Below are 106,962 nucleotides of genomic sequence, written 5' to 3'. Positions count from 1 at the left end.
ACCTCTAATGATACAACGTCCACTAATGATATAATGTTGCATTAGTGGTCAGGATGTTGACCACTAATGATATAATTTTATCATTAACGAACAACCTAACCGTCCGCTAATGATATAATTTTAGATTTATATCATTAGCGGTCAAAAACCGTAACCTCTAATGATATGGAAAAAAAACTGAGAAATAAGTACTACCTTGACCACTAATGATACACATTTGCACACATTTTTAATCGCATTAGTGGATGGATTTGCAACCTTTAATGATATAATATGATATAATTTAATATAAAATTATATATTTATATTTGATTTGATTTTCATACGATACTGCATAAGAATTGGTTAATTTTTTTTTTTGGTGAGGGGGGGGGGGGCGTTATTTGATCATATACATGTATTTTGTCCTTTAAAATACACCATTCTGACATTACCCTGATATTTTGCCTTTTTACTTGAACTGAAATAGTCGCATACAGACAAAATACATACCATTTATGACTTCGTCTGTTTACTTGAAGAACCAAATTGATTATCATTAATCAAAAAGGAGTTGTGCTAAATATTTTTAGTTGAAGAAAGTTTGAAGAAAAGCAATTTTACGACATTAAAACATTATTGATAAACTTTTAGCGGGATTTTATTAACATGAAAAAGGTCCAATTCATAAGACTTATTCTGCCTGGTGCAGGCAGATAGCTAACCTTGCACAACGCAAACAAAAGTCACACGGGTTTCATATTTTATTTTGTGTGGAAACGTTGCCGTCATGAATAATATTGGTAAAAAACTACAACAAATAGAAATAACAAATTACTAAATAGGAAAATGTAGAATTTAACTTTATACATTTAACTGTAAATTACTTTAAAGAACAGAATGGTGTGCCATACTTTTAAGAATGTTTTATCTGTAAAATAAATTTCCATCTGTAACTATACTTCAAAAATACAATTTAATACTAACAAATTTGAGCAATTACTTCAATAAAAAAGACTTACTTAGTGGTTCGAGGCACGCATCTAACAAGATTGAAGACGATTGACAAAGTGAGACCGGACTGGTCAGTAAGGCTGACAGGAAGTGAGTGATTGACCAGATATAGTTAACTTGTACCAAAAAGATTACCGGGTATATTAAACTCAAAGTGGTTAGCTTGTAAAAAAAATATTTCTGAAGAATTTTAAAATTAAACCATAGACAACACAAGACTATTTGCTATTATGGTCTGTAGCACAATTGAATCACTAATTTATTGTTAAGTTGAATATGTGGGTTTGTTAATTATACCTTAGAACAACAAAGAATATGAAATAATGTTGGTTAAATTAAAACTACTTCAACAATGGTGATTATGTCGGTGTAACAAAAAATGTTAACCCGGGTTGAAAATTGACCCGGGTTTGATAAAATTATATCATTAGTGGTCAACATTCTGTCCACTAATGCAACATTATATCGTTAGTGGGCAGTGTATCATTTTATAAATAGTGCCTGTTTGGGAGGGTAACAGTTGAAATTGACACCCCGAGAGAACCATTGTCAACCGACGCGAAGCGGAGGTTGACAATGGTTTTCGAGGGGTGTCAATTTCAACTGTTATCCTCCCAAATAGGCACTATTTATTTTATTATACTGAATGTCTTAATTTTAAAGAAATTTTTCTGCTTTTGTATAGAAATGACGTGAATTCTACGGCGAACTGTACGCGCATAATTTACGCGCATGTAACAATTCGTTGTGTTACCCGTTGACAAGTGTGTTGCTAACGCTGAGGGTAATAGAACAAATTATCAACTGCGTCTAAACCAATCAGATTTCAGTATTTAACATGAAAGTATAATAAAAGAGGTTGCTACATACCACGTTTTCAGTCAAATGAAATATTAAATGATTGAAGTCAGAAAAATCAACCTTTGAAATGTCAAATTACCCAAGACGGCAAATATAGCGGATAGTATGAAAGAGTTAAAGTTTTGAAACCGAAACTTTTAAGTACACACATGTACAATTAAACTGTGAAGAGCAAGTTACACTTCTGTTCAAAGACAGTTCAAAACTCTGAAGTCGGAGTCAACTTTCAACAGGGTCAGTTTTCAACGTGTCGATGTCCTTAGAAGTTTGAAAAATATTTTTCAAGCTGTTGAAAACTGACCCCAGGTATAATTTCACGACTTTTGGTATCAATTTGTCAACGTTGAAAAATGATATCTGGGTCAAATTTCAACCCGGGTCAAGATTCCTCGTTACGCCGGCGAATGCGTCATAAATGTCCAATACTCCCTAAACACACCCACGAAAAAGTTTCTGTGTAGTGTTTGTATCTGTATTGAACACAATATTTTTTTCTGTCAAATCAAAGTAAGTAGCTTTTTAATCATAATTTTGTTAATCTTGCAAGTTTAAGAAAAGTTATTGTTAAGTTGAATTAATTAAATAATCACTGATCGCGACTTGTCTGATAAAAATATGAAAACTGCTCATTATTGTGCTGTCAGTTAATTATCATGACTTCTCAAAATAAATTAAAGTTGAAGCGATTTACCGGAAATATAACATAAACGGCCGGTATTGGTTTTACAATCTTGGCAAACCACGGTCAACATGAACGATCATGGTGGAAAGAGATATATATATAAACGGACTCCGGACCATGGCTTGAGACGATGTTGTTTGACATATATACCTTTTAGCTCTATCTACACAGTTTAACAACAAGAGACAGAGTTCTTAGTCTTAATAACAAACTGTTGCTATCGGGAAAAAAACCCCAAACAAAAACAAACAAAAACAAAAATCCATATCGGCATGAATATCGGACAATATTAGGAATTAAAACATGGAGCTGAAATTTTTTATCAGATACAAAATAATTAGGTAGAGCAAGTTCCATTTCAGAGACAGTTCAAAAACCTGTAGTTGGTCAATTTTCAGCGTGTGAGGTCATCAGAGATTAGAAAAAAAACTTTTTTGAGCTGTTGAAAAATGACGTTTTGTCGCAGTTTTAACGTTAGAAAAGCCCCCCCCCCCTCCCCCCCCCCCCGCCCCCAATATCCCAAATCAATAATCAATGTTGAAAAATGAAATCCGGGTATACATTTCACGACTTTTGGTCTCAGTTTTCAACGTTAAAATAGCCCCCTCACCCCCACCCCCACCCCCTCCCCGAATCAATAATCAATGTTGAAAAATGAAACGCGGGCCAATTTTTAACTTGGGCTAATATTCTTTGTTACAACGACATGATCCCTATTGTTTAAGTAGTTTTAATTCAACCAACTTTAATTGATATTCCTTGTTGTTCTAATCTATAATTAACAAACCCATATATATATATATATATATATATATATATATATATATATATATATATATATATATATATATATATATATATATATATATATATATATATAAATATATATATATTATCATGTTATATCATTAAAGGTTTCAAATCCATCCACTAATGCAATTGAAAATGTGTGCAAATGAATATCATTAGTGGTCAAGGTAGTACTTATTTCTCAGTTTTTTTCCATATCATTAGAGGTTACGGTTTTTGACCGCTAATGATACACATCTGAAATTATATCATTAGCGGACGGTTAGGTTGTTCGCTAATGATAAAATTATAACATTAGCGGTCAACATCCTGACTACTAATGCAACATTATATCATTGGTGGACGTTGTATCATTAGAGGTTGCTACACAGCTTAAAGACTATCTCTAAGCCACCTTTAAGCCACCTTTAAGGACAACTTATAGGTCCTTAATGTCCAAACTTCTTTAAGCCACCTTTAAGCTACCTTTAATCTACCTTTAAGCTACCTTTAAGCCACATTTAAGCCATTAATAAAACATTAACTCAATATTGTGCTTTATTAACCAACAAAATGTATTAACTTTATAAAAGAAAATGTATTAAAAACGGTTTTTGTTCTAGAAAAAAAAAACGCCCATGGCGAGAATTGAACCCGGGACCCTTTGGTTACTAGCATCACCTCACTTCCCCTGCCCCACGGTAACTTACATATTTACAGGTGTTTTTATATCCTATATATTAGTGGATATTGAATCAATGTATTGAATGTATTTACTTGAAAAGATTTTGACAAATCATTCAGTTTGAAACAATCAATTATATCTAATTTATAAATTACATGCATTCATTTATTCATATGTTATACCTAAATGGAAACCGTTAGACTCACTAGTAGGCTTTCTTAGTTAATAAATTTAAACCGAGTAGATAAACGTTCATCTAATTTATAGCTATAAAAATGTAAGAAAGAAAATGATATCATTTCTATTATTAAATGCATTGAAACTATTAGGGTATTTGCTCAATTTCCCGCGATTTCCCGGTTTTTCATGATCGCGGCGCCGTTCCAGTATGTTTAAATATTTAATTGTATAAATGATTTTTAAACTATCAATTCTATAACAAACAATATTACCAATTACCGGTGACGTATTTACTGCATGTGGCAATTGCAAATGATGTACACATATACTTGTACGTACAATTGTATGATGTACATGTACCAGGCCGGGTATGTGACATACCGTATTTCCCTTATACAAATTGAAATAATTAACCCCTATTGATGATCACCGGTATATTAATTAATTAGCCTCAATGTTTTACTCTTACATAGTGATACATGTATCGTTAATTTGTAGACGTAACATTTTTGAAACCCAGAGCAGGGAAATAAAACTTTGAAAATGAATTACAAATGTAAATTAACTTTTATTCACTAGACTTATCGTATACACGTACATACTAAGATTCAACGCCTTTAGAAACCCTGACGTGCACCTGGGCACACGACACACCTGATGTGTATATCTTGTATATTCTGTGTTAGTTCCAGGGGTTTTCTTAAGTTGGACAAACAATAGACTCTAATTAGATATACACAAACGTGCACCTGGGCACACGACACAACTGTTGTGTATATCATGTATATTCTGTGTTAGTTCCAGGGATTTTCTTAAGTTGGACAAACAATAGACTCTAATTAGATATACACAAACGAACAAAACTATGTCTAGACAAACAAAGCAATAATATCCTGCCCGATATAACAAAGGCAGTTGAGAGTCTTGTATCTAGCAGATCTAGAGTTAGACCTAGAAATATTGAAAATTGAAAAATAAAATACAAACCTTAAACTGATTATCAAACTAAATGATGCATTTTTTGTTCATTATCTTTATTTTGTATAATAACCAGATGAACTGAGGGAGGGAGAGAGAGAGAGATAGATAGAGAGATAGATAGAGAGAGAGAGAGAGATTTCACCGATTAATTCATAATAGGAAACAAACATACTTTAATTAGTTTCATGCACAGATTAAGATACAGAGACTGCACTCACCCCTACAATAATTTTGAAACCCCAAGAAAATTATTAAAAAAATTATAACGGCAATATGTTGATGATAGCGATCTGTGTTTAATGGAGCGACAATTAAAACCGCCTGGAACACCACTCCCTTCCTTGGAAATTATATTATCATTCGGATGACCCCCTCCCATCAGTATAAAAGAGCTTTTTCATTTAACATATGTTTTTTATGTTCAGCTTGATCAAACTTGACTTAAAGGGAACTTAAAGATGGTTTAAAGACAACTTAAAAGGAACGTAAATGCCACTTAAAGATGCTTAAAGGCGGCTTAAAGATGGCTTAAAGGTGACTGAAAGAAGTTTGGACATTAAGGACCTATAAGCTCAGCTTAAAGGTGACTTAAAGGTGGCTTAAAGATGGTATATCCTTTAAGCCACCTTTACGCCACCTTTAAGGACTTGCTTAAAGATTTTTTTTTTCGCCCTGTGAAATTAAAGATACATGTATGTAAGAGTAAAATCTAGAGGCTGATTTATTCCTGTACCGGTGATCATAAATAGGGGTTAATTGTTTAAAAATATTTATAAGAGAAAATATGTCACATACCCGGCCTGGTACATCATACAATTGTATGTACAAGTATATGTATACATCATTTGCAATTGCCACATGCAGTAAATATGTCACCCGTAATTGGTAATATTGTTTGTTATAGAATTGATAGTCTAAAAACCATGTATGCAATTAAATGTTTAAACATACTGGAACGGCGCCGTGATAATGTAAACCGGGAAAATAGCGTAGAACTAATACCCTAATAGTTTCAATGCATTTAATAAAAGAAATGATTTCATCTTCTTCCTTGCATTTCATTTAGCTATGAATTAGATGAACGTTTATCTACTCAGTTTAAATTCATTAACTAAGAAGGCCTACTATAGAGCCTAACAGTTTCCATTTAGGTATAATATATTTATTTTTTTCACTGAAGACCAAGTTCCGTATTTCATTCTAAATATATGCATGCATGTAATATATAAATAAGATATGATTGATTGTTGGAAGTCAAAATCTTATCAAGTAAAAAATACACATTGAATACATTGATTCAATATCCACTGATATATAGAATATAAAATCCTCCATCAATATGTAAGTTGCCGTGGCGCAGAGGAAGTGAGGTGATGCTGGTAAACGAAGGGCCCCGGGTTCATCCCTCGTCTTGGGCGTTTTGATTAATTTTTTTTTTCATTTTATTTTCTAGAACAAAAACCGTTTTTAATACCTTTTCTATCAATATCATATAGTTAATATATTTTGTTGGTAAATTAAGCACAATATTGAATTAAAAGATTTTTTAATGGCTTAAAGTGGCTTAAAGGTAGCTTATAAACGAAGTCTATTGCTAAAGGTTAATTACAATTAAGAGTCTTGCATCCGTTAACCGCTTTCCAAAGTCCAATCATCATCGATATATCTTATATATTTGGTCTTTGCCAACTATTGTTTTTGTGCCAAAAAAAAATTTTATTTGTACTTGTAATACACGAATTTAATATAACATGTCACAGGGTCAATTTGGGGTCAACTCAATAGTGCAAGTTTGACAAATGAATAAACGTTCGGAATTAAAATGACAGAAACTGTACAAAGGTACAGAAAGGTAACGAACATATGCTTACTTGGATAGTTAAAAGATGATGATACAGTGTGCTGGTAAAGGAAGATCACTTTTTAGAAAGTGAAAGTACATGTAATACTTAAGTATACCTGTGTCTCATAATATTGTGCTATTACATGTCTTACCTATATAGGTCAACATCATAATGATAATCCAATTAGAGCACAATGTGGATTCCTTTAGTTGATAGTTACAAGAGATACGGTTATGCATGTTAAATAATCTTATTCTGCATATAAAAAACATATAAAGGTATGTACACCACGTGAAACCCATCTAACAGAAGAGCTTGGTAAAACTAATACCTGCTAATGCGACCTGTAGATCTGCATTGCAGCGTTACTCCAGACAAAGATCATAAATAAGTTAGCAGATATACCATGATTGGTCGTTGGTCTGTTTTCTTTTTCAAGAAAATTGATTAAAGGCTTCAAAGAGTTTCACAGTGAATTTATCTACAGCTATGTAGATGGTGCCTTGGTATTCTTTGTCTAAAGTTTCCGAGATAGTATGGATATTTTCCAGACGTGTAATAAGAAGCGTCGTCAAAAAGCTGTGATTCAATTTCATTTTTCGAGATTTATGTTGATCAAAGTGCGTTGTCTGTTTTTCTGAAGCGATTGAAGAATATTTAAGGCCGCATGAACGAAGAAAAAGGTAAAGCCAATACAATAATTTATTCATTTTATTCAATTATAAACATTACGGGTAAATATACTATAATCGACAACACATAGCCATCTTGCCACCATAAAAGAAAAATCTCTATACATCGGATGTTTGTGTCGTCCATTTAAAATTAGACCACTTTTATAACCTATAATACTAATGAAGCCAATTTGAGGTGCCAGCGGGGTTTGCTTATTTAAATTTAAAGATTTAATCGTACGATGGCCTAAAATTATATAAAGGTCGTGATCAAATCGATCATAAAGCCCTTCGGGCTTTATTGGATTTGATCACGCCCCGACCAAAATTATCACCTCATAATACTCAAAGAATGACTCCTTATTCCTTATATATACACATCCTAGGTATAGATCACTACTAAAGTTATAACGAGGGCCACGGATCTTGAGCCATATTATTGTTTCATATTGGTTGTTCTTAGGTAAAACAATTGTGATATTTGTGTGTGAACTAATATCACTGTTCCATCTTCTTTTAAAATTTTGCCTTTTTTTTTTGGGGGGGGGGGGGGGGGGTCATGATTATGAAAATCCTCAACTTGCTCTTCATAGTTCTTTGTAACAACATTAAGTACGAAGTATAATATCATTTGTAAAAATAAAATGTTGGAAATAGTCACTTATATCCCATTTTGTTTTTTGCTATCAGTTATGGGATTCTGCTGCTTGTCATAGCATGCGTTCCTATTTTTCTGTTTCTGTGTGGTCTGATTGAAACTGTCTTTTGTATGTAAATTGTATCGCCCACACAAATTTACTCCACTTTCAAGTAAAATGTTTTCAGTGCTAACATGGCTGTTCAAACGAGCCGCATCAATAGGACTTAATCCGAATTCCGTTTTACGATTTATGTCTGCTCCATTTTTAAGTAATAGTTGAACTGTGCTATCATGCCCATTTTTGCAAGCCACATAAAGAGGACTTTCTCCGTCATCCCTACGTTGATTTACTTCTCCTTCTTTGTTAAGTATTAACTGCACGATGCTTTGATGTCCAAATTCACATGCTGCGTAAAGAAGACTTTCTCCATTTTTGCTAGTCAGATTAATGTCTGCTCCGTATTCCAGTAAAAGCTGCAATGTGCTATCATGTCCATTTCTGCAAGTTGCAAACACAGGGCTTTCTTCATTTTTTGGGCAAAAATTAACACCTGCTCCATAAAGACCTGCATCGAGTTTCAGACCTAAATTTATATCTGCCCCTTTTTCCAATAAACGTTTTGCAGTTTCGACATGTCCTCTTTGACATGCTACATAGAGGGGACTTGCACCATCTTTTCTACATAGATTAATGTCTCCTTTATTTTCCAGTAATACGTCTATGGTTTTTTCGCGCATATTTTCACTTAAATCATCTTCCTTAAATTCTACGTATTCCGTAATATCATTTCCAGCTGCTAAAACCAAAGGACTCGATCCGTCATCGTATGTCTGTAAGTTAACATCGACCTCTAACCGAATCAACTCACGCAAAATTTTATAGTTATGAAACACTGATGCAATATGAATAGGATGGAGATATTTCAATTTTTCATTCAAAAATTCTAAGATACGATGTTTTGGAAACTCATTAAACAAATCCATTGAGCCGTTGCAGCATACTGCATAAAACAGAGAACTATCTAGAAGCTCTACATCCATTTGTTTAAGACAATAAAGGGATAAATCAGTATGATGAAATACAATCAGAGCAAATAAGGGTGAAATTTCATTTTTTAAACACACAAATTCAATTTTAGATAAAAGCACATTTTTAGATGCTTGTTGCTTTTCAATTTTAATTACTTTCTTTTCAGTTAACTTTTCAGGATGATTTTTCATTTCTTTCTTCAAAGATTCAACAATTCTTTTATTCCTTAAACAGGGGTTAAGAACAACATCTAATAAACGATCATGTAAGATATCTGTCCAAAATCTACTTCCAAGGCAACGAATGTATTTCTCAGTGAGATGTAAAGTCAACGGATCCTTTTTATCAATACAGTTTTCTAAAGTCAACGGATCATTTTTATCAGTACAATTTTCTAATTTTACTCTTCTACGGAGGAAACCGATATCGGCATAGTTTATCAATTCTTTAGGATAATCTGTTCCAAAAACAAAGGTGGTAACTTCCATAACAAAATCGTGATAAAAGTGAAAGGTGTCACCGATCTTTTTGACAAAAAACCCTTCAAGAGATTTCAAATGGTCGCCTATGGTGTAAGGCGGTGTATTAGTGTCTATCCCACACAGCTTAAGTGCATGTGTGAATTTTTTTGCAGAAATGTCGTTTTCGACTAGATCATCGACACACAGATTATTGTTGAAAAAGATTAAAAGAACCAAAGCACAGTACATTTGTTTTTCATTTGCATTTCTTAAGCTTTGTAAGTCCTTTTTTAAAACCTCAACAGGTTCTTTAAAGAATCGCAGCCAGTCTTCTTGGTATTTTTTATTGCTGGAATAAAGGTTGCACAATAACGGAAAGTAAGTTTTAATTTTCATTATTTCAGCAGACTCTGTTTCGTTCAATTGTATATTAGGTATATATTGTTTAAAGATTTTCTGTTTTTCATCATTACTTAGCTCTAATTTGTCATCATCGATGTCTACAATATTTGAAACACTTTTGAATAGCCCTTTCACTCTGGGATCCTTAAGAACACATTTCCTGCATGAGATAAGAAGATTAACTTTCTTTAATCGAGCTTCTAATTTTCTCTCATTGTTCATCCACGAATTATGCAATATTCCATTAAAGGACTCCTTGCCAATAGGGTCATCAAATACAAACATTGTGCTTTCAGACGGGTTGCCTTTTATGATTTCATTCACTTCACTAACCGGTTTAACATTCCATCCCCGTTCTCTATATTTGAGTGCAATATGTTGAATGATCGCGGATTTTCCAGATCCCGAGTTACCTGTTACAATTACTAGGTTTGTGGTTTCCGTTATTTTTTCGACTGCTTTACTTGCTTTCGTTTGAATAAACATAGTGTTTTCCTGTTGCCATAATTCAAAGATTTCATCTTGATATATCTCTAAAGTAAAAAAGACTGACGTATGAATAACTCCAAAGTTGAAACCCTAAAATGTTTGTGTGTGTGTGTTACATAATTTGTGGAATAAACTGGATATATATTTGAATATAGAAAACTACAAATCTGAATTTAATTGTTTATATGAACATCGTGAAAGCATACCTTTTTGCGTCGTTTCGTTTTCATTGTCTGGATTTTCGATTATGGGCAGAAGTTCGGTCACAGTAAAATGTTCCACATCGTTTTTTCTTTTGCACAAAGAACGTCCATCTAGTGCAAATAAATGTTGCAAAAGTTACAATATTTCAAAAGTATAATGGCATTATTTAGTACGGCGGCGTGGAAGGGCCAGATGAAAAAAAAATTAATGTTATTTGTTCGGACAATTTAGGATTTGTTCGGACAAAATAGCTATTTGTTCGGACAAAAATGTTATTTGTTCGGATAAATCAAGATTTGTTCCGACAAATTAGGATTTGTTCGGATGAATTAGGATTTGTTTGGATGAATTTGCTATTTGTTCGGACAAATTAGCTTTTTGTTCGGACGAAATATGATTTGTTCGGACGAAATAGTATCTGTTCGGTCAAATTAGGATTTGTTTGGACGAATTAGCAATTTGTTTGGACATATAAGTTATTTGTTTGGATAATTTAGGATTTGTTCGGACAAATTACGATATGTTCGGACAAATTACGGTTTGTTCGGACAAACTAGGATTTGTTCGGACGAACTAGGGTTTGTTCGGACGAATAAGCTTTTTGTTCGGACGAATTAGCTATTTGTTTGGACGAAAAAGTTATTTGTTTGTATATTAAAACAGAATTTTTAATGAGTAACTTACAGGACTATCTGATCTGGTAAAAATGTAGATGATGAAGGGGGTAAAGGGTCTGTGATCAAGCCACCCCGGGCCTTTCCGTGAATTTCGTTTTTCCTTTAAATAATAGCACCTAAATGTTATTATGTACAAGTCACCGATATTTCAAGGACATTGGAACAGGGGCGGCAGAGGCGGTTTACGCCCAAATGATTTTGCCAAAAAATGAATTTGAAAAATTAAGACCGAATTGAAGTCTAGTAACGGCGATCTGAATTCATTGGAGCAGCGATGATAACGGCGATTATTGTTCAATGGAGCGGCTTAACTTTATTGTTCACACGTAGATATACATGTCGCTGGTGTGTTTTGACAATCAGCAGTGCATGAAGTTCATAGGTTTGACATTGAAGAAAAACCGTTCTTCAGCTTTGATGATCAATTACAAGCTGTAAGTTAAAAACATCTAATCTTATATAATGTATGAGCTATGAAAATATATGTAATATGTAAGCACATGATTCAGGGAAATCCAGGTAAGGATCTTGAACGTCTTTGAAATTCAACAGAAGTTGATAAGTTGAATCAAATTTACGTGGACATAATTGATGCTTATACTGTTATACATGCACATGCGTGGATCCAGAACATATTTCGGGGATGGGGGTCTAAAGGATATCTATTTAAGCCGAGGGGAGATGTTGGGCCTATTTTTGGTTACTTTACTATATAAATCTAAAAAAAATTGAATTTTCTTAGGGGCAGGGTTGATGCATATAAACTTCCTTAATATACATGTGAGTTGCGTTATCTTAATTAAATACACATATCATGTCGTAAAAGGTAAGAAAAAAGGATAAAGTAAAACTTTTCTTGGTTTCTTGTAAAGTGCCATCAAAAAAGCATTTATATAATGTATCAAATTCAAGAATAACCTGAAACCCTGTAGAAGAACAACTTAATTCTGTTTCAAAGCCCCCTCCCGCACTTATCGATCAATTTTGCTGCCACAAAATGAAATATCTTCTCTATGCCCCTGTATTTATATCATATCTAGCATATACATGTATTGCTGCCAGAATATAAGCAGAAGTCTTAAAATCTGTCAAAATTTTGCATGTCGATAATGCATATGGCGGGAGAAATATTATTTGTTTTGGCATAGCTCGAATGTTTTGTTAGTTACTATAACAAAAACTATCGCTGCCTGGAATGGGCATCTCCAGGATATGTATCTCAAGATCTCAAGGGAAGTGTGAAGGGGGGAGTGGGCAAAATTATCTTTAACCCCTCCATCCCCTAATCGGATATACCTCAATCTGCGCATGATCTCTTAAACTTCTCTCTCTCTCTCTCTCTCTCTCTCTCTCTCTGTCTCTCTCTCTCTCTCTCTCTCTCTCTCTCTCTCGCTCTCTCTCTCTCTCTCTCTCTATCTCTCTCTCTCTTTTAATAATTAACTTATTCAGATCAAATATCTTTTTCGCACGAACAAATAACTTAATTGTCCAAAAAATAGCTAAATCGTCCGAACAAATCCTAATTCGTTCGAATAAATAGCTACATATGTTATTCGTCCGAACTAATAACATATTTGTCCGAAAAAATCCTAATTTGCCCGAATAAATCCTAATTCTCCGAACAAATACCTAATTCATACAAATAAATAACTTATTTGTCCGAACAAATAACTTATTGGTACGAACAAATGGTAATTCGTCCGAACATACCGGTATAAATTATTCGTTCGAACAAAAAAGATTTATTTATTTACTCATCTGGCCATTCCACGCCCCCGTCTTTTAGGGCATGATTCTCAATAAATCTGATTATTTTTTACCAGCCTAACTTTTTAATTTTCAAGAAATGTATTATGTGCCACAATTAAGTGGTTACTGCAGAAACATAAATACAAGAGATTCGCAACTAATCAAAATCACATAATATCTTTCTAATAAACAAATATATCGAATTAAAATAAATCATATTACCAAACCGTTCAAAATAGTATATTTTCATGAGTATAAACAATATTTAATCAAAGTACTAAAGTACTGACGGGAGTTGATTTTATTCGATTATTATTTATCATAAAATCAACGATTTGTTTTTTTGCTTGGCAAGTAGTTTATAATCTTTATTTGAATTACGCACATTTTTATAATATGGATTCTCGGACTTTTCCGACAAGAATTTCGAGAAGCCTCTTATGAATCATATTGGGTTATATTAAAAAATAAAATAGATTTTATCAAACTATGTATCGGTATTCGAAATATTTTAAAAAGTGTATGGATCTAACCAATAATGAACTCTAGTCTCGTTCAACCAGATGCTCGACTGTCTCCGTTAATCTCCGACAAGTAAGAGATACCAGGTCAAGTGATAGCTTGATGATGCGACCTCAAAATATAGACTGACACCTGCTTGTCGGAGATGTACGGAAACAGCCGATGTTTGAATGAGACTATATTGAACTCTGGCGTAGGAATACATACGACTGCATAAAACTTCTAAATTGTTCGTACTATTTAAAATCTGACTATTTCAAAGGTAATTATATAAATAAGTTTCCTTTGAAAAAATGCTTCAGGTCCAAACACTGTTTCAGTTTCGGTGTGCAAGAGTACTGTATAGGAGAGTTGATTAAAATCAATTACCAAAAAGGAGTTTTAGGTGGCAGTTAGCGACCCGTCGTCCGATATTTCGCCAACGTGTTATATCTGGCCTATATATTTTTTATATATTGATTTTAATTTTCAACTTATTGTTTCAAAATCTTCTTAACCTTATGCATATTTTTCATAAAAACAATGTAATTTTGGTTTAATGTCAATATATCAATATATTTTACAAACAAAAAGTATTCAAAGAAAGGTTTGTCCCATAATTTTTTCAAACATCAAGAAAAATACATGCTAATACATGTAGCGGAGTTGCCTATATATGCTATTCATGTCAAACAAAACAAAAACAATTTAATAAAAAAAACAACAAACAAAAAACCCGGCAAAATAAACCAGCAAAAAAAAAGACCACGTTTTTTTTTAAACCCAAGAAACCATGTTTTATAGACAATATTATTTTACATGTATAACCAGCATGATGACCAAGTAAGTTTGTGTGTCTTTTGATCTGCAATAATTTGATATATTGTTTATCTGATTATACCTAAGCATCAATTGTTGAGAAAGAATAATATACATTCAACTATTTAAAAAAATTATAGTCATTACATTTCAATTGTACATATTTGTTTTCTTAAATTTTTGAAACCATAATAAGAAGAATTTACTTTAGGTACGTACATTTTTCAGGTTTATCTATCAAAACAATCCTCTATTTTTTTATTCAAACTTTATGTACAAATTCATATCTTTTCATGTAATTCGATTACAGTGCATACACTTCACATATTTACTTCATTTAAGATAGAGATATAGATACAGTCACATACCATATATATGCATGCATATATACAGACAAGAGTATACACCGACAAACGGACATATAGATACACAAACAATGTCCAATATTTAACTTTTATTAACTCTTTAACCATGGACGTTTGGGTATATTTAGTTAAAGTGTTGGAGGGGGGGGGGGGTAAAAGAGGGTGGCGAAAGAGAGGGAAACACTAGCTTTCAAAAAGTAATACAAATGCAAGTGGATACATACATTTAATAGTAAACCAATAATTTTTTTTGTCATAATTTGCTTACAATTTCCTTGGAACTATTACATTTTATAACAAATCACAAATAGTTGGCAATGCTTTTCATACTCAGCAAATTTACTATTCTAAAACAACAATAGTTTCTCAATATGTATTTTATCGGTGACAGTTCGTTTTAACTTGAGCATCGAACATTTTGGGACATTCTTATATTTACTGGCAAAAATAAATTATCTTGTTGTAAGGATCAATAAGTTTTGTAGTCTATACATATTTCTATTTTTGAAGTTACCAAAAAGTAAAATAAACGCACAAAATTTAGCTGTGTATCCTATTAAGCGCTTTTGGCGTCTGCGGCTTCCGTTAAATCAAGTACATCGCTGAATGCCATGTATATATGTTTAAGAATAGTCACATTCAGGAATACGCTAATTCAAATCTACGCCAATTTGTTCCAAAACTAATCTCCGCCAAATATCGCAACGCAAAATATTATACGTTTACAGTAGGTTTTTTTTCCATCAAAAACAAACTTGCTTCTTAACCATTCTTTAAAGTAGTGCCATAATTCTTTGACATAAAATCAAATAAATGTTATATAGTTTCTATATCTTGATTACAGAATGAGCAGGCTGGCGAATCATTAATGTTGAGCTTAAAAAGGTATTAATTCGTTGGCAAATTTCTTTGTAAAATCTGGAATTGCAACCATTAAAATTTAGATTCTTTTGAGGTTTTAAATTGGAGTTCAAAAATATTATTTCATTCTGTTTCTGTATAAACAATTCCAGATTCTGTCCACTTCTCTACTGAACGAATTGATTCCTTTTTGTAATCGATAAGTACATAATACATATCCTTACATCCTTTGCTTTGTAAAAAAAACCCTGAATGAATTTGGAAAAAATGGTCCGTATTCTATTTTTGGTATTATTTGAAGCTTTCAAACTCTCAAAAACTACTCCTTTCAAACCCATATAAACTAGAAAAATGATATTAACATTTTAGTATCTAAGAGTTTCAAGGCTTACAAAATTGCCTTCTTCTGTCATCAAATCCTTAATAAAGTTTACCAAAGTTGAAATAATTTTTATAAAAATTAATGAGTTATTAATGAGGAAATTACAATAACAAACTGTCAATCATCTCAAAAATCCTTAAAACGAAATAAAAATTCAAAGCAGAGTAACACGGACCTCAAAAAAGAGAGAGGTAGCTAGGATTAGGTGCCATGGAGAAATGGGCATCCTCTGCTGACCGGTCACACCCGCCGTGTGCTCTTTGTCGTAATCGGGGGAAAAAAACGTCCATATACAATTAAGTGATTAATTATGGTCTAACATTTAGTATGAAAAACGACAGTCATCATGCGTCCCAGTGGAAGATTGTAACAACAAATGCGACTAAAGAACTTACTAAAAAAAATACTTCATATGAGACTGTTGATAGTCTTGTTTTATCAATTTGTTTGTCAGAAGCTTGCCTCGCCTTAGAAACTGTTCATAAGAAGAGCATGCCCTTGTGTATCGAATCAACTGAGAGACAAAAACACCACATGCAGGTGATGAGGGTATATTGCTACATAAGTAAGGAAAGTTGACTATAGAAAATTGAAGTCATCGCGCTTATCGTAATGTTTTGTTGTTAAGTTACCATCAATGTCCATTTCCAGTAAAATATCCAAATATGAAACAGATGACGCAGACACAGTGGTGTCTTCTATTTCAAATTCACTGGGATATATTGAGTCGACGTTAGTATGGAAATAACAATTGTTGATTGATAAAACGTCGTCGATATACCAGATTGTTGAGTTGAAGGCCACAACGAGTGATTTATTTTTTCACGTACAAGTTTTGTTTAATAAATTCTGCTAACAATGGGGAACGATTGGTATTAGTAATAAACCATACATGTCCATTGTACTTTTATGCCTCTTTGGGTATAGGACTTAGCAATTCTAACCCAATCTAATAAAAATTCTTTCCTAAAGGTATTACTTATCTTACATTGCACACTATTTTCACCGTATGACTTTCGGTTTCCGAATTGTTTTTATAATAAAGCTTATGAATGTACTATTTTCGCCTATTAACAAATCTAAACAGCATTGAATGAATTTTTTTTAAAAATGTTTGCAATACCAAATAATAAACAACACTTACTTTTTCGAAAGCAGAAGTACAATATGGGGAAGCTGCAAAAATTGAATAGCATTGCTACAAGTATTGGTATCCAGACCTCGTTATCCTTATCAATGCTAGGAGTATTATCTGTTAGTATCTGTTTTGTGGTTTGCTGCGGAAAAGCTGTAGTTGGTCTGTTTGGCAAAAGTCAAAGATACTGGCGTAATATATATATATATATATATATATATATATATATATATATATATATATATATATATATATATATATATATATATATATATATATATAAAATAAAACACAAAACTATTATCACAGTGTTCAATATCAAACTATAAGAAAACTAAATTAAAAATTAATACATTAATTCAGTTTACCATAATCTTAAATTTTGTTGAAATAATAATGAAATTAAACTTCAGAAAAAGGTTATAAACGTTAAAATATTCAAAAACAATTTTAAGATGACGAAAGGATTACTTTAATTGTTTATTTTAATCCATTTAACAGCGTTTCAACAGAGTTACTTGTAAAGCAGTTTGCAATTGCAATCGCTAGTATTTCAAATCATTTCTCCATCTGAATGAAAACTAATATTTAACTTGTACAAAGATTAAATATAATATCTTTTGAGTATCACATAACTCTCCTATTTCACCTAAGCGTTAAGTGTTGAAAAAAATGTTATCCGCTATCATTTAGTAACAAGTTAAAACTTTTAACATTTTGAAACAAGCTAAAAATATTAGGTTTAGACTTTTTAAATAAATGATAGGAAAGTTAATAGAAGTTTGAATAAATTTGCTTTGCTTAAAAAATTCTAATTTACTGTGATATATTTCTGAGTTGTATCTGTAAATTAGCACAGTGTAGTTTCATTCTTTCTGTATGTCAAGTTTTGTTAGAATATTTCAATCAACAGATTTATCAATTAAATCATTATGATTTAAAAAGAAATAAATAAGATATCTTTATTTCCTTGTCAGCCATCGTCAGCGTGAAAATTGAAAATAAATTGTGTTTGCAGATTAAGTATCTAAGATGTTTGTACATGTATTTGATACTAAAATAAATATTTATCAACCCAGGTTTGTTTATTAATTTAGTACATAATTATGAAACCTTATGTGCTATATAAATTTTACTAAGGAATAATATTATCAATGATTTATGTGTGGTAGCTCTTATAATTATACCTTTTACACGACGCTTCAGCAAGAAAACACCCATTTCCGATAGATGTACAAGCTGGGTCTGTGTAAAAATACAAAGCATTATTATGACATATCTTGTTATTTTCAATACTGAAGAAATTCTTTTAATGATGAAGAAAATTGTGTCCTTAAGAAAAATATTGTTTAGGTAGAGGTTTCTTCCTTTTATTTATCCATCCATCCATCCATCCATCAACCCATCCATCCATCCATCCATCCATAATAGATTTAGTAAGATATTAATACAAAAACCTGAACACAGTTAATTGTATAAAATGCATGTTTTAAGTAACAAAGCGTTTCTCGGCAAGATTTGCTCAACACGATGTTTTGTCTTCTCTACGCTAGTTAGGATTCTTTAGCGATTCTAGTGACTGTAATTAACGTTATGATAATTATTATGATTTCACATAACTATCGTAAAAAAAACCTGTTAAAAGGACGTGGAATGGTCTACTGCCAAGATCTTGTCAACGATTCTAGCTACTATTAAAATATGGTTAATGCCAGTCACTTACGTTCAAATATTCTATCGCTGAGAAAAGAGGAGTTATGGCACCCATGTGTGAAATTCGTGCAGTTGTATCCATTTAGTTTAGATACTTTTTTTACCAAATACAAACACAAGCCTGGAAACAGTGAAGATAACAGTATCGATTAATAAAGTTACAATGCAATGAAACAGATATACATGTATAATGGTTTATAAGGATACTAGGTTTAAAAACTATTAACAAATATGCCTATATACATTTAAAAGTTAACTCTTTTAACTTTATACATTTTGATAACTGTGATATTTACCTTCTTGAATCCGGATTTTTCGCTCTCTGTAGCAGAATTCCAACAACTCTGTTAGTTGTTGGTTGGGTAAACACATGTATCCATTTAGCTGGCTGCAGTTTAAAGCAGACGACCTTCTGTTCCATTCAGTTTCATTTTTGGGACATTTTCGTGTTGAATAAACAGGAAAAGAGTAACCCCTTAGCTGTACCTGGAAATATTTTAATTGGGTTTTTTTGCCATACACATGCATCAAAATATATCTCATTAGGTATTTTTTTTATAACTATTCAAACCATAAATTGCATCAAATATGAATGACGCTGAAAACGACAGTCTTTGATAGATTGTAATTATAATGACCTTTTATTGTAAATTGCAAAGCTAAATTCAAGCGCGTTATCGAACATAAAATTTTAATTATTTATATTTCTGACAAGAAAATAGCATGCTTCTGTTTATATCTAAATGTATCACGTGACATCAACAGTGATTTGAAGTTGGCTGTGGGATTAACATACCTCATAATTATTAAATGTGTGTTTTTAAAAAAGAAAAATATACATGTAATTCATTTGTAGATTATAAGATAGTCTTAAATACGATTACAAATTACACAAACAAAAAACAAGGTGTTTTTCACGAAGCAATCACAACGTATACACTAGTATGTTTACACCATATAAGATATTTCTATACTTCGTGCGAGTGTTATCCAATTTAAAGACAAGACAAGAGTAAGATATCGTGAATAACAAACGTATTACACTTAAAATTCATAGTTATATATCATCAGCAAGAGTTAATCATATACACCATTATGACGAACTTGTAATGTAAATTCTTAAAGCTACAGTAATGTATGTATGACGTTTTTGACGGTTATTTGTTATGTTTGAAATCCAACCCAGAACTTTTTATGTGATGATCTGTAAAAAGAAAACACGAATGTGCAATGTTACTGAATGAATGTTTTGGTATTTTATTTGGGGAGAAATGAAAACTCTTGTATGCATATTCATAAACGAGTGTTAAAAGTGTATATCTGCCTTTTGACCACGGGAAAAGCGGATGGGTAGCAATTTTGTTTACGAAATTGGATAGTGAAGAAAAATATTTCTTCATAACTTTCTTTAAAAAAGAATAACTATTATTAATTAGGCATCGCATTACTCATTGTACATTAAAATAATTTCTTTCATATTTAAATCATTTATAGTGCATAACTTTGTGAAAAAAGATCATTAGTAGGAATGGACTTATTTTTAATTGGCGAAATTCTATTTTCATGTACAACGAAACAAATCGTGTTTTTATCGCGGGTATAATTACATTTAGGACTTACAAAAAATAAACCTAAAGCCCTTTTCACAATTGAATTGGCGTACAAGCTCTTTAAAGCACTTTGCAAATGGAATATTTTAGCTTCCCAAGAGTTCTCGCATTACACGATGTCTCCCATTCCTAGCTAGTGAGAGTCATTGGTCATTGAATAGAAGGAAAAACCACTAAGTCAGTTCAAATATGTAATAACTGCAAAAGGAAGGACTTCGTTAGATCAGATAAGACATCTCTTACTAGGGATAGGTCAATATTCGAGCAACAATCAGATTTGAAAATTAAAGGTCAAGGTATCAGTTTCTTATCTCCTTCGGAGGAGGAAAAGGTCCATGTTTGTTATCACAAGAATCAATGTGCTCTAATGAGAAAATAGCGCCCTCGTGATGTTCTCTAGAAAATGAGTGGCAAGTCCACCCTCAGATAGCAGTACCTACTTGCTTACAAGCAAACAGTCGTAGGTCTCACTCTTGGCATTAACCTGCAGTAGGATTTTGGCTTACTTTAATTAGCTTAAGATGAGAAAGGATGTGGTTAAGACTGACGGCCCTGACATGCGTGCCAAGTTGAAAAGAAATCCAATCAAAAATTCCTCCTGCTCTTTTAAACTAAACCTCTGCTTTTAAGGAACCTTTCAACATCGTCATTATAGACTGTAATCAATACTTGTTGACAAAATGTGTTCATCCACCTGATTTCCCGAAGCAATCCCACTGTGCAATATTAAATCAAGAACGAGGTGAGCGCTTTGACAAAGTTTTTTTTTTTTTACCGATGTAGGGCTATCCCTATCAAATCCTAAATTTTAAGTCTAAAATACCATGGGCCCGTTTCACTAAAAGGAGTATGATACGACTAAACTTAGGTTAGACCGCAGAGCGTACGCCAGACTTTGTCCGGCGTAAATTGCGTTTCACCAAGAGGCGTACTACGCCTGGGCGTAAATACTAGCATCGGACAAAGTTAAGGCCAGACTTACGTCCTTGACAACAACTTTATTTATGTACATGCGCATGCAGATGATAGAAAAAGATAGGTAGATACTAGATAAATAGGGAGAGATGCATTCATCTAGATAGAGAGAAAGAAAGAAACTTGTCATTTATATTTTTGTGATTGTTGTGATTGGGTAAGAGAGAGAGAGAGAGAGAGAGAGAGAGAGAGAGAGAGAGAGAGAGGCAGTATTTAGGGCGTTGGTTACATTTATGTCCAGTTCATTGTTAGAGCATGGAATATTAATCCTGTTTAGGTACATAATTTAAAGAAATCGCTGAAATGTTTTATTAGAAGGACACAATTTTCATCAAGTCAATAGGATGTGTTCAAATAATTAATTCTGCAGAACGATATTTTTGTCATCGATATTTAGGGTGATTTCACCATGCATAGAAAACCCTTTTACTTTTCTTTTTGAATATATATTAGAGTTAAAATGTTTATATATCAATGTGTAACTTTTTTGACTTTTCCATTTAGCCACCAACTCTCTGTATGTCTGTCTGCATGGAATTTAGTGTGATCTGAACTTGTGTGTTATTGTAGTTTTTGTTTGAATTTTGTTAAATATACGGTTTTTTAACATCTTACTGAGTGAATAATTTATAGAATTCTCATTTATTCTTTAGTACATATAAATAAATAGATTTTAACACATGAAATAAAGTTTAGAGTAATACTCATATGAGACATATAAATGCACAATGCGTAATATCACATGTGGTTAGTCACATATGTTTAACATATAGATAGAAAAACGTTAATCATACGTGAAACATATATTAAACATGTGTTTTAATATGTATGTGAAACAAACCGGGCGTTTTTATCCGTTTCACATAGGTGAAGACATTTATGTTAAACGTATGTTTAACACACGTAGAACATATGTTGCACATTATAGGTCCTGCTGAATTGCATAAGAGTTTATGTATTGAAAACAATGAACAAAAATTCAATTGATGTTTCTTTACAAATCACAGTCCGCTGTTAAAAGTATTAAATCTGTTTTGAATAAACTTTCTAACATACTCCGAAAAGAAGGAAACAGTGCAGGATTCAAAACTCAGTCTGCTTTACGTTACATCAGGTTTGCTAAAGGACATTGCACGAAAAGGTAAGGTTTTTAAATGTAGTAGTATAACAAAAATAATAAAAGAACTTTTACTTACATGTTACATTATCTATCGACTAGTTTTTACAAGGAAAATAGTCACTTTTTTATCATGTCAGCTTAGCAAAACATTTAACATAATTTATCTCAATTTGAATGTCAAATGTGTTATTGTTTTACATTAATGATACGTTTGCTAATCTGCTGATGCTTACTTACTTTTATATGCTACAATCTTTTGTAGAAGAGCCTTTTAATGCAATAAAAATTATTTCACTAAAGGTCAAAGATGTACTTATTTTGCGTTCTTTTCTTATATCATTAGTGGACGTTGGCCTTTAATGATAAAATTTTGGAATTGTATCATTACTGAGCGGCTAAATAGTTCGTTAATGATAAATTATATCATCAACGGTGAGAATTCTGACCACTAATGCAACTTTTTATCATAAGTGGATAGTGTAGCGTTAGAGGTTGCTACACAGCATCATTAACAAAGCACACCAATACATGCATTTGATAAAATACAGTATGACCGATTAATAATAATGTCTACATTGTGTGTTTCTTCACTGTTCACTACTCTATTGATGCATTATGTTGAATATTGGAACACTTGTAGAAAACCTTAAAAGTTTACAGTAAGTATACACTATATGGCTGTGTTGGCCCCACCCTATGGCTGAACCCCTGACCCTAAATAAATTTCATAATTTTGGTGGATGGCGTCATGGACACCATAACCATGCATTTAGTTTTTCCCAACATGTGTGGAGGTAGAGAAAAGATTTTTTAAAGGTTTAATACTCTTCTATAACGACATATTTGCCAAACTCTAAAGCCTTAACGCATGACTTAGAGGCAATTAATTTCATAATTTTGGTATATGGTTTAGTGGACATCATAACAATGCATATAGTTTTTTTCTGAAAGTAGAGAAGAACATATTTTAAGATTTAATACTCTTCTATAAAGCCATATTGGCCCAACTCTAGAGCCTGAACCCTGACACAGGGGCCATGAATTTCACAATTTTGGTAGATTGCTCCATTGACATCATAACAGTGTATTTAGTTATTACCCACATGTGTTGAAGTACAGAAGAACATTTTTGATAATCGGACTCTGCATATTCTTGCCATAGAGATGCTACACACCAAAAGTGGTAACCATTGGCCTTGTAGTTTTCAAGGAAAAGTTATGAATGTTAAATTGTTAACACATGACGCACACACAACGCTGGACGAATACCAGTTGCAATAGCCCACCTGAGTGACTCAGGTTACTTAAAAATATATCTACCAAATAATACATATCGCAGCCATCTGGGATTTTTAAAGACAGATATATCAGCATAAATGATTGGTTTACACTAAGCGGGTTTTAAAGGAGGGCGAAAGTTATACTATAACGTCATAACTTGCGTACTTTCTTCCAAATACAGCACTGATATGCATACTCAAAGGGCGTCAACAACATACAAGCTTAAGATTATATTTACTGTAGATTATAACCTCAGTAATAATTGTTCATAGAAACATGTTTATCATTGCATGCATAATTAACTATCAACATAAACCATGGTGCATGGAAAATCTCATTTAAACAAGAAGCCAATTGGCCTTAACGGTCACCTGAGTAGCAAATAACCCATATACAAACTTGTCGAGGAGTCTCATATATGCATTTAATTAATTAAGTTTCATTCTGGAGTAGAACAATTATAAATTTGTAATGACAACCACCTCCCTGCCTGAAATCTTTCAAGAAGAACTGTGAAACCTATAATTTTGGCGAAAAAACTTAAAGATCTGGTCAACAAATTATGAACTCAGTTTCCTTTCAGGTGGTTGGGAGTAAAGAAGATAATTTTTTAACGTTACATGCATTAACACCTATACATCCATTTTGGCCCTGTCCAAGAAACCCATACTGAAGGGGACATGAAAATTAAAATTTCAGTAGAAGATTTCCTGGTAAACAAAATTGTATGTCAGTTTTTTATACAGATGTGTGAAAAAAGAGAAGAAAATTTTTAAAAATTATATGCATTAACACTTTATTGCCATATTGCCCCCCCCCTCCTCATGTCTTGAACCCCTGACCCAGGGGCCATGAATTTCATAATTTTGTTAGAGGAGTTAGTAGACATCATAACTATGTATCCAGTTTGGGAGTAGAGAAGATTTTCTAAGATTTAATACATTTTTACTATATGGCCATATTGGCCCTACCCTAGGGTCTATGCCCCTGATCCAGGGATCATGAATTTCACAATTTAGGTAGAGGGCTTAATGGACATCATAATCAGGCATTTAGTTTTTAACAAAATATATATGATAGTAGAGAGGGATATTTTCTAAGATTTAATACATTTTTACTATATGGCCATATTGGCTCCCACCCTATAGCCAGAACCCCTGACCCAGGGGCCATGAATTTCACATTTGGTAGAGGGTCATGGACATCATAACTATGCAACCAGTTTTTTCCTCACATCTGTGGGAGTACTTTGGCCCCTAAAAATTCCTTATTACGTAATAAATGGGGCGACGCAGTGATTTTTTGTGATAGATATTGTTACGATGTACAAATTTGCTTCTATAATACGTTACAAAATCTTTATTGTTTTAAAGTTAATTGTGATACACTTTACGAGTGTTTTAGCCCTCAAAATAAGGGGTCAGTCCCTTTTTCTTGATTTTCCTCAAAGGGTCTTAAGAATACTAATATTGTTTGCTCCTACACCCATATAAAATTATTGTTCATTATTGAGATACAAATGATTGAATATTTAGGGGTCAGTCCTTTAGATCCTTAATTGAGACAGACTTTGGTGTTTTTAATAGTGGAATCGATTAGAATCATCAATGCAAACATATTCTTTTCTTCAATGTTTAACAAAATATGTCTTCTCTCTAGATATATTGCGTCAAAGTTTATGTACTTTGGCCCCTAAAAATCCTCCATTACGTAATAAATTGGCGTGGCAATGATTTTTTCTTATAGATATTATGACTTTCAACAACTTTGCTTCTACAATGCATTACAAAATCTTTATTGTTTTCAATTTACTTGTAATCTAGTTTACGAGTGTCTTGGCCCCTAAATAAAGGGGGCAATCGCTTTTCTTTATTTTGTTGCCAAGAACTTTTGATTCTTTACCACTTTTGTAATATATGTCTTAACAAAATATCAACTATAAAAAGATACAGATCAAAACGTATGAAAATTTTGAATGAAAATTTCTACCCAATTTATGTGCCAATGCGAGCTCCAAGAAATAGCGCCACATGCGTAAAGCAACATAATAGTGCACAACTTCACACTATAGACTACCTATCCTGAAAATTGTATAGTCATATCTCTAATAGTTTCCGAGATCATCTCTGCACAAGATAGGTTGTAAAAAAAAAAATAGAAAATCGGCCGTAACTCGGTACCGGAAGTGACGATTTCAAAATTTCAAAAAAATTCTAAAATCATGATGTATGGCAATCATTTGTCAAAAAATGGTTGAACTCAGACCAATAGTTTCTGAGAAATCGCGTGGACAAAATTTGTGGAAAAAAATGAAACAGTTCGAAAACAATAATGTCCTCCGTTGGAAATGGATAAAGCTATGCCATTCAGTCACATTTTAGTTACCTTTCAGTCACCTTTCAGCTACGAGTAACGAGTAGGCCTTCCGTCCGATTTGTTTTATATATTTGTTTTATATGATACGACGTAATATCGATACTCCCTGCCAAATCTGATTTTTTTGTTGTCTCGGAACTGGAAACGGACGAACGGAAGTGATTAATGGAAATAAAAGATAGATTTTTTTGTGTATTAGCTTAGTGTACATCAGTGTTTGTCTGGCGAGATGAAACAACCAAGAAAGTATGTTAAACTTGTTAAAAAATGAATTGTTTGAATCCTGCCGGCCAGTGAGTATTAGAAGTGACGGTTGACAAAATAAAACACGTTAAACACATTAACAGTCAATTGTGTATCATTCATGAAAGGTTTGTATCTCAACCACTTACTGTGACTAAAATATCGTGGGTATCAAATTTGTAAAAAAGGAAATCTATCCAAGATATTTGATATATCTCACCGGAAGAAGAATATGTTATTAGAATATGTAGAATAAGTCACAACGATTCAAACAAAATTATGTAAACACATCTTCATACATATACATACATACAGATACATACATAGAGCTATTATCCCCCCAAGTTCGGTTGTTCAAGTTGTCACCGTTTTTGAGATCTCGTGGAGTCAAGGGGACAAGAAACGGACAAACGGAAGTGCCTAGTGAAAATAAAAGTTAGTAATTCTGAAAGAGTGGATAACTGTACTTAATTGTTAAGAAATTTTATTTAAATTCTCAAACAAAAAAGTTAAAAATTTCAAACAACTTGATCTTTTTTAACCCTTCCAGTTAGAACTGCAAGTGACGATTGACAAAATGAAAGCTGTTGAACGCATTTTCCATGAAATGTCTATCATCAATTAAGTTTGGTGTCTTATTCACTTGCACGTACTGAGATATCGCCGGTAAAACATTTGGGTTTTTTTAAAGGCTATCTGAGATATTTGAGATATCTAACAGGAAGTAGAATGTATTTTGTTTATTTAACATCGGATAGATGACACATGTAATGATTTATACTTATATTTCAATTCTACTTGTATGTGAAAATAAATTAAAGGCGTAAAAAAACCCTGAAGTGCTTCCGGTGACGACTGGAAGTTATGTCTAACAAAACAAAATAGTTTAAAGACATATACAACTATAGGTCTATAATCCTACAAAGCCTGAATGCTCAAGACTTTATCATTTTTGAGATCTCGATGTCACAAACTGTTTGTCGCGGGACAGAAAACGGACAACAGGAAAAAAAATTGAGAAAAAATGAAAAGAAAAATTCGAGATATTATCATTTTCTATCATCACTAAAAATTTCAATAAAATCTATCAAGCCATCTCTGAGAAATCTTTTAGACAAAAAAAGGGGACAAATTTCAAAATTCCTACCCAATATTTCGCGCCCAGACGTAAAAAACATAATAGTGCACAACTTCAAGTCACAGTCTACCTATCCTGAAAATTTCATATTCAATCCCTTATAATTTCTGAGATCAGCTCTCCACAAAATATGTCGTAAAAAATAGAAAATCAGCCGTAACTCGGTACCGGAAGTGACGATTTCAACATTTCAAAAACGCTCTAGATTTATGACCTCTGTCTATCATCTGTGAAAAAATGGCTTAGTAGTTTCTGAGAAATCGCGTGCACAAAATTTGTGGGGGAAAAAATAATAATTAAGAAATAGTGCGAACACAATAAGGTCTTCCGTTGGGAACCTAAGACCTTAATAATAATAAAAAGAAACAGTACGAAAACAAAGAAGTCTTCCGCTGGAAACGGAAGACCTTAATAAATCAGGATATCAAAGGCTTTAGCCCTAGTTAAATTGCGTTTGGTTAGTTGAGTTACAAACGAAGACGTTTAAAGGAATATGGTCATGATTTTATTCAAATTCTGTTTTCCTTTCATTTTTATTTACAATGCTTTAGAAATACATTTCTAATGAGGAAATGAAATTTGAGAATCAGTTGTAGAGTAATAAGCAAAACAAAGGGCTCTCAATTCTTTGTCATGTAAACAAGGCGTGTGCCCTGTTTTTTGTTTACATAGGGTTTAATATACCACTAAAAATCTTTTTCAAGGTGATGCGTCTATCTTCTTATTCATTGTAAGTATAAATAAACATTTCCTTACGTTTGACGCATTCATTTTAAGCCTAAAACTGGAATTTTCACCTCACCATTCAAAATGTAAACAAGAGCTTTGTTTACATAGCAAAGAATTGTAAGATCTGTAACGTGCTTATAACTCAACACATGACACTCAGATTTTGTTGCATATCATAACTGTTTTACTAAAACAATTTTAACATTAAAATCGGAAAAATAATTTTTGAACAAAATCGTGACCATGCCTTCTTAAGGACTAAACTTTGTCTGAGAGGATTGCAAAATACTTTTAGTTTTGACATTCAGGCCGAAAGTTAGGCTGAAGTGATCGGACGGTGAGGGTGTGTTCCTTGTTGGTATTAGGTTTTTTATCACGAGAAAATTCAGGTACCTGTGTTGTGAAGGTTTTGCATGAAATGTTAAAGATGTGAAACTGAAATGTTAAACTGCTGACTTGGATTAACATATTAAGTGTATTGTAAAACATTTTAAAGAAATATGTTTGGGATGTATCGTTGTGAACATTTTGATGGTGAACCTAATGATTAGAGTGAAATTTAATCACAGGGAGTGCACCACAATGAAAGTTATTTTTTTAAAACCATATCAAAAAATATGACCATATACGTATATGAACGGAACACATGAATATTGTATAACCAAAATGAATTTGTCTTCAGCTCATATATATATATATATATATATATATATATATATTCATGTTTGTTTTGAAAAAACAAAATTTTGGCATAAAAATTAACAGTTTCAAGTACAAAAAACATACACCATCTTATTTTCAAGCTTAAGACGTGTAGTTGGACTACCACATTTTCCGCAAGCAGTCAATTTAATGTAAAATACTTTGTACATGAATACATCAGTATGATACTTACGCACTCTTTCAGGAGTAATATAGAGAAAAGGATTGCTCCAAACAACACAAGACTCGCACTACTATTTTGTTCCATGTCATTCTTTTTTACCAAGTTCACAGCAAATTGAAATATTTATCTATAATTAACATATAACAGTGGGACGGACAACTTCGGAATGGACATTTTTCCGGCGTTGCGCACCCCTTTCCATTCACAATATTGACCAAAGTTTAGTACCAAATGGTGGGGTTTTTTATTCTAAATAAATTTATGGAAAAAAAATTGAAACATTTTTAGATAGTTTTTTAGATATTTGAACTTAAAAGTTCCAACCCCATGGGATTTTAGTTTGGAAAAAATACCCCACAGAAAACCCCATGCAAACCCCATGGGGTTTTGCAATAAACCCCATGGGGCAAGAAACCCCATGAAATTATTTATGGGGAAAAAAACCCCACCATTCCCGAAAAAAATCAGATGGGGTTTTTATCCCCATATTTAATGCTTATGTTGGGTTTTTTCCCCCATATTTACTAAAGTAATGATAATGGGGTAAAAAAACCCACAAAATATTAATCTGAAGTGAAGTAATAGAATCTGCTTAATGTCTGATATTAGGCCGATTGCATAGTTGATATACCTTACAAATTTTTACTAAACTATAGGCAATTTTCAAATAAAGTTGAATTTACTCATCAAATGTATGATGGATCTCTTTGTGACAGAACAGGTTGCAAGTGATTTTAATTTTTGGTTGTTTGAATAAATCTGTAAAATATTTCTATATTAGCTAGTTTATGCTTAAAATTAGCATTTAAAAATCAAGGAAAATATATAGCAGCCCAGGTGAAAACTTAACTAACCTAATGTCAATTGTTGGAAAGTACCTGTTCATGTATTCTTACAAAGTCTACTTATTAATTAATTTCCTAAGTTATCCTAAATTAATTGTGACTTTCACATTGCAATGGCAAGATGTGGTATTTATCAAAATTTTGGTCAGCTAGGACGTATTACGTGTAGTCTGTAATGTTGCAATCAAAAATTTTGCTGGCAATGAAGTTTTAAAAGTAAAAATATTTCAACAGCAAAACGATTAGGTAAAAATCACAAACAGCAAAATAAAACTGGACCAGTTAGCCTATTCAATATCAATCTACAACATATATATACTGTCTGGGGTTCTGTGTTCGTCAAGAAGAAGAACTCGTGATATTATGAGTATATAATGAACTACGAGAGCAAGTTCGTTATAGTATATACGTCCCTGGTTTCACACGCAAAAATCTACAATCCCTTATTTTGTACTTACAGCAAATGAATTCTTTGAAGGTGTTGTTTAGTGAACTGATTCACGCCATCGAAAATTAGATTCTCGGAAAATTATTTACACGAGAAACAATTTACAAATGCATGATTCAGTCCAAACACTGTGAGTGTGACTCTTGTTCAAATGTTGCATCGTGTTTGTTTCAGATTGTTCTTTCCAGACTGATAATAACGTAACAGTAAGCGCTTTTAAGACTATGACAGGTGTTGACTAAAATCAGAACATGCAATTGGGGAAGCTAATACACGAAACTGTCTGTTTTGAAGTTATTTCATTTAAAAAAATATATTTTAAGATATTCTAGAAATAGATCAGAACATTGTATAAGGCCGGCGGAACTGCGGTGACGGTTGTTGTCTCAGAAAAAAGATCGTTTTTTTTTTACAATAGTGTACAGATGTATCCTCGACCATATATTGGAGTACAGTACTGCAGTGTAATGGTGAATATATTGTACAACGGCTGCATCAGCGAACAGTGGTCATAAACTCTGTTGTATACACAAGCGCGAAGCGTGGTAAAGATATTTACTTCCGAGGCAAGTGTATGTTGACATTTAACATGGCATTTTAAATTGGGTATATCTTATAGTAGTAAGTGCAAACTGTGTGAACTTCTCTGAGAGCTAGCTAGCAACTTAACATTGCTTATTTCTGGCAAACCCTATTTCATATACTTCCCAGTGTAAGTGCATGCATTTCCAAGTTAAAAGAAAGAACAAACCCCAATTAAGATACCTAAAGACACCCCACACACCTTCCCCTTAATGTGCTAATTACCCCTTAAAATTGGTTTTCATCCTCCCTCCCTAGGAATTCACCCCTGCCCCCCCCCCCCCCCCCCCCCCTATTACTTCTACTGGTCTGCATGGGTTTGATCCCTAATGATGAATACATCCCTGAATGTTGAACATATTTTATAGACATATTAGACTGATTTTTTTGCAACATTGAAAAACCAAAACTTTATGATTGCAACATGTCATATAACCTGGAATTAATATAGCAAATGGTATATATATTACATAAGTAAATAAGGTTTATCCCTTTCCATTTTTGGATTTATTATATGATTTACTGATTTTCTTAATTGTCTTGGTTTTTATATGAGGATAATTAAATTTAATAATTAAACTAATATGAATTATACATGTTATATATGGCAGCAATTTTTTTAAAAAAAGTTTCAGTTTGATATGAATACAAATCATAACTGCCATGAATCCATATTTTTATGAAAATTATACTAAATGAAAATGGATCAGTTATAAACTTTCATTAAGTTATAATAAGTGAAGTTGATTAACAGCAGGAATGATCATAAAACTGTTATTTTAAGTAATTACAATTTATGAAATGCATTTAACTTGGAATAGGGTTTTAATAAACCTCATAGACCCCTTTACTGTAAGAGTGGTACTGCTCTCTTGCAGGGAAATATGATCAATTATGTTTAAGTACTTGTGATGTTCATGCAGACCAGTTCGAATACCGGGGCGAGATAGCTCAGTTGGTAGAGCACCTGACTAGAGAATCAGGGGGCCCGTGTTCGAATCACGACCATCATTATTTCTCCCATCCTGTTACATTTGGTGCCGTGACCAACCCCTGGAACTGACAGGTTAAGTCCTGCCAGGGGAAGAGTCTGGGTTGATCTTCAAGGGCAAAGATCATTTAAGGGGGGAGGAATGTGATGGTCAGACCTGTTCGAATACCAGTGCCAGATAGCTCAGTTGGTAGAGCACCTGCCTAGAGATTCAGGGGGCCTGGTTTAATGGTACGTCATGTTTCACACAATAAAGTCATTTTGCCCTGCAAAAGAGCAGTCATCACAGTTACCGTGAAGGGGTCTATGGCCCTAGCACAAGTGTTTGTTTCTGTTACAGTAAAAAAAATATTTTTGAAATTAAGTTGACATGTAGACAAACAAAGTTTATATCATAGAAAACAAAATGAGAAAAAACCCATGTTTGCTCTGTTGCTTCTTCTGTCCAAAAGTTATATTTGAATAATATTAAATACATCTAGTACATGTGGAAAATCACCTCATCCTTCAGTTAACATGTAGAATATGTAAATGTATCTTTGACTGTAAAAATAACATCTACTTTGAAAATTATTTTCAAAATGAACAAAAAATATATTCTGGTATATTTGGAATATTTATTTAATATACATGTAGAAAAACATAGGTAAAATTTGAACATTTTTCCATGAAATTCTATTATCACCATGCAGCTTATCCAGCTGTATATTAATCTTATTTTACTTAAAAGCATGCATCACACTGGTAGCTATACATGTAGGTCTTATTGCTTTAGCATGGTTGACAAGAGAGTAGAAACACCATATAGCTATAAGTATATATTAGATATTTACTAAAAATGAGTGTTTAATTAAGCTCACTTTTTCATGGAATCAAGAAATATCATATGCCGGATGGAATGTCTCTTTGTCTGTGGCCATGTATAAATACATACATGTAAAATGCTACAATTAAATCTAAAGGTCAATTTTTAGTTTCTATGACAATTGTTTTCAAATGTGTGTGAGAATTGACTCGAGGAAATTGCCATAGGTTTTATGATCCTATATGTGAAAGGTTTTTAACATCTAGCTGCACTTCATGAAAATCAAAAGATAGGGGGAGGGTATACATGTAAGGGTATTTCTATGTGATGTTATGCTTTTATCATGATAATATCATGAAGATACCAGGTACTTGTAGTATTGAATAATTAAGGTTTCTTATTAGAGGAGACTGAAGAGCAATTGACTTCTTAATGATTATTTAGTAAAAATGTTTTACTGCAGGAAATTTAAACCCCATGAATCTGTGCATGTTTATACTTATAGAAAGATGATTAAGTGAAGTGGAGATAGTGGGATCACTTAAATGGTTATATTTTTTCTTAAACCTCAATGGAAGTGGCATTATGGGGTTTACTTTTTTTTTAGAACTGCATATTCTTTCTTATTATAATACAAAACTCCTTTTTATAGAAAGTTAGTGTAAGTGAAAGGTAGCAAGGGACTTTTTCAGATTATTTGTACCTGTCAATTATTTGGTGAAATGGAGAATTGCTCTACTTTCAGGCTTATGTTGTGTTGCAAAAAGTCATAAAATAGTTTTTAGTGATTAGCATTAGTTAGAGAGATGTCTCCTATTGAAATTGGTATGCGATATGTAGGTCCTTAATGACTTATATTAGGTTCATTATGATCCAAAGTACCAGTAAACTTTTAATTGATCATCTTGCAGATATGACTGTTGTGTTGACTTTAGACAAGGGGTAAAATATAAGATGAAACATTTTATTCGAAGGGGAATAGTCAATGTGTTTACATCGTTTAAATGTACAGAATTCTTGATGTAACTGATTGTAATAAAAATGGCTTTTGAATTAAAAGTGGTCATAATTAATCTTAAAAGCAATTTACCGAAACTGTTATTACACGGTACAAGGTGATTGGTTCAGCCGGGAATGGGGATGTTACTAAAACAGAATTAGCTTTTTTATTTTTAAATGAAATAAGATTAAATTTGAAAATTTCGACTTAAAATTGCACAACCTAAGCGTTCTGATTATAAAGTGTTTTTGTGAGAAATAAACTCTTAGACTTAATGTCAAAGATGGCAGTGGATATATTTATAGTTTTGTCTGAAAGACCTGTCTAATTTATGAAAAAGGAGGGGGGAAACCAGACATTTGAATGGTTATTTTAGGAGTACAGTCAGAATAATTATTGCAAACATTTGTTTGGGAGTGGAGCACATGTCCATTGTTCATATAATGACACTTTAATATTGCATGGTTGTTTATTTTATCGAATAGATTAAGAAAATGCTACTGTAACAATGTTGCCAAAATTTTCACTTTTTGATTTATGCTAATCGACAAAAAAACCTGTCTCAGTTGTATTTAGAAAATTAACATACTAGATTGTATCTCAGTATGCATGTATGTGATAAAATTATACATGTATTTAAAAAGTTTAACTAGTTCTACATATATAGTTACATGTAGATTGCGGCAGACAACCCTTATTCTTGAATATATATTATGAGGTGTAATAAGGTATCGAATACAACTGATAACTGATCAAGAACTTCTAATACCGGTAGTGCATTGGCAGCTCATTTTCCCTGATTGTCAATATAAATATTAATTAGAGCAAATAATTGTTATCTCAATCTTCATGTTTAAAAAAATATTAGAACCTTAAATTGATCTTCACTAATACAAAAAGATTGATAAGAAAATTAGCCACTTAGTCATTGAATGTATTTTTCTCCTCCTTGACATTTACATGTATGTTTACTTAATGGATAAAACAATGCAGTCATAATTTGAATTTCATTATCAAAAAATCCTGCTGGTATGATTCCATAATATCAATTTTATAAATCTGAGTGACAAGTACGCGCTATTCAGTTGAATATAAAATTGTATTTTGATATTACATGTACATCTACATGTACAATCCAAATTCGCCATTAGGTTACTGATTATCTGGCATAGTAGCATATGGCGGTGTTTGTTTTATTGCAAAAATTATGTGTTAATTATGACCAACAATTTTGTGTGACCCAAATAAGACTTATCATCTGAGCACTCAAAGAATACCAGAGATACATGCAAATTACATGTAGTTATTTATAGCTGACCGAGTTTATAGACTTTTGAAATTTTAACTTGTTTAGTTTAAGTTATGCATTCCCAATAGGATAACATATTAATGTATCAAGTTACAGAGCTTGATTAATAATGAGATTATGAAAATAGCAATAATTTTAAGAAATAACCTCATTACTACAAAATAATGCATTGTATGATAGCAATTATATCAAAGACTGAACTGGACATTATTCTAGGAGATTCAAGAAATGCACAATGGGTTTGCGTATTTTTAGAAACACTTCATTGAAGAAACAATGTAATTTGTTTGCATATCGGGATAATTTTTTCAGGATGTATAAAATTGAATTAAATTGATTGAGGCCAGGATGATATTGATATAAATGAAACTTGACATCCATGTAAATACATGTATGTACCCAGAGTATGTACATGTATAGATACATTGTACATTCAATTAGAGATTAAATAGTCTAATATTCTAATACTGTAAGATTTTCTATCATTGAAAAGTGAACCTAGGCGAAATTAATCTGCAAAATTTGGTGTTTGTACATATATTATGTCTAAATAAGAGTATGAAAGTTAAAAAAAAATCCAGAAACCCTTCCCAAATTAAGGAAAATGCAGCATGTATGTTTTAACAATTTTACATTTGTCTTCTAATATTGTGTTTGAATGAATAATTTAATTTCTAGAATGTAGCCTGGTGTGTTTTTGTAACTTAGAAGATGAGAGTGCTGGGCTGGCCTGAGATGAACCAAGGAGACACACTGTGTATACCTCATTAGCACCTATTGTTCTTTCACAGACCTTGCAATTAACTTAGAAATCTTACGTGTCTTTGTAATGGGCACATTCTGTGTATACCTATTGACCACCCTATTGTTCTCCTAATGCTACAATCAACAGAGCAAAGCACTATATACACACGACACATGAGAATTTGTAAGAAATTACAAACCAAAGGGAAATTCTGAATGAATGAAATTAAAAAGTTTTTATAAGAATTTATAAAATAAAAATGAAAACATTATCTATAATCGAAATAAAATTTTAACATACATTGAAATAAAACACTTAATAATAATAAACAAAGAGACTCCTTAGAAGGTGAAATTTCCTTTGTGGTTCGATCATTAAATTAAATTTAATGATCGAACCACAAAATGTCCTATCTTATTCCAAAAAACTTTATAGAATTCTGTTGTAAATCCATCACTGCCTGGACTCTTATTATTTGCCATATTTTTTAAATTGGTACATGCAAAGTTCGGGAACTATGTCAAACAAAAAAAAGGAATAATTACCCGTATCCCAAAAGATGGTATTTAGACAATTGGAGACCAATAACACGTACTTCTAAACATTGCTTATAAAATAAGTTATGAGTGTAATGCTCAGAGAATTAGAAATATGCTTGATATAATTAGTAGTCCCGATCAAACAGGTTTCATTCCAGGAAGATATATTGGTGAAAATACTAAGCTGATATATGATCTTATGCAACATATGGGTGGGGGGGGGGGAGACATTTCTGGTGTATTATTCATAATTGATTTTTAAAAAAAAAAGCATTTGATACTTCACATGGAAATTTATTCACAAATATTAAGATTTTTTCAACTTTGGAGCATCCATTGAATCTTAGATATCTACTTGTCAATGTAATATAGAATCATCAGTCACACAAGCTGGAAACCTTTCAAAATTTTTCAAACATAGCAGAGGATTTCACCAAGGCGACCCAATCTCCCCCTATTCATTCCTACTGTGTGCAGATATTTTGGCATATAAGATTAAAATAACTTTTATATTCGCGCTACACCCTGAGCCTATTTCTATAGACATTTATTCTATCTTCTTGATTATGAAATCCCATATCTATTGGAAAAGGTGTCTTAAGGAAATACTATCAATTCATGAATTAATAATAGATATTGAAAGACATATATCGACTCTAAAATATATTGCTACAAAAAATTGCAGATTAGATGATTTCTATAAGAGATGGGAAACTTGGCTTTTTTCTTCTTTCTTTTTAATAGACTTACTCAAATTTGGCTGTATAATAGAGATTATATAAAGCTGTCAATCAACTACTAACTCATGTTCAACAACTACTCTCTCTCTCTCTCTCTCTCTCTCTCTCTCTCTCTCTCTCTCTCTCTCTCTCTCTCTCTCTCTCTCTCTCTCTCTCAAGGAACAATTTGGATTTGAAGTAAACATACTTAAAAAGCTGCTGTGATCACTTTATTTTATACAAATGTATTGGATTGTTCAACTTTAGATTAAAAAAAAAGAAAAAATAGTCTAATAATGTAAAATTTTCTATCACTGAAAAGTGGACCTAGGTGAAATTAATCTGCAAAATTTGGTGTTTGTACGTTACGGCTAAATAAGAATATAAGAGTTAAAAAAAAATCCATAAACCCTTCCCAAATTAAGGAAAATGCAGCATGTGTGTTTTAATAATTTTACATTTGTCTTCTAATATTGTTTGAATGAATAATTTAATTAGAATGTAGCTCTGGGTGTTTTCCTAACTTAGATGAGAGTGGGCTGGCCTGAGATGAACCAAGGAGACACACTGTGTATACCTCATTAGCACCTATTGTTCTTTCACAGACCTTGCAATTAACTAAGAATTCTTACCTGTCTTTGTAACGGGTACGTTCTGTGTATACCAATTAACCACCCTATTGTTCAACGGAGCAAAGGTACATACACACGACACGTGAGAGCAGGTGTCCGATCGAGCTGTGTACGTGTAAGCAGGAACAAAGTAATGGACAGGGGGCTGCAATTAATCTGGATGTCAACTTGGGGGCCGGGTGTGGGGGTGGGGGGGGGGGGGGGTCTATTTCTGCAGCAAAGATTTTTATTATAATTGAGTTATCATAGAGCCCACCCACCCCACCCCCCCTCCCACACACACTCTTTTGGGGGAGAATATTAAAAATTGGAAAACAAGATGTTAAGAGAGGAAAATGAAGTTAAAGGTAGATTACACGCTATCACCCCCCCCCCCCCCCACGCATTTTATAATCGATATTAAAATATATGCAACTTGGACCTTTTCATAAAACAGTGCATTTTGAACACACTTAAACGGCTCTGATCAGGATGTATATCGCTACCGGATCGGGGGGTTGGGATTAAAGGCAATGGGTTGGGACGTAGATTTTAATCTTAAAATAAAAGTGTACTGGGTACATGTATGCGCTTGAAATTAATCCCTGGGTATTTATTTAGTTGAACTCCTTTTGGTCGCCCTTATTTTCTAGGGACTTTTATCAGAGCAATAATTGAATGGTTAAACGATATGTTATGTTAATCATCTATTTAATGACCTCCGTCGGATTTTTTCTGCAAAGATGTATCACTATTGACCAGTTTATTGCAGCGGCAATGATTGCAGCGATCTGTGTTCAATTGAGCAGTGAACACTGGTGAAGTGTTTCTGGCGTGTGATCACAATTAACAGGGCATTAATTAGATAAAAGTAAAGAAAATACGTTCACTAGCTTTTATGATTTATAACAAGATGCAAGCCATTTCCAATTATCGGAGAATATTACTGTAACAATGAATAAGCATATCAAACATTGTGCATTGTACTGAAAGTTACTGTAGTAAAAATATCTTTACACATCTTAAACAATTTAAATAATACAATTATCAGTAATAAATTATTTCTGCATTCTAATATCAATACTGGAAGGATAAATATAACAATCAGTATATTTCAAAGTTTTTTCGGCAAGAATTAGACGTTCTGGATGTGCAACAGAGACTAATAAGTAAATGATCATACATTAATATAAACTAATTAAATTAAATGTCGTAAATTGGAAACAAAGATCAAGTACAATGATTTTGCATTGGTTCTGATAGAAGTAAATATGTAACAATGATATAACATTAAATGTAAAAATCATTGGACACGTCGTAGAATATATCATTATTTCGAGTCAAATTAGGTTTAATCTCGACCCCCCCCCCCCCCCCGCCTTTATCGATAAAATTGGCCGCACGGGTATGAATACCTTCCGACGCCCAGGGTAATTAAATAAACGATTATTGAATACTAAATCATATCTGATGAGTATAAAAATAGGTAATGAGATTTTAAAATATCTTAGTTAAAAAAAACACCATTTATTTATCATTTTTCCTTAATCAGTGAATGACCCTTTCTGATATCGTTTAAATATTTAATTACATCTGAAGAACTAATGAGCGCCGTGGCGCATATGGTAGCGCATTGGCCTACAGACCCAAGGGTCGTGGGTTCGGATCTCACGGCCGGCAATGATTTTTCTCCAAATTTTCTTTCTGTAAAATGCCACAAAAATTAAAATAATATCAATCCAGTAACAGTTAATTCTCGGCTCGATACAAATTTGACAACATAAAATCAAGCATGCGTTGATATATTTAGTATACACAGCGTTCCGATGATATGTATACACATGTGTTGAAATATAGACAGTGAATACAAAGTACATGTATACACAGGGATTGGTCTTGTTCAGTTTATTATGAAATCGTGGGAATATATTAAACGATACAAATGTGCAATGGGCCTCATCCTTTGACTTAGATTGTGATGCCTTTTTGTCGGCCTTAGACTCTGTTATTATTGCCGGTGTGGAAATCACTCCAAGTATTCTCATGATTAAGCTTTAAAATCATTACAAAGACCACAGGGGCTTGGTTGTTGGATAGTGAATTTCCTAATTATTTGTTCCCGAAGAAAAAAATGATTAAAATTGGTAATCTTTTGTGTATTTCTGTGTATTGCAATAAATCAATTCACTGAAACCCCCCGTTTCAGTCATGTTAAAAAAAGTGTATTCAATGTACATTAAAAAGATGGCGAGTGTCGTCCCTTTACTTTTTTTAATGTACATTGAATACACTTTTTTAACATGACTGAAACGGGGGGTTTCAGTGAATTGATTTATTGCAATACACAGAGATACGCATAAGATTACCAATTTTAATCAATTTTTTCTTCGGGAACAAATAATTAGGAAATTCACTATCCAACAACCAAGCCCCTGTGACAAAGACTGCATGATTTGTTCTCCATGACTATGTATTTCAAGCACTGGTTTATTTTGTATAGAGGTTATCCTTTATATATATTTGCCAAATTAATTGCAATGGGAAATTCGATCTAAATAAAATTCCAGCTTTTGCTCCAGCTTTTGCTCCAGCTTTTGCTCGCTTGAGATAAGTCCTATACAATGGGAAGAGTGGGAAAGAAATAGATAAGAGGTACTTACCGGTATACATGCTATGAATTAATTTAAAAACAAAATAATTAATGTGAGAGGCTTCTACCGTATATTTAAACGCACTGATTTTGTCACATGCCTCTGATGTACTATAGCCATGGTATCTATTTTTTATTATCCAAAATAGCTCCTGGACATTATCACAAAATTTATACTCTTTCACTAAAACATTCTACGGAAAACAGGCACGAAGCATCGTTTTTGAAAGTGGGGGGGGCCAGACCCATCCAAAAAATCTTGACAAGCAAAAAAAAAAATAAGGGAAATTTCAAGTTTCCAAAAATCTTCAAAATCCTAATCCGTGGGGGGGGGGGGGGGGGGGGGGGGGATAGACACACATGTATGCTTCCAAATAAAATTCTTCCCTACCAAATTTTTTTTCCCTCAAAATCATGAAATTCCTAATCCGGGGGGGGGGGGGGGGCGGTAACTTCAATTTCACTACTCATTTCCTTATTTTCATTTCAATTTTTTACTAACTTCCAAAAAAGTGGGGGGGGGGGGGGGCCAACTCCATTATAATCCATTTTTTGTAAATGTATGTAAATTTTAAAAAATTTGTTGCTGCGATAAAAAGTGGGGGGGCCTGGCCCCCCCCTGATGCTACGTGCCTGGAAAAGAAAAAATCAACGGGACTTTTCATCAAGTACCCCCCCCCCCCCCATGAGAAAACATGTACACAAGCTGAAATTATCCGTCGAAAAGTATTATTGTACATATATACCTTGATAACCACCTTACTATCTCCTGTTAAATTAAGAATTTTATAATAATTATTGGTTTTACTAATAGTATAATGATATAAAACATTTTGCACACTTTATTTATTAGTTGTTATAACAACCCCCCCCCCCCCAACAACCCCAACCCCCAGCATTGACACTAAATTCATCATGTTTATAGTTAGATGAATAATCTATATAATAATACGGTGTTCAGGATGTTAAATAACTAATAGGATTTTCGAGTTCATTAAACGGCATTATACTTGAAATTCATGAAATTTCGACTGCTCTAATCGAAATATCTGTGTCCCGATTTGTCTAACTATTTCGACATCCGGTTTTCAACTCCATCGCTTGGTACTTGATAACTCAGATAAGTTGGTAGGGCTAGTGTTGCTAAGTTTGTGTTTCTTCTGTCCATTTCCAAAGGTAATTCCATTGACTGCAAATCAGTTTCATTTTAAATTTATACGTCTATATATTCTTTAATAACTTCCAAGTGAAAAGCTAGGTAATGAAAAAAAAACCCAACATTTATTCTTTGACCGAATTTTCTCGAAATAGTGAGACCATAGATTTAAGACTGTTTTAATATGCTATGATATTTAACAGAAGTTTAAATATTATATGTAATCTTTGTGATTGCATAAACCGTAAATTTATGCCTTTATTAGTGGATCATATAACATTGGTACATACAATACAGTTCAGGTATTGATAAATATTTACAACCTGTCAGATTTTAAAGAATTTTATAATAAGCAGGGCAATACTTATTTTGAATTAGTTATATCTTTTAAACATAATTTACATAGTTTTCATGACATATTTTTAGGCAAATTAAAGGATGACAGAGCATACCTCTGATGCTGACACTTGTCATTTGAAAAAAAGGCATTTTTGGAAGACATTACCAACATCTGTGGATTATAATTCAATGCAAGAGAAAATCTAGAGTCATTAAACTAATGCAAACATGAATAAATCAGTCTCGAGTAACTTATTATTGAGAATCTGATTTATTTGCTTGGATTGGTTTAGTTAACATCACCCCATACTGTCTGCACTGTGAGTACTGGTATTTTAATAGATTGGTAAAATATTTTAGTAATTTTATATTATGAACAAATGGGATAAAATACCCCATGCATATGTGGGATAATAAATCCCATGACATCTATTTTATGGGATTAAAAACCCTAAACTGTTATTTAAGAAAAAAGTGGGTTTTTAAACCCCACATTATTTTCATGGGGTTTTCTGCCCCATGGGGTTTATTGCAAAACCCCATGGGGTTTGCATGGGGTTTTCTGTGGGGTATTTTTTCCAAACTAAAATCCCATGGGGTTGGAACTTTTAAGTTCAAATATCTAAAAAACTATCTAAAAATGTTTCAATTTTTTTTCCATAAATTTATTTAGAATAAAAAACCCCACCATTTGGTACTAAACTTTGGTCAATAGTGTGTATGGAAAGAGGTGCGCAACGCCGGAAAAATGTCCATTCCGAAGTTGTCCGTCCCACTGTTATATACTCATTCGTGTGATCCAAGTTTGTATATTAAAGCTGAACACATTTTTCGCAAAAAGCAGTAACCGCCTTGTTTTTCTTCCTCGTTATTATTTGTGATCTACCCCTTTGCATAAGCTGAAGATACATGTACTTTACACTTCAAGGTTTTTCACTTTCGGGTCCTTTATTGATTTGTTATTTGGGCGATATCACATTTATCAAGAGGAAATTAATATCAAATCTATGTTTAATGCATAACATACACACAGAACGTTTAACAAAGGAATAAAAGCAGGTTTCCAATGAGTCGGTCTAAGGTTCCAGTTGGGTAATCCCCTGCGAGATGAAATTCATGATTTTAAGAACTTTAATGAACCGTTCATGAAGTTTCATGATGTATTCATGACTGGTTCATAAAGCTGGTTCATGAATATATTCTTAAAATGTAATTCATGAACAAATTATGAATATACAAGAATACAGGAAATACCTGGTATTGAACATTCATGAATTTTCATGAAGTTCTAATTTACGAAATATATAATTAATTTCAAATGCTTTTATAAATAACATAGTTTACTCTAGTATTCAGAACATTATCTTTTTAAAAAAAAATATATATATATATACATCTTAAAATATTAATATTGAAACACAGTCTTCATGAACATTCATGAATATTCATGCAAACACCTATATAAATGTGGCATCTTTAATTTTGAAAAAGAAAGATGTGATATATTATAGTTACATTATTTATTCAATTCTAAGAAACATGTAAATTCATTTACAACAACGAAGGTCTCAGACATCATGATCAAATGGTCATTACTAGATCCTAAATTTGACGCTTAATTTCTTCATTGTTCAATTTATATTCAAAAAATAAATGACATAATTTATCAGTGAATAATCAGTCTTTGCATATGATACATTATGGCTGTTTTATGTTGTTAAAAATCTTGTAAACTAAACTGAAAAAGTGAAATAATTAAAAAATTTGCATATTTCTTTGGAAAAAAGATTTAGTATACGTTGAATTCCAACTTGTTTGAAGTACATTGTACATCAAGTTTATTAAAGACGTGGTAAGTTGTCAGTCTATCATAGAAGCATAAATACACACAAGACGAAGTGCGTCTGTTCCTGGGAGAACGACAGAGAAAATGTTCCGAGCACATTCGGTTGAAATTTGGACCCCGTCGAGTTTAGAACCTTTGCGGTTTCTTTGTAAAAGGCATTACTGTTGCACACATTTGAAAGCGATTCATTCTAAGAAGTTACAAATCCGTTACGTAAATATTCCGTTGAGAACTTCCAACAATTTATTTATGATTAGCTGTTTAAACTCGGACAACTACCGTTACTACACTCCGAGTTTCGAGGAGTCCGCCATTGTTTATGAGGTGTCATGTCGATTCGCCTCCGTTACAAAAACACACTGAACTTCAATTTGTCAATTAACTTAATGATAAGCAATAATGAAAAAATTACTTTAAAACATTAATGCAAATTATAGAAATAAAGTATGAAAGAATATTTAATTGAGTGTAAATTATTTTTTAAGTTCCAAAACCTTGAGGGTTCAAAAACGAGAGTGTTGAAGTTTAACAGACACAACTTGTGTAAACCGAACGATATTAAATCGTACGTTTCTTCAATCTCTAAAAATATAATAATGAAAACTTAAGCATTTTATTATTAGTTTCATTTAAAGATATTTATACCCCTGCTCCGAAGGAGAGGGGGTATACTGTTTTACCCTTGTGTGTCTGTCTGTCTGTCCGTCCGTCCGTCTGTCTGTCCGTCCGTAACAAAATTTGCTGTCGCATTTATCTCAGCAACTATTTATCGCAGAGACTTGAAATTTTAACACAGTGTTTGTTAAGGCATGCCATATCGTGGGATATATCTTTGTACCAATCGGACGTCAACTTCCTGTTAAATGATGACTTTGCTTATTGTTTAACCAAAATTTTCAAACAAATTTTCGTCAAAGATTTCTCAGCAACTGTTTATCGCAGATGCTTGAAATTTTTACACACTATTTGTATAGGCATGCCATATCGTGGGATATATTTTTGTACCAATCAGACGTCAACTTCCTGTTAAATGAGCACTTTGTTAATTTTAAGCCAAAATTTTCAAACAAATTTCTGTCAAAGATTTCTCAGCAACTATTTATCACAGATGCTTGAAATTTTAACACACTATTTGTTTTGGGATGCCATATTGTGGGATATATTTTTGTACCAATCGGACGTTAACTTCCTGTTTAATGAGTACTTTGTTTATTTTTAGCCAAATTTTTCAAACAAATTTTCCTCAAAGATTTCTCAGCAACTATTTATCGCAGATGCTTGAAATTTTAACACACTATTTGTTTTGGCATGCCATATTGTGGGATGTATTATTGTACCAATCAGACGTCAACTTCCTGTTAAATGACGACTTTATTAATTTTTTGCCAAAATTTTCAAACTAATTTTCGTCTAAGATTTCTCAGCAGCTATTTATCGGCGATGCTTGAAATTTTTACACAGTATTTGTATAGGCATGCTATATTGTGGGATGTATTTTTGTACCAATCAGACGTCAACTTCCTGTTAAATGACGACTTTGTTTATTTTTTGCCAAAATTTTCAAACAAATTTTCCTCAAAGATTTCTCAGCAGCTATTTATCGCAGATGCTTGAAATTCAAACACTTTATAACAACATTATTTTACAACCAATACATGTATTTTTATATAGCATATGCCATGTTTTACTACGCGGCGCAGCCAATACCGTTTTCAGAAATGCCTATTTTGTGTCACTCATGTTTTATAGTTATTCAAGTTTAGGTTTCAAAATTGATTTGTAATGTTATCACAGTCAAAGACAGTTAAAAAATGTGAATTACATAGATGTAGTTGATCAGATGAAATGGACTTTCACCAGATTTTAGAAATTATACATCACAGCGAAGTGGTGTATGAATATCATTTTCAAACAGTGAAATATGTCTCTAGTTGTTCTTGCTGGCATTTCAAATATTTTCGATGCAGAGTCTGTTCCCCATTGTTTTCAGTTTTAGACCGAAAATTAATGTGATAAACGCTAGCAACTATTTATTTATGCTTAAAACTGTTTAGAACAGAGAGAAACCCGTTTGAAAAAGAACATATACCGGTATACTGAGGAAAAAAAAGGGGACCCGAGCCATGTTTCCGAGACAAAGAATTGCGAGCTCCGGATCTTTTTTTATAACTCTACGACTGACTCTTGAATTTTGGGATATCATTACAAATGCATTTCCTAGGAATGATAAACACTAAAAATAGAAAAATGAAATTTGACCAAAATCGTGACCGTGTCCCTTTAACGCTGATAATGTTTGGAGTTTCCTACGATAAGCATACTTCGTTTATACCTTTGGTGTATTTGCAACACTTTATTTACATACCAATACTGGGCATTGCCCAATAACTAGTTTTCACACTCAACAACTGCCCAATGCATGTCAATCCTAATGGTGCTTTGTTGATTTTTTCATGGTTATTTATCACATCTTTCGCTGTCAACACTCAAAGTAAACATTCAACACTCAGAATAAACAAACACACAAATGAATATACATAATGAGTTTAATATTTGAAAATAAGTCCTTGTACGAGTCTATTGGTATAAACGTGTCATCATATCGATGACAGAGTGTATAAACATTGTTCATCAAGAGATTCACTCCTCTCTCTGTGATTGTACATCGTCATCAACAACAAATCAAAACTTTGACAAAACATTTAAAAAGCTATGTAATGTCACCAACCGCCCAATTCATTCACGCAGACGCGGTCAAGAGAAGCTATCAAACGAAACGATAGGATTTGCGACCTTGACCAACGGCTAAATATATATAATGAAACACGAGTTTATTCAGTAAACAAAATAGTTTAGTCTTTTCTGGATACAAAAGAATACTGCTAACGTTGTCATGGATAACAAAAAAGGCCACGTGTCATTTCCTGCAAGTCACGTGATCTTTGAAGGCGTGCGCATAAAATTACGCTTCGATTATAGTGAATGATTACCTGGCGTAAATTTGCCAACGTCATCAACAATTAAAACATGATTGTTGGGACCTTAGAAGGATTGATTATATTATCACAGAAATAAACAAGCTCCCTGAAAACTGATCGTTGATAGTATGTGTAGTGCAGTGGGGGATCCAACAAGGGAAGGGCCCTAAATCACCTGACGTGAATCAGATTCCCGCGAGAGTTCAAAGTTCAGAAACCCCCTCAGCCTATTAGCTGGATCCTTCACTGGGGGTTTATATACTAAGCAGTGGTTGTGATTTGGCACGTTGCTTTGTATCAGAGAAATCTCTTTACCCAAAATAAGGCACTTGTGTGATGTTTCGATGGGCTCTTTACCATGAGAAAATGTTAACAGGGAAATAATGAAGTTTGTAAATATTTAGAGCACTGCGGTTAATATATGCCAAGAAACTAACAAGACAGTTAATATCATGCCAATACATTACAATTCTTGATTATATGGAAGAATGTAGTTTCAAGACGGACTATCTTGTAATCACTATTATGCATTGATCTCTTCGAGGCTTGTGGTAGCTCAATGTTAATCGAAATAAGGTTGGAAAAGTTCAGAAAGTCTTTGGCTTTGAAATACATAGAACGTAGTGTTAATCATTCGAAATCTTTAGCAGTTAACAAGGCTGCTTTCTATCACGTCCGTCTAAATCTGCTGACCTCTTGGCCAATCAAAAGCCAGGTTACAGGTCCAGATTTCTTTGGACGAACTACACTCCACCAATTATAGCTTGACATGCATAGTTACCTTAGTAACAGAAACACAACAGCAAAGTATATAAATGGTTATATTTAGTAACGAAACGATGCAGTGTTAAGAAGATTTGTATCCACTGGTTAGTATGAACTGCAAAGATGAGTTACTGTTTTAAAAACCTTTATTGCTAGTGAACAGAAAAAATAATATATATCTATATATAGAGTACAATAATATGCAAAAAGACAACAAATGCAAATTTTAAGTAGCAGTTTGGGTTAATATGCCGCTTATGTATAGTAAATAAAGGCAAACTTCTTAAAAGTATATCATTCTTTACAATGAAAAGGGGGAAAAGATGGTATCCAAAGGCAGAGTCAATCTCACAAGTCACAAGGGAGTATTTTTCCAGTTGATTTACTTTATCTTTCGGTGGGTTGGGGGTAATGAAGCTTGGGTTAGTTTGAGGGTAGGGTGAGTAGATGATACCTTGAGATTCGTTCACATTTTACTTATGATGGATCTACTAACTACAGGCAAAGCATGCTGATTGATCCACAGAGAAACATTGTGAATTATATATATATACAATACATTGTTAATCCAGTTATGGTGGAAATTCTCTGGCCATGCCTCCAGTTCTTGGTATGAAATTTTATAAAATATCAAAAAGTTATTAAGTACTGGTAATAAGTCCAAATACCAAAAACAAATGAACTGAAAGTGGCAGAAAATTTCCAGAGATTGCAACAACAGAATCAGAATATTATGCTGATGCACCTGTTAAGGTCAACAATTGTATAAAATTAACAGTATATAAACAACAAAACATGTCAGAATTCAGTATTAAAAAAAGTTACAGATCTTCAGAAAGCATCAGATTATGGGTAGGTGTTGTTAGTGACTGGCAAGGCCAGATTATTGTGAACTCCATGCAAAGCTTACCAATATACTAAAGACAGCGAGGAGAACGAGGTGTAAATTAAATCATAGAGTGGATATGCTTAACATTAAGTTCAAATATAAAGTTAGAAAAAAAAGCCCTGCATTGAGATTCAATCCAAATTCAGATTTGTGATATATAAGTACCTATCCTAAGGCCAAATATGACTTCTTGTTGAGCATTCATAAAAAAATTCACAACTTTGTTCAATAAAACAGTACAAAAAAAATCAATCGAAACCAAAATAATCCGTCTCTTCCCTCATGTGCCAAAAACCAAGAATGAGTGAATTAATAGGCTAATACAAAGAGCAGTTAAATTGTACATTCTAGCATCTCAACTCAACATTCTACATACACTGCTTTTAAAATTTAAGTGACTTGAATGGGTAGGGATTAATTGTGACCACATTGGATCAAAGATTCAGATTCTGTAAGAGAGAAACCATACTGATTTATTCTTCTTTTACACAGCCATTATATCTAATGATATTTGAGATAATAGACATTATCCAATGAAATTCGAGCAAACGGCCATTATCTAATAAAATTCAAGGTAATACTCCAACCCTTTCAAGTCAATCTTATACAACCACTGTTACACAAAAAAACGATGTTATTTTTTCTCTAAAAAAAACCAAGAGTGCCTTTCGTTACTTTCACAGAGCCAAACACAATTTAAAGGGAGTTTGACAAAAATGTTTGCATAGCTACTATTAAGGTATTGATACCAACAACTAAGTCTCTATAAAAAAAAATTATGTACAGTACAAAAAAACAGAAGATGAAACTATTAATTTCATACACAAAACAATAATTTTCATATTTTCTCTTCCCTGTGTTTTGTGAACTTATGACCTCCTTTAAGTAGATATTGGCCGCGGTATCCGTGTTATGCAACAAGTGAGCACGCGACACAGATCATCATTCCAAAGATGCAAAAAATTAAACTGTGATATGAACGCCATCCACGTTTGGCAAAAATAACAAGTGCACAAAAAATAATATTTACAAAATCCATCAATTCTCGATTAACATGATATGTAAAAACACAGGGAAATTTTAAACACACGCACACACAAGCATACAGAGTGAAATCTACTGGTCTCTTCACACAGAGCAAAGAACACCAAATCACAAAGTCAAGCTTATTCAAAACTCTATTAGTGAAGGAAGACAGAACCCAAGCCATAATACTGGAGGATTCTCTAGTTAAGTGTGCAGATAATCTCAGATTCTCTTTCTTAGAATATTATTCCACTGAAGATAGCAGACTATTGCTACATCAACTGGCAAAACCTTGGAAATGCATCTCAAATCAAAACCAATCATGTGTGAGAATTTTAAGAACACTTTGATTTTAAGCTCATTTGTTCAATAAATCAACAAACTTCAACATTATGCTACAAAATTCTAACATTAAACACTATCAAACAAAAATATGTGCATAAATATATATTACTGAAATATAAAGGCTTTTGGCAAAACCTCAAGACACATTTCCAAGTTTTACTGTTCATACTATTCAGAACTGTCTAATAAATGTGTAAAGGAGCATTTTCTAATCTTTTGGAAGAGATGAGTATGTATTTTGGTAAAAATACAGAAACAGATGTAAAGGTAAAAATTATGCTGTACAGATAGTGTTTAATATATAAATACAAAATGTTAATCTCATCTAAGTTCTTGATGTGAAAAGGCAAAAATGACAGGAGTTAATTATTCTTTCAATATAATGGGAAAAACAATGACATAGCATAAATCCTTGTTGCACACCAATGAACATTCATTAACAACAAAATTGGTACATCAACAATGTTAGTCTACATTAGTTCTGAAGAGTATAAATTGTCAGGCACTTAGTTTTTCTACATGATTTTTTTTAATATTATTGGCACAAGGACGGTTCTGAATTGACCTCATTTCAACCTCAATTTCACAAAACACAAAAATTATACTTAAGAAACACACAATGGCCCTCTCTCAAAATTAGACCTTGAAAAGTAAAAAAAATAAACACAACTCACAATTTCTCAATGATCCAAATGAAGTCAAAAATTTGTTTTCTGCCATAACATATGTATATATAATATATATAACTTTTTTTTATAAATATAAGGCATGTTAGTGGTTGCAGTTTTGCTAAGGAAGGCAGCTTTGTTTATATCCAGCGATTGTTTTAAGATTTTGTTTGGATAATTCCCACACACCAAGATGTCAGCTTTTGTTTTATTGTGAGTAGAACATCGTGGGCGACAGAGTTAGGTGCCGTGCGTTGCTGCCTTTGATTGAGGCCCCTGATCCAGTGTTTTGTAGCTCGCTCTTGTTTTTCAAGTGTTCTGGTGGGTTTGAGTTAGTTTCGTAGGCACAGCTGAGAGTTAGGTGAAAAATAAAAAAAGAAAGAAAAAAATGTTAGTTCATACTGCTACCATATACTGCATCATTCTCATAATCAAGTAGTTTAGATACATTACATTATCAATCTCTCTGTTTTAACCATCTGGGTGAACACAGCCGTCACTAACCACAGCAGATTAAAGTGTGTGCACATTTGGTCAGAAAAAAAAACACTTTGTTGGCATGCAAATTTTTAAAAATTGGTTAACAAGTCTGGATATTAAAAATCATGCTACTTGGCAATCAAAGTTAACAAACAGAGAAATAGTTATAAAAACATTATAAATTTAGTTGGCTTTAATATCTTGTATCAGTTTTGTTTTGTTTTAAGTCTAAAGCAGTAAAACACAAAAGTTAAGCAAATTGCGAGTTTTAAAAAGAGAATTACAGAGATGAAGGTGGAAAATGATTTGAGAACCAAATGATATTTTAAGCTAATTTAGAAGAAAAAATACCCCAACCCCCTTCCCTGAAAATTCTTTTGTTTTTTATTTTTTCTGTAAGTGTTATAAGGCTGGTTACGGCACAACTTAGATCTGCTGGTTAGTATTTGGCTGAATTAGTCTGTATGATACATGTTGGTATAAAAGCCTATTAATTAACAGTAATTAATGAATACCAAGAGATGAAGAGGCTACATAGTGCAGTCTACTGATAATCCAAGAATACATAATATAATAACGAGAGATGCCACAAGTGTATTTAGAAGCAGACAATAAACCCATGATGTAGAGCCCAGGGAGCAATTAAGTCAACAGCATTTGGGGGGTAGGGGACAGTATTAGGAGATAAAGAATTACTCTACAACAAGCAATTTACCCTCTCTTCCAACAACAGCAACAAAACACAGGTACAAGAAAATAAATAAATTCTTCAGCCATCTGTTATCCTTCCAAATGCTGAATTTTTAAGACCAGACAGACTTCCAAAATAGAAGCAAGTATTTGTTTATGAATGGAGGTGGTAAATTGGAGCAGCGTCAGTTTACTTCAGGGAAACTTGTCTTGTCTACCACCAATATCTATGACCAAATGTTGAAATGACCCTTTCGGACAAAGTCTCTCCACGCGCTTGGAAACTCCCACATTATTTTGCAAAAAGTACTATGAACAGACATACTAATAGATAAGTTCTTTTTTTTTATTTTTTTGAACATTTCAAATAAACAACAATTGACACCTTCAAATAAATAATCTTCCGCAAGAAGACTAACTAATCTATAATAAATATCTTTTTGTAATGTGTTCTCATCCATTAATCAAACAATTCTTTCATTTTATCAATTGGTAAGCATTTTTTCTTTATTTATTTTTTTGGTAATAAATACATATTGCTCATATTCTAGCACTTAGAAAAAAACTACAAGACAGAACAAAATAAGCAATATAAGCAACAAACAAAAAAAAGAAAGAAAAATCGGAAAAAAAAATAATATTGATAATTCTCCATGAAAAACGGTGTTCTAATAAAAGAAAAATAACCTGTCGATATAACCTGCCTGAGATTTCGGTGCTGGAGAATACAAATAAACAATGGAATGGTTGAGCGTTACATTATTATGCACTATACATCCACCTCAATCATCGTCATAGTCACAGTACTAACACAGTTCAATCTATGGGACTAACATGTACAAGAACCGGGCATCTCTCACACCCTACTCATGTAGGCATATAATATCTACATCATAAATCTTCACTACAATAAACGAGAACACGATTTCTAGTGTTCTACACTACCTGTAACGAAACGTGTATTATCACAATACCATACAAACATTGTATCACACATACTCTGTTCGTTGGGGATTTTACCCCTTCCTCAAAACCTCCTAAAAAAAACCACTACATGAACCTACAATACAAATACATTATAAGCACAGTCTGGATAAGTCTGGAATTTCCTTTGAATGAGAGATCATTTATTATTGGACCGTCTTTACAATGTCTAGGCTTTCAGGTCATAACCTTATGACCTTGACATTGTGAAAAGAAAATTAGGTTATTTCTTTCTAATGAGAATTGACAAATACCAGGCAAATTGTCTTCAATTAAGATGTTAGCAATAGGGGTTATTCTTTCTGACATTTGGTTATTTACCTTCAATGACAACACATTAGGGCAGGAAAGGAGGAGAAAAAAGTCTGTGTAAATCAAAGTTTTCAGGGGTTAGTGGTCGATTAAGTTTTTAAAAAACATCAATAGAATGTATTAATTAGCTTTATAATGGCCGACAATACCAACATTTACACACTGACACTGTTTTATAAAAGGTTTCTCTTTATTGCACGGGATGTATGTGAACACTTTTATATAAAAAATAAAATAAAAATAATATCTCTGAGGTGTTTACATATCAAGACTTTCCTGGTATTAGTCAAATCCCATAATGGATTTCTAAACATTAGTTTTCTTCTGAAAATGCAATGATTTCTGCATTGTTCAGAAGAGGATTAAAACACACTTTAGGGGATTAATCATCAATCTTTTGACACTAATTCATTAATCATTTCACGTTTGTCAACTTTTAGCATTAGTATTCACATCATGCCCTCAAGTTCTGAGACAGATTTCAATGGTAGTCTATGGTGAGTACATGGTGGGATCTCTCATTCAAAAGGACAACAATTCCAGACTACAGACGGATGGAAGACTAAGTTCAACATACAGACTCTAGATTTAATGGCTCTTAATTTTCAATCAAAAGATGAAAAATCTTCAATGAAAAACCATTAACAAGATGGATGAAGCCTTAGAACCCATAGTCTGTATGGTGAACTGATTTTACATGAAGAAGAGAGATGGGACTAACCTTCCCCCAAACTTATGGAAGAGCCACCCTTGTGTAAGGGTGTGTCCGTACAGTGTCCAGGGTCCTTCGCATCTTAGGCACTGCACCTGCAATAGCTAAACACGTTAAGACCTGACCCAAAACATAACACCCCCCAAAACCTACAATAGCAAAACCGTTAAAACTGGAATCCTAGAACAAAATCACCGAACCCCCAAGTCTACGGCAAACAATTTTTCTCCCAACTACAGATACACTTTTGATGAGAGATTTTTTTTTTTATTAATTAGCACTTTTTTAAAATCTTTTCAGAAAATTATTTTTGGGAGGAAAGTGTCGATCAAATCCCAATTTCTTAAATGTGATATTAAAACCTATTTTGATGTTGTAAAATGACAAAATATTGCCCAAATCTTCATTTTAACGAAGCTAAATGATAAATGCAAACATCATTTAACACTATTGAATTGCGTCCTGATGGTGCTAAATATTGCATCTAAAAACACAACAAAAATTGGCCTATTTTTTTTTTGGTTTTGTACAAATATTCAAACAAAATAACTAGAAAAATATATATACCAAAAAATACCAATGCTTGAAAGACTGATGGCTTGTATCTAAAGCATCAGAAGCTCATTTTTTCACAAAAAGAGCTACCTTATTAATTTTACATGTTAATTTCAGAAACAGTTAATTACTTGTGTAGGGGGGTTACTATGTTAATCTTAATGTAGTTATTCAAATAACTCAATTGTTGAACGTAAAGTATTACATATATTACATGCCAAAAAGTTTATATCTTATTCATTTGCAAATAAATAAAGCAAAAAAATCCTATTAAAAGATTATGAGGTTTTTTAAAGTGCGAAATCAGTATATCAACAAAACGATTGTTTAAAAGATGTGAAAATGGATAAATTAAACACAAGCTTTTGGAAATTAAGACATGGAAACAAAAAAAGAAGGAAAATAATAAATTTGTCAAGTAAGCCGTCACTACGAAAAAAATAAAATCTTCATTCACTCCAAAAATGAAAATTATAAAACTCAAAAAAAAAAAAGAAACTTATTATCCTACTTCAACAGCTGAGGCTTGCAAACAATGGGACATTTGTTTTTAATGAATCTTGAAGCCACCACCAAATCAATCTAAGGAACTCTTCTCTATTAAGACATTAATGAACTAGTTTCTTTGGTTAACGAGTGAGACTGCCGTGTGTGAATTCACATACAAACAATATTTGACTAGGTTGTCTACTTTCCCACTATATGTTCAATGGCTCGCCGAGTCTCTTACTTAAGCTACCTGTTAAACAGAATTAAGTCAAAGATTATGATATCTCTTAATCCTGCCTCTCTCCTCTCTCACTTTCCTTTCTCTCTCATTCTCTGTGATCAATTATATGATCTTATATCTTAACAGTTTTCCCCAATGATATGTTTATCTCAAAACGGTGGTAAACTCAATGAATTAATTTTGATTATTTCTAAAATATCAACACACTTCCTAAAAGATGTAGGCTACTTCCTGTTTTAGACTTGCATCATCTAGAGTTATGTCCCTTGTCTTATTAATGATGTCAGAGCTATAAATAGACACCCAGTGTCCGATCACCTACCCAACGAGTCCATAATTACAGGCTAGCATGAAATAAAACAACATCTTATTTTACAATCTACTCAAGATTTGGCTAAACTATATAAAATAGATATATATGTACATGATATTATAAGCATTCAATTGTTTACAATTCTGAATTGAAAACTATGGAATGTTCAATGAAAAATATATCAATGGAGAGGGACCAAAAATCATAATTACATAAATCTTAAAATGATTGTCGACTAAAATAAATATATGTATATATATATAACGAAAAAAGATAAAAATAAGGCAATATTAAAAGTAACACTTTTCTATACATAGAAAACTTGTAATAATCATAAATTCATCTTCGACAAAACTTTGTCATTGAATATGTATGGGAACAAAATAGTTCTTTGATTGTAAATATTAGGCGTAAAAAAAAATTGCTTATATGATCAATAAAAAATTCTAGTACAATGCATAAAGATATGGTAAAAACAAAATATCTTTTTTTTTTGGTTGCGCTTCCTACAGTTTTTTAATCTACGTTTACCGCACAGCGGAGAAACTTAACATACCGGCTGCCGTCTGTTCAATAGATGTAGGGTACTCCACAAGAGTAGCGGCAGGCTGGAGGGAGTAGGGGTACTCGTAGGGGTTGTACATCAGTCCGGTGGCCGCACTGTCTGTAGGGGACACCAGGGGTGGGGGGTTGATCATGGTGGCAGAACTGGTAGCCACCTGTGGCATGCGTGGGGCCAGGATTAAGGGGGCACCTGCTGGTGTGGGGGATCGAAGCTGAGAGATCCCGGCTGTAAGGGGCGAAGCTGCAGTCAGAAACCGAGGCGCCTCTGAAAATTGATAATCTACTCGAATTAATGATTATATTCATTACCCAATTAGACATACTACATCAAATCCTTTTACAAAGAAAATTATAAATCAGTTGACAATTCTTTACATGAATGATACAATTAAGTAGATTATAGAACCATGCAATTAATATTCAAGCAATTTTGTTTAAATATGTATGACCTGCAAAATGAAGTCGGAATTCTTATACTAAGGTTGTTGTGTTATCTAACACAATTTCTTAATTCTTGAGATTATCTTTTATAAAGTAAGTCTGTCAGTTTGCAATCAAAACCGTCCATTGAAACAGAAGCATAAGTCTAATGGATAGAAAGGCTTGATGGTTGATACAAATATAAATTTTGTGTAAAATATTGAGGCTCTGTATAAAAAAAACTAATATTGCTCGAAAAACTGTTTGATATAAATTTGCTACAGTTAACCATATGAGCATACTGTCATTTTTATAGTTGTGACCCTCATGTTTTCCCATTTCCTCCCCTCCCCTTTCCGCCATTCCTAAGCTTGTGCTAATAAAATCTTAAGAAATCGACACTTATTTTCAAATCCCTTTTGCCTTGTTCATACAGTGTTAGTTCATTTTGTTTTCCCCTAAACCCTGACCAACAAAAACCCACACTACCTCCATATCCAATGTCTGAAAAAGCTCCACTAGTAAACATCTGACTAGTTTGAGGAAACCTTGCTCCTCCATTAAGTCTTCCTAAACAGGAGTTTTCTAAATCAAATTTTGAATTTAATTTTAATCAACTTTGAAACCAAAAAACATATGCAACAAATATTTTAAAATTAAACTGACCACCAAAAAGCAAAATTAGAGTTAGTTTCGACTTTTCCTTGATGATTATTTTTAAAGAAGAGAATTTAGATTTTTTCAGCATGGGCAAAGAGGGAGCAAGGTCATCTTTTCATAGATAATTTTTGAAAAAAAAAGAAGTTTTTTGCTTTTTCAGAATGGACAAAGAGAGTAAGTGTAGCTGGCCTGCTTGGATGATATTTTTTTTCCAAAAAGAAGAGAATTTAGCTTTTTTTAAACAAAGAGGGAGAAAGGCACTTTTTCCATGGATAAATTGACATAAAAAAAGTTTTTTTGCTTTTTTCAGATTGGAACAAGGAGAGAAATTGTAGCGGGCCTGTTGTCTAAGAGATGCACAGGTGAACAGGTATGTGATAATACCTGAGGTCTTGAGTATGCTCTTATGGTCGAGTCCGCTGGTGTCGAATTGACCCAACATTTGCATGGTTTGAAGTTGTGCATTCCAAGGAAGTCCAAAGGCATCTTGAAAAAGGTGCAAAAAACACAAGAGTCAGTCAACCAGCTGGCACACACCCAAATCTCAACAGTTGCTGGTTCCTTCCAAAGACTGAACTAGTTCCCACACCAAGATTTTTAACATTAATTTAAAGCAAATAAAAAATTTGGTTTCATGCTATTTATATTAATTTGAATAACATCTTTTATAAAAACTGTGGCAAAATCTGCTGATTGATCATAAATCTATTCAACCAATGATAATATTTTATCGATATGTGAATTTTAATGGAACCATTTTCAGTCTGAAAGGATTCACAGCCTTGCAAAAAAGCTCAACTATTTCCTGAAAGAATTTGCAACTCTAAGGTCAAGGCATCACCCTGATACTTGAAACTTATATATGCCAACAATGTAATTCAGAGGTCAAAGCCATCTTTTTTCAATTTGTCATTGCAAATTCTTCCATTTGTTTAGGAAATTTCAAACAAATACAAAAACTTTACAAAAGAGAAAATAGAACTTTTAAAGGGTAAAGGCAATATTCCGAAGATGTTAAAAAAATAAAACATTGCATTTATTAAATCATTCCATTTTTTTTTTTTTTTGAGGGGTGGTCTTTTTTGCCTTTTTGTTTGTCAATTTTTTTTGGGGGGGAAGGGAGAATTTAATAAAGAAATAAGACATGCTAATACACAGCATACAATGATGAATACTTTGATACATCCAATAATTGCATGCATATCATAACTTCTTTGATGAACTTATAAACAACATGTAAAATAATAGAAAAGTACAGTGAAGAATCTCCAAAGAAAATAGAAGGGTAAATGATGGCTATAAAATATAATTATTATTTTGATTTCCTGTGGTATTAAATATCTATTCCAAATTACTTGTATCTGTAGACAAAATATTTAACAAACCTCCTTCCACATCGTTATAAAAAAATTCAAAGTTAGACAGATTTAATTCTATTTTCTTAAGAAATATTCTTTCTTCACTGTATAAAAATTTAAAACGAATGTGGAAAATATCTCAGCCGTGATGGTGAAAAAGACTAAATATATGTAATAAAGATATCTAAAATAGAGTCAATTTATAAAACATGTTACATTAAGCCAACAACGTGTCTGAATTGTAAGTTGGTAAAATCAACAACCTAACTAATCCGAATAAATAAAAAGCAGCTGAAATAAAGAAAATACTCTAGGCTTCAAGGAGGTAATCTTCTTTTTTTTTTTTTTTTTGTTGAATTATTTTATATTTACTGAAATTTTGAGTCCATAATAAGAATAAGAGTTACTCCCCTTACACTGCTATATTGGATGTAGATTACAGTTACCCATTCTCCCAGTAAATAACACACCAATACCAACATGCAGAGATATATATATTTTCATACAAATGCTACCTTCCCTCTCTGAAGCCTTCAATAAAAGGTGATACTGAAAGCAGACATTCAGCAAGACACAAACCATATGAGTTATGTAGTAATTCAATATTTTTCAATTATGCCAAATTTGCACAGTTGCTCTCTTTTTATCACAAATCTATCAGAAATAAATGGACTCTTTAAAAGAAAATCTAAACAAAGAATTGTATATGATTTCGTGTCTTGTTAGATCTCTCCTCTCAGAGGTATAATGATATATACAAACAAGAGGCCCATGGGCCACATCGCTCACCTGAGGAACAATAGCTATGATAAAATCAGCTCAAAGGAGTCATAATACAAACTATCTGGACAATTTACAATAATACATGTAGATCCTGTATAAATAAAATCCATTTTCCCCTGGATATTCTTATGTTTATAATCATTAGTCCCTTTTCTAACAGGATGATTTTATAGTCATATCATATGTTGAGTATTGCAGTTCTCAAAAAGATCCCTAACAATAGTTTATATATGGGATATAAACGTACATCAAACTCTGAACCTTCTCGTGAGGCCAAAGAATTGTCCTGGGGCCAAAGTCTTAACAATTATAAAGAATTATCTGGCTGATTAGTTTCTGAGAAGATTTTTAAAGATTTACCCTATATATTCCTTTGTTAAACTTTGACCCCCCACCCCATTGTGGCCCCACCCTACCCCTGGGGATCATTATTTTCACAACTCTGAATCTACACTACCTGAGAATGCTTTCACACAAGTTTCAGCTTTCCTGGCTGATTAGTTTCTGAGAAGAAGATTTTTAAAGATTTACTCTGTTTATTCCTATGTAAAACTTCGACCCCCCATTGTGGCCCCAACCTACCCCCAGGGGTTATTATTTTCACAACTTTGAATCTACACTACCTGAGGATGCTTCCACACAATTTCCAGCTTTGCCGGCGGATTAGTTTCTGAGAAGAAGATTTTTAAAGATTTACTGTATATATTCCTATGTAAAACTTCGATCCCCCATTGTGGCCCCACCCTACCCTCGGGGGTCATGATTTTCACAAATTTGAATCTACACTACCTGAGGATGCTTCCACACAAGTCTCAGCTTTCCTGGCCGATTAGTTTCTGAGAAGAAGATTTTTAAAGATTTACTTTTTATATATTCATGTTAAACTTCGACCCCCCATTGTGGCCCCACCCTACCCCCGGGGGTCATGATTTTCACAACTTTGAATCTACACTACCTGAGGATGCTTCCACACAAGTTTCAGCTTTCCTGGACGATTAGTTTCTGAGAAGATGATTTTTAAAGATTTACTCTATATATTCATTTGTTAAACTTCGACCCCCCCCCATTGTGGCCCCACCCTCAGGTGAGCTAAAAAGGTTAAGTTTACAATTCAATAAGTTGGTTTCTGGAAGAACAGACTTTGAAAATTTTCGTAATAAATTTTGACAATTTTTTTTACTTTTTTAATCCGTTGCTTTTAAGATCTGTGTACAAACATAGAAATGTGAGCAAATCTCTGTATCTTGCTTATAATTCGAAGCTTAACACTCAAATATGGTTAGTAAATAGAAATTGTAGGGTAACAATTAAACACAAGAAACATGCACTACATGTATAACAAATAAAGAACACAATTTATTTTTTCTAAATGAATCATATATATACATGTATATACCTACATATTTCCGTCAGCGATATCAAACTCTATTTAAACTGAATAAACTCGAGAAAATGCCGAGCATCTCAACAAAACCTATTGCATTAATCTACCATTACGCAAAAGATAATGCCGAATTACCGATAGAATGAATTGTACTTCAGTACCCCTACATCAGATATTGCTTAATTTGCGCAGGTAAACTGTCAACTGTTTGATTTACCGAAGTCTCTGTTTTATTTGATACGTAAAAATCACGAAATACAGACGATAGTTCCCAGGTTACAAAGCATAAATAATGAAAACGAAACGAAAATCAGAACAAGCTAACACCAACGTCATGTGTGAAAACTGTCAACGCATTGAAATATTTAGCCTTAATTTACTTCACAAAATCGGCCCCAATATATTTTGCATGTTTCAAAAATTTCCCTTCATACGCGAACGGTTGCATTGCAAGTAAATTCATCATAGTTAAACAAAGAACCTCGTTTTAGAAGTATGGAATACGAGTCTTGATAAAATGGGTATGCAAACCCGGGCCGTGGCAAAATAAAAGCCGGGGCAGATCGGCAATCGTCAATTCCAAATACGCATTATTTTGCAGCAATATTTACAGCGAATACAAATAAACTGGTCCATCAAATATCCCGAAATTTTAATGAGATTGGCAGATTAATACCTGCCAATCTTTTGTTTTGCTCAGACCAAGTCTTGCCTACCCATTTTACCGTAGGTAATTCTTACCGTATGCCGAGCCCGAAGCTATTAAACTGATTGAAACACGCATTTCCTTTATTATTATTTTCGTAATAACTCAGATTTGAATCAGAATTAGCACTTAATTTTTGCAATTTATATTTTCCTTCCCATAAGGATAATTTATGCTAAACTACGTTGAATTGAACTAATTAGTTCTTGAGAAGAAGATTTTTAAAAATGCACCCCCCTTTTTCTACAGTTTCAAGGTTTTCTCCGCTTTGAATACAGATCGGACTTTTATTTCTGCAATTTATATTCGCCCTCACATAAGGATGCTTTGTGCCAAATTTGGTTGAAATTGGATAAGCGGTTTTAGAGAAGAAGTTCAAAATGTGAAAAGTTTACAGACGGACAGACAGACGGACAGACGGACGGACAGACGGACGACGGACAAAATGTGATCAGAATAGCTCACTTGAGCTTTCAGCTCAGGTGAGCTAAAAAGAGAGAATTCCGTCACAGGGTGATAAAATATAGAAGCGGTCTATCATGCATGAACTACTACAAAAGATCAGTGACCCAATCCATCAGGCGTGGCCATCTCCAAGGGGGTGGAAGGAAAAAAAAATTCCTTAAGCCAAAGAAAAAAAAAACACCATAATGCAAAAAAATAAACACAGACAGCCAAGGGGGAAGATAAAGGGAATAAACGTAAAGCTATAAACACTGCACACAGAACTGGCGTGGGTTGCGAGTGGGCGTCGGCTGCCGCCAGACTTACGAGTGGAGGTAGAGGACTGACCCCCGCCCGCCTGGGTGGTGGGGGGTTTGGAGGTGTCGCGGTAAGTGCCGTTGATGATGGCCAGTTCCATGAGCTGACGTTTCTTAAGGTCATCCTCTCCGTCGGGCTGTAAAGAAAGAGTCGCAAACACGTCAACATTCACACGTTAGTAGGTACACTTTGTTACGTTACCCTGTCTCTCCCGGAGACAGGCCTGAGACTTACGAGCTAGAGGGATCGCTTTGGAATCGCGATATGTCCCATTCAAGATGGCCAGTTCCATCAATTGCATTTTCTTCAAATCATCTTCCCCTTCGGGCTGAAAAAAGCCAACCAAATACTCTGTTCTCTTACACTATTCTATCAGGGGGGTCTCATGTGTTATTATTTTTTTTGTCCCATATTTAATATTTTTTTTATTAGGAAGTTAGATTGATTTAGTGTGTTAGCAGAGTTAAAGGAAACTTTTGTTTAAAATTGATAAGGATATAAATTGACAAGACAAACAGAGCGAGAGATGAAGGCTTGCTGCGCCTGCCTTGTCTCCCTGCTAGACACTACACAATCAAGGCTTTCAGGTGTCAGCTACTCTTGGTTAATAGAAAAAAGTCAACAATTAGTGCTCGGTTTAGTCGGTTATAATTCATACACTGTGAGACCTCAGCAAGTGCTCACGAAATGAAAGGAGAGAAAATCGCAGTTTTTGTTATTTGCAGTTACTCAAATCAAAATGTAGACTATGAAGTATATTTTTTTTTTTAAATCCTGCTTAGAACTTGGCTACTCTTTTGAACTTTATTTTTGAATGCCACCATTTATCTCTCTCTAGTTATTCTGAACATTCTATAAACCCGTGAAAAAACAGCGTCGTTATTTCTTTGATCAGCTGATACTAACAACTTAAAAAATAGCAGGTAACAATCCATTTATTTCCTCTATTGTATCTTCAGATTAAATAAAATAAATGCATCCATAGTCTAAATACGACAGGTAATTTTTTTTTAAAAGGACAATGAACGCCAAGGGGGAAAAAGAGGCCTTCTGATTTGACGAATACCTTCCAGCAAGCTTCATGCGAAAGAAAAATATGCTGAAAAATGATAATAATCTAGTGTTTCTTGTACAAAGCCAGTTGAACACACAGTTTGGGGCAACACATTAGCTGACAATCTATGATAATTACAGGTTTATGGAGTCCGAGACAAGTGCCCTGGTGAAGTTTTGAATATTTATAAAGCCCTGCCACGTCTAAACACGTTTTCTGAATTTCTTTGCTGAATTTGGTGTTAGAAGAATACACAGAATTCAAGAGAATAAAAGTTTTCCTCTATGAAGTGAAAAAAATATACATTAGATATTACGAGTAAAGCTAGCAAAAATAACTCAGGATAACTTGTTTTCCTTATGTTCCGAATTCGCTCTGCCATATTTGATCGTGCAGTTGCATTTCATGTAAACTAATCATTGACCAGATAATCAAAATCAAAAGAAGTCAAAGACTCTTGCAAAATAAATGGTGAATATCATATCTTATTTAAGGACAAGAAATAAAACAAGCAATAGTCTGCAATTCAAATTATTTCTATGGCATCTAAATGAATCCCTTGACATTGAATAGAATCTAGATGGACAGGGTTATATAGTAAGATATGATTTTGACGAGTTCGTTCAACATGATGGATAACCGAATTTGGCCCTTATTCATCAATACTACCCCCCCCCCCCCCCCACACACCACTCCACTGTAGTACAGACTTCAGTATGGACATGCTGACCGATCACTTGAGAAGTTTTGACAAGGACTCATGAAACGACGATGTTCCTGTCACGTCTCTCCTGAATTCGTCAGTCCGAGCCCCTGATTGATTTTTATGAGAAGATTCATCACCTAGTTGTGATGTTTTGACAGTTTAGAGTGCAAGGACGGGAACCCCTCGGGGAAAAAAAATACCTTGAAGTTTTGGGCCAGAAAAACCCTGATGTGGTCTATAAAAAGGGGGTTAGTACTGGAGACTGGGTGGGATTATATATTCTTGTTATGGACTTGTCTGATCATATCAAGTGATAATTGTCTTGTATATAGTCGTTTCTTGTGGCCAATGTAAAACATTCCATTCAACAGGTTGTATCTTTTCTTACATGCTTTTTTTTTTAAGCTAACTGTATAACTTGTTTGCGTTTGTCCTTTGGAATTCGGCAAAAATGGATACGAAGAAATATAACAAAATACTGTTTGTTTTTGGTTAATCATAAGAAATAGGAAAATCAATGCTGAGCCTGCAGTGTTTACCGGTTTCTGGACAAGCCATACAATTCTATTTGTGTTTCAAATATTTGCCAACACAGTGGTTGAAATTACTGAAGGTCTGAGCAAAAGAAACAGTCCAACAAGTTCAGACCCTGTCCAGAGACCTTTGTATGCACACTGTGCAAGACTAGCCTTTTGCTTTCTCTCTTTATCTAAGCGTTAATTGTTAGTGAATAAAGTGTCAAGCTCAATTCTTCTCTAGGGGCAGCCCAACCAGCTAATTTTCCCCAACAGAAGTCAACAATTGTATTGATTTCTAATGTCAACAGAAAATGAGTTACAGAAATCTCTTCTGTCAACAATCAGACTGAGCTGGATTCCAGCAATGTTCACACAGAAGCGGGTATCCTATCTACTGAATGGAAACCCCCTCCCTCAATGGTCCCAACACAAAAGCACTAGACCAAACATTTCCCCATGCTGTTTGCTCTGGTGGGCCAAGTCTCTGACGACCCATTGTCTCCCATTGAAGACAGACACTGAACACCCCACAAACATTTTCACTATGGATGACAGGAACGCGGTTTATTGTTGGGACACTTTTCTCTGAGGGCTTGAAAAACACCATCGCCTAATTCTACTCAGTCTAAGTAAGCCCCCCTGGTTTGTCAATATATAAATATATATTTATGTACTCTTTAATATACAGAAGATCCCCCCTTCTTCCTTCTATTCTATCTCCTTTGATCAACTCTTGGACAATTTTGCAAGTCAGTGCAAACTTTGGTTTGAATAATTATTGAAATCTATATCCAGTAGAAAAATTCTATCCATTCTTGAGAAATAACAACCTTGTAAGAAGTCTGTCATTGAGCCTAGAAACTGAGTCCCAATCTTGTCAAAGGTGTTTAAAGACCTTTAAACCGATTACTTCATCTCTTTTCTTTCAACAACTCTTACAGGCTAATTCCCTTTTTTAAGCCTTTACAATGACAGCATTCTTCAATCAAGGTTATACCAATCTGTAGTACAAATTCTCTCTAGAAACCTAAAACAGTTACCAAAAACTGGCATCAAATTTCATGGCTTTAAGCTAGCGAGAAGAAATAAGCTCACTATTTATAAATTCTGACATCTACTATTACAACATCTATTCATCTTTTACAATGAAAATTAAAAGAGGAAGAGATTGCTCATTCACGTTTCCTGCTTTCCATTTGACACAAAGTTCTCGGTCCTTATCTATTTCAAAAATGCAATAAAACCAAAGCTCAAATCAACAATTGCAGCAGGAAAAGTTTGGAGTTGTATCTCTTTCCTGAAATTAACACTTGACCATTCAACTCAGACCCACTTCACTTTTGTTTCCGACCCTCATTTACCATAGAGAGGAAATATTTCAGATGAGCGTAATAAAACTTCCTTATCACTCTGATAATTCTGTCGATCCATAACAATTTTGATTTCTATCAACAGGAGATATATCTTTTTATCATGTCCTATTTTACTTGAATTTTTTTTGTTCCTCTATTATGAGCAATACCTCAAGAACCTTATCGTAACAGAGGGACAAAAGATTACAAAATCAGAGAGGAAATATTCTTTTTTTTTCTGTTGCATAAACAACCTTTATTTTGGTTAATATATACATGTCTTAATTGTCTTCAGTGTCAAATGAAGATACATGACATATTTCGACTAAACCTAGTCTAAATTGGGCTATTTTTTTCAAACCTGTTATTTCTGAATTAACTGTTAGAGGTCATTCTAATTTTCTCCAATCCCATTGCACAAGAAAGAAAGAGACTAATCTATATATATATATACTATTTTTAAAGAAACCCATTTATGTGTTCCATACTAGCACAAGGTCCCAATACTAATCCTAATACTGCTTTTCAAAGAACTCTTTATCTTTTAATAATCTTCAAATTGAGGTCTCAAAGCCCCTTTACAAAACCTTGCATGTTAAGACTCTATTAACTTTAAGGTTTGTGCATTGACACAACCATGAAATAAAGTTCTGTTCAAGCAACCCACTTACTGTCATGACATATTTTTGCTCCTAAACCTCCCCCCTCCCCTCCCAGCTTTCAAGTAAACAGGCCAAAAACTTCTCATCAAATACCCCTCTCTGAATGACCAGACTTAACTTTCCCTGTCCAGACTGGGGGCTCTTTATCATGGCTGCTCTAGAGAGCAGTTTTATGAATTTAATGCATCTTGATTTGACATTAAACATCCCAGTGGCTGTTATTGGTGAGTGATATCTTAGTCTTGTTATGCCAGAAGTAATGGCCTCGTACAAATAGGAACAGCGTAAGCAAGCTAGAAATCAACATTAAAACAGTACGTCTTCAAAACATGAAAATACATTACATTAACAGGAACGAAATCAAAACAAGAGCTAGAGTTACTGGTCTCCATTATAATTGCATTTACAGGCTCTTAAAAAGTGTTTTCAATTATCTTTGCCAGCCTGTTTGCTCTTCTGAATTAGCCATTTTTATGTTTCTTCGAGATGAATGAGCGTAGGGTGGGAATGCCGATGTCGGCCATACTTACAGCGGGTACAAGGAGTTTCTTCACTTCCTCCATCGCTTTGGCCATTTTGACCTCGGCTCTGTTAACTGTGTCCTCAACGGTGATGAGGACATGTAGCTCCTCATTCAGATGCTCCCAGTTTGGCTTTCCTCGGTTTTGTTCCTCCTGTTTAAAACAAAACATGAGGCTTTAAAAATACAAAATTGCAACATTCCAAACACAACAAAAGAACTTGCATTCCAGAAAAATATGTTTTTCTGCTACATTGCTGGAACTATCTTTGTAGTAATTAACAAAAAGCATTGAATTACCTAGCTATAATTAAGTTAACCTTAAATTAGAAAAATATGTATTGGGAAGATTATTGTGTTTACTTGTAACTGTACGTTTGCACTTGTAAAATCAAGTTCTATATTTACAAATATTCATCTGCATTTATAAATATGTATCACTCTGATGTGACTCTGGAGTTCAATTCTTCTTTATACTTTGTATTTTAAAAAAAGCAAAAAAGCATGTGTTTTACAAGGATAATTGAAATATAACTGGTTAACCACAAATAAAATGCATGCTCTATTTGTAGTGTCACTGTGAAAGCCACAGTCATGATTCAGAACTACATAAGTGACATCGATTCCCCGAGTTTGACTTATAATTACAGCTTGCTCTTCCTCAGAGACACCCCGAACTGCAGGCTGAAATCATTACAACAAATCAAATGAAGAAAGGCTGATCCTACGCTCCTCAATCTTCATAATTCTAAATCAAGATAAAGAACTGTTTGCATAGTGAATATCGATGGACACGTTTAGTGCCCGATTTCAGCGGCTGAAGAAACATCTGAGCCATTTTCTAAACATGCCCTTCTTGCAGCAAAAATTTCACTCGTAGATCAATCATATGCATCTGTTTCCCAAGAAAACTCTCACAACCAAGATGCTTGAACATTTAGCCAAACACCCTAAAAATAAACTTTTCAAAAACACTGATCAATCTCTTTCCAGTAATACATCAGAGTATGAGGCAAGTTCTACTAGATCTAAGAGTCATACTTCTACATGCATATGGGATCCAGCAAATATAGAGAGTTATATGGGGAAAAATAGAAAAATCAATAATCATTAATCGAAAATTCAAACAAGATCTTCAACCAATAAAACATGTACTTCTGCACTGGACTTCATTACCTGTACGGTCCAAAGAGAGGAAAGTTTTCATGGGAATAAAATTCCACTCATGAAATACTTAGATAAGTTTAAACTTGAGGAGGGGGAAAAAAGTGCACAAGCAAAAACAAAACAGCAGGATGCATTCTTTCATCAACTAGCCTTATCTCTCCCTCCCTACCTAGTTATCAAACAGATATAAAAAGATGATCATTGCTACATCTGGAGAAGATCTGTCAGTGACTCCAATAAATTCACCATAACCCTGTCATCACCAAGACTCGGACAGGGGGATACTAGGTCCCAATGTCCCAAATCTACATCTCATGTTTGGCTTAATCTAGACTTACAGTAATCATTGCTATACAACTGAATTTTGCGATAAGTTTGTTAACAGGTTGAAATGTACAGCTTGTAAGAGATCTGTTTGGAAACTGAAGGAATACGTGGAAGAATGCGCCATAATCAGTCGTGATAGAATGAATGATGAAAAAAAAGAGAGAGACCAAGAGAGCTATCTGAAGCCATCAACAAACATGAAATCTCTTTTTTAAGCCAAAAAAACCTGTTTTATAATCAAACATTTGAGTCATGCTGTAGTTTCATATCAATTCTGGAGATGACTCATTTTTGCAACACAGTATCTTTCTATAAAGCTTCAAATTCAGCCATCTACTGCTCCAAATGCTTCAATGATTTTTCCATAAAAATGTCCGTTTAGGAAGCTAACCACGCAAGATTGAGAATTATCCTTTGATCATTTGACCATTGAAGGCTTGCCTCTTCCTACAAACGTTTTTACCATTTAGTGATGACAGATGATTTTTTTTTCTTGAGTCTGACTGATGCTAGACAATATCAAAGAGAAGAAGAGGAAACCAACTTATGGCAGAGTAATTAAATTAACAGACTTCTTTTGAGTACACTCCTTTTTTTGTGGACTAGTGAAAGATATATAATTTTTTTCTGATATCATAAGCAACTGTTCCTTGAATTTGAGTTTCAGTTCCTTAATTCATACCCTACTGCCTTAACATCAGGAGTTATGGTTCTTGGCAACAGGAGTTACTGTTCCTGAGATGAAGAGTTACCGTCCCTTAGACCAAGAGTTACTGTTCCTGGTCACCCTTACCTTCTTTTTGTCCCTCATTGATCCCTTGCCTCGCACCATGATTTTACAACCTGTGAACTGTTCCAACTCTTTGGCCGTCATCCCTCGTGGTCCCAATATCCTCCCCACAAAGTTAAACTGAAAACGACAAAAAAGAAAATACACTCACTATGAACTCAGACTTGTCATCTTGTGACAGAATAGCTGTCAATTATAATACATGCAAACATCAATGCAACAAATTGAGATGAGTAATAAACTCCACAGTGAAAGGGATGAGTTACTAGTTATTGATAGTCTGGCTTGTGTAAACATATATGTGTATGTGAAGCTCTCTTATACTGATGTATATGCTGTATATTCCTCTAAATGCCCATTTCTTTCCATTCCTTCTATTCTAACGAGTTCTGTATCATTACATGAATTCACTAGCAGCAAATCATGTATCAATTATGAAGTTCTTAAGCACCAATAAACAATATGGCATCAATTAATTGATCTCCAGTGAGTTTTTACATAGCTCAAAGGGTCAGCCAGAACACTACTAACTACGGGGCCTGATAGCAGCAAATGATGCAAGAAATTAATATCCCACAGACAGCATTTACTAGATTTTTGGGTTTCTTTTTTTAAATCAAAAGCAATTAATTATATCTCTGCCTGGCAAGATTATCCACACCATTTCACTACCAGGAATAATCTGCTCAAAGCAGTGTGCCCATGTGTCTCTAATCAGTGACCCCACAGTAGACTGGTTCCCTGAGTTTAATTAACTAGTCCCCAGGTGGTCGTTCTCGCTACCTTGTACCATTAGCCAATTAGGAGGCTGTTCACTGCCCTCGCTTGTAAAAAAGAAAACCTTCAGTGATATACAAAACCACTGAAACCAAAATTATTATGGTCTTTAGAGGTTTTTTTTTAGGATAATGCCCCTTTTAATCTCAAGGTTTCAATTTCAACAAATTTTCAGTTGTAAATTTTATCATTTCAGTCAGGTTTCTTCTTATATAAATACATGTAAACCCTCAGAATTTTGCCGATTTTCATGTTAAAGGCTCCAGCACATCAACAAAATGTCTGCAACTGCATGTACAATTCCAGACGGATAACAACAACAATTCTTGACTCCTGGCAATGGGGATCAAAATAAAGTAAAACAGGAATTCCTCAACAAATACCTCCCCTCTCTCTGTATGTTGTAGGATGCTACTTTGTGGAGCCTCCATTTCATCCTCCTCCACTGACCATTGACTGTAATGTTATCACCCATACCTATCACCTCCCCGAGATAAAAGCTTGTTTACATAGAGTCTGCCCTCTCTCTACAATTAGCTTCTTTTGACTCCATCTCTAAGATTACAAACAGACAGTTTACAGCTCTCTAAATACCCCTGTCATTTCTTTCTTGTTCCCCCCTCTGTGTTTACAGCTGCTGGTACCAATTTCTGGAACAAGTTTATTCCATTTTCTTTGGGTGAAACATGATGTACCATAAGTGAAAATGCTCTTTGAAGATTTTAAAATACTCATTTTCTAGAAAAGTGAAGCATGTATTCTGTAACACCCCTCCCCTATAAAAAATTTCTAGTTATTCTTTTGCCTGATGTAATAACAAAGGAAATTGTCCTTTCACATATCCCTATACAATGCACCTGTTGTATTTTGTCAAAGGATTCATACTTGCAAGATTTGCCCAATATGAAAAATGAAATTTGTGAATGATAACTTCTACTTCCCCCCTAAAGCATCATCATAATGAACTCATTACCGAATATCATAACCCAACATGAAAAGCAATAAAACATAAGAGATGCACTATCTACAAAAAACCGCAATGACTGCACACCCACACAAGAATGAGAACTCAATAGAGAGGCTGTCATAAAGTGACATAACGCGTGACCTGGGAGGGTGCGAGTCCTCAGGAGGGGGAATCTACATCTCATAAACATCAGGTCCCAAACACAAAGTGCAATGACATCTCCCCTCCAAAGATTATTGTCGTCATTACTGGGATGTCTCTGTATATAACCCAGGTACACTGAACCATTACTTCATTAGAGCAGTGCAGTGACTGTCAGCTAAGTTTAATCATTACAGTCTGGCAAACCCTTCACCCCCCCCCCCCCCACCACAACCCCCCCTCCCCAATCTTTAACAAAATCCCTCAAACAAATGGCAATTTTTTTTAAATTCTCTTTCATGAGACCCTCACTTGCTGTATTATACTTCCTTGATCTTTTTAACAAAGAAAGTGAAAGGATAATATGTTATTTTATAGCATTCCTTCTCAAGTATCATAGGTATTGTGCAACATAATACTACTCTCCATCATTACATGTTCATTTTTTGGGAGGTTAGATACACAATGGCATCTTAATAGGCATTATAACTGAGCTGTTTTAGTAAGACTTACAGGTGCATGTTATGCTCTGTTGAAAATATCTCGAAATACAATATACAAACAGATCGCATTGCTTCCTCTTTAGAACCAATAAAATGATGTCAAGAAATTCAGACAACTTGCATTTAAACAATTTCTACCTCCCTAAAGTGTCTCTGGTTGCTTTCAGACTTACCAAACCTCAATGAATAAATCTTTCTTAATGTGACATGCAAACTCAGTTAACAAATCACTTGTCTTTTCCCACATGCATGGTATCATAAAAAATTCTCCAATTAATAAACCACAAAATTACAAAGTCATTTTGCTTGTTTTGGATATGTCATATGGTACTAAGTTTCTGTGGAGTAAAGCTTTGCTAAATTTAGTGCTTTTATGTAGACCACAAAAACACAAATTGTCAAAAAATGGTTTCTATTGAACTTACCGTCATCAATTAGAAATAAAGCAAAATTGAAAATCTCAATACTTATATAGGAATCAAAACAATAAGGTACACAATTAGGAATTATATGAATTGAAAAATATTACTTTAAACAGGGTTATTTACGCCCTGTATTATTTTCGCCCTTCTTCATGTGCAAACGGTTTTGCCCTGTCTTCAATTCATCCAGACAGAGGGCAAAAATAAAACGGGGGCGAATATTTCCCTGAATACAGTGACACTTTTGGAGCGTATATAATCTATGTTCTATGTTCTTACATCGGGGTGTTCTTTAACTGGAACATATAGCTTCTCTGAGATTGTCTGGACTGGACCAATGGGTTCTGGGAGATCCAATGGAATTCTGCCATTGCCTTTGTGATGAAACAACTGTAAGCGAACTCTGTTGATTTCTGAAAGAAACAAAAAGTACTAATGAATATACTGGGAGCAAAGAGTTGTTCTTCTCTGGAGTTCTCCTTTGAACTGCTTTTATTCCTTGTGCCAAGTCAGCTTACCTCTGACAGCAAAGGCAGATGTATAACCAAATGTTTGCCGAAAACCAAAAAAAAAAATCTGTACAGCAAATTGCTTCCAATTCATTCTCTGCATGATTGAAATTATTAACCATAACCTTCTGTTCAAATTGGAGACTAGCATTTCTTCTTCTTTTCTTGCATTAATTGGGTTATTCTTCAAAAGAAATCTCTTTTCTTCATAGAAAACAAGGGGAAATCTACAGCATGGTTTAAGTTTTCCGAACAAATAAAAAACTGTTGCCAATAAAAGATGCACCATAATTACTGGGACTTAGCTTCCTCAAAAAATTTTTTTTTTCAAAATCATCAAAGTTTTGATCAGTTCTCATACTCTATCAAATGAAGATCAAATAAATGACTGTTCTAGCAGCAATTAGCAAATGACTTCACGTCGTAGAAATCTTCTTTTGCTTTGGGACTTGGGATTTATTTCTTTCCGTCTATGATTAAACGAACATTTTCTTTTTTACCACAAGGTATTTCTATCATTATTGCAACAGTAATTGGCAACACAATGCCACAACAGTGTGTGGCCACAAACAAAAAATCAAAATATCATTCAACTTCTATAACAGTGTTTTACAATGTGATTTAATCAACCAATCTCGGTTGCTCGAAACATCAAAGAAAAAACACAGCATCTCAAGAAATTGGCAAAATTTTATGCACACAAAAGTAAAAAGTATCGGGGAAGATGGGCAATAACCTGAGCATTATCCTTGATAGCAAGTCATTTTAATCAAAAATATTTCTTAAATGTACATTCTTTCCCCTTTGCAGCATCTTACTGCATTTATTCATTTTGCAGCTCATATTGCTCTGTTGGGTCATTTTTGCAGCTTAATAATGCATTCATGGTTCACTTTTGCATCATAAAAATGCAGTGTTGGGTCAATGATGAGGAGATTTGGACCAATCACTAGGGCACCTGCCCTCTTTTACATTGTGTAGGACAGACAATACACAAAATGAAAGCCTGACCCAGTAAACCCAGTGACCACTACAGCTCTACCTCTAATCCACCTGCAACAAAACCTCTTCAATCGGAACCCCCTTTAAAATCATCATCTTGGATAAAAAGAAACCATTTACCCCTAGCCAGGAGATAAAAGCTTTCAGTCTGAAATCTTTGAATCTCTCCTTTTCATCTCTCTAATTAGCATCTCAGATCATCCCTGTGATAGAGCAAGAATCAGCTTCTAAAACCAATGCACTCTTCCAGAACTATTTTGAGCAAAGCATTGAAATTAACCTTACAATTTAATATTTGGGAAATGAAATAATTTATGCATGTTTCAAAATCCTGACCCTTGAACTGATCTGTACAAAACACTGCATTAAAAAGGAATTAAGAAACATGTGTAGAGTTTTCTACTTTAGATCAACATACATAATTAATCAACTGTAGTTCATGGGAATTTTGAAAGCTTTTATCAGATGACTTTATAAAACACTTAACCTGTTAACTGAGACCATTCTTGTCAATGTCTTAATCGTGGACATTTTAAGCAACACCAAGAAGACCCTAACACCGTCAACGTTCACTATGTCCGACGTTCTCATAGTATCTTAGACACTGGTGCATACCAAAGACATCATTAACAATCAAACGGAGTCATTACTTGGTCAATAAACCACAGGAAGCTTCAGATTCTTCTTTGAATATTCATGAACCATAGTCTTGTCATTATTAGCGCAATTAACGCCAGACATAAGTTCAATAACGGGTGAAAACATAACGAACAGGAAACATGGGAGTCTGGCGGAGAATCCGAAGTTTGTTTAGCTAAGGGGCATCCTGTGTTGTTACAAGAATAATGTATTTAAATTCAGCAGGTGAAAATGTCATTAAATTTAGGCAATTAATACCACAAGACTAGCCCTGAAAATTAAAGAGATATTTTGTCTTCATTATGCAAATAGGGTAGCTACAATATATGATACAAGCATCTTCAAACTTTTCACTGAATTTACATTGTATAATACTATGAGGATGTTTCCCGACTTCCGATGCTTATCAACTCGAGTTTACATGTATAAATGTGATGCTTGGAGCCGACTTTGAGGACTCAGTTAACCAAAGATGCTGGCAGAGGCATAACTGTTCCATCTACAAATAGAGCAATCACCTGACCCAGATATTACAGGTACATCTACCTGTGTGACATTAAGTGCCACAAGTTAGCCGGCTCTGCTTTGAAGCACCTCCTCCCTGATGTAAGCATTACGCCATCCATAGCTTGCAGCCTTTATAATTCTACTATCCTGATACAATCTCTGTGACTAACTGTACTTTCAGATAAAAATCAACAGGAATTCCTTCACCCCGGCGATAAAACATGACAGGGACAGGATTTGTCATTTTGGGGGGCCCTGGGGCAGAAGTATGACAGCCTTCACCAACTTTAAGGATCAGTTTTACTAGTCTTTTGGCACTCATTTTATGTTCAATAAATCATTCAGCTGTACATCTCTGTCGTAAAAATGTGCACAAAAAAAAAAAACGTTGCTACACCTTTTGATGCTACAACATCTTTTCTTAGACTAGAACCTATCACTCAGTGGGAATACATCACTCGCAACCCTCCAGAAGACATACTTTGCATTAATCAACACAGTCACGGTGAAACTGACCATGTACCTCTATCACTTATCTGCAGACCTACCATCAGTATGCAGTCAGCAGCAAATTGGCATTGTCTAATTGTCTAATTCTGCCTCCCTCTTACCCCCAGACCTGTACCAATATTAATCAAACCCTGTTCTCTGGGAGCAAATGAATGCCTTTTTCACAACAGATTGTCACACAAGGTGCCAGGGAAAATATATTGTTTGATTCAAATCGATTACTTTACTTTTTACTCAATTATCTGTCAAAGTGTAAATACCCTACACCTCACTACAGAGTTGTCGGCCTATTAGAGCCCTTAATTGATCTATCATTGCCCTCTGAAACTTCGTTTTAATTAAGAGGAGTAAATGTTGCATACAATTTTCTAAAACAATTCCAAGAATATCAATAACATTAATTGCCCTGGATACAGAACTCGGGAAGGCATACAACTGAAAAATACTTCTGTTTAAAAAATCATGAAATATGAATCAAAAACTTCACAGAAATATTATATATCGATGTTCTCTAAGACTCTCTCTTCTCCTGATTCAAAATCAATGTCCAAAACTTCCACCAATCCAGCTAAGTGTATATGCAATTTGTATGGGGGTAGGAGGGAAGGGGGGGGGGGGGGGGGGGTGCTCACGAATTATGCTTAAAACTGCTCACTGTAAAGTACAACTTACAATGTAAAAAACCCCATTTTTCAGGGTTTTTTAAACCAGCAATTTCAAACAAAAAAAACCATTGACTCATGTATTTAATATATATTATCTTTCCAGTGAGTATTTTTTCAAGAACCTGTTAATGTACTGATATTGACATTACACAGATATACATGTTTTAGTACATATACTTTATGTGTGACTAACTCTCGTTGACTAGGGAATCCTTAATACAACACACTTCACATACAACATGTACTTAATACTCATGGCTTTTCTCTAGAGGGTTTAAATATAAGTCTTCATTGTTTTTTTATGTAGTTGTTCACATAACCACTGGATTATAGTTCAGGGGTAAACTGTTAACATTTGTACCCTTTTAAAAACATTAAACATTACCAAGCCCTGGCACGGATTTCTGTTTCTTCAAACTAATCTTTGAAATTTCTAAGATGAAAATCCACTTAGTGACACAGTAGAATATATTGATCAGGAATTTGTTTTTAAACAAATAGACCCCCCCATCAGAAATAATAGTTTTAAGTACATGTAAAAACCCATGAGAAAACTAGTATATAGTGTCAAGGGATTTTCTCCAGGCCCAGGAAATGAGTACAATTTGAAGCAGACTTAATGATAAATGTATATATAAGAAGTGCTGAATATTGCCTTCTATTTATATATTATATATAAATGCTTTCACATCTGAAATCCAAACAATTCAAGCTAAATACATTGCACAACACTTTTAATCTCCCTGGAAACTGTTTTAATCAGCTTACAAATTAAGTAAGTAAATTCACCGAGTTTAATACAGGAGCAAGACCAAGGAGTCTATTTTGACGAAAGATTAGACAAGCTAAACCCCCCAAAAATCTGTTTTCTTTAAAACTAAATTTCACTAAATAGCAGTTAAAATAGAGCAGGAAAGAACTTGAAAGTTGTTTTACATGGCCTAAGAAAACTTTGAAACTTCCCAACAAAAATAATTTGAAAAACACATCTGTAAGCCATTGGACTTGAGTAGAGAGCTGTAACCCTATAGCCACAGCATTCACAAAGAAAGCATTGACTGAAAAATCGTGATAGCAATCTCTCACAGCCAAGGAGGGGCCTTATTGGGAGGAAGATCATAGAGCAGCTTGACCCAGCCCCATAGAAACAGACCACTGAATTTATGAAAAGATCTGGCTTGTTCATCCATTGTTCAATGGCCTTTCTTCAAATGTTCATCATCACAAAATCAAGGTGGCAAACAAGACTATAGCAGGGAGTAGCAGGGGGCATATGGACATGACTAAATGTTAACCTTCTGTAAACACAAATCTGCATTTCTGCAATCTGGTTTTTTCAGACCCCTTTCAGTTAGTAAATACAATTTCTCTGGGGGCCATTTGAACCTTAGCAAATCCAGATGATAGCCCTAATGAGAAACACCCTATATTTACTGTGCATAAACCAATTCCATGGTTATGCCTTGCCAATGACTAACACATTCTATTACTATGTTTTGCAGTAGATTTCAATTCAAACGCAAACCGAGGAAACATTTTGACACATGTTTGAGATCATCTTAAATACTTCTACGCTGCTGCAAAATCTTCAGAAACTGCCAAATAGATCTATGGCATTAATTTACAGCCTTCATCCATCCCCAATAACTACATTGAATAATACTTTTGTATTCTTTTCTTGCTATCATGTGTAATCAAGAACTTTAAAGATCCACCGATTGTTTCTAGACTTTGAGCATGACTCTTGATATACTTCGCATTCAATGGAAATGATCAGCAACCCCCCAAATTGGGAAATAATCGATATCACGGGTCGACATGAGGAGTAAAGCCTCTAACGCACACAAGGTCTCGCGAAAGGTGTGCTCTAAATTCAAAGTTTTAAAATTAATTCACTTCTCTGACATCAAGTTATTTGAGACATTTCGGCACATAAGATATTCAAATGATATACACAATTAAACCTTATATCGCCTGTATACGGTGCAACTCTGCTTTCCTGGTTACAGTCCTAAAATTAATTTATTCTCAGAGGCAGGTTTTGAACAATTAACAACTAATGCAACTCAAAATATCAACCTGACAATACAGCTGAAATGAAGACGGCTGTCAACAGGATTTTATTTTAGATTTATGCCTCTACATATCCACTGGCCCACCGGTCCTTCGCTGTACGTCTACGTACCATTAATAAAGGCAAAATCAAAATCCAAGGAAACTTGCCCATATTTAATTCAATATACACATGATTCCATTGCAATCTGATGACACAACTGGTAATTGTCCAATAAAAAAATACATTCTTATTGACAAAACCATTATGACCTAATACAATTTATAGCGAGATCAAAGACTAATTAAGGCTTGCATGGGATTGCTCTACACATTGTAAGGCACTTAATCTCAAAATCAAGATTTCATAAAAGTATCAGAATATCACTGCGATGATTTCATTGTGATGACTGTATTGTGATTTTTTGAATTGGGACGAGGGGTCTGAAATGCCTTCAGAGGGCATACACAAAGAGGTCTGAATCACGCACAGCCAACTAAACAAATCTATACAGCTAATTGATTCTATCTCTATTGTTCCCAATTCAGGAGCAAAAATAAACAAAAACCCTGACAAACACAAATACTGCAGAAGCGACACAGATTCTCGACTAAGGACCCCAAAGTACCTCGGGCGTGTCGAAGGTACCCAAGAACACAAAGACCTTTGCGCCTCATTGTAACCAATGCCACGAAACCCGAGAATCCCCATCGCAGGTTTTATCTACCCCGATTTTACAACTAAAGAAAAAATCCTCGACTATCCTGATACTGTATCTTTCTTGAGAGACTCTAGATATCCCGATAGTGGTTTCTGAACACTGGGTATTATAATCTGAGTGTACATTGTATATGGGCACTGCACCATGACCAAGCAACTACCCTGTCTAAATGCTATTATTCCTCATGCTTCTGTGTGGATAAACTTAGAGCCGGTTGTTATTTCAGACCCTGTAGATAGCCCCCCTCGCTCCCATTATATCTGGCCCAAGAAAGATGACATAGCACGCATTCATGGGTTTCTTTTCACATCTCAATGTGACTAGTCTTATTTCTCATGTACACACACAAACACACAAAGGATTATTAACAAAGAAGGAAAAAATTCTTGACGTCTTCTATCTGGTAATTCCTTCAAAACCCTAAAAAAATATATCTGATTAGCTATTAACAAAAGAGGAACAGACTTATTTTCCTGGTGTATAGCAATGATTCTATAGGGGACTCAACCAAATATTTCCTGTTAATACAAATTATGACCAGGCAACATACCTATACAATCAAAAATATCATGTACAACTTCATGTGAAAATATGGACACAATTGCCGTTTAGTTTGCAGAAAAACTTCCTGTAGAAGTTGAATAAGCAATAATTTCCACATACTCAATAGATGTTCTAACTTTTGATATAAACATTTGGTGGGGAAAACAGCAAAATTTTCTCCAGACAAGATGGAACTTTTCTTCTTTGATTCTACATCTCCATCACTCAATCTGATAACCATCCAGAAACAGACTGGCATCAATGCCAGACATTGGACTCCACTACCACATTACTTGCTATTCATCTGTCTCCTAGCTTTCTTGTAATTTGTTTAGGGTTGGGGGCGGATTCATTGAGAGGGGGGAAGGGTTAAAAAAAATTATTTCAAAATTTTAAACACCGACTTTTATGGGACAAGAGGAAGTATATCAATTGGTCTTAAATGCTTTCTTTTTGTGGACATGGCCGAATCTTGAAATATTTACCTTCAAATTTTTTTGTGCCTGTATTTTTTTGAAATTGCTTAAATGCATTATGCGTTTATTATATATCATGGTTATGGTACATGATCATGGTTAAAAAATATAGTGTAGCCCCTGATGCAAAATCAGTTTCAGAAAATCAAGAATATCAAGTTAAAATGGCTTCAAAATATAAAAGGGATTCTATTGCATAAAGGTGTTTCCTGTTGAGCTTTGCTTTTTAAGCTATGAGTAAGCGTTCTGTTTGGACACCATGCTAAATTCCATATAAATGAATTATTTCATGGAAATGCAATTCACATTGGTTTAAAATCCCTCTATTACCAGAAGAACAGGAAAGACCGACTTCAAGTGTCCAATTACACATCATCAAATATCCACACAAACCAAGTATTTTTTGCTTTTCAAAAAATTTCACTGACTAAAGGATATTTTTCCGATTCACTTTTCCCATAGAGTTTGTAAATTGTACACCTTGTGACCACTTAACAAATTTCACTGCAGTTTCCTGGTGGAGCCATAGAGTAACATTTAGAACAGCTCCGACGTAACTTTGTCTGTCTCTCCACTTAACATCTCCTAGTTGTCTCCATTCCATCGAATCAAGTCTTTTTTTTTTCACACACAAACACTCATATTTTTTTTCTATAATTTTTTTTTTTGGTTTCTCTCTAGAGTCTGAAAATCTGGATAAATACAAAGTTATATAAAATTTGAAATGAGATTGCCATTACCTTGCCCAGTTGTTTCGTCCTTTCGAGCCTTTTTTGGGGCGATTTTAGGGCGGCGATGAATTATGACACAAGCGGTCCCTTTCTCCTGAGGAAATGTACAGCCGAAATATAAATATGTCCATCTTCTCGTGGAATACTCAGTTATAATTCCATTTGCACACACAAATTTTTTTTCCTTTTTTGCAAATTTCTATTTTCACTGAGGGACTATTCTAATATTATTGTAGTGGGGGGATTCGTACTTAGTTGTCAGAATTGTTTCAAAATGGTTAAAAGTACCCGGCCTGTGTTAGTATTTCATAACTGATGTTATTATTAGGTATATGAAGTATACATGGATTTGAACTCATGACCATAGTGCATTATAATAAAAAAATCAACCCAGCCAAGTTCATTCTGCCAGCAAATATGAATTGCTTGGGGTATATATAAACTCTTCTTGTTAAGTATTGTATTAACAAATGCTCATGAGGAATAGTTTGTTTTAGAGTATAAAATGTAATGAAGACAATCTATACATCTAATGTTAGAGTGGAGAAACTGTGACACTCATGAGTAGCAGAGCATTCTAATTACAAATAAAAATTATTAATATCCACAAAAAGGTGCAAAATGAGATTTCTTTTGTATATATAGGTAAAAATTAATAACCATAGCCTCTGTGTTTTTCATTAAATTCATACAGAAAACACTGGCAAACCCTTCGAACTATCACAAAACCCACTGCTGCACAAACTGCCAGACCAAATACACAAGTCAAAAGCACTCCAAAGGTCACTTTATTAGCAAACAGAAGTTTTTAATGATATTATTACGATATTCTAATGATTTGTTATGGTAAAAAAAAAATATTAATGATATTTTCAAATTCACCAAGCATCTCATTTGTTATAATTCTTGTCAAAGTGGGTACAAAAAAATAAGAAATTGCATGCTGACAGGACAATATGAATACAGTACAATGTACATGTAGTAGTAACAGTGCTATAGAGGAAGGTTTAGAGGTGATTCAGACAAGGGGAGATTACTGCTGCATTAAAAAGGTGCATAACTCCTCTCACAATTTTTTTGTTTTATTTGTTGCCACAGCTAGCTCACCAGTATATTATATTAGCAAACTATAGTTCCCTGTCGTCAAAAATGTGATTTTTATAAAAAGCAGAGGATCAGTGAAAGCAAAGTGTACACAAATTTCATAATCTACCAAATTCGGTTTCGCACAAAAAATAATTAATTAAAATTACAGATATTTCCTTTTTTTGATTCGATATCAAATTAATAATAAATCTCTTTAATTTCTTACGGATCGAATGATATTTCACGTCAAATTATTGTTTGGGCTACCATTTTAATTTACACGGTTTCTCTGTCAACAAATTAAATCTTTATACAAACACCTGTCCACACAGGTGAGCCCGATATCATACATGCTTATCACTAACTTGTTTGAACAGAGATTGACGGAATTTGATAAGCAGAAAACGCGCCAAATTCACTTGTAAACATTACCACGGAATTACAGACAATTTCACAAATAAAATACGCAAAAATTTCGGACATTTCTCCTTTTCAATACAATAAAATTCCATCTCTTTTCGTGTGCAGCGAAGTGCGAGATTCAAAATGGCTGCCAAATCACGGCACCCATCCCGAATAATTACTGTCAAAAATTGCCAAATAAATTCTTTATTTACGCATTGTAAACCACGCAGTGTAGCTGAAATAAATTAAAACATATCTATCTTTCTTATGCCTACTCGAATACCGCGTTTAAATGAGGCAAATAAACTAATACAGCAAGTTTACAAGTTGAGAAAGTTTTGTAAACAGTGCACAGTTCACGGCTGATCGCGTCCGCTCAAGATTTTGTCTCCTTTTTACAACACGATTGACATGATAAAATTGCACGAATAAACGTTGCACGAATTTTTCTCTCGTACACAAGAAACCGAAAGTTTTGTCTCCTTCAAGTTAAGTCAACTTACCTTCGTCTAAAAGTTTTTCTAAATGCACAAAAACGTTGGGAAAAGCCTGTATCTGCTTTTTGTCTTTAAGTAGCTGTGCCAGATATTCAGGAGTGCTACGCTCATCTTTATTAGTTTCAGTCCCCATGTTAAAACAAGCGCCTGAGCTGTTGCAAAACTACCAAAGTTAAGTAGGGGTTAGATTCCAAAACTACAAATCACTACAATAAGATCTGAGTTCCCTCTATCATGTAAAATTGTTTATGAACACGTGCTAAGCAATGCGCATGTCTTTGACGGATGACTGCACTCGCCTGGAAAAGGGGTGAGCAGGATAGTTTCGGGTTTTTTGACGAGCATGAAACGAAACTTTCATCAGCTGAATTTTAATCGATCTTCACAATATCTGCAGAATTATGAAAGTTTATTCCACATAAATGAAAAATAAAGTTGAAAACAGAATAAACGCACATGCGAAGAGAATTGACACCCCGCGCCTCAAAATGACTGCATTTGTTGACAACTGACAGGTGATCGAAGGGGGTGGACCTAAGGCAACATGATACACTAGCTAAATATTTTTCTCTCGTTAAACAAATCACAACTCGTAACTATTAATCATTACATGGGAATCAATATTCATTCGCGCATATTTTAGTCAATCGTAATTTGTTGCTTCGCTTGCTGTGCAGACATTTCATATCAGGATCCGCACCAATATATATATAATCATATGAGAGAGAGAGAGAGAGAGAGAGAGAGAGAGAGAGAGAGAGAGATTTATAATACATTTAATCCGTTTTATTGTTTTGGCTTTTTTTAACTATTGTTTTGCAACACATATAGACTTAAAGACCTAATTATGATTACCTAAATAATGCCGTTATGTTCACTCTGATCCAAATTAAAGTACGATTTTAATCGCAGAACAATGAGCTTATTGAAATGAGTATCAGTATAAATCAATATATGTACTTATTTTCTATACAGTTAATCTGTTTGGGAGATTTGATTCTCTTTCACCATTTTTCAGGTACAGTTCAAAAGAATAATTATTATAAACAACTTGGCAGTAGAGCTATTTATAAATATGAATACAGTGAAGTATTCATTTATCACTCTTCACCTGGCTTTATTTAAGACAAAATATCCTACAAAAAACCATGTTGTACATTGTTATATTAAGATAAGACAAAACGCGGGTTTTTTTTTCCTTATTAAAGGTCTGCATGCAGAGACCTAATTCACTCGCCTTCTCTCGCGTCCCGTTGAGAAGCTTGGGGGTCATAAAAACAATAAAATTCTGACATATGGAGGATGAAATATGACAGCCAGTGTCTGAAATTGTCACGTGTCTGTAAAAACATCTTGGAAATATTGCAGTACAGGATGAAGGAATAAATCTGTCCATGGAAAAAAAAATAAAAAATATGCGAGTCGGAATATCACAAAGACCCAACTGTGCGTAAAAATTGACGACCATATATAAAACTATTAATACAATTTATATAAATATAGATTTACACCACCAGCAATCCTCTTCCCCAAAATAAAAGCAGTGTGTGTGTGTGTGTGGAGGGGGGGGGGGGGGGGTAAAGAATTATTTGGGAAAATCTAAATGCGTATAATTTTAAAAACACAAAGAACTAAAGATTGTTTTAATCATTCACCCTGAAATTCAGCAATAAAAATAAATAGATAAATATAAACAGCAGTTCTTTATTTTCAGACATTTCTCTGGAACATCTATTTATTTTATTGGTGGGACTAATTAGCCGAATAGTTATCTAGTTACCTTGACATATTTAAACACTTATTTTGTGATGCAGATTAATTAAGCCATACATCTGTCAAAGTTAGACTCTGACAAGCAAGATGACTGGGGTTTTTTTATATGTTATATTCCTGAACATTTCTAGACAATGCTATATATATTCACATATATCAAGCACCTTTTTTCTTAACTTATTTTCTCTTGACCCAAAGTGAAGTATTAAATGATCTTATGTAAATCATGCTCCACCTATATAACCGCGCCCTTTCCTTCCATGTATTATTTAGTGGCCTAGTTAAGAAATTGGTATTGTGGTCAGAAGGAAACATGATAATAAATCACGCTTTTGGGGATTCAATTGTGTCGTGAAAGAGAAGCTGATTGTCGTGTCACTATACATAAAGGATGCAGTGCTTTGCAAACGCTGTCACTTTGCATATTTAATTGGAAACATATAAGATTTAGTTTTATATGCATACATGTATAGATATCTTGATTTAGAATAATTGAGATACATGGATGAATGGATGGATGGATGGATCGATCGATCGATGGATGGATGGATGGATGGATGGATGGATGGATAGATAGATAGATAGATAGATAGATAGATAGATAGATAGATAGATAGATGATAGATAGATAGATAGATGGAGGAAACTTTTAATGCTTGAATAAGAAAGTATTATATCCTCATTGTATCCCCATTGTTTGAATGGAGGTGAATAGAACCAATGAGGATATGATTATGTCCATGCATGTATATCAAACAGACCCATTCAGAGTAATGAAAAACTCTGAATCGTATTTCTTTCCGTACCATGGTCACATAGGTGAACGAATATTTTCCTTGCTACACGGGAAAATAAAAGTTCGGGACTTAACACCTGTTTAACAGCATCTGTCACATCACATGATTTAGGGTTGTGTGGAGAGTCTGAAAATAGCACGGTTGGTTCGACTTCCGCAATCAGTGTAATTCCACAATTAATATGACAATTTTAAATTAAGATTCACACTCCATTTTACATGCAAAAACACTACATATATATAAACTTGGTTTCCGTCTGGTAATTACACAGCCTCATGTTAATTCCGAGAATCGAGATGAGCAGATACTAAAATTATTCAAAATCAAAAATTGCTAATTGATAAAATGAATATCTGTAAAATTTTACATATGCATGGAAACATTGGGAAACATGTGAATAGCAATACAAGCACTGGTTTTGAATGCATTCTTTACATGTACATAAGCTTATGAAATATATACATGCATGTTTTTAATATAAATGTGTGCTAGATTATACATTGGCACCATAAGCGTCGGAAGCAAACTGAAAGCGCAGAGGTGGGGCAGCTTGACAAGCAAAAAAAAAAAAATACAACTTTTTCGCCAATTTTAAAAATCTTAATCCATCCTGAGGTGGGTATAACAACGATACATTGTAAAAATTTGAAAATTGTTTAAGAATGCGCTACTTCTCTTTCAAGTCATTTCTTTCCGGATCAAAACAATATTGATGAAATTTGAATGTCTAAATGATTGATTGATTGATTCATTATAATTATACTGTCTTGCTAAGACCACATACCCCTCTCCGGTTCCAATGCTTCACATGTATGTGTATAATGAAAATAACAAATAAAATTTCCTTGATGCATGTACATGTATGTTTTTATCTAGAGTTTAAAGATATACTCAATGTCATGACATAATTACTATCCATCTATACACCACAATAATTATGCAGTAATAAGAGCAAAATCAGAGACAGTCGAAGAATTACACGTGATACACCGTCTACAGTGGCAGCCTTGATATTACTTATTTTTGTACATCGTGCTAAGAAATTCAAGAAAATTACACTGCAACTGCATTAGACAACTATAAAAATGAGTTTTGTTTTTGTAATGTGTTGTATATACAGGTTTTAGCACTATAGGAAACCTTCGAACTTCACAGGCGAGTAAAAAGCAATCAAATGCATGGAATGGTGATGAAGATGATGTCAAAGACAATGGTACGATAGCTCAATGTGAAGTTTATAGCGCAGGTCCTGTCTAAATGAAAGATGGACGTATATAAAACTACAAGTGTATGTGATCAAACGTGCACGGAAGAAGTATCGGAACGTAAACCAGTAAAGGAAAGACAGCCTAGACCTGTGTATATTTTTTGTTTCTTCCTGATCTGCAGAGAAAGAGGTTAAGACGACAAAAACCACCGCCAACGGTGACAACAACAACAACAACAAACAACAACAGACAACATCCCCAATTAAATAAACAACACAGCTACCAAAAATACAACAACGACAACAATAGCATAAATCAAACATCACCAACAACAGCAAATACACATTACAACATACAACAGGAAAAAAAAACAACAATCCACCAACATCAACATGTACAGCATACAAGGAAACCACCACCAACAACAGAAATCAACAAAAACAACAACAGCAACAAAATACATATTGACCGTGGTTTGCGACGACGAAGTTGTTGTTGCATGCAGTGGAACAATGCTCATTACAGAGAGAGAGAGAGAGAGAGAGAGAGAGAGAGAGAGAGAGAGAGAGTCTGATGTTGCACTCACGTGTTACATATAAGTGCAATGAATTTACTATATAAGAGCTATACAAACAGAGAGACAGACGGTGGAACAGAAAAATGAGAAGACAGAAAAAGGTGCAGTATTCCCCTCCGGCGTCTATACCGCATTATGATGGACATTTTTCTATTGATTGCTTTTTGTGCGATTGCATAATTCTCCTACTTGACTCTCAATGTTTGTTGAGAGTGATGACAACAATGTCAGAAGCAGACATTGTATTCAGACGATGCATGGAGGACAGCGGGGCTTTTAAATTATTTGTTTCACAGTCAATTTGAGTAATTATTTTTGCACCCTGCACACAACGATATGTCAACGGGTATTCAACGTTGATATTCTTTAGCGACGTTGATAGACAATATTCAACATTGTTTCAAAGGTAATTTGTTTGTCAACGTTGATTTTACGTCGATGTAACAACGTTCATAAAACGCAATTAAAGATGTACGTACATGTAGAAGGGAAAGGGTAGTTCATTTTAATATAGCAATATTTACATTTCACATATATTTTGCATGTAAAGCTACCGCAGATATAGCACCATAACACAGACAGGGTACTAATAGGTTAAATCACGAGTTTTAATTGTGACGTCACAAACGTTTAACGCTGCTAAATACAACGTCACAAGCGAAAATCAAAGATCACGCTTGTGGCTGTTACTGTGGCTCTTCCATTAATTTGAACTTACCCATAGGATAATACAGTAATTTTGAGGTATAATTCGCATTTTGCAAGACAAGAAGATAAAAAAATGTAAATATAAGCATTAAATCCTTATTTTTTGAAAGATATAGTCTCATAACTGCAACGGTGTGTGCAAACAAATTCTCATAACGCGCTAACGCGCGTTATTCAATTTGTATGCACACACCGTTGCAGTTATGATACTATATCTTTCAAAAAATAAGGATTCAATACTTAATTGAATCATGATTTTTTGAAGTATACACTCTCATAACTGCAGCGCTGCTGCAGTTATGAGAGTGTATACTTCAAAAAATCATGATTTAATGCTTATATTTACATTTTTTTAACTTCTTGCCTTGTCTGCAAATGTGATTCATACCTTAAAATTCCTATCTTATCCTAAGGGTAAGTTGATATTAATGGAAGAGCCACAGTAACAGCCATAAGCGTGAACTTTGATTTTCGCTTGTGACGTTGCAGTCTACAGCGTTCAACGTTTGTGACGTCATAATAAAACTCGTCAATTTGACCTTTGACTACTTGTTGCATTTAGAGGCATTTAAACATCTCGGAATTTAATGGAAAAACACAGTAGAATGTAAACATTTGTAATTAACTTATGTATCTTTAAATAATGTTTAAAGGCGGCGGTGGAATAGCGATATGGCGACGGTACACTTTTTGCGGCTGAAGATAAAACATTTTCGTAACGTTTATGCAAAAGTTGTTTGATAGCAAGCAACTTAACATAATCAATATCACAACATCTGTTTATTTCGTAGAAACCGTTAAAAAAATAAGTTCATTTAAATGTATTTTTAATTAAATTTTGAAAAACTTCATTCAAACAATCTCTCTTAAATAGGGTCTTGTTTACGATTCCAAATTTTGAATAAAGATGGTATAAAGGACCAATTTACAACAATTCATTCATATAAGTCATTTAAATTTCAGACTAAGTTGCTTATCATTAATCAAAAGTAAATAATAACATCTTAATGGTGTGGTAAATAATCATATTTTCCACGTTAGGCTTTTATGCAAAACGCAGCATCCGTGACAGTGATGATTTTTTTCTTGCAGGAAAAACTACAAACATTGTATGTACATGTATTTTGTATTTCTACAAATGTCATTATTATAATACAGAACTGTTTACTTGATAAAGATAATTACACCTAACGAATTCTCTAAATTTCTCTAAATAAATCAACTATTAGAGATTTTTGTCAGAAGAGCTAAGCTTTGCTTTGCGTTGACGGCCAATAGACAAATAAGGTAAGAAGTTGTTCCATTGACACCTCCTGTGACACGTGCCCTTTAAGACCATTTTTGATTTATCGTTTTACAAGACCGACCCACCCAGATTGTCAAAACTTTGAAAAAATAAATTAATAAAATTTTGTACGTGATCCAGTTTAATGAATTAACCAAAACCATTCACTAGCAAAATCAGAAATAAATTCACGTAAATTAAGAATTTCAACAAGTTTTAAAAGAGGGAATTTTCATAGGTTATATAAGTTTACAGTGTGAAATGGAGATTGGTAGTGATATTACTAAAACGCGTACTTTTTATTACGATTTATCGACCAAATAGTTTGGTTAAACACAACTAACAAAAATATGGCCCAATGTGTATTTTACGGTTATACCCCCTAAAGATGGTTCTCAGAGTCAACGAGATTCAAAACGAGTGACGCAAGATGCCTACTTGTAAGTTTCTAAACCGAAAATAAATATTTGCAATTAACCGTAATCGAAATTAAAATGTTTGTAAATTTATATTTTATGATGCATGATGGAAATTGATCAAATATATCAAACTGTAAATTCAAACGTTTACATGGACGTGCAAAATCTTTTCAGTCTACAGCCCGGTGTTTGATTTAGAAGAATGAAACATGTGATATATCGATGCTCTGGCGCGCCACATGCTTTTACGGCCACAGTTCTCATTAATAGTAAAAACTCTTAGAGTTTAGTAAAAGGGATGAAAAAAATTTAATTTGAGAAAAACATTTTAAAATCAATAGTTATGAAAAATTCAAATTTGTAAAGTTAAACTTAGAAACGAATCTTTAAATAATTCAGTAGCATATCAATTTACATATATGGAATAATAGGAAGTGAATATGTTTGGTACAAATAAAATATAACTGGTCAGTTCAGATTGTCGATAAACCGATAAAAAGATGGTATTTCAGTTTTGACGTTGTTATTCACTGCGGCCACCAGACAAATACAATAATGGTTTTCTAGACAGCTCGAAGCCTTAATGCCCCTCAAGTTTTTAATAAATATATTCCGTTCTCCAGTCGGGATCGTAGGTCCAATTTTACAATGGCCTTCTGGGAAAAGCGTGCATGTTATCGCGTGCAGAAGATCGAACAAGACATACAAACTGTTACAAAACAGTTAATTACATTAAGCAAAAACCCCGAGACGCTCCGAACAAACCAATGGAATTCCAAATTAACTTTGATGTAAAATCCCGAGAGGATTAGCCTCGAATATAAAACAGATATCGCACCGTTGATTAATGAACTTTCATGAAAAAAACTTCTATGGGCCGATTTTATCCACTCATCAAACTTTCATGCCTTGAATTCCAACAGAAGTGGAAAGGAATTATGGAATTTGCAAGAACGAATAACGTAATAACATCACGTGCCTTGGTTCCCTAATACGACGGCCGTTAAGCACATCACTTTGGCGGAAATTAGCATAACACTTTGGTGTAAATATATATAATTTAATGGAACCGAGAGAAATAAGCTTTATTGGGTATACGATGCATCACTCTAGAGAAAATGTCGAGAAATGGGAACAAAGTCGTATTTTCTAAAGTCAATGTAGAGATGGTTAGAACCGTCATATAGCTAGTGTTCGAAGTTTAGTCCTACTCTTATATACTCACAAACTCGAGTATTCTGCGATCAGACTGATCAAATATAATAGGAGCCACAATTCATAGATTTCAAACAGTTTCTAGACATTCTGTTAATTGTCTAACTAGATTTCAGAAACTTGTTTTAACCCAAAGTCTTAAAACTGAACTAGTACATGTAACGTTGTCACCATTAAAGGGAATTGTACTGTGGTTTCAATAATATTCGTGGGCATTAACTTCGTGGATTCAGTGAAAATGAAATTTTCAAAGATATACGTAAATTTCTGACCATAGATTATATTAATGCAAAATATTTTTGGTAATTGCAAATCAATGAAAATTCTATTTCGTTGATCAATACAACGACGAAATCCACGAAAATTGATATTCAACGAATATTAATAAAATCATAGTATTGTGCTTCGCCTGACAATACAATACAAAATGTCTTACAATGTAAACCGGATTAAAAAAGTAAAAATCTAGCGATGACTTAATTTGACCTTCCAAAATATGAAAATGTTCACGAGCAATGATACATCACATGCAGTCAACTACCGCGAGACAGAACATCATTTAACTCTGTTTCATCGCTCCTGCGTAGTTGTTCTTTTTTTCGCGTTCTTATTTTCATTATGGTGAAAATTGTAAGACGCCTCTTATTGGTTTATTTATTTCTTTTTGGATAATTTTTGCTAACTGAACATGTAGATAAAGCGCTAGATGATATATTATACAATGCAAGAGGTTATTAAGTCCGGATACGACAAAGTCCGGACTTTCAGGAGTCAGAGCTATAATTTATTTTTTGGAATTTTGTAGGACTTTTCCAGTTTCCAGACTTGTATAATTCACACTCAGATAAGAACTCATTGGGAGTGCATTGCTATTTCATTGTAAGTTTCATGTTTTAATAACATGTTAAGTACAATTTGGCCAGAATGTACAATAATGTAAACAACTGAATATTGGAAGAAACCAAATACAAATGCTGATAATAGTTGTTACTATATTAACATGTACTATATATAAAATTCTCGTTTTGCGATATTTTTCACAGTTTCTGAGAAACTTTTGGCAAACCTTTGTCTCACGAGAATTAAGAACCAAAATGAAAGTTTAAGATAAACTGCTTATTAACTAGCGCTGGTTATGAAACCTTTGTATGATTGTGCCTTCAATGAGGCCTACAGTTATTTGATAGAGGTTATATAGCACGGTCTGAGGTCAAGGCGCACCGCTCGCAGAATAATCTTTTAGAAGTTTTAATCGTTCTAAGATTAACGTTAACGTAATGTTAGAGAATAAAATGAATTATAATATTAGAAGCGCTGCGTACACGATTCTTTAGACTTGTAGTAATCATTGCCGATTTCATTAAATTCGTCAACTTTTGCATTTTTTTTTTTAAAAATACGCTTTTGTATCAAGTTCATTTAAGCATCCAAACGAAACTCATAAATTTCACAATTGCAGACATTCTAATGAACGACCGCTTAGATACAGAGTCCGGAAACGGAAGTGAAACATCAGTGTCACGGAGTTGGGGTTAATCAATGGATTATCATGTTCAAGTTGCATTTTTACGGAAGTTGGTCCATAGCAACCGTTTGAAACTTCCGATAAGCTCAGAGAAATGAGATCTTTCATTCGATTTTCCGGAAGAACCTGTGAAGTTGTTATTTTGATGCTCCAACAACTAATGTCTGAAAATCGAAACATAAATGTAAAAAAAAAAACCGGAGCGTGGTTTCAAATGAAAATCACATAATATTTAGTTTCATTTACGTTTTATTCCTTATATATGCAATACAGATCTAAATTAAGATATGTCAAATTTTCAAAGAAATATGTTTATTCTTTGTAGTTCTTGGAACTAACGTGTATTCTTGGACAAACATACAGTTTCATATTGGCATAGTACTAGTGTTTCACATTTTCGCTGCTATATAGATATTGTTATATAGCCCGTTTTATACTTAGTCTAGTCTTCTTTCGTAATATACGAATTCTGTTTAAAGGATTAGGTGATTCTAAAGTGTAAAAAGATACCTCTGTTTTAGATTCTAATCTAAGTGTTGCCGTATTTACATGTATCGTATGTAACCGAATTTTAATATATATTTTTTTCAAGCACCAAGTCAACAAACTTTGGTAGTAAAAGTTACTTCATGTGCCATAGAAGCTACATCAAGCTTGAACCGAAACGCAACCCTCATCCGTCCCTCTTTAGCGAACACACACCTAGAAAAAACAAAACAACGCAGAAAATTGATGCATAGGTCACGTGTTAGTGCTGGTCCACAATCTATTACTGGTTCAAAAGCCGACGAAGAAATGTTTATACACCAATTGATTACAGAAAAAACGATGTAATGACCTTATTTAATGACAGTTTTTTCTGAGAGAGAGAGAGAGAGAGAGAGAGAGAGAGAGACAGACAGACGGACGGACGGACGGACGGACGGACGGACGGACGGAGAGAGAGAGAGAGAGAGAGAGAGAGAGAGAGAGAGAAATTAAATTAAATTAAAAAGACTGGGAGGGATGTCACTATAAAAAGTCGACCTGCATTTATTTTTATGATTAAAAAAACCCTGATGAAACTTGAATGGATAAAGTGTGGAATATCAAATTAAGGAATATACGTGTAAGAAATTATTTAAAATTCATTCAGCAGGAGTTAATGGATTTTGTTGTCTCGCATTCTCGAACACATCGTTTTACATTGCGCAGTACTTACAAGTAACTGATGTGACCCTTGTCACCCATAGATCATACCATATGTAACTTTGCATAATAATTCAATTTATGCAAAATGAAGACAGATGATATGAATTCTTTTCCTTAAGAAAAAAACCCCAACTTATTACAAGTTATCTTCTTCGGTACTAACGCAATTGATCAGACAAATCATAATTTAAAAAAGAAAATTGAAAACGACCATACTGTGTAAAATAATTCGGCCCACTTATCCTCTCCTCCATCTCACTTCATTAGATGGAAGAGAAAATATCATCGTAAACAAAAACAACATTGACTGAACAAAAACATAAAACTGATAGAGCAAAACAGGCAAACAAGATGAATAAAAAGACACTGTCATTATATATACGGATTGTGATAAGTATGTATTTCTATAATTAAAAAAGCTCCTTATGCCAATGATGATCACAATTATATCAAGAGTTTTGATTGTTTGAAATGTAAAGATCTCTGTGGGTTGCCATTTTCTCTTACAATTTGATTAATTAGATAAAATTGTGAACTGGTAAAAAATGTTGACTATTTTTAAAAAAGTTGATTGAAATTTAAACCGAATTATAAGTTAAACAGCGGATAAAAGCATTCCAAATGACTTAGCTTATAGATAACCAGAAACATTCCAATACCGTTACATGAATTTAAGAACAATATTTGACTTCGCATGACTAGTTACTAGTATCCATTTTGTCTTTAATTAAAGTATCAATTAGACCCACTGGTATTCAGTAGACATTCTTTTTGAGCATTCTAATTTACTTAGTGAGAAAGAGCCCAATTTTGCCCCATGTAATGAAACTCTTACGACCTCGGCGTATTATTTTGTATCTCAATGAATGCGCCCCCCAAAATATCTTTTTTTTCCATTGCTTTCTTAAAGAACATACATCTGTAATAGCCAAATTCTTCATTTAAAAAAAGAGCTTTAACAATGAAGGAGAGACATTGATATGCACATTTTTGGTGACATATTTTCTTGATCTCGCGAAAAATGGGTCTTTGTCACGAGATCGCTGTTATGCTTTGCATGTCATAAGATTCTTAGTTACAGAAATGTTGTGCCTACTCAAGTACTTGGAATTATCTTTTATTTTATATTGCGTGCAGTAAACAAGATCGGAAAAGTACGTTTGTATGGAGCAGACAATAATGGGAAACTTTAAGATTAAAACAGTAAACAATGAGAGAGAGAGAGAGAGAGAGAGAGAGAGAGAGAAAGAGAGAGGGAGAGAGAGAGATGTCAACATACATATGTCTGTAAAACTTGTATATAAATGTAATGTAACCACCCCCCCCCCCCCCCCTTCCTCTCTCCTTCGGGAATACCAGCTGGTTTTGTACATGTAGGGAAAGTTTGGAAGCGTTTGTCGGAGAATAGAATGACATTTGCTCATATAATTGCATGATCGTCAGCATTTGTTGTTCAGTTGATAAACAAGTACACTCTGAGTACATCTTGAATTGGCTATATCAAACACTTTGAAAGTTCTCTTGCAATTTTTAGTTTTGTTTTGAAGGCATTTATAAGCTGTCATCATTAAATTGATACTGACATAAGGCTAAAATTTCAAGTTTTCTATTCATTTCTTTCAAACGTTTCGGAATTTTATAAATAAAATACATAGAAAATATATTAATAAAATAACGAACTTCAAGGCAAAAGTAGGGCATTTTTGACAACGCAATAGCACGCAATCATCCAAATTAAAAAAACCCAAACCAAACAAAAACCATTGAAGACCTCTTAATTGTATAAGAAGGATCGGGGACATGCAATGCAGAAATGTTCTTCGAACTGTAACCTGGCATAATAGTTTTTGATTTGAAGTTATAAAGTATAGATGAAGCCCGGACATACAGATAAACTCCATTTTTTCGCGCTGCTAAAGGGCGACATTTATCGTCTTCTGATAAGAGGAGAAGGGATTTCAATTTCCTGCGCCATTATCTCCACTTTTTATGAACATAGTCTGTGATTATTCCATTTCTCTTGTCTTATCATTATATCAGCGACAATTTAAATGTTTTCTCAATAATATTGCATCGATCAGGCAGCGAAACATCTCGCCAATTGTAATTAAAACGTGGGCAAACACGGAGAGTCGCAGTGTTAGACTCTTATCAAACGTGAAATAAATACCAATTAAACTTAGCATTCACATTAATATTTCATTTTTTATCGATTGATTAAATAATAACTAGTGCTGATAACAGTAAGGACGGAATCGCGTTACAGCTCAGGTTTTTTATTTTACCATGTCAGCTTCTCACTAAATCGTCTGCCATCAGGCTCAAGTTGAAAATCCGCAACAATTATGGTTGTCAATTCCTTAATTTTGTCCATATGAAACATTTCGTTGGCTTTCTGTATGTCCACCGGTCTGTCTGTGTGTTTTCCTGTTTGTCTCAGACACTATGACTGTATTGTCATGTTGTAAATTTTGAATTTACCGGGTGGCAGTAATTACAAAATTTAGTTGTCATGCTGTAAATTTTTTATTTACTGCCACCCGGTAAATTCAAAATTTACAACATGACAGTATGCCCACAACTAGAACTTAAACTGTGTTTCCTAAACTATACATACACATGATTTAGTTAACGTTTATATTTAGTCAAATTTTAAACAAAAGGCAAAATTGTCATGCAAAGTTCAAGGTCGTTGGTTAGGTCAAGGACGACTTGTCTTGTTGGCTATTTTCCATCGGATGAATGGCATGATAGACTTAATTTTTACTGCTGACCAGTGTTTGTCAAATACTTTTGATTCAATGCCTTACCACAGGCATTTCATCTCTTTTTTTTAAACACAGTTCAGTTTGAAAGCATTCACTAAACCTACTTCATCAAATACGACTGAAGCACCATTGAAATAACCGTACAGCAACAGAGCAAAACAAAATACACAAAGACAAAATCAGACTTCAGGCTTTTTATATGATCAGTTAATGACACAAAACACCAAATAAAACGCCATTACAGTAAACAGTAATGTAAACAAAAACAAAAACAACAAAGAAACCCCCAGCATTGTAACAACTATAGCAAGAATCTTTCTCTTTTATTTCCTTCATCACGAAAAATAAAGCAACGAAAGTTTGACAGGAGCCATGATCATAGCAAAATCAAACATGCACGTGAAAAATTCAAAATCAGCATGGATCCAGGAAAGTGGGATAATCATGAAGGGAAAATAGTTATAAAAACAATCAATATACGGGATAGTGATTACTTTTTATGCTAAATCATCATTATTATAGGAAAATTTTTATTGATAATCGATCCAAACACGATTCAAGCTTTTTCTCTGGGCCAACCTTACTGGGTTGGGATCGACAGCAGATATAGAATTGTGCATCTAGTTTTTAGTACAAAATCAATGGAGTGATATATTGTACCCCGGAAATTAAATTTCGCCATATTGTTACGTTTTTCTGAGTGCGTCTTGTTTTGGCTGTGTAATATTTGCACATGGTCGTGTAACTCAATTTTCCCTCTCCTCCATTTCGACTCGATTAGATCTATTAGGAGTATTAGTTATCAAGTTAGTTCTATTGATGTTTCCTACCAAGATTCAATCAAATGGTCCTTAGCCGTGTATTTACCGAAGGCCTTGCTTCAATTTCTCGATTAACCATGTTGATTATTGCTTCCTGGGCCGCACATGTACTGTGAAACTTATCTACAAAAATTTCCGTTTTTTTTTTAATATCAAGGTATTTCATCTCGTAGACATGGAAAATTTGAGACATAAAAATGATATTTAAGCAGAAAGGAGGTAGACTTGAGATATTTTTTAAGTGTTTATTGCGTGAGGGAATTCGTTGTTGCAAACGTTTAGTATTAGGGACACAGCTTGATTTTAGTGTGGAGTTTAAAAACGGACCGTTTAATTAAGAACATTTGAATTGCTTATAATCATCCAAATCTATGAGCTTGGTGTTACCTACGTCATATCTACAGGAATTATTCTACAAATATGAGAGAGAGAGAGAGAGAGAGAGAGAGAGAGAGAGAGAGAGAGAGAGAGAGAGAGAGAGAGAGAGAGTAGTAACCATGAATAATTGTTCATTCCATAATAGCATGAACGCTGAGTAAATGAAAATATAAATTGCTTTAATTGTGTTGATTTTTACATGATGGAATTAAATCTTGTTCGACATTTCTGTTTTCATTTTTAATTTTTTTCAACCACTGTGTTCAGATTCATAATCAATGATTTGTTGTAATATACATGTACCACGGAGCATACAGATTGTTAGATTGAGGCTCCGTCCTGCAACCTTATCTTCCAATCACATACTCTTATAAGTGCAATAGCACTTTAAAAACAAAAAGACGGCTTATTTTGTGGGTTTTTTAGAAGCACACAGACGAAAAAATGCTGTAATTTGAAAATGTAACCGCAGGTTTGAAATCATGAACGAAGATATTAAACTTAAAAACTCGACAGCAAGTGCTATAGTCAGACGGCGCATCATTTTTGTTTGTTTGACAGAAATCGGCGATTATAGGGAGAAAACCTAACGTCTGACAAGCGCCAGGCTTCCTTAAATCTTTTTAACACATTATTCTTGTCGGAGGGCCTCAACACAACTTCAGACTAATTGGAATACCATAAACAAAAGAAACAGTAAGCGCAAAACGGCGTAAAAACGCCATTACTTTTTTTTCCTTCTTGAAATCCGCAACAAAGAGAGAATATACGTACACTGTGAATATTTCATTTCCTTGATTATAGATTCTTCAAAGAAATGAAGAGAAACACAGTAAAATGACGATGAAAGATAGTATACTAATCAAAAGTTTCTGCCGAGTAGACACACCGGAAGTGACGTAAACATCGTCTGTAAATGGAAAAATCGGTTACAATTTACAGAGCAACCATAAAGATTAGAGCCAGACATTTGATATGGTAGGGAACTGTAGTTCAAATGGTTTTTTTTAATTTATATAAACAGAGGAAATATAAAAGCAGATCATTGATCAAATGATGGACGCAGAAAACACCATTAGAATTGAGCGCTTCCGTCATGCACTTAAAGCAGTAAAATAGTGCGTTAAACCTACAAAACGTTCCGTAATTACCCGGGTTAATGTGAAAGTCTTTTTAGTACAACTGAGTCTAGTTAATGAGGTCTGTAAGAACGGCTCTCATGAAAAAGAACATAGGGATATTTGTTCTCCGTTTGCTTAAATTAAAGATTATTTTTGGTAAAGCTTTACGGCATTTGAGAATCTTCCATGATTTGCTATAGCAAAATCAGGTTCTTAAGATTTAGATGTTCTTATTAGCATAATAGCATGCTGACTGAAGGAGGTTTTATGCACATCGAACTATTTTCAAATAATTAAGCACGCTCTAAGCTTGTTAAATATCCAGATACTTAGATTTAAAGCTTATATTAAGTATACAACATGCATTCACTAAGACTCTGAAATGAAGTATACAACCTTAAAACAGAATCAATCAATGTCGTCTATGTGAACTAATGCTTCGTACTGAAATGTGAAATTCCAATGCCCCCATAACATTAGCATTATAAAATACAAGTATGAAAACTATCTCTGCATTCATTCAAATAAGCTAGAACCAATATTAATCGGTTTCCTACATATAACATGTCTATGTCAATGCATATTCGCGTGGATAGAGGACGATATTTTTCTTCAACAAATCATTTTAAAAGAAAATGATGGTAGAGAGGGGACAATTTAATTCAGAATACAAAATATTCGCAGAAATGGGGTACCCCTCACCCCCCCCCCCCCCCAAAAAAAAAAATCTGAACTTCTTATTTAGGGTAGATGTTTGTCGATTTATTCGTGTAATTTACAGTTCCCGTTTCACTAAGTATCTCTGTTATTTGTTCTAAATGACAACTCATCTCGTAAGGAACAACTTCGGTCTTGATGGTTATAACACTTTAAGCAATGTTAACACAGACTAGCACACTGGCATTGTCCTATAAACGCGCCCCCTATCTGTTGAATCTGATGTAAGGAAGGTTGTCGACCGGATATTTGTTGTCCTTTACAGGTTGTTGTTGGCCTGGTAATGTTGTTGTTGTTGTTATTGTAAATGTTGTTAATTAATTCATTTGGTATTTGTAACAAACTGGTTTTAACGAAATTTCATTCGGGTATCATTTTTTTTTGGAAATGATTTTGTTGTTTCATATACCATGATACTAGTAGCAATAGTAAAACATGGTTATAGTGAACACGCTTTATTATAATGAATTGACGCTTACAGCGAAGTGATTTCTATTCTCCATGACTTTATCACATGTTGTAAACTTTACGGATAAAACGAATTACGCTTATTACAAAGCAAAATCGCCCATCCCTGGCACTTCGTTATAAGCGTGTTTAACTGTATTTATACGTGAGACAAAAACTGTGAAACCTTGTAACTACCTAAAAGTCACTTGTTCATACTTTCTCAATTTGTTCGTGCAGCGTGACCTATAATCATCACCCTTACTGGTGATGTCCATAAATTCAAGGAAAAATGCATCACTTGTTATGAACTTTTTACGCTGTTTTTTTCCTCTTACATTGTAAGCTTGGTTTTTTGAAAACGAAATGAAGAGAACAAATAGAACCATTTTAACAAGAGCTTGGAATTTGGGTAGTTGTGATAAACAGCAATGTGACGTATAGGCCTGTCTATTTCATCGTTGGCCACTCAGCCATGGCTCACTGAAATCAACAAGATTTGTCTGGCTTTCGAGCTAAGACTACGCAATATTGAATTGTTTTGACGCAAGAAATAGATAGTCATGTCCAACCGAAAGTCCAAGCTCATGTTAAAATGATTCTAAAAGTATTGAATGTTGACTGGTTTATGCATCTTTTCTTTCTGCAATATCCAACACCAACTTGCAGTTAATGTAACTTATGTAAATTTACACACGAATATTGCTTCAGATAAACATTCTAATTATGCAGCATCGACATTTTACCCGATAATTGTTGATTTCGTATAATTTTCTTAATATTTCTCTAAATAATAAAATTGTTGAACACAGATAATGAATATCATCGCCGATGACAGTTAAATTTAATATCAAAACATCGATTTTTATTACACATTTACAAAAACATTCTATGATTCACAATATCAATTATGATTATAATATAATACTGATTATGAAAATAAAACGGTGCATATATAGTGGATAGATGATGTATTTTTATATATCACGCAAACAATCTTTATTTGCAAAACGTTACCGCGCAAACGAGCTAAATCGTTAATTAAATTGCCAACGTAATCACGTGTACTGTAAATAAAGCGTTAAGCCAGTACAGATATATGCAAGTAAATGTAAAATAAAACTACATGGAGTATTCATTCCTGCAACAGTGATGAATATTCATAACATCTACAGTGAATATAAATCACCATTATCATAATATATGCAATATAGATGTCAATAACACTAAGATCCTTATGTAAATACTTCTAGCATACGCGCCATTTCTTCGACAGTTATTGTTCACCTTTATTGATAGTCAGAGAAAACAATCAGAAATGTATTTCAACAAAAGCAAAGGATATGGCATTTCTCATGTTGATTATATTTGGTGACAAGATTTTATCATGCAATAAATAGAGAAATTAAGATTATTAAGATAAATTTTCGGAGGGGGTGGGGGATGGTGTTGGGTTGCTCGGACAAAAAGTTGGATGGCCAAGGATTATTTATTCCCTTGGAAAATCAATTGTTGCAATTTTTGTAACGATTTGGAAAGTGTTACATGTAATTGAGCTCAAATGTTACATCATTTTGACACATAATAAGATTAGAATTCAATATTATACAAACTCTGTGTAGGTTTCTTTTTCTCTCACCTTTTGCAAATATATGCAATTTTTACCTGTAACTTAAATCAATACTCGTCCAGAACTTTGATTACGATGCATGATGTGTTGCAAAAACAAATCAACTTTTACAGTGGCACTATTTGAATTTCATGGGCAGCGCTCAACACTTTCCAATGACTGATGGCAATAACAAATGTTTAAATGATAAAATTAGTGCACATTGGTGAATATTTAAAACGATCGCATTAAAATTAATAAACAATGTATAGTATTTATTAAACCAGTAAATCTTATTGCTTTGTACCAACTTATATAATATCATTATTCGTTTTGTTCATTACTAACGAAACAAAATCGTAATTTTTGTAACTGAACGTTTCGATATGCAAAGTCCATATTGAATGAAGTCATTGGCGGTATTGATATGTCGTGAGGTTTCAAACCACTTATTTCCAATAGAGGGCGACAAAATCTGTTCATATCGCGCAGTAATTTTGTCAATAGGCAGTAATCTTCTTTTCCATAATGCAAATATACTAAAAGAATTGGAAGTGCAGCTACTCTATCATTCCGTTACAATTCGTAGCAAACTAGAACCTATAGAATTTAACTTTTTGTAAACAGAGGTTTTTTGTTCGAACACTCCATGGTTTTGTGGTCACGCGAAAAGTTTAATTCATCAAGGAATAGATGATGATTACTATTTTTTTTATATCGATCAGGTCTTATAATTGGTAAAATCTGATCGATGTCTAAAAATAAAATCAGAAGGTAAACGATGAAATATATAATTGGAGACAGATTTACTTTGCAATTCTTTTTCGGGCAGCATATGAAAGACACCTTATGTTTCTTTGAGATTAAAAGCAAATCTTTGGCAGCAATATATGGGTTGCTGAAAGATCTCAGTTAGTACTTACAAGATCTGAGTTAATGATAAGATGAAAAACTGTTAAAATATCTAGCTTGAATGATGCATCGTCAATCATTAGCAGAATATCAAAAAGTATATTAAATAAATCTTACTTAAGAGACATTGCGACCCCCTCCCCAAAAAAAAATCAAAATAAAAAATCGGTGTCTATCCCGATAACGATATATGATACACACTGTCCTTTAACACCAATGTATCGCAGAAAATAAACTTTAAAATTGCAGCACAACAGAAAACAAATTCTGTGGAAAAAAAGAATAACTCAATGCACAGATATTAACAAGAAAACAGGAAAGAAAGCCTAATCAAAGAGCTTTTTTGTAATTGCGTTTAATCTCTACGAAATTCTCTATAATGAGTTGACCATTCGTACATTGGAAAGAAGTTCCATTATAACGCTTGATCCGATTAGTCCCACAATAATACTTTCTATTCAAATAAATTTTTCTCATGGACCATTAAACTCACACAATTCTTATTAGAGTACAGTAGTCTTGGAAGATAATATATGTGTGTGTTCTAAGACGATAATGAATACTATTTTGGTGCATGGAGTCGAAAGAAAAAAAAACTTTCAAAGAGAGCACAAAATATGTTAAAACCAGCATAGGCTTAATTTATCTTACATGTCGATGTCAAAATAGAAAATGTATATTCTGAAAGCTTAAGATGCATCGATCAAAAAGAGGGAGAGAGATATGATAACTGATTATTCTAGATTGGTATTTATATATACAAGATATTTAGGCAAAAATTATCAAGCAACCCCCGCTGTTGACTGAAATGAAATAGTTGGATCTGCCAATCTGACTGCAGCGCTTAATTTAATGGAGACCGTTAGGGGAATCAATAAATAATGTGATGAACCTATTAAGTATATAGAATATCTTTCAGTTAAATCTTTCCTGAGTAAGTTGCGTTCACCCAAACAAATTTGACGAAATGGGAAATGGATGGAATTGTCTTCACTGTGATACTGTATCAATTCCCGGTCTCACGCAAGGGATATTCCGAACCAATAACTGACATTTGTTTGTAATAACTGCCTCTCTTAAACCTAATCCAGTTGATTTCTGTATAAGATTTAAACAAGAACTCTAATTATCTCCCATTGTCTTTTTTTCTATTATTTACTACTGATCTTTAAAGTATTTCAACTCGCTACACATCTTAACGTTACATTTCCCATAAACATTCCATAACAAAGCAAATTGTTATATTTCGGTCATCTTCCCTGTGAACAAATTGTCATTAAGCACTGCATAACAATAACAGCCGAAATCCAAACCGACATTGACGATACAGAATAACGAGAGGAGCGCAATCGCAGACGTCATCTATTCGGAAGGTTTCGTGATTCATTAGACAAGGACAATGACAACATAAAGCGGGGCAGCTCCTCATCTATAGGGCGATCTGTCAATACTCCAATGGCCGACCCTTCAATCATCAAAGACACGGTGATCTGGTATCATCATGGTATAAATAACAACAGTATATGAACCTATGGTCTATACTTTGACAAGCTGGTGAATTAAAGCATGGCGTTCGATGACAGTATTTTGCAGCAACGTATTGGTGGATCACTATGCAAAATGGAGATAGGGTATCATCTCTTTAGATTGCCCATGAAGATTTGCATTAATGTACCTTTAGAGTTGGTTTTAGTTACCTTAAAACGTTATCTCTTCTTTGATTTCCATAACTAATACAGTTTTGACAGTGTTTTTTTTTTAATAAGACTAACTTGTCGAAGAAATAATGATATGTAATGATATAATTATCTGTAACATAGTTTTATGCCATCAAAAATTGTAATCCATAAACAAATCTGAATTAAAAATATATTCAAAGTTATTATAAATGTTACATATGAATAAGGGTGGTTTTGATGATAAGTTATGGCATTCACCGGTAAAATTGTAACACAATCTTTGTAACAAACTTTGTTGAGCAGTGTCGTTTGGATATCTATACTACTTTATCAAAATAATAGACTCGAATTTTTTTTAGCTTTAATACCGACAAATCGGAAGAGTACTGTCTTTTGTTTTATATATTTTAAACATCATTGGTACTTGAAGATTACCAATTTGTTTTTATTTTTTCTCAATCAGGCTTCTTTAATTAATAATCAACGAGAATTACTCAAAAAATTCAGGAAATCATCTGAATTTTTTGGATTTTATAATCTTGCGCATGCGCATTACATTCACGCTAAATCACTCGAGGCTCTTTATTTTATGTTTCCACAATATCATATTTGCATGGATAAACTTGGAAACGATAAAACAAATGTGTGTTAACTTTCATTGGAAAATTTTTTATGTTCATCAAAGAAAATAGAGAGATAACTTTAAGACAGTGCATTTACTAGAAAAAAAAAAATCCCGAGAGTTTTGAATGTCAACAAGATGTGTAAAAAACGTTGTTGAAATATGTTGGATTCTGCCATTATAGATTTAAACATTTCGAGGAAAGGTATTTACAGCTTCAAAATGGTTTTTGTGAACAATATGACTGTTAAATTCAATACAACTTAATTTTCTCCAAAATCGTTTTGGAGCGATTCAGCAATTTTCTGCTACATTACGGGTATATGGGAGGCATTTCATCGTCGGAACCCACAGGTTCCGACGATGAACCCGTGGGTTCCGACGATGGAGGCATTTTGACTGTGATTAAGGCATTTCCCGAGACACAGTTAAATTATTCCAACTCAACAGAGTGTAGTGAAATTAATAGCATTATTGTAGGATTGAAGTTTCGTTATGCAAATGTCAACAATATACGGTGTTTCGATATATATATATTTTGTAAATGCCCGATATCATATGCAATGTCAACCCGTGCACGCACGGGTAAAAGTCTAGTGTATATTAATTATTATGTAAAATGTAAATGGAAATAAATATTAATTATATGATTTGTTTGAAAAAAGACATTTTAATACAAAATGTAATATTTAGATGTTACATCGCTTGAGTTGTTGAGCAGAGTCGTTGGAATATGAATATTAATTATCATGTAAAATGTAAATGTAAATAAATATTGAATATATTATTTGTTTAAAACAAGACACTTACATACAAATATAATACTTAGATGTTACACATATTGTATATCGCTTAATCTACTCGTGTATTTATAGGTATCAAATAAAGAAACTGTAAACAACGTAAAAATTTTTCTAATGCTTTTTAGACGCGTTTATTCCCACATTTTGAGGTGAATGCTTTTAACTTTTGACAGAAATAATGAACAACTTAATTGAATTCAAAAATGAGGTTTGCAATATTCTTTTTATATTAAAACGTCTTGGAGACATGCTGTCTTTAAAGAAATCATTTTTACATTCAAAGTGAGCCAAATTCACACTTGTTTTGTATCCTCAAATGGTGTTCTTATGAGAAAATGCCTACATGGAATATTCTCTAGAGGTGCGTTATACTCTTTAAAATCATAGATCAATAAAAGTTTGAAAGAAAGTCGACATTCAAAGAGACAGGATTGGCTTAAGTCATTGTTCTTCTCAGGCTAAAATCATTTAGCTTTTTCTCAAAAGATGTATAGCAATATACAAGAGTAAGAATGTATGTATAAATGTCTTAACATAGTATACTTTATACTTGGCAATGTTAAAACTTGTTGGTGTTTTAATCTTGACCATTTGTACTTCTATTTCAGACAGAGAAACATATTACTTTTGCATGTATGACCTTTTCACAGAACAAAGTTTTGCCATTCAGTCAACTGAATAATAACTTAAAGACTGAATGGCAGAGCTATGTAATTCCGTCACCGTTTAGTAACCATTCAGTCACATTTAAGTAACCTTTCAGTCACATTTCAGTCACCTTTCAGTAACATTTCAGTAATATTTCCATCACCTTAAAGTACTCGTTAAGTAACCTTTCAGGCACATTTCAGTTGACTGAATGGTATAGCTATTATTTGTTTGGCCACATCTTTGATGAAGGAACTTGATAAATGTTATGAAATCTATGGCATAATATTAAAGAAATTGTCGTTTACGAACTGCTATGTCCTATCTTAAACATCTTGTAACTTCGAACACAGATTATATTTTCCGGACATAGCAGGGCGTACATTTTAACACATAGTTTACGACAAATTGCTTTATCTGTAGATTGAGAATTAGATTTATAAAAGAGAAATGAAATTCAGTGCAATCTAATCAACTTATGGGCGAAAAAGAGATAAGCAAGACTAGAATGAACAATATACATGTGTAGCATTCTCATATTTTGTGATTTAATTACAAGTACATGTATATTACATATGCATCATTCCATTTTGATATTGATTTTTTGAATGCATATATATTGGATTCTATAATTATTTAATTGATCTTAAAATACATTAGTGTGCATTCATTCATGACAACTTAATTTGTAGAAAGGTCCAGAGTTGCCTTTAGGGCAGTAATTATATTTTGGTCAAAGTTAAGTTGTGTCTTTTAATCTCATTGGTGTTTTAGTTTGTTTCTTGTTTGTCTATTGGTTGGTCGATTTCCCTCCAAAAGTTCTTTGGGTTTTAGTGAAATCTTTGTCAAGAGTTTGAAGAGAGCAGACTGTAATAAAAGTGTACACACGTTTTTGACAAATTACATCTCTTCTTGAATGCACATATACCTTGCAATTGAGTCGTATTGAACTTGGTTCAACTTGTACATGGGGCCTATTCCCATAGAATGGGTCAAATCTATTTATATAACTGGTGATAATAAAAGCCCGTTAATCGAACCCTAACAGGAGTGTTGATTTATCCTTTACATCAACGGATAAACCTGTTACACATGCTACCTTTATCTTTCATTATATATACACCATTCTAAGTCAATGACTTTCTCCAAAGTGTTTTGAATGTATGAAATAGTGGTGATGATGCGAATTCTTCTTTGTATCAATCTTGTATTGTCCAAAGTTCACACCAGAAGACGTAGTGCACAAAAGTCAATACAAATTTATTCTTATAATATCTCATTTTCACACTTGAAATGATCACCAAAATAACTCTGACTTTTTTTCTTCTTGTTCTTCGCAGTTTCC

The 106,962-nt window shown here is 33.6% G+C and overlaps 2 protein-coding genes and 1 long non-coding RNA gene across 14 annotated transcripts; 1 reads left to right on the top strand and 2 right to left on the bottom strand.

The window, feature by feature from the left end:
• Window positions 1-8,232: 8,232 nt before the first annotated feature.
• Window positions 8,233-29,611, bottom strand: LOC117691659 (uncharacterized). Its single transcript, XM_066072342.1, has 7 exons — window positions 29,485-29,611; window positions 19,414-19,603; window positions 19,128-19,238; window positions 18,592-18,649; window positions 17,414-17,568; window positions 10,918-11,025; window positions 8,233-10,755 (listed from the first exon to the last, which is right to left on the bottom strand). The coding sequence occupies exons 1-7, from the start codon at window positions 29,557-29,559 to the stop codon at window positions 8,351-8,353; spliced, it is 3,102 nt and encodes a 1,033-aa protein (XP_065928414.1). The 5' UTR covers window positions 29,560-29,611; the 3' UTR covers window positions 8,233-8,350.
• A 12,016-nt stretch (window positions 29,612-41,627) lies between these two features.
• LOC117685785 (uncharacterized) lies at window positions 41,628-43,005 on the top strand. Of its 2 annotated transcripts, XR_010709396.1 has the most exons (3): window positions 41,637-41,895; window positions 42,302-42,534; window positions 42,888-43,005. It is a non-coding gene; the product is annotated as an uncharacterized lncRNA (long non-coding RNA). The 2 variants fall into 2 exon arrangements; XR_010709395.1 differs by lacking the exon at window positions 42,888-43,005 and having other exon boundaries at window positions 41,628-41,895.
• A 3,583-nt stretch (window positions 43,006-46,588) lies between these two features.
• On the bottom strand, window positions 46,589-82,648 carry LOC105333779 (protein quaking-A). Of its 11 annotated transcripts, none has more exons than XM_034479694.2 (10): window positions 82,401-82,648; window positions 72,330-72,463; window positions 69,244-69,360; window positions 66,967-67,110; window positions 62,154-62,280; window positions 57,536-57,637; window positions 56,981-57,076; window positions 56,064-56,336; window positions 53,919-54,004; window positions 46,589-51,081 (listed from the first exon to the last, which is right to left on the bottom strand). In XM_034479694.2, exons 1-9 carry the CDS (start codon window positions 82,525-82,527, stop codon window positions 53,931-53,933), a joined length of 1,194 nt encoding a protein of 397 aa, XP_034335585.1. In that variant the 5' UTR covers window positions 82,528-82,648; the 3' UTR covers window positions 46,589-51,081; window positions 53,919-53,930. The 11 variants fall into 11 exon arrangements, with proteins under 11 accessions (XP_034335585.1, XP_011435249.1, XP_011435248.1 ...); XM_011436947.4 differs by lacking the exon at window positions 62,154-62,280 and adding an exon at window positions 62,379-62,472 and having other exon boundaries at window positions 56,064-56,351; window positions 82,401-82,647; XM_011436946.4 differs by having other exon boundaries at window positions 56,064-56,351; window positions 82,401-82,647.
• Window positions 82,649-106,962: the final 24,314 nt, after the last annotated feature.

This window comes from Magallana gigas, chromosome 9 (assembly GCF_963853765.1).
Source record: "Magallana gigas chromosome 9, xbMagGiga1.1, whole genome shotgun sequence".
Classification (NCBI taxonomy): Eukaryota; Metazoa; Mollusca; class Bivalvia; order Ostreida; family Ostreidae; genus Magallana; species Magallana gigas.
Note: the sequence above shows the minus strand (reverse complement) of the source record. Positions and strands in the feature narration are given on the sequence as shown.

Excerpts from the sequence above, each read along its gene's own strand:
- LOC105333779 (XM_066071013.1), bottom strand. The coding sequence starts at position 82,527 with ATGGGGACTGAAACTAATAAAGATGAGCGTAGCACTCCTGAATATCTG. Across the intron at positions 67,111-69,243 it reads CAATGAGGGACAAAAAGAAG|GAGGAACAAAACCGAGGAAA; the intron begins GTAAGGGTGACC and ends TGTTTTAAACAG. Across the intron at positions 57,638-62,153 it reads TCAGTCCTCTACCTCCACTC|ATGCCTTTGGACTTCCTTGG; the intron begins GTAAGTCTGGCG and ends ACCTTTTTCAAG.
- LOC117691659 (XM_066072342.1), bottom strand. The coding sequence starts at position 29,559 with ATGGAACAAAATAGTAGTGCGAGTCTTGTGTTGTTTGGAGCAATCCTT. Across the intron at positions 19,604-29,484 it reads TATTACTCCTGAAAGAGTGC|GTACAGCTAAGGGGTTACTC; the intron begins GTAAGTATCATA and ends AAATATTTCCAG. Across the intron at positions 19,239-19,413 it reads AAAAATCCGGATTCAAGAAG|GCTTGTGTTTGTATTTGGTA; the intron begins GTAAATATCACA and ends CACTGTTTCCAG.